The 144179-nt window shown below is 42.1% G+C and overlaps 1 protein-coding gene across 1 annotated transcript; it reads right to left on the bottom strand.

Moving 5' to 3' along the window:
- Positions 1–76926: 76926 nt before the first annotated feature.
- BARX2 (BARX homeobox 2) lies at positions 76927–143268 on the bottom strand. The gene is made up of 4 exons (XM_077457870.1): positions 142948–143268; positions 83741–84047; positions 79437–79521; positions 76927–78332 (listed from the first exon to the last, which is right to left on the bottom strand). Exons 1-4 carry the CDS (start codon positions 143132–143134, stop codon positions 78042–78044), a joined length of 870 nt encoding a protein of 289 aa, XP_077313996.1. The 5' UTR covers positions 143135–143268; the 3' UTR covers positions 76927–78041.
- Positions 143269–144179: the final 911 nt, after the last annotated feature.

Below are 144179 nucleotides of genomic sequence, written 5' to 3'. Positions count from 1 at the left end.
AGTGGGGACTTCATGGCACAGCACATGACATAGCCCACTATCACTATACATGACATAAGGGGCACGGCACATGACATAATGGGAACAAGAGAGCACTCTAGAGCATGTGGCTGGACGCAGGATGGTGTACCTCTCCCCCAAAAATGAAAAAATAGTCGCTCAGCTCCCACCTTCTGGGCCCCTCTATTGAACTGATGGGTCCCAGAAAAATATATTTATTCACCCCCTAAGCAAGAAGGAGCTTGGGAAGGAGCAGTACATGTTTACAAGGGGACAGCTAAAGTGCAGGGGCCCCCCATGCAGCTGGGGCTCCTGGGCAGTGCCCAGGGGTGCCCACTCATTAAGACGGCCCTGCCTAACAGAGAGGTGAAGACTCCATCAATCACCATTTTATATCCTACCATATAGTGTTTAGCAATACAAGGATATGGAAGAGGAAGGAGGTAGAGAATTGTCATTTAGCACTTTGTATACATCCACATGTGTGAGCTGCACAGATAAGAAAACGGAGGAAATTAACAGGTTAGAAGGGTACTGAAACTGGAGCATGCTCAGTAGATGTGGCAATGGCTGGCCTACACAGTCTCAGGCTGCAGCAAGAATAAAGAACAGAAGGGATGGACAGTAAATAACAGGATCAATCAGGTTTTTGCACTCAGAAAACAAACGTTCTTTTAGCAAATAAACACAGTTTAATATGACATCTGTTGACAGTTTATAATGATTTGGGTTTAACCCCTTAACAACCGCCCATTGCCGATTAACGGCTTCAGGGCGGTTGTTTAACTCTGAGAGGCCGTTAATTAACGGCCTCCCAGAATTCTGCTCTCGTGTGTCAGGCTAGGTGCAGATAACAAGTAACAGTTCAGGTGTGCTGATTATACAAAGAGTTCAAAGCACATACCATGAGCAGGTCTAAGCAGAGCAGGTCAGCTGGGACTTGTAGTACACCGCTGTAGACGAAGGTAGGTGATTGCTGGACCTTGTAGTTCACTGCTGTAGATGAGGATAGATGAGTGCTGGACCTTGTAGTTCACTGTTGTAGATGAGGATAGATGATTGCTGGACCTTGTGGTTCACTGCTGCAGATGTGGGTACTAGTAGAATCAGGCAAAGCGTAGTCTAGGCAAGCTGGGTCATACACAGGTAGATCAGAATCCAAACGGTACAGAATCAGAAGCAAGCAAGGAAGGTCAAACAAGCCGGGTCAAACACGAAAGTCACAGAGCAAATATCAGCTGGATCAAACACAAGTGAACTCTAACACGAGCGCTGACTGAATGCTGATACAGGTGATTTAAACGTGAGCTGGCCAATCACTGTTGTTTCCCAGACACAGGCTGTGTCAGGTGAGTTGTGCTGGGTCCTAAAGGGATTCTAGCACTGACAGTACCCCCCCTTTCTCGAGGGGTTGCTCCTGCACCCCCAGGCTTACTTGGATAACGGAGATGGAACTTCTTCTTAAGTCGATCAGCATGAAGATCACGAGCTGGTACCCAAGATCGATCCTCTGGGCCGAACCCTTTCCAATGAACAAGATATTGTAAGGAATTGCGCACTTGTCTGGAATCAAGAATAAATGCCACTTCATATTCTTGACTGTCCAACACATCCACAGGTTCTGGTTCATTTACTAGGAGGCTGGAATGAACAGGTTTCAACAATGAAACATGAAAGACATTTGGAATGCGCATGGATGGGGGCAGTTTTAATCTGTAGGACACAGGATTAACAATCTCCGAGATTTCATAAGGCCCGATGAATTTTGGGCCAAGCTTTTTAGATGGAACATGCAGGGACAGATTCCGAGATGATAACCACACTTTGTCACCAACTTTATATTCTGGTGCCTTTGAGCGCTTCTTGTCAGCATTTTTCTTAAAAGCCTGCACAGAGCGGGAAATAGCATGATTTACATCGGACCAGATTTTGGAGAAATGTTCAATCGTGGTGTTGGCATCTGGAACATCAGAGGGCGGAAGATCAAAAGGAGCACACACGAGGATGCAACCCGTAAACACAAAAGAAAGGAGAGGTCCCTGTAGATGTGCTGGCACAATTATTAAAGGCAAACTCTGCCCATGGAAGGATGTTGACCCACTCCACCTCATCTTTGGCCATCAGACAACGTACCATCTTCTCTAGAGTCTGATTAGTCCTTTCTGTTTGGCCATTAGTCTCAGGATGATATGCTGAAGAATATGATAATTTAATCCCCAGCTGAGAGCAAAGGGCCTTCCAAAACTGAGCTATAAACTGAGAGCCACGGTCAGAGACAATGTTAACTGGTGCCCCATGGAGCCTGAAAATGTGCTTAATGAATAAAGATGCCAGTTCTTTAGCAGATGGAAGCTTCGGAAGCGGAACAAAGTGGGCCATTTTACTGAACCTGTCTACCACCACCCAGATCGTGGAACATCCCTGGGACAGAGGCAAGTCTGTGATAAAGTCCATAGATAAATGGGTCCAGGGACAGGTAGGTATTGGTAGAGGACGAAGGAGACCGGGGGGCTTAGAGGTACTGCTCTTGCTTCTGGCGCAAACTTCACAGGCCTGGACGAAGGCTAACACATCCTGCCTAAGCGATGGCCACCAGAGGTTGCGAGAGACAATCTCAAAAGTTTGTCTAAACCCTGGATGTGCTGCAGGTTTTGATGCATGTACTTGTTGCAATACCTGCAAACGAAGAGCCAGGGGCACAAAGAGCATACCAGGGGGAGTGGAGGGAGGGGCTTCAGCCTGTGCTGGTAACAAGGCCTCAGAGATGTCAGTCTGGGTAAAAGCCAAAATCCTATCCTCAGAGATAATGGGTTGAGGAGGAAGTGGAGGAGGAGACTCTGATAAAAAACTGCGAGACAAGGCATCGGCCTTAATGTTTTTTGGACCTGGTAAATAAGAAATTGTAAAGTCAAATCTGGAGAAGAACAATGACCACCTGGCTTGACGCGAGTTCAGTCTTTTAGCAGAACGGATATATTCAAGGTTTTTGTGGTCAGTCAGAACTATGAATGGATAGCGAGCTCCCTCCAGCCAATGTCTCCATTCCTCTAAAGCTAGCTTTATGGCTAAAAGTTCTCTGTTGCCTATATCGTAATTGCGTTCTGCTGGGGAATATTTACGGGACAAGAAGGCACAAGGGTGGATGGCAGCACTTACAGGATCTTTTTGTGACAAAAGCGCCCCCACTCCTACTTCAGATGCATCTACCTCTACAATAAAAGGTAGCTCAGGAACAGGATGGCGTAGAATTGGTGCAGAGGTAAAGGCTTTCTTTAACTGGGTGAAGGCTGCCTGGGCTTCAGTAGTCCATTTAAATGTACTAGGAGTCTTCCTGGTGAGAGAGGTGATGGGATGTGCAATGGTGGCAAAGTTCTTAATGAATTTTCGATAGAAATTTGCAAAGCCCAGGAAGCGTTGAACTGCCTTCAGGTCTGAAGGTGGTGCCCAGTCTAGAATGGCTTGAACCTTGGCTGGGTCCATGGTGAGACCTGTGTCAGAAATTAGATAACCCAGGAAAGGTACCTGTTTAACATGGAAAAGACATTTTTCAGGCTTTACAAAAAGGGAGTGAGTCTTTAGTCGGGCTAATACCGAGCAGACATGCTTCTGATGTGTTTCAAGATTGGGAGAGTAAATCAAAATATCGTCTAAATAAACAAGCATGAAGCGACCCATCATGTCACGGAAAATGTCATTCATGAAGTTCTGAAAGACGGCTGGTGCATTCCTGAGGCCGAAAGGCATGACAAGACATTCATAATGACCATCCTTGGTGTTAAAGGCCGTCTTCCATTCATCGCCTGCACGGATTCGCACCAGATTATAGGCTCCCCTTAAATCCAGTTTGGAGAAGATTTTGGCTCCCTGGATTTGAGAGAACAACTCTGTGATGAGAGGGAGAGGATACCGATTGGGAATGGTTATTTTATTTAGGCCTCTGTAATCAACACAAAGTCGCAGTCCTCCATCCTTCTTCGGGACAAAGAAGCATCCTGCTCCTGCGGGAGAAGTGGAGGGACGGATGAAACCCTTAGCTAGGTTTTCCTGGATGTATTCTTGCAAAGCAAGATTCTCTGGTTCAGACAGTGGAAAGACTCTCCCTCGAGGAGGTGTAGTGTCAGGCAAGAGGTCAATGGGACAATCATAACTGCGATGAGGAGGTAAAGTGTCAGCAATTCCTTTAGAAAACACATCCCGAAAGTCCTTATAACAAAGTGGAATCTGTTCTATTCCCACTTGACAGGTATCAAGTCGAACAGGGTGCTGGATGCAGCTCTTTTTACACTGATTGGACCAAGCCAGAATATCTCTTGTTGGCCAGTCAATTACAGGATTGTGCTTCTGAAGCCAAGGAAGGCCTAGGATCAAAGGAGTGGATGGAGAGTCAATGACAAGACAAGAAATCTTCTCCCAATGAAAAGCCCCTAATTGTAACTGGAAAGGGTTGGTGGATTGGAGCACTAGGTCTTGTGAGAGAGGCCGATTATCCACAGAGATCAGGCGGACTGGACAATCTAGAGCATGAGTTTCCAGGGACAAAGAGGTGATCAGAGTTTTATCAATAAAATTCTCAGCTGCTCCAGAATCCACCAAGGCCAGCAGTTCATGAGCCCCTGTCCCAAAGTGAATGACAGCGGGTAAAAGTATACGATTGTCCCCCTGGGGAGATGAGAGTAGACCTAAGGTGACCTCCCCGCAATCACCTAGGTCCTGGCGTTTCCCGGACGTGTAGGGCACGAACGGAGCATATGACCCTTGAGGCCACAGTATAAGCAGAGTCCCATATTACGCCTGCGTTTGTGTTCCTGGGCAGATAACCGGGTGGAGCCTAACTGCATAGGTTCTTCCTCAGATTTGGCACTGGAGATGGAATAATCAGGTGGTAAGGAAAGTATACAGTTTGCCACAGCCATCGTTTGTTCTCGCCTCCTCTCTCGCTGGCGGCGGTCAATTCTAATAGCTAGACACATAGCCTCCTCCAGTGAGGCTGGATAGGAGAAGTTGACCAGAGCGTCTTTAATCGCATCTGAAAGGCCAATTCTAAACTGGCTGCGGAGAGCTGCATCATTCCAGCCAGATTCCGGGGCCCACCTGCGAAACTCTGAGCAATACATTTCAGCTGTGGTAGTTCCTTGTTTTAAGTTACGCAGGGTCGATTCTGCAGTAGCAGCACGATCTGGATCATCATATAGCAACCCAAGGGCTTCAAAGAAGGCATCTACTGTTAGTAAGGCTGGATGGTTAGGTTCCAGGTTAAAGGCCCAAGCCTGGGGGTCACCCTGTAGTAGAGAGATAATGATTTGAACCCTCTGAGTTTCAGGGCCAGACGAGGATGGCCTCAACTTGAAATATAATTTGCAGCTGTTTTTAAAGTTGCAAAACGCTTTACGGTCACCAGAAAACCGGTCGGGCAAAGGAATTTTTGGTTCAGATGGAGTTTTAGTAATGGTGGTAGTAGAAGGAGATTGCACCTTGGTGAGCTCTGTGGCCATTTCCTGAACTTGATGCGATAAACGGCAAAGTTCTTGTGTAAACAACTGAGCCTGTTCAGGATTCATGATAGGTTTCCCTTTATGTATTGGCTCGTGTTAATGTCAGGCTAGGTGCAGATAACAAGTAACAGTTCAGGTGTGCTGATTATACAAAGAGTTCAAAGCACATACCATGAGCAGGTCTAAGCAGAGCAGGTCAGCTGGGACTTGTAGTACACCGCTGTAGACGAAGGTAGGTGATTGCTGGACCTTGTAGTTCACTGCTGTAGATGAGGATAGATGAGTGCTGGACCTTGTAGTTCACTGTTGTAGATGAGGATAGATGATTGCTGGACCTTGTGGTTCACTGCTGCAGATGTGGGTACTAGTAGAATCAGGCAAAGCGTAGTCTAGGCAAGCTGGGTCATACACAGGTAGATCAGAATCCAAACGGTACAGAATCAGAAGCAAGCAAGGAAGGTCAAACAAGCCGGGTCAAACACGAAAGTCACAGAGCAAATATCAGCTGGATCAAACACAAGTGAACTCTAACACGAGCGCTGACTGAATGCTGATACAGGTGATTTAAACGTGAGCTGGCCAATCACTGTTGTTTCCCAGACACAGGCTGTGTCAGGTGAGTTGTGCTGGGTCCTAAAGGGATTCTAGCACTGACATCGTGCGCCCCCTGGGGCGCGCACACGAGAGCATCCGTGACCGCTGGGTCCAGTGGACCCGGCGCATCACGAATCACGGTAAACGGCCGCTCATCGCGGCCGTTTACCACGTGATCGCTCCGTCAAATGACGGAGTGATCACTTGTAAACAAGCCGGCGTCATGTTATGACGCCGGTTCCTCCCTCCCCCTCTCTGTACCGATCGGTACAGCGGAGGGGGAAGAGATCGGTGTCAGCAGCGATGTGGGCTGCATCTGCAGTGCCCACATCGCTGCTCACCGAAAATTAACCCCTCAATTCCCTGCAAATACTCTGCATTACTCTGCAATGCCCTGCAACACTGCAATGCCCTGCAACACTCTGCATTGCCCTGCAACACTCTGCAATGCCCTGCAACACTCTGCAATGCCCTGCAACTCTGCAATGCCCTGCAACACTCCGCAATGCCCTGCAACACTCCGCAATACCCTGCAACACTCCGCAATACCCTGCAACACTCCGCAATACCCTGCAACACTCCGCAACACCTTGCAACACTCCGCAATACCCTGCAACACTCTGCAACACTCCGCAATACCCTGCAACACTCCGCAATACCCTGCAACACTCCGCAACACCTTGCAACACTCCGCAATACCCTGCAACACTCTGCAACACTCTGCAATACCCTGCAACACTCTGCAACACTCTGCAACACTCCGCAATACCCTGCAACACTCTGCAACACCCGCCAATACCCTGCAACACTCTGCAATGCTCTGCAACCCCCGCCGATACCTTGCAACACTCTGCAATGCTCTGCAACACCCGCCAATACCCTGCAACACTCTGCAATGCTCTGCAACACCCGCCAATACCCTGCAATGCTCTGCAACGCAGTACTCTGCAACGCCATGCTCTGAGATACCCAGCCATAGTCGGTGATACCCTGCAATACCCAGCCATAGACATCTCCCGCCGCCCTCCGGTGCTTCTACCGAATCGCTAATACGATCAAAGCCAGAATCTTTTTTTTTTTTTCAGGCTTCCCAGCTTAGAGGTGAGATGTGGGGTCTTATTGACCCCACATCTCACTGTAAAGAGGACCTGTCATGCCATATTCCTATTACAAGGGATGTTTACATTCCTTGTAATAGGAATAAAAGTGATCAAAAAAATTATTTTTGGGGAAAAAAATGTCAAACTAAAATAAATAAATAAAGTAAAATGAACAATAAAAAAAAAAATGTTTTTTTTAAAGCGCCCCTGTCCCCATGTGCTCGCATGCAGAAGCGAACGCATACGTAAGTCCCGCCCACATATGAAAACGGTGTTCAAACCACACATGTGAGGTATCGCTGCGAACGTTAGAGCGAGAGAAATAATTCTAGCCCTAGACCTCCTCTGTAACTCAAAACATATAACCAGTAAAAAAAAATTAAATCGTCGCCTATGGGGATTTTTAAGTAGCGACGTTTGCCGCCATTCCACGAGCGTGTGTAATTTTGAAGAGTGACATATTAGGTATCTATTTACTCAGCGTAACTTCATCTTTCACATTATGCAAAAATTGGGCTAACTTTACTGTGTTTTTTTTTTTTAAGCACAAAACTATTTTTTTTTCCAAAAAAAAGCATTCGAAAAATTACTGCGCAAATACCGTGCGAGATAAAAAGTTGCAAAGACCACCATTGTATTTTCCAGGGTGTTTGCTAAAAAAACATATATAATGTTTTGGAGTTCTATGTAATTTTCTAGCAAATAAATGATGATTTTTACATGTAGGAGAGAAATGTCAGAATTGTCCTGGGTGCTCCAGAACACCTGATGGCGCTCCCTGCATGTTGGGCCTCTGTATGTGGCCACGCTGTGTAAAAGTCTCACACATGTGGTATCACCATACTCGGGAGTAATAGCAGAATGTGTTTTGGGGTGTAATTTGTGGTATGCATATGCTGTGTGTGAGAAATAACCTGATAATATGACAATTTTGTGAAAAAAAAAAAAAAAGTAAAAAGAATCTTGATTTTGCAAAGAATTGTGGGAAAAAATGACAACTTCAAAAAACTCATCATGCCTCTTACTAAATACCTTGGAATGTCTTCTTTCCAAAAAGGGGTCATTTGGGGGGTATTTGTACTTTTCTGGCATGTTAGGGTCTCAAGAATTGAAATAGGCCGTCAGTCCTTCAGGTGTGATCAATTTTCAGATATTGGCACCATAGCTTGTGGACTCTATAACTTTCACAAAGACCAAATAATATCCACCAATTTGTACTTATTTTTACCAAAGATATGTAGTAGTATAAATTTTGGCCAAAATTTATGAAGAAAAAATTACTAATCTGCTAAATTTTCTAACAGAAACAAAGAAAAATTAGTTTTTTTACTGAATTTTCGGTATTTTTTCTTTTATAGCACAAAAAATAAAAAACCCAGCGGTGATTAAATACCACCAAAAGAAAGCTCTATTTGTGTGAAAAAAAGGACAAAAATTTCATATAGGTCCAGTGTTGCATGACTGAGTAATTGTCATTCAAAATGCGAGAGCACCGAAAGCTGAAAATTGGTCTGGTTATTAAGGGTGTTTAAGTGCCCAGTGGTCAAGTGGTTAATTGCACTTTAAGTACTTTGTTATTTAACTTATCCCTCACACCCACATGTTCCTTCTTCCATTTGACGATCCCCTGAAGCTTCTTCTTTTCAGTGCTAAGGCTGGCAGTCGCAGCCATGATACATCATTTACAATTCATAACCAAAAGTCCTCGATTGTAAGGGAGCATGCCCACAATTTGGAGCAAGGTAAAGAAGAGGTGAGCACTTACTGTAGGAGGAACAGAGGATAAAGTAAGTAGAAGTCCTTTTTCCTGGTATCTTGGCAAAATAGACAATTTAACCTTTACAGTAGGGTTTAGTTTCCCAAAATTCAGTTTCAAAACATAACTTCCAACAGATTTTAAGAAATCACCAGTTACACCAATTAATTCAGTTATGTATTTAACCACTTCAATACAGGGCACTTAAACACCTTCCTGCCCAGACCAATTTTGAGCTTTCAGCGCTGTCGCACTTTGAATGACAATTGCGCGGTCATGCTACACTGTACCCAAATGAAATTTTTATCATTTTTTTCCCATAAATAGAGCTTTCTTTTGGTGGTATTTGATCACCTCTACGGTTTTTATTTTTTGCTCTACAAATAAAAAAATACCAAAAATTTTGAAAAAATAAAATTGTTTTTTTTTGTTTCAGTTTCAAAACTTTGTAAATAAGTACGTTTTCTCCTTCACTGATGGGCACTGATGGGGCTACACTCATGGGCACTGATAAGGCGGCACTGATGGGCACCAATGTGGCACCAATGAAGTGGCACTGATAGGCGGCACTGATGGGCGACACGGATGGGCGACACGGATGGGCGACACGGACGGACACTGATAGGTAGCACAAATTGGCACTGATAGCTGGCACGGATGGGCGGCACGGATGGGCGGCATGGATGGGCGGCACGGATGGGCATGGATAGGTGGCACAGGTGGGCATGGATAGGCGGCACAGGTGGGCATGGATAGGCGGCACAGGTGGGCACGGATAGGCGGCACAGGTGGGCACTCAGGCGGCACAGGTGGGCACTCATAGGCGGCATCGGTGTTATACTATAGTAATGGATGCCAATCAGTGCCAAACAATAATGCATGCCAATCAGTGATGCCCATTGTGGGCACTGATTGGCATCCATTATGGGCACTGATTGGCACCCATTGTGCTGACTGGCATCCCTGGTGGTCTAGGGAGGATTATGACCTTTATTACCTTTTCCCTGGTGGTCTGGTGGCGTCCCTGGTGGTCCAGTGTGGGCATCCTCGGGGGGGCTGTGCTGATAATCGATCAGCACAGACCCCCCCTGTCAGAGGAGCAGCCGATCGGCTCTCCTCTACTCGCGTCTGACAGACGCGAGTGAGGAAAAGCCGATTACCGGCTCTTCCCATTTACACTGTGATCAGCCGTGATTGGACACGGCTGATCACATGGTAAAGAGTCTCCGTCGGAGACTCTTTACCAAGATCGTAGTTGCCGGGTGTCAGACTGACACCCCCCAACAACGATCGCCGCGATGCGCACCCCCGGGGGCGCGCAGCGGCTCATAATCCTGATCACGTCATATGACGTCCGGTCAGGATTATGAAACCACTTTGCCGCCGTCAATTGCCTATAGGGCGGGCGGCAAGTGGTTAATTAAAAAAATGTTCATTGTATTTTAAAATGCTAGTAGTGCAAATATATATAATCCTCTACTTAGCAGGACTGAGACTGAGATAGGTAGACGATACTCCAGAGAATCCAACCAGCCTTTACTGTAGCACACATTGTTGTCAGTCTAACACTGTAAACATTCTTACAGGAGGGGAGAGCAGAGTGATGACTTATAAGGGTGCTTCTGCTCATTCATTATCCGCTCAGTGGGTTGGTGGTGTGTCCTGAGTCAAGTGGAGATCCAGGACTGTAATGATGGTTTGGTGGACCACAAGACTGGCTTAACGGAATTACACATTTTTTTTGAGTAAGGCAATTTACTTATATCTAGTTAAAGTTAGCTGCCTGCTTGGAAGTCAACATTAGTCACTGAGACATGGTGCAACATGTAAACTAGGGCCCACTTTTATCTCACACCACAAAAATAAATAAAATGTAGGGTATAATTTACTTCTCAAGAATCCTTCAAAAACATCATAAAGCAGATGAAAGATCAGAAAAAGGATGAGGATTCCTGAGGATGGCTGCATCTCCTGTAATAACACTCCTGCCTGATGTAGAAATGGATATATTCAAAATACCTTCCCAAAGACATTATGCGCTCAGCAATGTTGAGCATACAGGAATGGAATTATTGACAACTGACTATTCCTTTCGTATAGGTCTCATCGTATATAATAATTATGATGTGCAGACTATTCATTTGCATATGTATGTGTGTTCTAAAGCTTATGGTGGTGTCCCCAGTTTTTGTTTTATTTCTTTTTACAATATGTACTTACTGATAGATCTATTCAAATTAGGGTATGTACAGTCATGTGAAGAGAAAACTCCATTAACACAGCAGAACTTGAATGGGGCTATCATGGGGCCCCACCATAGCAATGACTGGCAAAGTTTGGCATTTTAATCAAGGCTATTTTGCCACTTACTATTGTTCTCAGAGGTACTCACTAGAGGAGAGATTATACAGGATGTGCTCTGTTTTCTTACATTCATCCATAGATCTAAAAGGTGGATTTTCCTAGTCGGGAAGCAGCAAAAGCTAAGCACAATGCATAGGCTCAGCCTATCTATGCAGTGCTGGTGAAAGGAGGACCACCATTGTCCCAAAAAGTAGTGGATAATCAGCAAAGATCAAACTTTACCCATCACCACCTGTTAAAATCAATTTTAAGCCGGGAAGCATCATGAAATTTCCATATAGTTAGTGACGTGCCCTTCTGATGACCTCTTCAAGTGATTCTGAACATCAGTTACCTGACATGAGACTTCAGGCTGTTTTCTATTTTAAGAGATTTGCAGGAATCAAAAATGTTCAGCTGGTAAATCCCTGAATTAAAAAGATTTAATGTGCAGCAACAAAACCTCAAACTAGATTAAGCAAGAATGTGTAATTTACTGGATTATTGGCTGTGAATATGTCTGCGGGTAAAGACCCATGTCTGACATATATCACATATATCACCATTTTACCTCAATCAATAGTATAATGTGTATGAGGAGTTTTAAAAATCATCTGCCTGTCAGTTAACATGGGTTACGTTATGCAATTCCCTCCAGATCTGCTCACTACCTTGTAATATAAAGATCCCCTACCCTAAAACATATAGGGTGCTTTAACATTCTACATAGGGATATGGGAAATCCTAGACATGTGGTTTATGTTGCAGCTTTCAGAAGATGGACATTAGCGAACAGAAAAAAAATGAAGGCCCGCCCACTATAGCCCCATTACTTTTTTGCTAGTATCCCAGGAGTTTGGATGCTTTTTCCTGTGCTGTGTAGAAGAAACCTCTGTTTATATTTTTACTATTTTTTTTTCTCTTCTGAAAAAACATTAATGAACATTCGTGGTGGGTGTTTTTTCTCTTCAATCAATGCACTGCTTGAGCTGGCCTCTACCCAGCAGCTATCCAGATCAGATATTCCTTGGTGTTGCCTTGGAGGACACGGAAACTGCTAAAATTACCTCAGGCATTAGGTTTCAGAATTGAAGCCTCCCCAATCCCAACCTTTTGTCCTGAGATAACGCTATCAGCCTTGAGACCTCAGCACTGATGTCTCTTGCAGCATAGGGCACTGCACATCCTTCTCACCTTCATTTTCACCTATCAAGAGCTGCTTCTACTCCCATTTAGTAGGACCGCATGGATTGCATTGTCTGCCTTAAGTCCACCTTGTCCCACGTTCTACTATTTGTGGGTACAATTCGTAAGTCTCCCCAGTAGGAGTCAGCATCAGTTGTCAAAATCTTGGAACCCCTATATATATATATATATATATATATATATATATATATATATATATAATATACGTTTGTTATTTTCCACCAGCTTGTCTGGCTTCACTACCTGAGACTGAAACATCCAGAACTTTGGAAACATTTCCCTCAGAGCTTATTGGCACTTTAGAAACTGCACAGCCTACTGCTGGGGGATATTTTTTAAATAGATATATAGTTGGGGAATCTGGCAATCTGTGCTCTCTCCATTTCTTAACCTTAATAGACAACCTATGACTTTGCATTCATGCTCAGATACCTTGTTTAAATCTGAGTTTGAGGTACTTAGAACAACTCTCTGTCCTCTTCCGGCAGCAACTTTAATTTGTGAAACCATTTCTGAATGGATCACATCTTCTAAAACAGATTCATCTAATTTAATTCACAATTCTTAGGTTTTACGGCTCCATATGCTTATTCAGAAAGCTATTCATAAATTAAAACAGTGTCTTATTGACTTGCGCTTTCAAGCAGTGTCTGTCAGGTGATAACATAACATTGAGATGTGCAAACCTCCTGATTCTCATTTTGTGCTCCTGTTTTTTTGTTTGTTTTTTCAATACTTTATTTTAAGTCAACTCACAGAAAATACTGAGGCCAATGACAAACATGTCAAAATATATCACCATATTAGAAAATTGCAGAACCTGGAAAACAAGTGAGGTCATGAGCAGCATTCAAGTCATTGGACTCCTGCTTTATGGTAGGACTCAGCTTGTATTTTCTCTGTGGATTACCATTACTCATGGATGACCTGGTTCATTTAGACTATGCTTCTGCCTGATCCTCCTGTGTCAGACTCTGTGTTACCTCTTGACTTCTTGGCATGAGTGTAGACTGGCCAATATCTTGGCATGGTCCGATCAATGTGTAAAAAAACCTGCATACCACGTCCTATTCAGATTGCTGCTTGCCAATTGGAACAGGTTTTCCCTTGTTATAAGAACTCCCTGAATATTTCCAAAGATTTGAGTAATACTTTGCCACCTCACTGCATTTATGACTGTTCCATTGATGTCTTGCTTGGTGCTGCACCTCCGAAAAGAAAATTATTGTCACTGTCTGACCTCTGCCTGCCACCTCAGTTTGGCCTGTCACAGTATCAGCTGTAAGTCAGACTGCTCCTGACTCAGCCCATCATCGTCACACTATTCAAGTGAAGAGGAAGTTCCATCTTCGTCAACCAAGTAAGCCTGGGGGTGCAGGAGCTACCCCTTGAAGAAGGTGGGATAATATCAGTACTAAGACTTGGGCTGGTCCTTTAATGCTGAGAAAAACCTGAGTCAGCTTTACCTTGAAACATCAGTGATTGGCTAGAGCCTTGCTGCCCATGCTTAACGCACCTGTTGCATACACCACCGGTATGCATGGTAGCAAATGCTACCTGGTGGTCTCTTTCTTGACCCAGCCTGTATTTACTCTGTGGTTTACCATGTATGTCCTGGCTTGCTCTGACCCTGCTTTTTCCACTGTGATTCTGTACTGTTTGGACTCCGATCTACTCATGTGTATCCAGCTTGTCAAGACTATGCTTCTGCCTTATCCTTCTGTGTTATCAGACTCTCTGTTACTTTTTGACCTAGTCTGATCTCATCCATCTATGCACCAGTCCTTGTTGCCCTGCTGACATCTGCAGTGGTACACAAGTACCAACCAGCTCACTCTGCCTACAGTCCTGTTCGTGGTATATGCTATTTATTTTTGAACTGTCTACATCTGTTGCACTTTTGAACTGTTTTGCCATGAATGATACTCTTGACCTGACAATCTATTACTACTGAAGTCTGTTCCCTTAAGCCGGAAGGCATTAACCGACTCATTCACTATGCCATGCAGAGCTCAAACTCTTGTTTCTGAATCCCTGCAACTAACCTTACCTCCTTTCAATGTGAGGGTTTGTTCTAATATCCCTTCCATCATTTCAAGGAAATATCCATTTTGTTACTTCCCTGGAAGATCAACAGACACAGCACTCTATTACTTAAATACAGAGTTCCCCTACCTGGTAACCTGTTTGTCCAGAGGTCCTTGTGGGACTATATACTAGAAACACACACACACGCAAACATATATTTGTTTTTAGGCTACATCTCTGCTTCAGCTATTGGTGTAAGTTTGGAAGTCTTCTCTCCCTTTAGATTGCACTTTAGAAGGAAGTTTTATTTTTGTTCTCCCTTTCCCTGCATTCATGGGTTAATGGTACTCTGCTCCAACCCCCAGCTGTTTTCTGGTTGATCCTTGATGGAGACATACCTTTTCAGTCTGATATTCCTTCCCGAAATACACAAAATATGCATCCTAGGCTTCTGCCTTTTATTACAAATATTCTTTATTTTTGTTGACCACTTTGTCCCTAACCCTTTCAGATACACTAACAGTCTCTCATTAGTGGTGCTACCTCTTCTGATCTGGAACACCAAATTTGTTCTTGGTGCCATACAAGGCAACAAAGTGATCTCATTGTTTGAAAGCCAGGAGATGGTACAACAAATTTCCAAGGACATTCTTCTCTCAATAAAACTTTTCCTGGTCCAGGAGTCCGCCAAGAGGCATACAGCACTATTAAAGAAGCTGCAGGAATTTATGGCTAGTATTGCTATGTACTACATCTGACAACAGTCTTCCATATGCTTCATATATCTGGTGTAGGGTGGCAGGACAGAAGCCTTCTCTTACTAAGCAAAAGATACAAGCCTACCTACATCAAAACCTACATCAAGTCTCCCAAAAACACGTGGGGAAAATGTGCTATAGTCTGATGAGCCCAACATTCATTTCAAAAAGCATGTTTGGTGCTAAACCAACAATGCATATCACAAAAAAAACAAAAGAAAAAAAAACCTTACCCACAGTAAAGCAAGTGGTGGCAGCATTATGCTTTGGACCAAGTTTTTGTCTGCTGGATCTAGGGAAGGAATGTACAAACAGTTCCAAATATCAGGCAACCTTCAGGCCTCTGCTAAAAACCTGAGGACGAACAGGAATTTCACCTTTAAGCGTGTCAATGACCAAAAGCATACCTTCAAATCAACAAAATCCAGAAGAAGGCCCCAGACCTGGAATTCAATTAAAAATGTGTGAAGTGACCTAAAGAGGGCTGTGGACAGGAGATGCCCTCACAATCTGATAAATTTGGAGCACTTTTCCAAAGAAGAGTGAGCAAAGATTCCCAAAGCAAGATGTTTCATACTTAATAGACTTGCACCCCAAAAGACTGAATGCTGTCATAAAATCAAAAGGTGCTTCAACAAAGTATTAGTTTAAGGGTGTACATATTTGTGCAACCACATTATTATAAGTTGTTTTATTCTAATTTTTTCTCTCTTTAAAGATTTTTGTTTGTTTTTTATTTAAACTGCACAGATTATAGGTCAAAGAGGAAAACAATTATGAAGTAATTTATCTTGGTCTGTTTTTTTATATCTCAAAAACCTGGCACTTTTACAGGGGTGTGTAGAATGTTTATAGTGACTAGTAAGGAATGTACTAAATTGTTAAAAAGAATATTTTTTTATTATTTATGGTAAATAAATATTGTTTAAGTTTTATACATATTAAGCTGCAATGGCCTTGCTCAATTTAACAAATCATGACCACGGTGGAAATCATTTTTCAGAATATATTTAAACATATTAAGAAAGTACCAATTCCTGCATAAAATAGTTTATTCAGAAAACTTCAAGATGGAATATTACTGTGGCAGCTGTCAATTTATTTCACAGCGTAAAAATCCAATGGCTTTTTCAGTGGTAGTCTGGGTAAATCGTTGAACCAATCACTCTACTGAGAAATGCTACTAGTTAGAGGTGAATAAACTTTTTCATTGTATCTTCCCTGGTATTCACTCTCTTGGATGACAATTATAAAGTCTGACCACCCCTTACAACAAAGAACTTAATTCGGTGTTCATTAAAAAAATAATTTTTCTCGTTGGAGAGTCACTAGCTTGACCTTTATATTAACCACTTTCCAACCGTAGGACATTCATGGACGGCCTCAGTTTTCAGTGGTCAGGGCCGATCCTAGGGTCACAGGTGCCTGGGTGCAGAAATATTTCTGGCGCCTCCACATGGGCGTGGTCATCTTACTAACTACTCCCCTTTACAAATGTTTCTATGGCAGCTCAATCACAGAGATGCTCCCCCAAGGAGTCTTCATTACCCTGTAATCCTCACATAATCTCTTAACAATAAACAAAATACAGGAAGAGAAGCAGAGTACTTTTGGGACCTGGAGGGGGGCTTCGCTGATGGACACACAGAGGGCTCCTGTTAGAGAGTCTGTTAGAAAGAGCCCCCAGACATACTTCAGACATGATAAAGGAGATGGTCAGAGACAGCCGACATAGTACAGGCGACGGTCAGAGACTGCAGACATAGTACAGGCAACGGTCAGAGACTGCAGACATAGTACAGGTGATGGTTCAGAGACTGCAGACATAGTACAGAAAATGGTCAGAGATTGCAGACAATGATACAAGAGATCAATGCATCAAATGCATCCTCATCAGTGCCCATCAATTGCAGCCTACCAGTGCCCACCAAATGCAGCCTACCAGTGCACACCAAATGCAGGCTTATCAGTGCCCACCAAATGCAGCCTACCAGTGCACACCAACTACAGGCTTATCAGTGCCCACCAAATGCAGCCTACCAGTGCCCACCAAATGCAGCCTTACTGTGCCCATCATGCCGCCTCACTGTGCCCATAATCGCAGCCTCACTGTGTCCATAAATGCAGCCTCACTGCAGGCATCATCCCTGTATGACCATTTTCAACCGGTGAATCCCTGTACTGCAGAAGTGATTCTAGTGGCTGAACAGCGACTTGATAACTTCTGCAGGTGGTGGAAGGGGGTCTCCTGTCTAATTGCGGAGCCCAGGAGCGATGCGAACGATGGCAACAGCTGCAAAGAGATAGAAACTGACATTGCTCCTCCCAGTTTTACCTGGCCGTTAGCCCCCAGGAAAGCAGCCAATCAGACCGATCTGTGTCTTATAAGCTGCATCTGAGCGTTTAATAGACCCCAGATCTCTCCATAAAGAGGACCTGTCACAGCCCATGCTGTCACAAGGGATTTTATTTATTTATTAAAATGCTTGATCTACGCAGTCTTACCCGAAGGCCTCGATGCGCAAAAAACAGAAGGACATTGACATTAAAAAACCTTAAGAGAACCAACAAACCAGCATAGCAAGAAACAGTGTAAAAGACAGGGGGTCTGTCCATCACACCTCAATAAAAATTAGGTGACTTCAAACACTTGTACAAAAAGTACAGTTTTCAATTTCTTTTGAAATTTCATTATATTGTGCGCAATAAAATTCATTAAAGTGTATTTTTTCTCCAAAAATTGCATTAATTGCGCAAATACAGTGTGACATAAAAAATTACAACAACCATCATTTTCTTATATATATATATAAATATATATATATATATATACAGTGCCTGGCGAAAGTATTCGGACCCCTTGAACTTTTCAACCTTTTGCCACATTTCAGGCTTCAAACATAAAGATATAAAATGTTTATTTTTTGTGAAGAATCACCAATAAGTGGGACACAATTGTGAAGTGGAACGAAATCTATTGGATAATTTAAACTTTTTTTAGCAAATAAAAAACTGAAAAGTGGTGCGTGCAAAATTATTCGGCCCCTTTACTTTCAGTGCAGCAAACTCACTCCAGAAGTTCAACGAGGATCTCTGAATGATCCAATGTTGTCCTAAATGACTGATGGTGATAAATAGAATCCACCTGTGTGTAATAAAGTCTCTGTATAAATGTGCCTGCTCTGTGATAGTCTCAGGGTTCTGTTGAAAGCGCAGAGAGCATCATGAAGACCAAGGAACACACCAGGCAGGTCCGTAATACTGTTGTGGAGAAGTTTAAAGCCGGATTTGGATACAAAAATATTTCCCAAGCTTTAAACATCCCAAGGAGCACTGTGCAAGCGATCATTTTGAAATGGAAGGAGTATCAGACCACTGCAAATCTACCAAGACCTGGCCGTCCCTCTAAACTTTCAGTTCAGACAACGAGAAGACTGATCAGAGATGCAGCCAAGAGGCCCATGATCACTCATGGATGAACTGCAGAGAACTACAGCTGAGGTGGGAGAGTCTGTCCATAGGACAACAATCAGTCGTACACTGCACAAATCTGGCCTTTATGGAAGAGTGGCAAGAAGAAAGCCATTTCTCAAAGATAACCATAAAAAGTCTCATCTAAAGTTGGCCACAAGCCACCTGGGAGACACAGCAAACATGTGGAAGAAGGTGCTCTGGTCAGATGAAACCAAAATCGAACTTTTTGCCCACAATGCAAAACGATATGTTTGGCGTAAAAGCAACACAGCTCATCACCCTCAACACACCATCCCCACTGTCAAACATGGTGGTGGCAGCATCAAGGTTTGGGCCTGCTTTTCTTCCCAATTTGAAGATTTCACCTCTATTACCTTCTGGGGGGGCAACCCAAAAATTGGGATATTCTTTTACTTTCAATGATAATGGTAAACAGGACAAATAGAGAGGGTGAATCTTCCTAACAGGGGCACACACAACAATAAAAAATGACAGGTGTTCTATCCACAACTAAAAAGAGTTTTCCTTTAGCTATACTTTCAATGCACAGTAGATCTGGGAAAGATACTTGTACATTGACTGTAGCGTATTCTTGGCCTTCCAGTGCAGTCAATGGCTGGTTTTGGCATTTTGATACCCCTTTTGGGAATGTCAGCATTTCTGTGCTCCTGCAAGGTCTCTGCATGACTCAACTTCTATTAATAACCACAGAGGACCTTATTGCTGGCCAACCTGCTGTAGTAAAAGTGAAGCCCTTTGCCAAACAAAGATTAGCAGAGGTATGTCAGAGGTAGGTGCCAAATGAGAACTTGTATACATGAGGTCCTCAACCCAGTTGTTTCATATTTGTAGATGTTCTGTGCTCTAGTGTTGCTTGTAGTTTTTATTTCGTTTTGTACTGTTGTTATTTTTATAGGTACAATTTCTACTCCTTAACTCTTGAAAACCACCAATATTGGTAAAATTCACCACCTAGAAATTATTATTCATATTATTTTATAGGACCAGTATTTCATCTGGCTGCTTTAAAAAAAAAAACATTTCTATTATTTTAGCCCTGTAATTCAGCCTCTAAGTTAGCTGTTAGACATCAAGCTGTCCAGCAAAAATGGCAGTTAGATAATTAAGACAAACCATTTACCACTGTCAGGGGTTCTTACAATTGTCAGCATTCAATCATTTATGTAAAAGCTTTAGCCCCCCCCCCCCCAAAATTTATTTGTTAGTCAAGGCCATCTAAATGTGCTTTTCAATCTAACACATTCTACCCTCGCCCCACATATAAGGATTGATGAGCAGCAACATATGACATATTTTGTTTTGGGGTTTAATTCTACTTTAATAATAATATACTCAAAGAATAGGAGAGAGGTACCTACCTATACAATCTTACTTAGGGGTCATTTAGGTGGGTTTGAGGCTTGTCCTCCGCATTGAGCTACGTTTTGCTGTGTATATATCCACCTTGAAGCTAAACACAGGCAGCCTACAGAAGTGGATACAGACACAGTGGCTGCATGTACACAATCACATGTCAAAATCTGACATGTGAAGAAGCCAAAAGTTTGGGCATGCTTAACAAACACATTGTCCATCTTTTTGAAGCAGGCAAATTTAATCTCATGCATTTTTTGGCCAGTTAACATTTGCTAGATCCTCCCATACATATATGGTCAGCATTTCAGATCTGTTATTTTTGGAAACCCTTTTTTAAACATTTTGTAACAAAACAGTATTCCTACCTCATTTTTTTGTCTTTTTTTGTCAGCTTTTGGTATCCCCCAACTGAACTATGTTCCACCTAAGGCTGGGTTTACGCTTATGTGAATTGGATGTGGATTTCTCTGCACCCAGTTTGTATGACAGGAGACTGTGACCAGCTTTTAATGGAGCTGGTTCACACACCTCCGGGGCGGCCGCGGTCCGCACTGGAAGGGTCTTGTGTGTCTTTGGTTCTATTTCAGGTCCGAATTCAGGCAAAAATTTGGACCTGATGGGCCCCTGAAACGGAGAACAGGGACACACCCGACCCCCTGCTGCAGCCATGGCTGCAGCTAGTGTGAACCTGACCTTACATTCATAAATGGGAAAGAGATATAGAGGTGACTGACATTTTATCCAGCCCAAATTGACAGAGTCGTTCTGTTTGTATTTAAGTCCTTTATTGACAACAAATTTCAAGAACAGAGAAACAAGATTTTATCTCAATGGTACAGGGTATCAGTCACTCTTTATCAAATTTTTTGCAGCATTTCCAACCTGTGTTGGAGATCTTCTTTGACAGAAGGCTCCTTCCTACACATTTTTTTGGAGCTGTCGGAAAATTTGCCCTTTTTGGGAAAACGTAAGAAAGGCGACAGCTTAGTTGTGCGTTACAGCCATGTGGAAGCAGTCTGTCACCCCTCCAATCTATCTTTGGCTGGCCGAAATTAGAAAATATAGAAAATCTCACTGCCACTCTGTACCAAAAATAACAGCAGTTCTGCAGTACATAATATCCTTGGACAGTTTTTTTCTACTCTCCGGCATATCTAGAAATGATGCATCCTATGAAAGTAGACCAAATGTAGCTAGGGGTCCCCCTATGGCTCAGCATATCTGGCCTGATTCTATCCTTCCTTTTTTTTTTTCCGCTCCTTTGATCTTTCTTCCTGCTTTCCTTCCTTCCTTCCTTTTACATCTTTGCATCCTTCCTTTCTACATTCCTTACCCTCCCTTTTCTTACTTTACTTTTACTTCTTTACTTCCTCATTCTTCTTTCTTGCCTTCTTCCCTTTTCTATCTTTCCTTCCTCCCTCTTTCCCTCCCATCCTTCATTGCTTCCCTTTCTCCTACCACCTTCCTTCCTTCCTCTTTTTTTCTTCCTTCCTTTCCCACTTTCTTCCTTTCTTCTTTCTTCCTTACTGCGCTCCCTTTCTTCCTCTCTACCTTTCATAACCCACAACACATACACGTCTTTATGTGCTGTCAATGACCCTTTAATATTTTTTTGGAGGTAGTACATTTTATTACAAGGTTCTAGCAGCAGTTTAATTTTACTTTAATTATAATAATGGTTGAGTCACAAATTTCTGAACTCTGCGGTACATGCCTTCTTAGCCCTTGTACACACGGTCGGACATTCCGACAACCAAATCCGTCGGATTTTGTCTGACGGATCTTGTCCGAAACTGTTGCATACACACGGTCGGACAAAGTTGTCGGAAAATCCGATCTTTTAGAACGTGATGACGTAATTTTCGTTATGATGGGACTGTAAGAATTTGATCTGAGCATGCGTGGCACTTTGTCCGATCGGAATTCTCTACACATGATCGGAGTATGTCCGATCGGAGCAGTTTGTCGGAAAATATTTCCGGCAAATTGGAAAATTTGGTCCGACGGATATTCCGATGGAAACAGTCCGATGCATACCACACACAGTCGCAATATCCGACAAAACGCTCCGATCGGACACATTCCGACAGAATCTCCGACCGTGTGTACAAGGGCTTATTGTGAAGCCTTTCCAATACTTTGACGCATAGTGAAGTTGTTTTCCTGAAGTTGAGTAATTCCATTTTGCTGACTAATGTTCTGCCACTACAATAACTGGAAGCTTCACATCCTCCTGTTTGCACATGTCTTGTGTTTGTTTACCTTTTGTATCTGTTCCCTTGTATCTATTACATTGACAATTAGTAATTTTAATGCGCTTGGCTGTCATCATAACAAATCTCAAAATTTCCTGACAAAACAGATATAGGATGCCAAAACTTAAGTAGATTCAGGTCACTGCAGAGGCCAAACTCACTTAGAATGCTTCGCAGGACTACACCTTAGTTCTAGAGAACATTGTTAAGAAAAATAAATTATATTAGATTTTTTTGTGTGTATTATGACTAAAATTACCTTCACATATTTACATGCTTGTTTTTCTATATTTTAGCAATTATGTTTCACATACAGCTAGCTATCCGATTTGTGGGCCCATTTACACCAGAATACGGTGTAGTAAACCCATGTTTTGTGCACATTTCCTGCACCATGTTCGACACACACTGCATATTCTAACTGTAGAGGGTGTAAATGTTAAGTTAACACCACCCCAATCACAGTTCGCAAATGCAGTGCGTTTTCCTGCACCGAATCGCATGGTAAAGAATAGAGCTGCACAATTGATCGTCAAGAATCGTTATTGCTTGTGAATCGTTTCACAATTCTTTCTATGCAAAGAATTCTCTCTGCTCAGCTCTGAAGCCACAGCCCTCAGAAGAGAAAAACTGGGCAGTCTGCCAAGAATCAAAACATTCTTTATCAGTTGAACTTAAGTATAAACATTGTAACAATGGAATAGACTTCCTGTGAAAGGCCTCTTTCACACGGGCTGTCCGTTCAGGTCCGCCTGTCAGTTTTTTAGGTGGACCTGAACGGATGCCTCATAGACCTCTATGGAGCATCGGATGTCAACGGTGACATGTCTGCTGATATCTGACCCGCTCCGATCCGAAAAAGTGTGACTCTACGGTCTGTCCTCATCCGATCCTCCATAGAGGAGAGTTGCTCTCTGACAGGTCCGTCTCTGCACAGTGTGACGGAGCGATCCCCCGTTGAGCAGAGCGGGCTCAGTACATGGACACGTCCGTGTGAAGGAGCCCTAAGTGAAAAAAGTTTAACCACTTACACACTAAACCTTTTTCTGACATTTGTTGGTTTCAAGTTAAAATCAGTTAGGCCTTTTTTTTTTTTTTTTTTGCATAATGTGAAAAAATTTTAAGTCGCGAGAATCGTGAGAGAATCGTGATCTTTTTGTTCTAAGCAAAGAAATAGTGATTCTCATTTTGGCCAGAATCGTGCAGCTCAGGTAGAGAAGTACCATGTGTGATCCAGTTGCAGTGCATTTTTTAAAGTAGTGCATGCACTATGTTTGGTGTGGCCCAGTGCAACTCAGCCCTTTCATAATGATTGGGCTCAAATCACAGCGCACTGCATTGCATGTGAATCTTACAGGAACACACAGAACGTTCCTTTGCGAATCCTGGTGTGAACCGACCCTGTGGATGAACAGCTGTTATCCTTCCTGCCAAACAGTTTCAGAGGTAAAAGATGAGCCATACAGAGTTCCATATTAGTTAGTGTAAAGCTGGCCATACACAAATATTCACAAACATTCCTTAGAAATGTTTCATTCTAAACATGTTTGTTAGATTTTCTAATTATTAGTGAGGTGAAATGGATGTTCATTGTCACCACAGTGACAAGAAAATTGGAAGGGCAGGATGGAAATAATTTTGTGAAAAAATGCCAAACTCTGTACGTGGCTACATTTGTTCCAATATCATTACAACATAAATCACATTTGTTCCAATATCATATAGTAAAAGCAAATTTAATTTTGAAGTATGTTCGAATGACATTTGTCAAATCATCGAATATACTGAGAACTTTTTGGCAAAGGTTCATATAAATGCTCTTAAGAACGTTTGTTCAAAAATCTATTTTTTTTTATATGTGTAGCACTATATCAAAGTGTCAAAAATAAAAATATACGTGTCAACATATGTATATATATATATATATATATCTGAGAACATCTAAATCAATAGATATTCAATGGTGCTACATAAACACAGAGAAATGAAATCAAACATATAAGGGAAAAAATGTATATAAAAAGTGAATATACAAAAAATTTAAATGTGATCATTCGCAACTTCTTTATCAAAAAGTGCAAGTACTAAATAAGTCCCAAAACATATCAGATCCAGTGGCAAATTGCAAGAGAAATGTATATATGTAGTAGTGCTGCGCCATATATAAATAAGGGGGATAGGGGGGAGGAGAAGGAGGATAATATAGAATGGAAATGGATAATTAATATAAGTGGGGCAATTAGTGATAGATGCTGAAAAGTGAGTCACCGTTATCAAACTGTTGGTTGTTATTCACTTCATGTGTCACTGTAAGGCATACTTGCTCAAATAGAATAATGTCAAAATAATCTTCAGAGCAAAAAAACTGAGAAACAAAGTGCACATGTGCTAAAGGGTTAACTTCCCTATATGAATCTATAACCAATAAGCGTAATAGATAAAGTGCCAAGTGTCAAAACTTAATAGTGCAAAATCCCCATAACATTAAAGTGACTGGTGCAAAATTCCACTGTAAACCTCACAAAACATATAAATATATATGGTAGCTATTAAGCATTCATAACTGTGCAATACATATATTGGAATTGTGCAAACAAGCAAAAGTATCATAAAATAAAGTGCTAGTGCCTTTGAAAAATCAAACAATTAAGCAGTCCAGATAATGGTGAATGTGCCAATGCTGCTGGTGCAACCTTCAAACACAAAGCATTCCAGGGTTGTGTGTAAGTGCTGTATAGACCATGCATGCTAATAGGTGCAAAAATCATTCTTTTCCCTCCGTTGGGTGAATAGGTGGGTGTCCCCTTACCTTACAGCTGTAAGGCTACAGCATGTATCTCATACACAACAGGGGTTTCCTCACATCTCACAATGGAATGTCTCAGGGCGAATGTACCTCACAGAGTATAAGAGATGGTACTTGATAGTGCAGTATGTTTAAACTTCAATATTTATTTAATTGCAAATGTCAGATTACTCACATTTAGAGATTAAAAAACAGGCAACAGTGTATACATAAAACGAGCGGCAGGCTCGGACGTCACTTCCGTCACTTCCGGTGTCTCTCTCTCTCTTTCCGACGCGTGTTCGTCACCGTCACGTGACTTCATCAGGGAATCTTTGCAAGAGAGACTTCCAAGGTGTATTCTTCATGCATATATCACCACCACCACCGTGAAACTGAGGGAGGCTTACCGGAAGACTTGGACTCGGCTAGGCATATGCCCCCCAAGTCATGTAGGCTTATAGCTGAAATTTATCTCAATAGGCATAGATAATCCACAAATTCAGCTCACACCACAGCATCATTTTGGCGAAAATTCATTATGATCCAATAGGAGATGGGGTCACGGTATCATATATAAAATCATAAAAATAGGAATCCAACATAGCATAATATTGTCAAAAAGAAAGTGTTTTAATAGGTAAGCATATAAAGGAACACTCACATTTTGATGGCATCAAAACAGCATATAGATAAAAAAGTCAAAGCGTTATCTGCAAATGAGTCCAGCCAACACGTTTTGACTACGGAGTCATCATCTGGGGTGTGGACCCCCCCTTCCAGGATCGCTTCTAAAGAAATGGTGACCCCTGTGTCACTCGGAACATCTAAACACTTTCGCCCGTGATTACTTGCGGTTATACACCGGAAGTGTATACCTCGTGTAAGCCGTGTATTAACAAAGTTAAATATCCCTTCTTAATACTTATTTGTAAATTTAATACATCTGTATTGATCTTTCAATTTCACGAGTATATATATATATATATATATATATATATATATATATATATATATATATAGACCGTTTTACATGTAAATATAGACATATACCTGCGTTATACTCTACTGCAGGCTTCCGGTAACCAAGCCTCGCTATCAGGTTCATAGACAACCAATGACCTGTCTGTATTCAAGCCTCACTTTGAAAATGAGACGCAGTGCGCCCACTTCCGGTTTGGCATCAAACTTCCAAGCCTCGTTATGAAAACGAGGCCGGGACGACGCACTTCCATATTCTAAATAGAAAGAACGGCAAATATACTATACACAGGACACATAGCACCTTAAATCCACAAATGGGACCGGGGATTCGAGGTTGATTCAATATAGTGTCTGGACAACCAATATTTGCCCCCCTAGAAATAATATATGGGGATAAATGAAAATAAGTGTGAAAAATATAAATAAAAATAAATAAATATGAAAAAAATATGAAAGGAAAATAAAAAATAAATATGAAAATGGAAATAAATATAAATATATATAATAAATATAAATAAAATGAATAATAATAGAAATAAAAATAAAAAAGGGGACATAAAACAAAAATAATAAATGAATAGAAATAACAAAAATTAATTGTAAATGGGGGTTCCACTGGGTATCCAGACAAGGACCCACCTTCAAACGGGTGGTATCAAAAGAAATTATCAGGAATATTTTATAGATGTATCCCAGCCTAAAAAGGGGGGGGGGGGAGTTGCACGTAAATTTTATTGACATAAATGTCTAATGTCAGGCTACAGGTTGTGTTGGCTACGAGTGACAAAGGGTTATCATGTACAAATATTTGAATTTATTACTAAAAACATGTAGAACGTCATATGACTTGTAATAAAAAATAATAATAGTATGCAATATTGTCAAAAAATGGCAACAAAGGTGCATCTCATTTTATTATACGTAAACCTCATTCATAGAATGTGTTGCCACTCATAACTTAAAAAAGCTGCTCTATCAACCCCTCTGTTTATTATAGCCCGTATGACTTGGGTTGGGGGAAAATATAGAGCTCTCATCCCATTATACATAAGGGATATAGAAACGTAAAAATAAAAACAAAAGATAAAAATAAAAAGTATAAAGAAAATATAAAAGTATAAAAAGAAAGAAAAAGTCATTCGGTCCCGATAGTTCTCTGCTAGGATCTATTAATAAAGGAATTAATATCCCATTCTACATTGATAACTTGTGGAAAATGGGTTTGCAGTTCATAGATCCAAAAGGTCTCAAGCCTGGACACACCTCTAATAGAGGCCCCTCCTCTCTATGGTGCAGTGTACTTATCTATGAGTCCCAGTAGGATCACGATCATGACACTGTCGGTAATGGCGTGGGACTGTATGTTTAGTACTGCTTTGTTTTATCAAATGAATATGTTCAGAGACCCTTGTAGTGAAAGATCTTATAGTCAACATGTAGACCACATTCGTAGTGGCACAGGTACAAAATTGTTTGATGTTATAAGTACGACCTGTAATGGTCAATTTAAAAACTTTGTTGTATTGACATACAAGGCACCTTTTACATGGAAAGTAACCTGTCCAGTTATGAAAAAAAGATGGCTTACTGGAAGGGTTGATAATAGAGGGAACTATTTTACTTTTAAGTGCAGGTAAACCTTGATAAACAACCTTAGGTCTTTCTGGAATTATAGAACCCAGAATCCTATCTTTTCTAAAGGTATCCCAGTGTTTCATGAAGATATCTTTTATTTGTTTGTGTTGTGTTGAAAATCTCGTAAGGAAAGACCATTTGAAACTGTTATCTTCCTCATTTTGAGGCCTTTCGGCTAGTAACTGCAGTGTTACTAGCTGAAATTGTTTGTAACTTCCACCAAAGCTCAGTGTTTGTAACTTCCACCAAAGCTTTATCTACAACACCCTAGTTGTACCCTTTTTCCAAGAATCTCAACCGAAGGGCATCGGCCTGTGCCTTAAAAGTCTCTACCTCTGTACAGTTATGGCGGAGCCGAAAAATTTGGCTCTTTGGGATGGAATTCAGCTATATCCTATGGTGGCAACTATCAGCGGGTATAAACCCGTTTCTGTCCGTAGGTCTAAAATAAGTACTGGATACAAACTGCTGTTCAACTTTTTCCACCACGAGGTCCAGGAAACTAATCCGCAATTAACTCGATTGAAATGATAATGAGATTCCTCGGTCATTGGTATTGGTATTAAGAGTTGAAAAAAACTCCAATGAATCCGGGGTACCTGACCATAGAAGGAGGATGTCGTCTATGTACCTAATCCACAGCTTCAACTGAGGACAGTAAAGCATAGACGATGTCCTCCTCTCATTTGGCCATAAACAAGTTAGCCAAACTAGGGGCAAATTTTGCCCCCATCGCTACTCCCTTTATTTGTAAATGGAAGCGGCTATCAAACCAAAAATAATTTTGTTGTGTGGCAAACTCCAATAGCTCCAGAATATAGTTAATTTGGGTTGAAATTAAAGTTGGCTCCCTCCTCAAGAAATATTCCACAGCTTCCATCCCTCTAGAATGAGGGATGCAAGTATACAAGGACGTGATGTCTGCTGTAACCAAGAGAAGGTCACCCTCTATCTTAAACCTGGAAATCCAGTTGATCACGTCGTTAGTATCTTTTATAAAGGATGGAGTCCTTCTTACAAGCGGTTGGAGGAAGAAGTCAATGGATTTCCAAATTCTGGAGGTTATGGAGTCAATGCCACTTTTAATAGGGCGTCCAGGGGGATGTGAAGTACTTTTATGGATCTTAGGCAGATAATATATGATTGAAATCCGGGGAGCTGTCGGGACTAAGAATGACTTTTCTTTATAGTTTAAAATCAACGAATCAAAACCTGTCAGGTTTTCTCCTGCACGGAACTGGCGGATGCGCGGGAGCGCGTACGCAATGTGCGTGTACGCTCGTGCGTTGTACGCGATCGCGACATTCGCGTGCACGCGCACTGTTTTCGCGTGCACGCGCGTGGTTTGCGCGTGCGTGTTAGCGCGGTTTGGCGCCAGTGGGCCTATTTAAAGGAGGCTGCTGCATCTACTCAGTGCTGTTTGTCTGCAGCTCTGTACCCGAACTACCTGCTATCTGCCTGCTGTTGTGATATCTGACCCGGCTACCGTCTGACCTCGCTGACCTCTCCTGCTCTGACCCCGGCCTGCCTGACCTTGCTTTGGACTATACCTCTGTTGCCGAACCTCTGCCTGCCTGCACTTCTCTTCTGCCTGCTGTACTTACCTGTCTGCTTATCCATTGTGACCCGGCCCGCCTGACTATTCTTCTGCTGTTCAAGTGTGCTGCACCCGGTCCTTTCTGCCGCTGCCTTGCCTGCTGAGCGCTGCCTGCCTGTCTACCATCTTCTCTGCAGTTACAGCATCCAGAAGTACCAGCCGCTGCTTCCAGTCAGACATTCCTACCCCGCTGCGCTCACGGGGCCACTGTCTCCATTCCAGTGGTCCCTGAACCAGAGCTGTAAGAGAAGTCTTCTTCCATCAAGTCGAGCTCATCACCAGGTACCTAACAGTACAAACAGCCATGACTGAGCCTGCGGGAGAAGCTTCTGCCATGAAGGAGATCTGCACCCACTTAGCGGCCCTTACACAGGCTGTGAAGTCGCTCCAAGAGGGATATACCAGACTGGAAGAGCAAGTTCAACACCTTTCTGATACCAGTCCTTCCACCTCAGCATCACCTCCTCTTCCTATTCATCCTGCTACCCAGCCTGCAGTGGTGATGCTCCCTCCTGAACCGAGAGTACCTGTTCCAGAAAGGTTCTCGGGAGACCGATCCAAGTTCCGGGCCTTTCGTAATGCCTGTCAGCTATACTTCACCCTCCAACCCAGGACTTTTTCACTTGAAGCTACCAAAGTGGGGTTTGTAATATCGCTACTACAGGGAGAACCCCAGACGTGGGCCCACCGTCTCCTGGAGGGTGACAGTGATATTACCTATTCCCTTTCTTCATTCTTTGAGGCTATGGCACAGCTTTATGAAGATCCTCAGCGAACTGCCACAGCGAATCCGCTCTGTCTGCGCTCCAGCAGGGCCGCCCGGGCGGCCGAGAACTATGTTACTGATTTTCGGCGCTGGAGCGCAGACACCCAATGGAATGACTCTGCTCTAAGACATCAGTTACGCATGGGCCTCTCTGAGAGGACAGAAAGATGAACTGGCCCGTGTCGGTATCCCGGACTCTTTGGAGGAGTTGATCACCTTGGCCATACATATTGACCGTCGACTTCGGGAACGGCGGGCCGAGCGCTCAACTCAGCCCCATCGCTCGAATTGGATGACTGCAAGGGTTCCTATTCCCGTCTTCTGTCCTCAGCCTGCTCCGCAAAGGGATCCTGCCAGTCCTGCTCCTGACACTCCTGAGCCAATGCAGCTGAGATTGATGCGTCCCACCTTGTCTCCAGAGGAACGTGCCCGTCGTCGCCAGCTGAACTTGTGTCTTTACTGCGGGGGGTCCGGACATTATGTTAACAACTGCCCTGTTGAGACACGTAAGTGCCTTTCCTCTGTGTCTCCTGTTCCTGTTTCCCTGCCAGCCAGCACAACCCACCTTGCTCTCCCTCTCTCATTGCAGTTCCAGGGAAGGACGTTCTCCACCAGCGCCATCATTGATTCTGGGGCTTGCAGTTGTTTTGTCGATGCCACCTTTGCCAGTCTGCAAACCTTGCCCCTTCAGAAGAAAACCCATGGACTGTCTGTGTTCTTAGCTGATGGGTCCCACATCAAATCGGGACAAGTAACCCAAGAGACGCTACCCCTGATGGCTTGTACCCCTTTCCAGCACAAGGAGCTCCTCACCCTTGATGTGATTTCTTCCCCTCTATTTCCTGTGATCCTGGGCATCCCCTGGCTTCAGGCCCATAATCCCTGCATCAACTGGGCTACAGGGGAGATCAAGTTCCAGTCCAGCTACTGCCAAGAGCACTATCTTCGTGTGAATTCTGTTGTGCCCTCTAACCTTCTTTGCCTTGATTCTGATCAGGACTTATGCCAGCTGGTGCCTGAACCATACCATGAATTTTTAGATGTTTTCAGCAAGCGAGGAGCAGACACGCTTCCACCTCACCGCCCCTATGACTGCCCCATTGAACGTCTTCCAGGAGCAGAGATCCTGTTTGGGCGTATCTTCCCCCTGTCTGAAAAGGAGCAGGAGGCCTTAAAGGTTTATTTTACAGAAAACTTGGAGAAGGGGTTCATTCGTCATTCCACCTCCCCAGCATGCGCTGGAATCTTTTTTGTGACCAAGAAAGACCAGTCGCTCCGGCCCTGCGTGGACTATCGTGAGCTTAACAAGATCACGGTCAAGAACCGTTACCCTCTTCCTCTGATGCCGGAGCTCTTTCAGAAACTGAGATCAGCCACGATTTTCTCCAAGTTGGACTTAAGGGGGGCTTACAACCTGGTTCGCATTCGGGCTGGGGACGAGTGGAAGACAGCATTCAGGACCCGTTTCGAGCATTACGAAAACCTGGTCATGCCCTTTGGCCTTTGTAATGCTCCTGCCACCTTCCAGCATCTCATTAATGACGTGTTCAAGGACTTCCTGGACATTTTTGTGATCGTCTACTTGGACGACATTTTGATTTTTTCGGGGTCCCTCGAACAGCATCGGGGTCACGTGGGCAGGGTGTTACTCCGGCTCCGTCAGCATGGACTGTATGCTAAGGCTGAGAAGTGTAGCTTTGAGCAACGGAACATCCAATTCCTCGGGCTTGAGATCTCCCCGGCTGGCATCAAGATGGATCCTTAGAAGGTTTCTGCTGTTCTGGACTGGCCTGCACCTACGGATAAAAATGGGTACAATGTTTTGTGGGCTTTGCAAATTTTTACAGAAAATTTATTAAGGGATTTTCCGCCATAATTGCCCCCATTACCCAGTTGACAAAACAGTGTGTATGCTTCCACTGGGGGTCGGAAGCCCAGGAGGCCTTTGAGAGACTCAAAAGACTGTTCACCTCTGCCCCCATCCTCAGCCACCCAGATCCTTCCCTACCATATATTCTTGAAGTGGATGCTTCCGAAGTAGCTGTGGGGGCAGTTGTGTCCCAGAGGCAAGGCGGCAACGATTTGATGCATCCCATAGGGTTCTTATCCCAAAAGCTTTCCCCTGCCGAGAAGAACTATGATGTCGGTGACCGTGAATTACTCGCTATCAAATCTGCCTTGGAGGAATGGAGGTACTTGTTGGAAGGTGCAGTTCATCCAGTGCTGATCTACACCGACCACAAGAACCTCGAATACCTGAGGACTGCCAAGCGTCTGAAGCCCCGACAGGCCCGTTGGGCCCTGTTTTTCTCACGTTTCTGTTTCCACATTAGTTACCGTCCCAGATCTAAAAATGTGAAACCAGACGCGCTCTCGCGTATGTACGATTGCCCCAAAGATCTTGCTGCTCCAGACACTATACTATCTGCGAGTACCTTTCTACTTGTGCAACCAGACTTGCTGGCGCAGATCAGGGAGGCATCCACTAATTCACCGGCACCACCAGGGGTCAAACTGTTTTCCAGAAGGGGTCTTCTATGGAAGGAGAGCCAAGTTTTTGTGCCTGAAAGCATCCGGATTAAAGTTCTAGCCCTCCTCCATGATCACCCGTTAGCAGGACACTTTGGGCCCCGTAAGACCTTGGAATTGGTACAGCGTACCTTCTGGTGGCCGGGCCTGAAGGAATTCTGCAAGAAGTATGTCAACTCCTGTCCTGTGTGCATCCGGAGCAAGGCAACAAGGAATCGGGCCTGGGGACTTCTGAAGCCTCTTCCTGCACCTGATCGGCCTTGGAGGATGATCACGATGGACTTTATTGTTGAGCTTCCCTGCTCTGAAGGTTGCACGGCCATTTTTGTGGTTGTAGATAGACTGACTAAGATGGCCCATTTCTTGCCCTTGAAAGGGACTCCATCTGCTCCAGAGATAGCCCGTGTCTTCATAAAGGAGATAGTCAGACTGCATGGAGTACCTGCTAACATCGTGTCTGACAGGGGGGTCCAATTCACCTCCCGGTTCTGGAGGGCCCTGTGTGAGTGTTTGAAGATCGAGCTGGCTCTGTCATCTGCCTACCACCCCCAGACCAATGGACAGACTGAGCGTACCAACCAGACCCTAGAGCAGTACATTAGATGTTTCACGTCCTTTGTCCAGGATGATTGGGTATCTCTGCTGCCCCTTGCGGAGTTTGCCTACAACAACGCTAGTCACTCAGCCACAGGGCAGTCCCCATTTTTTGCTAACTACGGGTTTCACTTAACCTTTCTGCCTGACTTTCTTCCAGAGTCACCAGTTCCAGCAGTCCAGGACACTGTGACCTTCCTCAGTCATAACAATCGGGTGTTACAAGAGGCGGTATCCAAAGCTCAAGCAGACAGCAAGAAGACCTTTGATCGTAAGAGAAGAGGGGAATTGAACCTGCAGGTCGGAGATCAGGTATGGCTTTCCACGAACAATCTTAAATTAGCCTGTCCTTCTAAGAAACTTGCGCCCAAATTTTTGGGACCCTTTCCTGTAAAGAGAAGGATTAATGAGGTGTCGTATGAGTTGGTCTTGACTGATTCAATGAAAATCCACCCGGTCTTTCATGTGTCCTTGCTGAAGCCCTCGGTGCCCGATCCCTTCCCGGGTAAAAGCTCCAGACCACCTCAACCCGTTTTTATCGATGGTAGCGAAGAGTATGAGGTGGAGGCTATCCTCGATTGTAGAAGGAGACAAGGTCAGAGACAGTTTTTGGTTAAGTGGAAGGGGTATGGTCCAGAAAGTAATTAGTGGGAACCCGATGGTAATTTGCATGCCAACAGACTGGTCCGTGCCTTTTTCTCTGCTCATCCGGAAAAGAGGCACCTTGTGGGCACCTGGAGGTTGCCCCTTGTGGGGGGGCAATGTCAGGGTTTCTCTCGCACGGAACGGGCGGGTGCGTGTACGCGATGTGCGTGTACGCTCGCGCGGCGTTCGTGTACATGATCGCGGCGTGCGCATGTTAGCACGGTTTGGCGCCAGTGGGCCTATTTAAAGGAGGCTGCTGCATCTACTCGGTGCTGTTTGTCTGCATCTCTGTACCCGAACTAACTGCTATCTGCCTACTGTTGTGATATCTGACCCGGCTACCGTCTGACCTCGCTGACCTCTCCTGCTCTGACCCCGGCCTGCCTGACCTTGCTTTGGACTATACCTCTGTTGCCGAACCTCTGCCTGCCTGCACTTCTCTTCTGCCTGCTGTACTTACCTGTCTGCTTATCCATTGTAACCCAGCCCGCCTGACTATTCTTCTGCTGTTCAAGTGTGCTGCACCCGGTCCTTGCTGCCGCTGCCTTGCCTGCTGATCGCTGCCTGCCTGTCTACCATCTTCTCTGAAGTTCCAGCATCCAGAAGTACCAGCCGCTGCTTCCAGTTTTTTCCGGATTTTACAGTGTTTTAAGTTTTATAGCATATAAGATTAGTTCATTATTTACCAGCGTGCTGATAATTTTTTATACAAAGTTTTTTCACTTTAAAAAAAAAAAAATTCACAATTTGTTTTATTTAATTAATATTATTTAATTTAAGGGTATAGCGCCAAATCTACTTCCCCTCCTTTCACACTCCATCGGTGTTAACTGTGCGTGATGCACGATATTCAAATACATCCATATTAAGGTCACTGCTGCAATATAGAGTCTAGTGTGTAAATAGGAAAATATTGGTTGGTGTATACTGAGCTGTGACAAAGACTTTGATCAAGCCGGCGACACATAGACAAAAAATATGACTTGGGGGGCATATGCCTAGCCGAGTCCAAGTCTTCCGGTAAGCCTCCCCCAGTTTCACGGTGGTGGTGGTGATGTATGCATGAAGAATACACCTTGGAAGTCTCTCTTGCAATTTGGCACTGGATCTGATATGTTTTGTCACTTATTTAGTACTTTTTGATAAAGAAGTTGCGAATGATCACATTAAAATTTTTTGGATATTCGCTTTTTATATAAATTTTTTCACTTATATGTTTGATTTCATTTCTCTGTGTTTATGTAGCACCATTGAATATCTATTGATTTAGATGCTCTCAGATATATATATATGTTGACACGTATATTTTAATTTTTGACACTTTGATATAGCACTACACATATAAAAAAAATCTTTTCCTCTGTCTTCACGCTTTTGTCTAGAAGCTGTGTCGGCAGCTTGATCAAAGTCTTTGTCACAGCGCAGTATACACCAACCAATATGGCCTGCTTTAATAGACTTGTACCCTTGGTTTGAGAAAGGAATGAACACAATCGCTGTTTAGGCTACTTTAACGCTGGAGCGGGGGGTCATTAGCGGTAAAGCGCCGCTAGTTTTAGAGGAGCTTTACTGCTGTTATAGTTGAGCTTTTTGCCCACTAGCAGGGAGCTTTTAACCCCTGCTAGCAGCCGAATAAAGAGTTAAAAGCGCCCACAAAGCACCGCTGCCGAATCGCTTTGCAGGTGCTTCAGTAGCGGTGCCCATTGATTTCAATGGCAGGGGCAATGGAGGGGCGGTGTATACACCGCTCCCACACTGCCCTAAAAATGCTGCTCACAGGACTTTTTTTCCTGTCCTGCAAGTCTACTGCCCCAGTGTGAAAGCACTCAGGTTTTCACACTGGGGTGGATTGAGAGGCGCTTTTCAGGTGCTTTACAGGCTCCCACTCCCATCAAACCCCTTTCACACTGATGAGCTTTGCATGCGCTACAGCACTAAAAATGCTGCACTTTGATTTTAACCCTTTCTCAGCTGTTAGCAGGGAGTAAAACTGCTAGCGGCCGTATTCTGCTGCTAAAACGCCAGTAAAGCAGCGCTATTAATAGTGCCGTTTTACCGCCGATGCCTGCCCTGCCCCAGTGTGAAAGGGGCCTAATGCCGCGTACACATGTTCAGACTATTTGGCGGACAAACCGCCGGACTTTCGGAAACCCGCCGAGAACAGCCGAGTGTGGCCGAAAATATCCGGGAACGGGCGAAAATATCCGAGAACGGCCGAGCGTGGCCGAAAATACCCGAAATCCGCTGAGAACTACCGAGCGCCGCCGAGATACACAGGACATCCGTTCTGTATCTCAGCGGCGCCATTTTTAAATAGCATACAGACTGACAAGGCTGCAAATGACTGACAAGGTTGCAATGGGCTGACAAGGCTGCAATGGACTGGCAAGGCTGCAATGCAAGGCTGCAAATGACTGACAAGGCTGCAATGCAAGGCTGCAAATGACACTGATAAGGCTGCATTGATGGGCATTTAAATGTAAGTTTTTTTTTCCTTAAACTTCCCTCCTAAAAGTTTTTTTCTTTTAAATTCCCTCCTAAACTAGGGTGCGTGTTATATGCGGGCGCGTGTTATACGCCGATAAATACGGTATGTGAGAAAAAGCCTTTAAATTAGTGCTTCCAATGAAAAAATACATCTCCACTCAGTGACCCATAGATATTCAAAAAATATAAAACCTATCAATATAAGCCCATTGTGAATGTGTAAAATTCCACCACATGAAATTCTCTTTTTGTGTTTTTTTTTGTGCCTTTTGCAATCTTTTAATCCACCATGCAAAAGACCCTCTGCCGCCATGCTCTTCCAACATACACTCACCGACCACTTTTTTTAGATACACCTTGCTAGTACTAGTAAGGACCCCCTTTTGCCTACAGAACTGCCTTATTTCTTCATGGCATAGATTCAACAAGGCATAGTAAGCATTCCTCAGAGATTTTGATCCATAATGACATGATAGCATCACTCAGTTTATGCACATCCATGATGCAAATCTCCTGTTCCACCACATCCCAAATGTGCTCTATTGGATTGAGGTCTGGCAACTGTGGAGGCCATTGGAGTACAGTGAGCTCATTGTCATGTCTTTGTGACATGGTGTATTATCCTGCTGGAAGTAGCCATCAGAAGATGGATACACTGTGGTCATAAAGGGATGGACATGGTAAGCAACAATACTCAGGTATTAATAATTGGCAAATTAATTAACAATACTCAGGTACCTATAATTGGTACCCAAAGGGGCCCAAAGTGTTCCAATAAAATATCTCCCACACCATTACACCACCATCAGCCTTAACTGTTTATACAAGGTAGGATGGATCCATGCTTTCATGTTATTTACACCAAATTCTGACTCTATCATCTGAATGTTGCAGCTGAAATTGAGACTCATTAAACCAGGCAATCCAATCTTCTATTGTCCAATTTTGGTGAACCTGTGTGAATTGTAGTCTCGGTTTCCTGTTCCTATCTGACAGGAGTGGTACCTGGTGAGATTTTCTGCTGCTGTAGCCCATCTGTTCCAAGGTTTGATGAGTTGTGCGTTCAGAGGTGGTATCCTGCATACCTTGGTTATAACGAATGGTTATTTCAGTTACTATTGCCTTTCTATCATCTCAAACCAGTCGGCCCATTCTCCTCTGACATCAGAAAGGCATTTTCACCCACGCAACTGCCGCTCACTGGATATTTGCTCTTTTTCAGATCATTCTATGTAAACCCTAGAGATGGTTGTGCATGAAAATCCCAATAGATCAGACGTTTTTGAAATACTCAGACCAGCCTGTCTGGCATCAACAACCATGCCACGTTCAAAGTCACTTAAATCCCCTTTCTTCCCCATTCTTATGCTCAGTTTGAATTTCAGCAAGTTATCTTCACCACGTCAAGATGCCTAAATGCATTGAGTTGCTGCAATTTGATTGGCTGATTAGCAATTTGTGTTACCAAGTAATTGAACAGGTGTACTTAATAAAGTGACCGGTGAATGTATATGCTCAACTGATGATAAGACCTCTAAGTCATAGGAGGTCTACAGTGCTCAACGTGCCTCCAGTAGATATGCCATACATCAGGGGTCCTCAAACTACAACCCGGGCCAGATCCGGCCCGCCAAGGTGATTTACCCGACCCACAGACTGCCCCTTCCATAAGATCGCAGCTCTCCCCCTCCCCTCTGCTACATTATTAACACAAGATGCAAAGCATGACAGGTGCAGACAAAGACTGGAACTTTTCGAGTTAAGAAGCATGTAATTGGTTACTAGGCAACAGGGCGGTCCCAGCAATCAGTCATCTGCCTTTCACTTGAAAAGTCCCGCGCTTTGTCCGGACTGTGATGGGGAATCTGTGATTTGGGGATCTGTGATGGGGGAATCTATGTTGGGGGGATCTGTGATGGGGGGCTTTGTGATTGGGGGGAGTCTGTGATTGGTGGTATCTATGATGGGGGTGCTTTGTGATGGAGGAATCTGTGATGGGAGGGATCTGTGATGGGGGATCTGTGATGGAGAGGGCTCTGTGATGGAGAGGAGTCTATGATGGGGTGCTCTGTGATGGAGAGGTGTCTGTGATGGAGAGGAGTGTTGATTAAAACAGTTTTCTTGTGCACTACAAATAAGATGTGTGCATGGGAATTTGTTCATATTTTTTTCAAACTATAGTCCAGCCCCCCAACATGAACTGGCCCCCTGTGTAAAAAGTTTGAGGACCCTTGCCATACATGAATATATATATTCCCGGACAGCGGATTTGAGAATTGGCTGCTTAACCTCCCTGGCGGTACGATTATTTCGGATTTTAGGTGCTAAAAGCGGTACCATTATTTTGCATGAAAATTTGGCGTTTTATATTGTAGTCCTGCAATTCTTAGGAATAACTCACTTAAATCTGTCCAAACCAGAGTCTAGCAGACATCCCGGGTATGATAAAGTTTGAAAAATTAAATCATAAATTATAATATAATAAATAATTATAAATAATTGTACCAAATAATAATATAACAATAATAAAAATTATTCAATAATGTAATCAAATCAAAAACACTGAAATTTGCTCAGTTGCAGAATTGTCACTGTCATTACTTTTCAGTATTTGATGACGGATCTCCCCACAAATCGCTATCCCTCAATTCTGCGAGTGATTCTAATTTATTATCGCTGTTTTCTAGCTGGTCTAAAATCATTTTTGATGTACAGTGACAGTTTTGGTTGCTATGGGCAATCTCCAGTTTCCAGGCATAAAGAACAGTTTTTATTATATAAAACTGCATGCAGGGCACTGGGCAGACCACTAGGGACAACGGGGATGTGAAATATTTACATACAGCAATGTAATCTGTAAGATTACATTATACTGTATGTTTACTGTTTGTTTCACTTTTTGAATTTGGCGCCGATCTCCGTGCCCGTGCGTCGCAACGCTCGCAGGGCACGGAGATCGGCGATGTAATGCATCGAGCGAGACACGGCTCGCTCGTACAGCGGGGAGACAACGCTGGATCCGAGGGAGAAGGTAAGTAAACCTCCTCCTGGATCCAGCGATGTAGTCCCGAGTCTGACTCGGGGATACCGCTCTTGGTATAAAAAATCCACCCCGAGTCAGACTCGGGAATACCGTCAGGGGGGTTAAAGTCTGGTTTCACTTCACAGATGACCTCAATGAAATAAATGGGAATCTAGTGCTCTCTGTGTAACTCTTTCTATTTAAAATCTTCAGCAATTGTACTCGTATAAAACAGCCTTACCCACACAGCCGCGCCAATTTTAAAATGTGACAGCAGCTGCAGGAAAGAACTCATACCTGGTGTAACAGGAATGGGGTCAGCGGGCGTGAGGGGATGGATGCTGGAACATATTATATCTTTAATATGGGTCTAATATGTAACATGTTCTAAAGCTGAACTTATTCTTTAACTGCTTGCTGACTGCCTCACGCCAATATACGTCGGCAGAAGGGCTCGTACAGGCAGAATCGCGTACCTGTACGTGGCCCTTTAATAAAAATGCCATAAAACTATCCCCTATTTTTTAAATGCTATAACTTTTGTGCAAACCAAACAATAATCGCTTATTGCAATTTTTTTTTACCAAGAATATGTCGAATATGTATCGGCCTAAACTGAGGAAAAAAGTATCACGGACAGTACTCAACTGTTTTTGGAATAAGTGCACTATAGATATACTTCCCTCATACATGTCTCATATAGATCAGTCTCCCACTGATGTCTCCCCAGTGCTTGAGAATTGCTCATTTAGATCCTATGCATTACGTGGAACCTAGTGACCAGAATGAATCACAACTGTGTGGTCGCTTTTGTGTTCAACCCTGAGAAGAGCTAGCACAGAACAACAACATTGTTTACCTGTGTGTACCTGCCAATCAACATTTTAATGCGAACGTGATAATGTATGCCGATTATTATTTCTTAGAACAGATCACAGTCATGCATTGATCATCTTCAAAGGTTTAACTAGTTACTGATAAAATTTAACCCAGGTTTTATATTGTTGAATGATGAGCAAACAAACTACAAAATAGAATAGTTTTCTTTTCAACTTACAAAATCTTTAATATAATTCAGTACTATATGAATTTTAGTAATGTTTTTACAGTTGTTTTACATGATGGTGAAAGGTTACATGTAGTTTCATAGCCTCAAATTTTAACAAATATCAACAGAAAATGAATGTAGGAAAAAGATAAAAATATAGAGACTTTTCTCTGTATTTATCAAGCTGATAAGACACTGGAACGCCTTTCACCATTAAACAGGTACATTTCTCCTACTCCCTGTACTTATGTGGAATTGACTCCCTTAAGAACTGGTCCTTTCCTAAATGTACATAATATAACTGGATACTAATATGTATAGGTATTATATATAGTTGAAGTTGCGAATATTGGATTCCTCTCGTGGGATCAGGAAGGATTTTTCCCCCTGCTAGAACAAATTGGATCATGCTTTATTGTTTTTTTTTTTGCATTCCACTGGATCAGCTGTGGGTATAGGATTGTATAGGTAGGATTGTTTGTGTGTGTATATATATATATATATATATATATATATATATATAATATACAGTATCTCTGAAAAGTGAGTACACCCCTCACATTTTTGTAAATATTTTATTATATCTTTTCATGTGACAACACTGAAGAAATGCTACAATGTAAAGTAGTGTGTACAGCTTGTATAACAGTGTCAATTTGCTGTCCCCTCAAAATAACTCAATACACAGCCATTAATGTCTTAACCACTGGCAACAAAAGTGAGTACACCCCTAAGTAAAAATGGCCGAATTGGGCACAAAGTGTGCATATTTTGTGTGACCACCATTATTTTCCAGCACTCCCTTAACCCTCTTGGGCATGGAGTTCACCAGAGCTTCACAGGTTGCCAGTGGAGTCCTCTTCCACTCCTCCATAATGACATCACAAAGCTGGTGGATGTTAGAGACCTTGCTCTCCTCCACCTTCTCTTTGAGGATGCCCCTCAGATGCTCAATATGGTTTAGGTCATAAGATTGGCCAGTCCATCACCTTTACCCTCAGCTTATTTAGCAAGGCAGCGGTCATCTTTGAGTTGTGTTTGGGCTCGTTATCATGTTGGAATACAGCTCTGCGGCCCAGTCCTTGAAGAGAGGGGATCATGCTCTGCTTCAGTATGTCACAGTACATGTTGGCATTCATGGTTCCCTTAATGAACTGTAGCTCTCCAGTGCCAGCAGCACTCATGCAGTCCCAGACCATGAAACTCCCACCACCATGGTTAACTGTAGGCAAGACACACTTGTCTTTGTACTCCTCACCTAGTTGCCGCCACACACGGTTGACACAATCTGAACCAATAAGTTTATCTTGGTCTCATCAGACCACAGGACATGGTTCCAGTAATCCATGTCCTTAGTCTGCTTGTCTTCAACAAACTGTTTTCAGGCTTTCTTGAGCATCATCTTTAGAAGAAGCTTCCTTCTGGGATAACAGCCATGCAGACCAATTTGATGCAGTGTGCGACGTATGGTCTGAGCACTTACAGGCTGACCCCCCCCCCCCCCACTCCTTCAACCTCTGCAGCAATGCTGGCAGCACTCATATGTCTATTTCCCAAAGACAGCCTCTGGATGTGACACTGAGCATGCACATTCAACTTCTTTGGTTGACCATTGAGAGGCCCATCCTGAGTGAAACCTGTCCTGTTAAACCGCCATGAGGTACCATGTTGAACTTCCAGTGACCAGTATGACAGAGTGAGATCGATAACCCCAAATTTAACAAGATACTGTGTGTATGAGATATGTTTGAGATACTGTGTGTGTATGTGTACAGTGGTGTGAAAAAGTGTTTGCCCCCTTCCTCATTTCCTGTTCCTTTGCATGTTTGTCACACTTAAGTGTTTCGGAACATCAAACCAATTTAAACAATAGTCAAGGACAACACAAGTAAACACAAAATGCAATTTGTAAATGAAGGTGTTTATTATTAAAGGTGAAAAAAAATCCAAACCATCATGGCCCTGTGAGAAAAAGTGATTGCCCCCTAAACCTAATAACTGGTTGGGCCACCCTTAGCAGCAACAACTGCAACCAAGCGTTTGCGATAACGTGCAATGAGGCTTTTACAGCGTCCTGGAGGAATTTTGGCCCACTCATCTTTGCAGAATTGTCCTAATTCAGTTACATTAGAGGGTTTTCGAGCATGAACGGCCTTTTTAAGGTCATACAACAACATCTCAATAGGATTCAGGTCAGGACTTTGGCTAGGCCACTCCAAAGTCTTCATTTTGTTTTTCTTCAGCCATTCGGTGGTGGACTTGCTGGTGTGTTTAGGATCATTGTCCTGCTGCAGAACCCAAGTTTGTTTCAGCTTGAGTACACGAACAGATGGTCGGACATTCTCCTTCAGGATCTCTTGGTAGACAGCAGAATTCATAGTTCCTTTTATCACGGCAAGTCTTCCAGGTCCTGAAGCAGCAAAACAGCCCCAGACCATCACACTACCACCACCATATTTTACTGTTGGTATAATGTTCTTTTTATGAAATGCAGTGTTCCTTCTACGCCAGATATACTTGGACACACACCTTCCAAAGAGTTCCACTTTTGTCTCATCGGTCCACAGAATGTTGTCCCAAAAGTCTTGGGGATCATCAAGATGTGTTGTGGAGAAATTGAGACGAGCTTTGATGTTCTTTTTGCTCAGCAGTGGTTTTCTCCTTGGAACTCTGCCATGCAGGCCATTTTTGCCCAGTCTTTTCCTGATGGTGGAGGCATGAACGCTGACCTTAACTGAGGCAAGTGAGGCCTGCAGTTCCTTGGACGTTGTTGTGGGGTCTTTTGTGACCTCTTGGATGAGTCGTTGCTGCGCTCTTGGGGTAATTTTGGGCGGCCTGCCACTCCTGGGAAGGTTCACCACTGTTCCATGTCTTCGCCATTTGTGGATAATGGCTCTCACTGGGTATCACTGGATTCCCAAAGCTTTGGAAATGGCTTTATAACCCTTTCCAGACTGATAGATCTCAATTACTTTCTTTCTCAATTGTTCCTGAATTTCTTTGGGTCTCGGCATGATATGTAGCTTTTAAGGATCTTCTGGTGGACCTTACTGTGTCAAGCAGCTCCTATTTAAGTGATGCCTTGATTGTGAACAGGTGTGGCAATAATCAGGCCTGGGTGTGACTAGAGAAATTGAACTCAGGTGTGGACAACCACAGTTATAGTATGTTTTAACAAGGGGGGCAATCACTTTTTCACACAGGGCCATGATGGTTTGGATTTTTTTTCACCTTTAATAATAAACACCTTCATTTACAAATTGCATTTTGTGTTTACTTGTGTTGTCCTTGACTATTGTTTAAATTGGTTTGATGTTCCGAAACACTTAAGTGTGACAAACATGCAAAGGGACAGGAAATGAGGAAGGGGGCAAACACTTTTTCACACCACTGTGTATATATTTTTATATATATATATATATATATATATATATATATATATATATATATTTATATTTCCCTTTTATTGGTTAAACTAGATGAACTTGTGACTTTTCTCAGTTTTTTTCAGCCAGACTAACTGTAACTTATCACCAAAAATTCATAGTGAAAAGAAGGCATGAGAAATCCCTTGATTTCTAGTTGCTATGTTAATTAACACTATTTATTAAACACCTTATAAGGGACTTATAACTATGATAAGCAGGGAAAAGTCTTATCACTGGCTTTTCATCATTTATTAAACACACACCTAACTGTGGAGAAAATATAGTATAATTACAGAGATAATATTAGCTGGAAGCCTGAAAACCTTTCCATCCACAATCTGTATATTTATACTCCCTAGCATGATGCCCCCATGCATCCTTCTTTGTGAGCCACAGAGCCAGGGCCGCTGATAGGCCAGTACAACTGGCCCTGCTGTACCGGGCCTGACCAGCAGGGGGGGCCCGGGCAACCTGAACTGCAAAGTAAATAAAAAAAAAAAAGATTCTCCTCCACCGATCATCGTCCGCACAACCCCACCCCCGTTCGGTAAGGTTTTTTTTTTTATTAGATGTGATTAGTCTGTGCTGTATGAGGCTGCAGGGGAGGGACTATTTGTTGTATTTCGGGCGCGGAAGAATACGCCTTCTGCGCCTGCTCCGCACACAGCACAAGTCCAGGCCAGCATACCCTATGGTGTTGCGGAGTGATATTCCTCTCTCTCTCTCTCCGCGTGAGAAGAAGTAGCAGAGTGAGAGGAGCAGAGAGTGCAGGGGCCGGGCGATCGAGCTATTGTGGACACTCAAGAAGAGGGAGGAAGTGATCTCTGCTGCCCTGCTGGAGCTAACAATTACACAGGTGAGGTGTATGCTTGAAGTTCAACATCTACTACTACTCTGCAAATACTCTGAAATACATACTCTGCAATACTCTGCAATACATACTCTGCAATACATACTCTGCAATACATACTCTGCAATACTCTGCAATATATACTCTGCAATATATACTCTGCAATATATACTCTGCAATACATACTCTGCAATACATACTCTGCAATATATACTCTGCAATATATACTCTGCAATATATACTCTGCAATACATACTCTGCAATACATACTCTGCAATATATACTCTGCAATATATACTCTGCAATACATACTCTGCAATACATACTCTGCAATACATACTCTGCAATACTCTGCAATACATACTCTGCAATACATACCCTGCCAATACATACCCTGCCAATACTCTGCAATACATACTCTGCCAATACTCTGCAATACTTTATACCTACCCTGCCAATACTCTGCAATACTTACCCTGCCAATACTCTGCCAATGCTCTGCAATACTTACTCTGCCAATACCCTGCAATACTTACCCTGCCAATACTCTCCAATACTTACCCTGCCAATACTCTGCAATACATACCCCGCCAATACTCTGCAATACTTACCCCGCCAATACTCTGCAATACTTACCCCGCCAATACTCTGCAATACATACCCCGCCAATACTCTGCAATACATACCCCACCAATACCCCCCCAATACCCTGGCAATACTCTGCAATACTTACCCTGCCAATACTCTGCAATACATACCCCGCCAATACTCTGCAATACATACCCCGCCAATACCCTGGCAATACTCTGCAATACTTACCCTGCCAATACTCTGCAATACTTACCCTGCCAATACTCTGCAATACTTACCCTGCCAATACTCTGCAATACTTACCCCGCCAATACTCTGCAATACTTACCCCGCCAATACTCTGCAATACATACCCCGCCAATACTCTGCAATACATACCCCGCCAATACCCTGGCAATACTCTGCAATACTTACCCTGCCAATACTCTGCAATACATACCCCGCCAATACTCTGCAATACATACCCCGCCAATACCCTGGCAATACTCTGCAATACTTACCCTGCCAATACTCTGCAATACTTACCCTGCCAATACTCTGCAATACTTACCCTGCCAATACTCTCCAAAATACCATTTTATTTATTCATTAATGGTTTGTATTACATATAGATATTAAAGAGGTATGTTCTCATCTGAAAACAGTATTTCTTTTGGATAATCAAACCTATAACTGACTGGAGAAAAACAAATATCACTTGTAGACAAACCTACACTTTGTTTCAAGGCGGGGTCTGGGGAGGGGCAATGGGTGGGGCCAGGGGTGGGGCTAAAGGAGGGACCAGGGGCGGGGCCAGGGTGGAGCTGAAGGGGGCCCCGTCAGATAGGCTGTACGGGGCCCCATGATTTCTATCGGCGGCCCTGCACAGAGCAACACTTTACATGCCTGGTGGCTTTTAGTCACAGTTTTTAATGACAGCTTCTGGGACTGGGCTGTCAGAATTGACTTATGCAGGTAGCAGAAGAATGACAGAGTAGACAGAAATCACACTAGGCGCTTTGTATCAAGGCAAGTACACACTATAAATAGATAATTTCAAGTGAGTGCTAGGTGCTATGAAAAACGAAAACCTTAACTTAATGTAGCCAATCAGGAAGCCATCCTGATGCCGCTGTGGGTGGCGAAAGGCGGGGACACAGAATGTCTGGCGTCACTTCTGGTTTACAAAGCTCGAGCGGTGGAATGCACGCCGCTTGCATGCATGCTATTTTGTTGGTGGGGTGGACAGTTACAGTATACTGCTGGGTTCTGCTGGTGCCGGTTTTGGCACAACTAAATGTGAGTGGACATCCCTTAGCCCTTGTACACACGGTCAGAGATTCCGACGGAATGTGTCCGATTGGACCGATTTGTCGGATATTCCGACTGTGTGTGGTCTACATCGGACTGTTTCAGTGGGAGTATCCGATGGACCAAGTTTTCCAACTTGTTGGTAACATTTTCCGACAAAATGCTCCGATCGGACATACTCCGATTATGTGTAGAGAATTCCGATCGGACAAAGTGCCACGCATGCTCAGATCAAATTCCTACACCAAAGCTATTGGCTACTATCGTGAACCTAGTCCCGTCGTAACGAAATAACGTCATCACGTCGGATTTTCCGACAACTTTGTCCGACCATGTGTATGCAACAGTTTCGTACAAAATCTGACGGATTTGGTTGTCGGAATCTCCGACCGTGTGTACAAGGGCTTATACTTTCTGTGGATACATTTTATAATAAAACTGGTTGCACTATGATTCTGCAATTTCTAGTTTACTTTCATTCATAAGGATCTGTGGCGGTAAATAAATTAATTGAGGTCCCATCATTATCTAAGCCTCGTACACACGATCCGATTATTGGCCAACCGAGCATCTGATTTTTGTCCAAAGGGCGTGTGCCAGGAACTTGTTTTGCATACTAATGGTACACAATTGTCAGCCAACAAACACAAATGTAGTGACGTACTAGAGGTATTACGAGACTACAAAGTGGAAGTTCATCTCTCAAGTGCCACCCTTTGGGCTCCCTCTCCTTATGTCATGTTAGTAGAAGTTTGGTGAGTGTTGATTCACGCTTTTCAGTTCGTGCTTTTCAGCCATTCGTCAACCAGCCATATTGCGGAATCAGAGGAGAGAACGTGCTATTATTGGGCTTGGAGTTATTGCTTTGACCCAAGTAGGGATTTAGATATGGGGGGTTTGGGGGTTGAAACCCCCCTCCCCCCGAGCATCAGTGTAGATTGCAGATGAAGTAGAAAAAGTAATGTGTGCTGCTTTGTCTTTAACTAGTGGCATCATCCACGCCACGCGCGACACTGACTTACACACGCTGTTGTGTGTTGCCTGAACCTAGCTATCAGCAAAGAGGTACTCACCGAGGCCAAGATGCAGAGAGCGGGGTCTGTTGCAACTGGAGGTGATACAGGGAGTGGGTTGCACCAAGAGGCACAAGCCTCCAGCGGGATACCTGACTTGTGTGAAGGTCTGGAAGAGGGCTCGTGCAGGATGGACCGGACCAGAAGGTAAGTAGCAGGCAAGTCTGTAAAACAGGTAAGGAAAGTCCAGAAACAGGCCGAGGGTCAAACACAAGTAATCAGTCCAGGAGCCAGCAAGGCTAAGTGCAGAGGATAATCCAGAGGCAGGCCTCGGGTCAAACACAGGTATCAGTCCAGGAGCCAGCAAGGCTAAGTGCAGAAGACAGAGGATAATCCAGAGGCAGGCCTCGGGTCAAACACAGGTATCAATCCGGGAGCCAGCAAGGCTAAGTGCACAAGACAGAGGATAATCCAGAGGCAGGCCAAGGGTCAAACACATGAATCAGTCCTGGAGCCAGCAAGGCTAAGAGCAGGAAGTCCATTAAACAAGCCAGGGTTTAGGTCAGGAGAGAATCAGAGTAGTCTTCAGGCAATCCGGGTCACAACAGGAAGTGGTAAACAGGAAGCAGAAGAACACAGGTGAGCTGAGACAAACCAGCAACTTGTCTGTCTGCTAAGGCTCCTTTTATAGGCTGGTCAGGGAATTCGCGTTATGCGTGTGCTTGTGCGCACGTGCGCGCCGCTCAGTAGGGCCGCAAATGTGCGTGCGTCGGAGCGCCGATCCATGGCGAATTTGAGTGCGCAAAGGGAGATGGTGAGCTTGATCCAAATGACTTCCCTGATACTAGCCTGATGTTACACCTCCCGACCACCGGGGCTAAGCTTGGGGAGGGAGGCTCTGTCAGCAGGGAGGGGCAGGGCATGCAGCCTGTATGTGCTTAGACACTCGGAGCAGCAGAGAAACCGAGCGGGAGCACTGAGAGCACCTCCCTCAGATCTATGAGAGCTCCGCCCCTGGACCGGTGAAAGCCTCGCCCCAAAACCGATGAGAGCCCCGCCCCAGGATGGTCAGACCTCTGAGAGCGGGAGGTGAGCCCAGCTGGTCAGGTAGGTCTTTCTGCCCACAGGAACTAGCAGTGTATTACTCGTATGTACAGCTGACAGTGTAAATGCTAATATGTTTGAATGTTAGTACATTTTATTTAAGCAGAGGCTGCAGGATATTATCTAGTATTTATGTTGTAAAATTATTCTATGCTATGCTATACCTATGCTGTCTCTGGCTGGCTCTCTCACTAACATAAATACTTAGCACTGTCCAAATGTTACATGCAATATTCCTTTCTGAGCTGATGATTGGGAATGGTTGAAAACACCTAACTATTGACCCATTTACCTTGCATGTAAACAGCTGTAAGAATTCTTCCAGAGGCTGAAGCTACCACTAGGTAGTCTCTGGAAGAATCAGTAGACCCCTTTCACATGGCAACCGCGGCTGCATTAGCGGTAAAGTGGCACTTGTTTTAGCAGCACTTTACCGCTGTTTAAGCAACACTTTTCGCCCACTAGCAGGGCGTTTTAAAGCCCCAAGAAGGGGTTAAAAAAGCCTGTGTTGCTGCGCTACTGAAGTGTTTTTTCAGGCACTCCAAAGGGCAGGGGCGGTTTGAGAGGGTGTATGCACTGCTCCCAAACCACCCCAAAGATGCTGCTTCCAGGAATTTTTTACCTTCCCACAAGTGCACTGCCCCATTGTGAAGGCACTCGGGTTTTCACACTGGGGTAGCATGAGAGGCAGTTTTCAGGTGCCATTTATAGCGCTAAAACGCCTGAAAACTGCCTTTGTGTGAAAGGGGTCTTAGGTTCACATGGGCATTAAAGGGGTTGATTGTCTGGTATTAATGTTCCAAACCATCAGATTTGAAAGGGCCACCACTTACACAGGCCTCCTCAGGAGCCATGGAATCTATACTAGCAATAGTTATATGAAGATTGAAGAGGCTTTGATTTATGACTTTGGAAAATGTGTCAGAGACACATATACACTGCATGCAGACTCAGTGTTATGCTAAACCCTCCCTTACAGTGTTGATTACCCCTCTGCATTGCTGAAAGTTAGAATTCTAAAAATGGCTACGTGATCATCTCCTGTAGTAGATCGCATCCGCATTCTCTGGTTATCTCCTGTAATCAATCCGCAGTCTCTGGTTATTCTCTGTAATCCGTCCGCAGTCTCTGGTTATCTCCTGTAGTCTGTCCGCAGTCCCTGATTATCTCCTGTAGTCCGTCCACAGTCTCTGATTATCTCCTGTATTCCGTCCGCAGTCTCTGGTTATCTCCTGTAATTCATCCACAGTCTCTGGTTATCTCCTGTAAACCATCTGCAGTCTCTGGTTATCTCCTGTAAACCATCTGCAGTCTCTGATTATTTGTGCATGTGGTTTGTGGCTGTGGTGGCTGTGACATCAATGGAAAAGTTTAACGGTGGTGCCGCTGCCTGTGAAACTTGACATCACTGTCAAGCTAAGCATCAATATTATGGCAATGTGTAGTCAACGATGCAGTTGCTATGTTCATTTAGAGATAGATGGTCAAGGGGTGGTTCTGTTTAATCACCCTCTTTGAGTTCCCGTTCACAATGACTGCGGCATTGAAATCGTGCAACTTCATCTGAAATTGCACAATTTCAAAGCCAAATCTGAGTGCGACTTCAGGTGTGACTTAGAAGACATCTGTGCATCTTCATGTACAGATGTCTATACAAGACGCATCTGAAATCACCAAAAGTAGTGCAGGAACTAATTTTTCAAATCGGTGGCACATTTGAACATGCCCATTACCGGCAGTAGGGTGAGACTTTTCATGCGTTTGGACCTGACCAATATGAACGGGGGCTTAGGCCATTCTTCTACGCAATCAGGTCATGACCATTACTCTCTGCAGCATGCTTAACCTCCCTGCCAATATGATTAGGTCAGATGTTTGCGTCTCAAAGCGGTACAATTATTTTGCATAGAAATTTGGCATTTTATATTGTAGGCCTGTAATTCTTATCAATAACAGACTTAAATATGTCCAAACAAGAGTCTAGTAGCTATCCCGGGTATGATAAAGTTTGAAACACAAAATCATAAATTATAATAAATAAATATAAATAAGTATAAAAAATAATAATAAAATAAAAAATATTTCCCCGCAATTCACTATCGCTCAAATCTGCAAGTGTTCTCATTTATTATTGCTGTTTTCTAGCTGGTCTAAAAAACGCTTTTGACGTAAAGGGCCACTTTTTGGTTTCTATGGACAATCTCCGGTTTCCAAGCAGAAAGAACAGTATATATAATATAAAACTGCATGCAGGGCATTGGACAAAGCTCTACGGACAAAAGAGATGTGAAATTATTTCATACAGTAATGTAATCTGTAAGATTACAGTGTACTGTATATATTATGATTTTTTAATCTGCCGCCAGGCTCCACCCCCATGCATTGCGACGCTTGCAGGGAACGGAGCCCAGCACAGAGAGGCATCAGGCGGAGGACAGAGCCCACGGACACAGCGGGGGGACATTGCTGGATCCTGGGAACAAGGTAAGTATACCGCACCAGGATCCTGCAATGCAACCCCGAGTGTGGCTCGGGGGTTACCACTGATGGTACTTAAATGTAACCCCGAGCCACACTCTGGAAAACCGCCAGGGAGGTTAACAGAATTTGTTTTTCAACTGTATCCCTGGAAGGCTGGTATTTTGACACACTGCTGCAATCTCTAGCAACCAATCATTGAGCAGTAATGATAAGCTGTAATCTATAGCTACCAATCGGTGAACAGTAATAATGTGCAGTAACCTCTAGCAACCAATCAGTGAGCAGTAATGATGTGCAGTAACCTCTAGTAACCAATCAGCCAGCAGAAATAAATAATGTGCTGTAACCTCTACCAACTAATCAGTGAGCCTGTCAGGGCTGGGATAAGCCCTTCCTTCTCTGAGCTGGCTGCTCAGCTGTCGGCTAATTGCCAGCTCCTAGCTCTCCACAGTTACTCAGCTATTGATGATATCCTGCTTGTCATTTCTGCCTACTTAAGCCATCCAGTCCAGAGGATCTCTGCCTTGGTCAACATCGCAGAAACTATTCCTGCGATCCTGTTCAAGACGTGCTTTTGCTGACATCCCTTCTGGCTCCAGATCCTGCTTGCTGTTCCACTACATTGATTCCTGACTTATGGCATGGCTGACTATCTGTTCCGGTTACTGAACTTTGGATATGTTTTTACTACATTTGTTCTTTTTATTTTTATTATTAAACAAGCATGTACTTCTGTCTCAGCCTGATTTCATGGTTTCTGACAGTAGGCGAAGGCCACCAGAATTGTTGGAAAATGGCCAAAAAGTGTTCATTCTTCCCAGGGTGGCCAGCAACCTTGGGAGAATGGTAAGTCTTGGGAACGGCAGTATGGAGACTCTGGGACAAAGCAGCGGTCACAAGGTTTCTCAGGAGGAGCATGGACCTGAGCAGCAAGAATTTTGTCACCCAAAGGAGAAGTGAAACTGGTGCGAACCGTAGCCAGAATATAATCAAGAGGAATCACAGGAACCGGAACCGACTACAACTTGGAAGTGGAGGAAAATTGTCGTGACAAGGTGTCAGCCCTTACAGTCTTAGTGCTGGGTAAGAATGAGACAATTTAATTGAAACTTGACAAGAAAGGCGCTTTCTTCTTCCAGCTCTTTTACTAGCGTTGGCCCGGTCTTCTCGCATTACAGACGGAGAGAGCGTTGTGTCAACATCGGAAGAGAAGAAGAAGAAGAAGGTGGCGATAGCGACGAACAAGAAGACCGGGCCAACGCCAGTAAAAGAGCTGGCAGAATAACCATAGAGCGGGAGAAGTCAGAAGAAGACCCCCGAAGTCAGAAGAAGACCCCCGGACGGAGGTGATGAAGGAGAAAGCCTGACTCTTCTGCTAGTAAAAGAGCAGAAGATAGCAGAGGAGCCCGGCAAGAAGCCCCCCAAAGTCGGAAGAAGACCCCCGGAGCTGTCTAATAAACTACTTTAAAAACCTGTGTTGTGTTTTTTTATTAACACTTTTTCCCTCAGGTGAATGGGTAGGGGTAGAATGCCGGGGCTGCGTGCTCGGATAAGGGTCTGGTATGGACTTTGGGGGGACCCCCACGCCATTTTTTAGGCGTAGGGGTTCCCTTTAAAATCCATACCAGGCGATGGAGCTAGCAAGGTGTGAATCTCGCCGATAGAGGCGGCGACATTGACTTCCTTCGCTAGTCCCGTCTACCTGGAGTCACTTTCAAAATGAACGGCCTTTACTCCATGTGTGGGCAAGTCCGTTCATTTGAAAAGTCCGGCGGACCTCCGCCAAAAGTCTGGAAGATTGTCCGCCGGATAGTCTGATCGTGTGTACGCGGCATAAGATGTGTCATTGTATACCACTTAAGAAGTTGCCCATGTCTAAGGAACTGGCTTCCATTTTTTCGAGGAAGATCTTTCGCTTACATGGGCCACTTGAGGTGATTGTCTCAGACAGGGATAGCCAGTTTGTGTCCCGGGAAATCCGCTTGCGTTCTCCTCTGCGTAAGACCCACAGTCTAATGGGGCCACAGAACGAGCCAATCAGGCCTTGGAGGAATTCCTGCGTTGCTATATTTTTGATCATCATAACAAATGGTCAGACCTATTACCATGGGCAGAGTTTGCTCACAACATTGCCTTGAATTCTGCTTCCCGATTGTCCCCGTTTATGGCGAATTATGGTTTCCAACCTTCCATGTTGCTTGGCTTGTTTTTTCCGCAGAGTATTTCTGTGTTAGAGGAACATCTCCATGCTCTTCGTTCCACTTAGGCACAAATCCAAGTAGAACGACCTCTAATTTCAACCTCTAACTTTGTTAGACTTTCCGTATTCTTGCAGGATTAACCCAGTGGCTGTTTACGCATTAGTAAAACAAAAATACTAAAGCGCAAAAATGGATAGTAAGTGAAATGTGCCTAAATGAAAACAGCTGCAAACACTTGAACGTGGTCAGTCACCAAGATGATTAAATGATAAAATAATAGTGTTGCGCTAAAATCAATATTCCACCTATAGGACTCAAAGGGCTAAGTGCAAAATGTGCAAAGCCAGCTAAATGCAACAAGAAATTAGGGGGGAGGAAGAGAAAAATCCCCCAAAAACCACCCTACCACTTCAAAATATATAAACGTGGTTCCAACAAACAAAATCAATAGATACCAATTTTTACCGTGTAAAATACGTGACACTAAAGTGCAATGTGCAATCCAAGTAAATAAAAAATCACCATAAAAAAATTACCAACACCCTAGACTCTGGTGTTAGAAAGTAGTGCATCAGTACTGTCAGTGGTGTATCATCCATGGGTGCAGGGTGTTCACTGCACACGGGCCTCAGAGGGGAGTGGGGCCCACTGTGACCCACACTGCACACATGGATGATTGCCCCTTGGTTTACAGCCGGGGATGATCAGTGCGGCAGGAGGGACAGCTGTAAGTACCTATCTCCCAGCATGACAGCTGGTTCTCCTGCTCTCCCTCCTATCAGTGCTTACAGCTGTCCCTCCTGCCGCACCGATTCTCACGGGCTGTTCTCAGTGTCCTCCTCCCGTTCTCCTCCTCTGCTCCCTGTGTTCTCTCCCAGCCCACTGTGTCCTCTTTCTCTGCTCCCCCGTTCTCCTACTCCTCCTCCCCTCTGTTCTCCTCCGGCCCGAGGTGTCCTCCTCCTACACCCCCTCATCCCCGCAGCCAGCTTCCTTCCTCTCCCGCAGGCTACAGGGGATGTGTCATGATGGAGAGCGGAGGAATGGGGCGGTAAATATGTAATTTGAACAATAGATATTCCAGTTAGAACATAATTACCACGTTGGAGCTAAATAATTAGGATCTTTATATACAGTTACATATGTATGAATGCAGATAGGGTTTTGGGCCAAGTTACAATCTGATAATCACAAGGAAGATATGATAGTGGTTTTGTAATAGTTTATATACATAATAATGGTGCACTTTGGTCTACATTACTTTTAAAATAGTTTAACTTCAGATTCTGAAGGGGATTGCTTAGTTCATTGGTGTGGTCATTGCTGTGGTCTGCCCTTCATATTGCTTAATTTAGGGAACAAACACACACTTGACATTCCTCTCCTATTTTTTTAATAATTGAGAAAGAGGTCTTACTATAGGAGCTCCTCTGTGATTTGGTACATCTACCATCAACTCTTTGATGCCCAATCAATTCAGATTAAATTATTTTTTAATTGAAAACCATCAGCCTAAGCAGCATGAACTTTTACAAGCCTCATGCAGTATATAATGCTTGCCTATCTGGGCGGTTTCATAAACCACAGATGTATCAATCATTATTGACAGTGTAATAATTAACATTTCGGAATAGGAACAGGCACCCACAGGGATGTTTATGACCCAGGTTATGTTTACCATTGTATGCAATCCACTGTTGTGTTTACTGCTATAAATTAGAACACGCATGCCCTCAGTCATTTTACCTCTGTAAATTAAAAGCTAAAAAAGAATCAGAAACAGTAAACACTTTAATGCTTGCCTATAGGAAAAATTATATAACTGTGAGGCAGTGGCTGGCAGAATTGTTGACACCTAGATTTCTCACTTTTGCATGGTGAGGGGCTTCAGGATCTGTGTCTGTTAAAGTGGTTGTAAAGCCTGAAGTATCATTCTCTGCATTAAGGTAAAAAACCTTCTGTGCCAAAGGATTCACCCTTATACGTACCTGAGCCTGATCTTAATCCAGCGGCTTTCTCCCATCTCACTGCGCAGATTGACAGCTGCGGAAGCCATTAGCTCCCACTGCTGTCAATCAGATTCTATAATGAGGGAGTGGGTCCACCCTGTCTGGGTCAACAGATGCAGACAGGGTGGCTTGGGAGCAAGCCTGCATGAGTACCCCCATAGACAGCAGATTTCTATGGGGGCACTGACCTGGAGCCAGGAGCATCGGTGGGGGACCCAAGCAAGAAGAGAAGGAATGAAGCTTCTCTGTGCAATACCATTCGAGACAACGTCCTTTGAGTGATGAAACACGTATGGAGGAGTGATGTGCTGACGTCGCCGTGTGTACGCCAGTCGCTGAAGAAAACGGGCTGCTATAGAGAGCCGGCTGGCTCGATTTTCTTATTGCTGTTTTTATTCTACTAAATTGTAATGTTTATTGGTCTTTTAAACATTAATAAATCTAAAAGGTTTTACACTATGCAAGCCTTTTGTTCTTATATGGGGACCCACTGATCGTGTCAACTCTTATGAGGATAATTACTGCAGAGGCTGAGAGTTTCTGTGCACGGCACAGAGACCCAAGGCTGGGTTATAAGCCACAGGCGCTCCTTGATCTCCTGTAATAAGGGATCGTATCAATCTGGTAAGTGGCAGTGCGTACTCAGGTGGAGGCACCTTTCTATTCTCACTTCCTCTGGGATGTTTGGATTATGTGTCACCGTGGATGATATATTGATACACCTTTTATAGACTACCACTTCTGGTCTTTACCAACTATAGACTCAATAGTCACCATCATTGCATCCAGTTACAATCACTGAGGGTCTTTTTTTTCTCCTTTTTTTTTGCTTTTTATATGGACTCACTTATGTTATTTATTTAATACATTTATTGATGATGATTTTTTCGCCAGTGACACTTAATTAGGCTATTCATTTGTATTGTGTGTTTTTCACATTTACTGGTATTTTTCCAAGCTGTTTTCCCTATTTGATGTTTTCCGTGTAATTTTCTAGATTCACTGTTTGTCTTATTGGTGTACTTGGTTCATTTTATTTTCAGTTTTTTTACACAGTATGATTAACCTTTTTTTGTGGTAATATGTTTTAGGTTACTTATTAGTCACATCATTTTATTGTTTTTTTAACCGATCATTATCTCTCTAGTTGTGAGTGCATCCATTTGATTGGATAGTGGTTCACATGTCAATTTATATAGCATAGCTTCCTTTTTTTGTGTTTTGTATTGGTGTTGTATAAAATCTTGAGTTGCAGCTTGGTTTATTTGGTTAATAGTGCAATGTTTTCTTATGTACAAGTATAACATGTTTATTATTTTAATACAAAACAATTTGAAGCTTTAATATCACTTTAAGTATAAAACTGTATTTTTGTTTTCTCAGATCTTAGGACTCATGCACATAAATTGAGGTGCAAATCTGCTCTAGTGTAAAAATCCTGGTGTCTTTCCTTTCCTGGAAAGCTGCAGGTGGTATGTACAGGTGGCCATAGAAATGAATAGCTGCACGCAGCCATGCTCAGATAAACACAATTGCTTTCATGTGTTTGCATTTATTTGCCCATGTATTTACTATATACTGTATTCCTCAAACACAAAAATATGCCATCTGGGAATACATCATGTCATCATGTACATGTAAACACTGATACATAAAAGGATTGGTCACAGCAATCACATGGTACCAGCAGTGTGCCAGTACACTGACTGATCCAAATTGACGAAGTCCTGTCCGGCCGTAATTTTGCTATAGGCCAGGCAGGAACTGGTTAAGGAACCCATTGTCATTTATGAAATATTTAGTGTAAAATTAAGATTGAATATACAGTAGATAGTAGAAAAGTAGGACAAAAAAAATAACCAAGACCAGCAACATTAGCTTAGAAAGGTGTGTGGCACCTCACCACATTTTAAACTTTCTGCATTGCTACACCACTTATCTCACAATCAGAAGTATTCATATTTTTTTCACATGGGCTAAACACACTTGCTTCTATTGTAGGATTTGCTATTGACAAATGTGAATCTATTAAAATATGTTTAAAGACACTTTAAGCAAACATGCAGACAAATATGGAGGTTGCCATCTTACCTCCTTGCGAAAACTCTAGCCACCTGGCTGTCTTTGACTTCACTACTTTCAAAATAAACTTCCAGCCAAAAAAAAAAAATGTAACCAAGTGCTTGGCTACAGTAATGTTGAGAGGAAGACATTGACTTTTATGCTTCCCTCCCTCTACTAAGATATTGATTTTGTGTTGCACCATTCTCCTCTGGCCAGCAGGGGTAGAACTAAAGCCAAGCAAGTCCATAAACTTCTATACAGAGCTCTGAGAATCCTGGGAGTTGTATTATGAAAATGGCAGCCATATAATGGGGCGAATAAACTCCTTACGCTAGAGATCCCAATAGAGATTTTTTTTTAAACTGACTGGGAAAGTTCTTCCTCTTAGCACCAAATTAGTTAAAAATAGAGCACCTGTGTCTGGATATTCACCTGCCCATGATAAACCATACCAGAGGAGAACCAAGCCTGAGACTGGAAGTGAGGGCACCCAGGTGCAGTGCAGCACTGTCCACATGCCAGCACCTGCACTGCTTCCGCAGGGAGACTGGAGCATCCACTTACTCTCTGCTTCTCACCACTGATCACAGGATGCTTTTGGGGAGAGACCAAGGGGACCCTCCCTTCTACAGTGTGAGGTCTTTGCAGCATCCTGGGGACTTGTAAAAGGGCTATTTGCCCATTGCTCATACCGCTAGCAAGGAGAGATCCACTGAGAGCAGGACACCAAGGGTACCCAGTCCATAATTAATCCGCACTGCACATTGTACCACACTTATTCCAAACCTAGACTGCACCTATTCTGCGTTATACCGAATCTTTACCACATCTAAACCATATCTAACTTGCCCCTGTGCCGAGACTATACCGTACCTACACTCTACCTATACTGCATGCAGGTTAAATGGAACTGTCATTAGGTGCAATGACACTCTTAAAGGGCCCCAATGATAGCCAGCAGAGTGTCAGGAACCATGAAACAGACTGAGACAGAAGTACAATCAAGTCACACTTGTTTATTAATAATAAAAATTAAAAGGTAAATATAAAAAAGCGTAGTCCAGCATAGCCAGAGTCCAGTAGCCAGATCGGGTAGTCAGACAGTCCAAAGTTCATAAACCAGATCGGGTAATCAGCCAGTCCAGAAGTCAGGGATCCAAGGAGAGCAACTGCAAGCAGGATAAGAAGCCAGGAGGGATGTCAGCAAGCCAGTCTTGAAACAAACAGCAGGAGATGGTTCCTTGTGATGTGACCAACATGAAGGCAATGGAGAAATTAGCTGGAAGGCTTTAAATAGGCAGGTCAGACGAGCATCATCGGGTACAGCTGGTAACTGTGGAGAGAGAAGAGAGCTGGCAATTAGCTGACAGCTGAGCGGCCAGCCCAGAGGAGGAATGGCTAAGCCAGCCCTGACACAGAGGAGCATATGTCATCTTATGCCTAGTCCCTACTGTTAATCGCTGTGTATGATAAACTGTGTTATTATCATTCTTAATCCATTTTATGCTCGCCCAATTGCCCACTATATTGGGTGAATGTATTACGTTGGGCTTTGCTACCTTATTTGGTGCATATTGTGTTTTCTTTGCTATAGCCTTGCTATTGGATACTAAGTATTACTTTCATTGAATTCCTGTGATATTGTACCTTTGCACACTCAACCTGGTGTGTCAGAGTAGTTGAGGTTCTTGAGAAGGTAAAGGCAAAGAACAGAGGACTCATTTAAGTGGCTCCTATGGGGGTAGCACCACACAAATAAATTGATAACCTATTAAAAGGTAATATAAAAGTTTTTGCCAAAATGTGTGCCTTTTTATTTGGAACTGTAGTACTTTTTTGGCAGCAATAGATATCCTTAGGCTCAGTACACATGTAAAGTTTTTTTTTTATTGTTCAACCCAGAAGGCTGAGCAAAAAAAAACGTAGAGTTTGCAGTACTAACTAAGCAATGTTAGTGCGGCAATCTTCCCAGCTGTGATTTTCTGCCCCCCGCCGGAACTGATTAGCGCTGGCAGACATTGGCTGCCAGTACCGATTGGATACTGGTTTTTAAGCATGTCTCTTCGACAAAAGCCTTTCTTTAGACCAGCTATTGTCAGAAGTACAACTGTACACACTGACCAAATGTTGTGTGGCTCCTGTTGAACGGATACCGGCCGATTTTTGTCCCTCAAGTACATAGTTTAAGTCTTTTTGTCAGCACAAAAACTGATTGGTTTGGTTTCTTGTGTTGCTTCTCTTTCTCTCTGTCTGAGCTCTGCTGTACAAGGACTGCAAGGGGCTTATACCTAGCCAAATTAAGGTTCTTATGCCGCGTACACACGGGCGGATTGTATGGCCTACTTAGTCCGCCGAAACACATTTCAGCGGACAGTCCGCTCGTGTGTGGGCTTCAGCGGACTTTTTCAGCGTGCAGTCTGGCGTACTAAGTATTTCGGAATTTCCGTAAAACTGTCCGTCATACTTTGGTTTCAGCGGACAATCCGCTCGTGAGTAGGCTAGTTCGACGGACTAAGAATGGCGCATGCTCAGAAAGGATTTACACGGCGGAAGGTTGCATTGCTGTGTATTGGACTTCCTATTTCTAGTCCCGTCGTACGTGCTGTACACGTCATCGCGCAAGCTTTCGACGGACTGTTTGTGCATCCGTGTGTGGTCAAGTCCGTTCATTCGAAAGTATGACGGACTGTCCGTCGGATTGTATGACGGACTTAGTAGGCCATACAATCCGCCCATGTGTACGCGGCTTTACACTGCTTGCAATGAAAAATACAGGGTTTGTTCACACCAGAGGCTGCACCATAAGCACAGCCACTGCTGTGCACTGGGAGGCACAGAAGCCATATGATCGGAAGCTCCCAGTGGTAAACAATGATCGGGAGCTGTCCATGACTGGTTAGTTACTATGCTGGGAAAAAAAAGTATAGAAATTCATTCCCCATGGATTAAGGCTATGTTCACATATATGCAATTCTGCGAGCTGTGTTTTGCATGGGCATGGCAGCCCATTCATTTGAGTGGGCTGTTGTGCCTCCTGAAATTCAGGGAAAAGGTTCATGAAGCAATTTAGAAATTGCAGCACGCATGGAAAACACAAGTGCAGTGCAGTTCCCAATGCGGGTGTGATTTCCAGTGCGCGTGGCGTGCCATTAGGCTTAATTAGGGGTGCAACAGATTGTCACTGATCCGTGATACGAACGGGTCACCCCGCTCGGATCAGCACATGCTGTGCTCCACTTAGCCCACGTACACACGGTCGGTGATTTTGCCAACCAAATCCGTCGGATTTTGCCCGTCGGATTTAGTCCGACGGATTGTGTCCGAAACTGTTGCATACACACGGTTGGGCCAAGTTGGCGAAAAATCCGATCTTTCAGAACGTGATGACGTAATTTCGTTACGATGGGACTACATTCAGGCTAGTAGCCAATAGCTTTGATGTAGGAATTTGATCTGAGCATGTGTGGCACTTGGTCCGATCAAAATGCTCTACACATGATTGGATTAGGTCTGTCCTGCCCAGTTGGTCGGGAAATATTTCCAACATGTTGGAAAATTGGGTCGGACGGAGATTCAGACGGAATCAGTGCGATGCGTACCACACACAGTCGGATTATCTGACGACGCGGTCCGATAAGACTCATTCCGACAGATTCTCCTACCGTGTGTACAAGGGCTTAGGAAAGGCCGCGGCTTCGGCCTAGCTCTGAAGCGACGGCCATCTTTCTACACCCAGACTGTTTACAATGTGATCGCTCTGACGGAGCGATCACTTGTAAACAAACCGGCGTCATGTCATGACGCCGGTTTCTCTCTCCCCTCTCTGTACTAATCTGTACAGTGGAGGGGAGAGATCGGATGGAAGCAGCCATCCCTCCATACCCTGCCAATACCCAGCAATACCCTGCCAATATTCTGCAATACCCTGCCAATACTCTGCAATACCCTGCCAATACTCTGCAATACCCAGCAATACCCTGCCAATACTCTGCAGTACCCTGCCAATATTCTGCAATACCCTGCAAATACTCTGCAATACCATGCAATACCCAGCAATACTCTGCAATACCCTCCAATACTCTGCCATACCCAGCCAATACTCTGCCATACCCAGCAATACCCTGCCAATACTCTGTAATACTCTGCCATTACCCTGCCAATACCCTGCCAATACTCTGCAATACCATGCAATACTCTGCAATACCCAGCCATACTCTGCAATACCCAGCCATACTCTGCAATACTCTGCGATACCCAGCCATACTCTGCAATACTCAGCCATACTCAGCCAATATTACAGTGGGGACTATATGGTGGTGGAATTTTCACAGGTTTTTGCAAATTCAATAATTATTTGCTGATCCGAAAAATGATCCAATCCGTGACTCTGATCCGAGGAACGATCCGATCCGTGAGTTTTTTGATCCGTTGCACCCCTAGGATTAATGGTACCCACATGCATCTAACACTTTTTCTGTGTGGGAACAGGTGTGAACACACAGCGGGAACCACCAGCACGGATGTGAACCTAGCCTAATGCCCACCGCATAAATCTGCATATAGCCAGCTGCAGCAGGTTAAAGAAATGTTACAGAGCTGCATTAATTTGTATATTTGAGATCTTCCTGTAGTTCAGTGTTAGGTCACGTATCTCAAAAAAAACATTCAGATTCAGAAATTCAAAGTGAAATCAGATCTTATTTTTTGCTTGCTTGTTTTAAATCAGTAACTATTGAAGCATATGAATGAATGATCAGCATGGAAGCCTCCACATTCTGTCTGTTCAATTTGCCTTTATGGCACTTAGTTTTGGGTTGTGATAGCATTTTTAAAAATGTTGCTTTTTAAAGTGTGTTTGTCTACCTTATAATGCTGTTTCCTATTTTTAACTGCTACATTTTCTGTTTCTGTTGCCATGTTCTTGGGACTTTCTGACCTTGGAACAATCTTGTATGTTTGGTCTGCCTCTGTGCAGCGCAAGGGTTAATTAAAACAATTATTTCAAAATGAGCTGTTCAAATGGGCCAAATAAATTCATGCAAAAGAATGAAGTGTTCTTCTTTTCAAGTCTACAGGAGTTTATAGGATTATAAAATTAATATGTAACATTTATCTTACTGATTCATACATTTTAAAGCAACATTAGCCAATGTTCTTGGCTTGTGGGAAATGTTGAAATAATGCAAAGTGTTTTAATGTTCCCTATTATTGTTACTGTATATCATGCTTTTATTCTTTCAGCTTGAGAGATATGTTATCCTGCAAAATAGGAACTAGCGGCCTTTTTAAAGTGTATTTAACTCCCCCCCCCCCAAAAAAAATACTGAAGATACTGCAGCTTCTTATTTCACGTACACACGACCAGAATTTCTGGCAGACTAGGTCCGAAGGGATTAGTCGGTCTGACAATCCGATCGTCTGTGGGCTAGCCCGATCGCTTTTCGAAAAAAAAAAATCAGACGGACCTAGAAATAGAACATGTTTCAAATCTATCCGACAGACTCAATTTCAACGGACTAAAATCAGGTGAACCATTAGTCTGTGTGCTGGTCCGATGGACCAATTACGATGCAAGGGAAGCTATTGGCTACTGGCTATTGAGCTTCCTTGTTTAGTCCCGTTTACGTCATCATGTTGAAAACGAACTGACTTTCGAAGGGACTTAGTCCGTTTGTGTGTGGCCAAGTCCGTTCATTTGGAAAGTCTGTCGGAACTCAGCCGAAAATCTGTGGGGAAGACCCCCAACATGTACTGTGACATACTGAAGCAGAGCACGATCCCCTCCCTTTGGAGACTGGGCCGCAGGGCAGTATTCAAACATGATAACGACCCCAAACACTCCTCCAAGACAACCACTGCCTTGCTAAAGAAGCTGAGGGTAAAGGTGATGGACTGGCCAAGCATGCCTCCAGACCTAAACCCTATTGAGCATCTGTGGAGTATCCTCAAACTGAAGGTGGAGGAGTGAGGGTCTCCAACATCCACCAACTCCGTGATGTCCTCATGGAGGAGTGGAAGAGGACTCCAGTGGCAACCTGTGAAGCTTTGGTGAACTTCATGCCCAAAAGAGTTAAGGCAGTACTGGAAAACAATGGTGGGCGCACAAAATTTTCACACTTTGGGCCCAATTTGGACATTTTCACTTAGGGGTGTACTTACTTTTGTTGCCAGCGTTTTAGACATTAATGGCTGTGTGTTGAGTTATTTTGAGGGGAAAGCAAATTTACACTGTTATACAAGCTGTACACTTACTACTTTACATTGTATCAAAATGTAATTTCTTCAGTGTTGTCACATGAAAAAATATAATAAAATATTTACAAAAATGTGAGGGATGTACTCACTTTTGTGCGATACTGTATATTAGTGGGGTGGGGGAGGGGCATTATTTAGGGTCCACAAGTGTCATTGTTCTGAGACTCCTAAGTCTCAATGTATCTTTGTTCTGAGCCCCGAGTGTCAGCGTGCCTCAATTCTTGCACCTCTCAAGTGTCAGTGTGCCACTGTTCTGGGTCCCCAAAGTATCAGTGTCCCTTTATTGGGACCCCTAAGTGTAAGTGTATAATTGTTCTGGGGGCCCCAATTGTCATTGTTGTGGTACCCGGAAGCGTTAGTGTGTCATTGTTCCTGAAACTCCAGTGTGTCATTGTTTCTGAACCCCCAAGTACTGGGAGTCCCAATTATCATTGTTCTGGGACACCAAGGTGTCAGTGTGTCATAGTCCCTGAACCCCCAAGTGACAGTGGGTCATTGTCCTGGGACCCCTAAGTGTAAGTGTATCTTGTTCTGAGACACTCGATTGTCTGTGTACTATTGATCGCAGACCCTCAAGTGTCAGTAATTGTTCTGTAATTCCCAGCTGTCACTGTTTTTGAACTCCCAAGTTTCAGAGTTTCATTGTTCTTGGTCTCCCAAGTGTCATTGTACATCGTTCTGGGACCCCAAGTATCATTGTGTCCCTGGTTCTGGCCCTCCTCAGTGTCAGTGTGTCATTGTTGTGGGACCTCCAGGGGTCAGTATGTCATTGTTCTGGGACCCCAAGTGTCAGTGTATAATTGTTCTGGGACCCCCTAGTGTCAGTTTGTCATTGTTCTTGGACCCCTAAATGTAATTGTATGGGAAACCTTAAGTGTGTTGTTGTTTGGGAGCCCCAAATACCAGTGTGTCCTTGTGCTGGGAACCCTAAGTGCCAATGTGTCTTTGTTTAGAGAGCCTTGAGTGTCAGTGTGTCAATGTTTTAGAACCTCCAAAACGTTTAGGTTGATTTACTTAAGGCAGTTGGTCCAGAGTGTAAATGAGGTACAGCTTCACTTTGCAAAGGATACCGAATCACGTGCAAGGGGGAAAAAACAGCTTTTTTGCTTGTACATGATTGGATGATGGAAGTCAGCAGAGCTTCTGCTCACTTACTAAGCTCTGGAGCAACTGCTCTTGCAGAATGCAAATGCACTTTGCAACATGCACAGTCTGTGTCACCCCCGAAGTGTCATTGTTTGGGACCCTCAAGTTTCACTTTGTCATTTTTCTACGATCCCCAAGTTTCAGCATGTCATTGTTCCGGGGACCCTTACAAGTCATTGTCTAATACTGCTGGAACCCACAAATGTCACTTTATCATTGTGCTAGGACCCCCAAGTGTCAATGTATCACTGTACTGAGACCCTTAAGTTGTTTTGGGAACCCCAAGTATCAGTGTGTCATTGTTCTGGGATTTCGAAGCGTCAGTGTGTCATTCTGGGACCCCCCCAAGTGTCAGCATGTCTTTGTTCTGAGCCCTCCAAATATTAGTGTCTTGCATTTCTGGGATGCCCTCAAAATCAGTGTGACAATTTTAAAAGTCAGCCGAGAAAGTTCAGTTGTTCTGTGAGTTCTAAATGTATGATGTTCTGAGACCCCTAAATGTTGAGATACCAATTGTTAGTGTTTCCCTATTCTTATGCCCTGTACACACGGTCAGACTTTCTGATGGAAAATGTGCAATTGGATCGTGTTGTTGGAAAAACCAATCGTGTGTGGGCTCCTTCTGACTTTTTCCATCAGAATTTCTGACACACAAAGTTTGAGAGCAGAATCTAAAATTTTCAGACCACAAAATCCGGTAGTTTAAATTCTGATCGTATGTAGACAATTCTGATGGACAAAGTGCCATGCATGCTAAGAATAAATTATGAGACAAAAGCTATTGGCTACTGCCCTCTTTATAGTCCTGTTGTACATGGTTTACGTCGCCTCGTTCTGAACGATTGGATTTTCCGACAACTTTGTGCGACCGTGTGTATGCAAAACAAGTTTGGGCCAAAATCCGTCGGAAAAAATATGACAAATTTTGTCTTTGGAATGTCCGACCGTGTGTACAGGGCTTTAGACCCCAAAGTGTCAGTTTTTTTTCCCTCTGGGACCCTAAGAATCTGTGTTTTTTTTTTTTTTTTATGTGCCCCCCAGAAGCATTAGTATCAGTATTGTAATTGCGCTGGGATTCCACATGAGAGTATGGAAAGGTACTGCCTGCTTTTCTTGATTTTTTTAATAGATCTGCAATTAATTTTTGGCATCACTCCTGAAGTACATCAATTTAATAATTGTAATTTAGTGTTGCAGGCACATTTTGATATATTTAATTGAACCACCAAAAACAACAATGATTCCTCTGATCTGGTGCACTCCCATGGCATTCTCGACCGGTCTTAGAGGAGCACAATAGTGGCAGTGTTGTTGTAGAAGCTTATACACAAGTTTTAACAGAGCTTCAAGGTGAGGCTGGATATTGAGTATAAGGCTGGTCCTTTCTTTTATCATCACGCCCTGCCCTTGAAAACTGTAAATATCAATAAGCTGTTTATTTAACTTATTTCATAGATAATAGGCATATAAATCATGAGCATTTATTAACACCCCAGCAGGATTTAAACCACAAACTCGTTATACACTAGGTGTGATTATTAAAATGAGATTCAAGTTCTTCTGACTCTTGAATAGGGTTACTATAGTTTTCTGTATACAGAATAATATAAAACAGGATAATAAATATATTTGTGTAGGGGCTCAGCATAAGGCAATAATGAGGATGGTGTTCCCCTCCACAGTGAGTGGACATATTTATGTAGAAAGTCAGATGCAAACAGCAATAGAAGGCATTACAAAATGTATGAAAAATGTTCAGTGTCATGTTTACATTTTACTGTGCATTACTTTATCTAACTTTACACAAAAAATATCACTCTTAGTAAAAAAAAAAAAAAAAAAAACTTTCAAGTTAAACTGGTAGTAAAGTTGTTTCTGGTACTCTTACCTACAGGTAAGCTTATAATAAAGATGCTTGTTAATGAGAAATTCGACAGAGCAGCAGCCGATAACATCACGGTGTGCTGTTTCTTCAGGGTTCTATGCCAGAAACCGTGACTCCTGTGCACATGTGCGAGGGTGACATCATCGCGGCTTGGCCAGTCAGATGGCTGGAGTCCACAAAGCCAGAAGGAAGATGAAGTGAAGATGGATGCCCTGTCAGCGAGGGTTTTGTTTTAAGATGATTTGTGCTCAGAATACAACCCTGTGGTACAGGCTGTAGGTCTGCAAAGATGGCTATACCACTATAGTTGAACACCCCTTTTTTATGGTCACATTATACATCAAATAAAACAAGTCCATAGTATTCACTGCTGGATTGAAGGTGTATTATTAGAGTTAAAAGAAACTGACAATAAGACATCAATGTGTTTCACTTGCTGGTTAAGAACATGATGAAAAAGTGTATGTTACCCTAAAATGTCATATTTCTAATATGACAGAAAAAGTATCTTGTTCTTTTTGCATTGCTTTTTTGTGTGAAATTGCTGGTGATTCTGTCAGTTCCTTTGCTTTCCTATTTTAAACTAACCACACCAGGGCATGGAAGCACATTAATGCAAACATGGTGAGTTTACTACTTTGCATTCTGCTTGGCAGGATGGTCAGACTTCTGCCGACACCTCCCCCAACTCCACCCCCCTCCCCCCCCCCCGCACAACTCTTTACTTGTAATATCAGTATACTGCTGTTTCTCTGCCTACTGCTGATATGCCCCTTACTCAGCTCCTCATAGTGTATCCCGGTCTCTGCATTTTACATTGGACTGTGTCTGTGCTCTGTTCAAGATGCTGCTGCCACCCCATCGTCATAAGGAATCTCCTCCCCAACCTCTCTAATGCCGGGTACACACGACCGGACTTTTCGACAACAAAGGTCTGAAGGATTTGTCCCGTTGGACAATTCGATCGTATGTGGGCTCCATCGGACCTTTGCTGAACATGTTTAAAAAATTTTGGCCGGTGATGTGTCAAATAGTGTCCCCCATCGGCTAGTGTCCGCCCTGTACTGCGCTTCCCCAGCACAGAGGACAAGGAGATTCGAAAAGTCTCCGAAGATGAACGGCGCCTGCACTGTGAGTCCAGGTTCAAGCCCCACCATCCAAGTGGACATAGAGTTAGAATAAAAAATAGCCAAGAGAAGCGAGGCCATGCCCAAAGCGAAGCGAGCCCTCGAGGGGCCCTGTTACTATGTGCTACCGTATGTCCTCTTGAATGGTGGGGCTTGCACCTGGACTCAGTCGCAGGCGTCGTTCTTCTGAGACTTTTGGAGTCTCCTCCTCCGTACTGCGCTGCGCAGTGCGGGGTGGACACTATCCGATGGCCGTTTTTGACAGAACTCCGGAACTCCACCGGACCCAGTTCCTATTGAGAAATCCATTCGTGTGTATGCTAGCCCGACGAACAAAAACCGTCTCTAGGGCAGCTATTGGCTACTGGCTATGAACTTCCTTATTCTAGTCCGGTCATATGTCATCACATTCGAATCCGTCAGACTTTGGTGTGATTGTGTGTGTCCAAGTCCGTTCATTCGGAAAGTCCGCCGGAACACCGCCGAAATTCCGTCGGGAAGACCGTTGGACCTAGTCTGTCGAAAAGTCCGGTCGTGTGTACGCGGCATAAGCCCCTTAGAGAACAGAGGCTTTGTGGTCACTTATAAAAAAATGCAGCTGGATTCTCAAAAAGCAATAGAAATCAGATATCAAAATAGAAACCATAATAAATAAATACTTATATTTTTTAAGGTTTCTCTTTTGATATTTGATTGTCATTGCTTTTGGAGAATCTAGCTACAATTACCATTGACCCATTTTGTTTGATAATATATTCAATGCAGTGGGTTTAGACACGTTTTTGGATTTACTTTTGACTGGGTGGATGGGAAAGCTAGTTTCCTTTGCTGCAGCAGGAATGTAACAAAAAATTGCATATTACAAAATGACAAATTTCCTAAGTAAAAAAAAATATATATATTTTTATTGTTATGTAAATGAATACTTTTATTTGCAGTTCCTTCTGCTCATAGTAAGTAAATTAATTAGTTGAAGAAGGAAAATGTGCCTGAAATTATTTTTTATAGTCAGCAGGCCAACAGTATACCGATGCAATGACTCTGTATAGGATCTCTGCTTGCAAGCATGATACTTTGATTTTATTTCACATTAAAAAAGTTACTACACTATACCCTTGCACTCTAATGCCGTGTACACACGACCGGACTTTCCGGCAGAAAAGGTCCGACTGAATGATTTAATCAGATATATTCCGATTGTGTGTGGGCTTCAGCTGACTTTTTTTTCAAAAATTCGGATGGACCTAGAAGTAGAACATGTTTTAATTCTTTCCGATGGAATTAATTCCTATCTGGAAAACCGTTCCTCTGTATGCTATTCCGACGGACCAAAAACGATGCAAGGGCAGCTATTGGCTACTGGCTATTGAACTTCCTTTTTCTACTCCCGTTGTACGTCATCGCGTTCTAAACTAACAGTGTTTGGTGTGATTGTGTGTAGGCAAGTCCGTTTCAGCGGAACTCTGTCGGAAAGACCGTCAGGGTTTATTCTGACAGAAAATCTGGTCGTTTGTACGGGACAGTAGGTTTTATCTTTATGTTTTGGACCAAAAAGAGTGCACCTCTCTATATATGCCTAGCTACAAGTTAAAGTTGTGGGAATTTTTCTGATTGACTACTTTATTATATTTGTTGGATCTCTGTGGGCTTTCTTATGATATTCTGTTGCTTACTACAGCTGCTCAGTGTGAACCGCTATAGCTGTTTGTATACACTACTCAAAGCTTTATATACATTCTTTGAATCTTTTTCTCTGCCTGTTGTGCAGATCAGTTCCAGATGATCATTTCTGGCTTCTTCATAAGAAGGTTACCAAAGGCAGCCTTCATATTTCTCTTAGTACAATTCTTGTAAATACTGTGCTGCAAATTGCAATAAGAAATATATAATTGTTTTCCTTCCTTTGTTCCTGCCAGCCTTGTCCATAAATTTTATTTCTTGAATTTGTCTCAGTGGTAAATCATAATTCCAGAATCACATATTTAAACTGATGTTGTGTTGCAACCTGTGAAATGGACAGCTATCAATAACTAAAGCTGCATACACATGGTCGGATTTTCCGTTGGGAAATGGATGTGAGCTTGTTGTTGGAAAGTCCGACTGTGTGCATGCTCCATCGAAAAATTTGCTGTCGGAATTTCTGCACACAAATGTTTGAGAGGAGGTTCTCAAATTTTCCAATAACAAAACTTATTGTCAGAAAGTCTGATTGTGTTTACATAAGTCCGCCACAAAAGTTCTCACGTTCAGAATTTTTGGCCAACATTTTTGTGACCCTGTGTATGCAAGATAAGTTTGAGCCAACATCCTTCTGAAAAAAAATTGATGGTTTTGTTGTCGGAAAATCCGATCGTGTGTACAGGGCATAAGAGTTGATTCAAGTAACATGCCTCCTACTTTCACCATTGGTGGCTTAGTGTGTTTTGTAAACCATACTGTATATATGAGAATAAAGCAATATCTTTTGTTGGAAATAAAATAAATGTTTACTTCACTGATTTGTTATTACAGACATTAGACAACAAACAAACACACATAAGATGTAAATATTTCTCTTCTAATTTTATTTTAAAAATAGATACTTTATTTTTTATTATAAATCTTACTCCATATGAATTTTTCGTCAGAAACACGATTCTGAAACTTTGTCCCAGTAGACCCCACAAGCATTATCATGGCAGATCAGTCAGTATCCCTGAGATGTGAGACATCATCTAATGCAGAATGTTCCTCCTGTTGGACCAGTTTTCTTACCATATCTGTTCTCTGTCATTATATATCATACTATGCAAGAGTTGTCACTCTTTTCTGTACTAAACATTAAGTCTTTGGTAACATTGTTGTTTACAGTTATAGTTTGTAAAGTTTTCAAAACACATATACAATTTCCATAGGAAACTGTGGAAGACAGAGAGCCTAGAACATAATAGAGTAGGCACAGCGATGCCGAAAATATTCCAGAATAGAGACTGGAACTACGTTATGTACAACCCCAATTTCAAGAAAGTTGGGATTCTGTGTAAAATTTACATAAAAACAGAATATAATGATTTGCAAATAGAAAATGTATCAAATGTATATAAATGTATGTAAATATATATATATATATATATATATAAAATAGGGTAAATTTGAAATTGATGGTAACAACACGTCTCCAAAAAATTGGAATAGGGCAACAGAAAGCTGACAAAATACAACTGAAAGTCCAGAAAAGTTGGGACAGGCCCATGTTTATCAAGGTGTAGCATCCCCTTTTAACAACACTGTGTAAATGTTTGAAGACCAGTTTCTGGAGTTTTGGAAGAGGAATGTTGTCCCATTCTTGTCTGAGCATACGCTGGTTTAAAACCTGGATATACTGTATCTTTCAGCATTGATGGTGCCTTTCCAGATGTGCAAACATTAGATCGGAAAATGTTCGATGGGAGCTTTTTGTCAGAATTTCCGACTGTGTGTAGGCTCCATTGGACATTTTCCATCCGAAATTTCCATCACACAAATTTTCTGACAAGATCCGTTGTCGAAAATTCCAATCGTTGGTACACAATTCCGATGCACAAAGTTCCACGCATGCTCGGAATCAAGCAGAAGAGCCGCACTGGCTATTGAATTTTATTTTTCTCGGCTTGTCATACGTGTTGTACGTCACCGTGTTCTTGACATTCACAATTTCCGACTTTGTGTGACCGTGTGTATGCAAGACAAGTTTGAGCCAACATCCGTTTGAAAAAATCCATGGATTTTGTTGTTTGAATGTCCGATCAATGTCTGATCGTGTGTACGGGGCATTAGGCTGCTTTCACACTGCTCCATTGCAAAAACGACTCACTAAAAGAACCAAAAATGCAACCGCAGGTTTTCCATTCATTTCAATGGGGAGGTATGTTTTTGGTGCATTTTTTTTTACCACACCAAAAATCCAGCATACAAAACTTTTAAAAATGCAGCTGACCCACATCAGATGATTTTAAAATTGGCTTTGGCCCAGAGAAGATGGTGGCATTTCTGGATAATGTTCAGATATGGCTTTTTCTATGCATGATAAAGCTTTACCTTGCATTTTTGGATGGCATGGCAAACTGTGTTCACAGACAGTGATTTTTTGGAGTGTTCCTGAGCTCCATGCAGTGATATTCATCACAGAATCATGTCTTTTTTTAATCACTTAAATCACCATACCCATACGTCAGTATTTTGACACTAAATACTGGAGTTTTGAGAGCAGCTAGCTACAATAACCCCAGTATTTTCAGGAACAGCGTGCGTTTCTCTTTAAGATAAAAGTGGTTATGCAGCGGATTCTCCATGAGATCACTTTTATCAGTGCCACCCCCTCCCACACCGCTCCAGTCGTCTCCGCCGATTACTGGACCTGCTGGCAGCGGCTGAGACAATTGCATCCTCTCCCTTGGATGCTTGGCTGCCAACTGAGAGGAAGATGGCCCCTGCTCGGCTCCATAGAATGGGAGGGCAGAAGCGATGTCAAATGTCTCTTCCGCCCATAGCTCTTAAAGGAAAAATGTATTTTTTAAGTGACTTTTTTTGTTTATTTTTTTATTGCATTTTAGTGTAAATATGAAATCTAAGGTCTTTTTGACCCCAGATCTCATATTTAAGAGGTCATGGCATGCTTTTTTTTTTCTATTACAAGGGATGTTTACATTCCTTATAATAGGAATAACAGTGACCCAAAAATTTTTCTTTTTAAAAGAAAGTGTCAAAAAAAAAAAGTTAAATAAATAAGAAAAAAAAAATGTTTAAAGCTCCCTGTCCCAATGAACTTGTGCGCAGAAGCGAACGCATACGTGAGTAGCGCCCGCATATGAAAACAATGTTTAAACCACACATGTGAGGTGTCTCCGAGATTGGTAGAGCGAAAGCAATCATTTTAGCCCTAGACCTCCTCTGTATCTCAAAACTGTTAACCTGTAGAAATTTTTAAACATCGCCTATGGAGATTTTTAAGCGGAAAAGTTTGTCGCCATTCCACGAGTATCAATTTACTCGGCATAACATTATCTTTCATAATATAAAAACATTGGGCTAACTTTACTGTTGTCTTATTTTTTAATTCAAAAAAGAGTATTTTTTTACAAAAAAAGTGCGCTCGCAAGACCGCTGCGCAAATACGGTGTAACAGAACGTATTGTCACGACTGCCATTTTATTCTCTAGGGTGTTAGAATATATAATGTTTGGGGGTTCTAAGTAATTTTATAGCAAAAAAATTGATTTTAACTTGTAAACAACAAGTGTCAAAAAGAGGCTCGGGGCTGAAGCGGTTCAGAGGGCCTGAAGTTCATGGGCATTCAGTATTGCGTTTTGGACTTGCTCTTGCACACAGACATTTCTCCAGATTCCCAGAATCTTTTGATGATATTATTTACTATGGATGATGATATATTTAAAGTCTTTGCAATTTTACATTGGGAATACGTTTTAGACAGCTTTTCCCAGATTGGTGAACCTTTACCTATCTTACCTGACTCTTTAAGATGCTCTTACTGCCATGAATTTCAAAATGACCTTATTTGTTTTTTTTAAATTGTACTTTTTCTCAGTTTAAGGATTTAATGTGTTTTGTATTTTCTTTTGTGAAAAAATAATGGGTTTATGAGATTTGCAAATCATTACAATCTGTTTTTATGAAGATTTTACACACTGTCGCAACTTTTTTGGAATTGGGTTTGCAAGTGCAGTTGCACCCATTTTCAACAGACCTCAGTGAATGTGGTTACTAGTTAGGCTCTGTTGTTTTTTATTATCCAATCATATACAAACAATAATACTTGTTTCTTTTGGTTTTGTTTTTTTTACATTTTCCTTGCACCTGATTGGGTATTCTTTACAAAGTAAAGCTTCACCAGATTAAATAAGCTTTGAGGAAAATTGGTGCAACTGCACTTGCAAAGTGAACAGTCTAGTTCCCTTTAGTAAATAAACCCCATTTCATCTAAAATCTTAGGTTGTCAGCTATCTGTATGTGACCCTTGTACTTACCAATTCCTAGTGGAAGCAGTCATTTATGCAGATGTTGTCACTCGCACAAAGATCAGATCCCCTGTTCTCTGGGTAAAGACTCACCAGAAAATTCTCATTTAAGGAGATTGTAAAGCTTTATTATTGTTTTGTGAGAGAAAAATGCAAAGTATAGTTTTGTATAAAATATAGTGTCTTATATAGTATCTTGTTCTCTGTGGATCACAGGACTGCATGTACTTTTGCATTATTGTGATCCTTATTCAGCCAACAGCAGGCTAGAGCTGCTGTCGGCTGACATCACAGAGCCACTCCCCAGGCTCTGGAAGGATCTCAGCCATATTGTCGGGATCCACCCAGCTGCCTGATTGACAGCTGGCTCTGGCTTTCAGAGCTCAGCTTAGAGTCAAAGCCAGCTGCGCCCACCCCCTCTCCTGCCTGAAGATCCAGTGAGTGCTGGAGGTGCAGAACAGAGAGTAGTGTCTGTCACCGCTCACTGCTCAGAGCTGACCAAGAACTGAAAGATCAGCGGTTATGTGATCGCTCAGTTCTCTGGATTAGAGCCAATGAGGGCATCGAGGTGAGTAGGGATGTTTATTTTTTTACACACACACACAAACACACACACAATACTTTTCCTTAAATGATATCCTTTAAAGAAAAGGAAGGATTTTATATATAAAACAAATAAAGAAAGTGTAATAATATAGTGTATGCATGGCTGCAACTTTTTTAGGGGAAGACAAATCATTTTAGCTAGCTGTCTGTGTACATTGAGGAAGTCTCCCTTCATGTCTTGTCCCAGAGACACAAAAGGAAGTCAGAGGAAATCTGACAAATTCAAGAATGTTGGCCTCTTAGCCCTTGTACACACGGTTGGACATTCTGACAACCAAATCCATTGGATTTTGTCCGACGGATTTTGTCCAAAACTGTTGCATACACACGGTTGGACAAAGTTGTTGGAAAATCCGATTGTACATAACGTGATGATGTTATTTTGTTACGACGGGACTACGTTCAGGCCAGTAGCCAATAGCTTTGGTCTAGGAATTTGATCTGAGCATGCGTGGCACTTTGTCCGTCGGAGTAGGCTATACATGATCGGAGTATGTCCGATCGGAGCATTTTGTCTGAAAATTTTACCGGCACGTTGGAAAAGTTGGTCCGTCGGATATTCCGATGGAAACAGTCCGATGGAGACCACATACAGTCGGAATATCCGACAAAACGGTCCGATAGGACACATTCCGTCGGAATCTCCGACCGTGTGTACAAGGGCTTAGAGAGTATTCCCAGGAACAAATGTCCTCAGAGAAAGATTTCACCTTACCACTTGTTTTTGGAACAACTCTAAGGCCTCATGCCCACTGGACATTTTTTGACATTTTTACAGCAGCTGTTTTTTGGCTGTAGATATTTTGTTCTACAGTCATTAAACTCTCCATCATGTTATCCTATGTGTCCATGCACACATAGGCTGTTATCAGCAGTTTTGGGCAGTGATGTTTTTGAGCAGTAAAAAAAAAAAAAAACTGGTGGGTTCTGAGAGACGTTTTCAGCTGTAAAAATGCTCTAACGCTGATAAACGCTCATAAACGTCGCTCACCAGCGTTTTTTCAATGTTTTGATCCATTGAAAAAAAAAAAAAAAAGCTAATAAATGCTATAAAACACTATTGCAAAAACTTTGAAAAACGTGGGAGAAGGTTGAAATTGGATTTCCTCTTTTTTTTTTTTCTTTTTTGGTGGCAATGCTCATCAGCTCAATAGGGCATGAATCTTCCCAACAGAGACACAGACAGCATTAAAAACTTGATAAAGAGTCTAACTATTCATAGCTAAAGAATAAACTTTAAAAAGGGAGTCCACCTAAAAAAAATATTAAAAGCCAGCAGCTACAAATACTGCAGCTGCTGACTTTTAATAAATGAACACTTAACTGTCCCAGGGTCCAGCGATGTCGGCAGCCGAAGCCGAGCAAACGCTCGGCTCTCGGCGGCTGCCTCTGCCACTCTCATTGAGGGAATCAGAAAGTGAAGTGTTGCAGCTTCACTTCCCGGTTCCCTAGTGCGCATGCGCAAGTCGCTCTGCGCATTGTAAGTGGTCCCTGCTATCTCCTGGCACCTGTGTGCTTCCCAGGAGACAGCAGGGGGTGCGGGAAGGGGTGTGACTCCCGCGGGAGTCTATTCCCAGAAGTGGATGCAGATACCTGTATTAGAGGAATCAAATGAGCGGAAGTTCCACTTTTCAGTGGTCTCTGCTTTGACTCAAGATTAGTTATTGTTGGTAATATATAAAATGCTCTCTAACATGAGTGTAGGTTTGTGAAATCCTGAGAACTCTTCACATGTAACATTTGCCAAGCAAAAAGAAAAAAAAAACAGCATCCATCTGGGATGTTGCAAGAGGGAAGACCAAAAGACCATGGTGATAGTAAATGAAATAAATGTACCAAGGATTATACTTTCTACAGATGGATATTTCCCAGTGAGTCTTTACCTGTACCTGCTCCTCTGCGTAGGCATGTTCAGAGCATTGTAATGTTATTGAACCCACCATATTACTTGCACTTGCACAGGTTTTTCTCTCCTGCATCGATGGGGCCCGTTTATAAAGATCAAAAGATCAAAACCCGTATCTCACTATCTTATTTTCAGAGAAATATTAGCTCTAGCATATCATCCTTTTGTAAAGGGTTTACTATATTTCAACAAGGTGGTAATGATGACGTGACATCTTTCGTGCACAGAAAACTTGTGGGTTTACATAATGCAGAAGAGACATTCAAAATGTAACAACTTTAGGGTGTAAAAAGCAAGTCTCTTGATTATCTTTATAAAAGTTTTTTTTTGCCTTTTGTTCTATTAAAGCCCAAATATCATCCACCCAGCAGAGAGACTGCTTTGCTCTGTGTGTGTGTGAGATAGATCTGTCCCACACCGTAGCAAAGTTATTGGCTATGGCAAGGAACCAGGTATCACCTTTCCTTCCCAGACCTTCACTTGGAAAACAAAACAAGGAATCAAGTTATGTTGCTGCGGGGCAACAGCTCCACTTCTACTTTAATTTTTTCTGATAAACTCATCCCAGTGATCCTGGCCTGTGTGTACGGCCAGAGAATGTAAACAGCTTTGCTAAGGATATTGAAACCATGCTGGAAAACACAGAAACACAAAAGAGATAATGCAAGTGTTGTTGCATGTAAATCATTTCGTAAGAAAAAAATTATTAACATTTGTGTGCTTATGTAACTTCAAACCGCTCAGTAGTTTTCTCTTGACAGAGGTGAATCAATGTTGTTAGGCTACAACTATGTGAAAATGTAGATTATGGCACCTCTTAAACTGGCAAAACATGTAACAGTCTGAATATACAACTTTTTCAATTTACCAACAGCTATGTAATGTCAAAGTATACCAAAACAATGCATTTATTGTCTATCCAATCAGAGAGGCCCTTCACGATTGCTGCCCAGTCTAAATAAGAAAATTGAATCAGATTGTGGTGAGTTTAGCCAACATAAGTGCATGGTTTCTTTCGTGTGACCATGTTCTCATTGCTTGGTGTTATCTTTTATAAGTCAGAACAGCACAAACACACTGGTCTTTTCTCTGTACACAGTACATTATGTCTTTTCTTCCAGTGTTCTTATGGACAGTGGCTTGTCAATAAGATATGACGAACATGCTTGAAGGATTTAAATTGCAATATCTCTGAATGAACACATCCACGTGCTTAAAAACATGTAGCATGCAAGAAAGGCACTTAGAATTAAAGCATCCACCAGTGGGTCACACTGGGAAAATCAGCCTCTTTCAGGCCGCCTGGCTTTTTTTTCACCCTTTTTCACTACAGTTGCTGGCACAAAAATAAAGAAAACTATATATACACTGTCCAATTGTTTTCAAACACAGCAAAAATTCCCAGTCTTGTCTGCGCAGCCCCCGTTAGTCACAGAGATTCTCTGTTCTACTCCCTCCTGCGTAGCAGCTTTAACCTTTTCCTTTCTAAATGGAAGGATGGAGGGAGGATCTCAGTAATGATCCGGGTCTGTGTCTATGATAAGTTCATAGAATACACTTCAGAACTTCCAAGGGCTCCCTAAGCCACATTGTACAGTTTATTGTTGTGCTGTCCTCTATTTATCTTGAGGATTCCTGTTCATTTGGTGGGGCCTCTATTGATGTACAAGGGAGAGGTGGCGATGGAGTTTCTGGATTCTGGGTCTCTTCCTGTTCATTTTCTTCCACAGTTTTGTCACCCTCTTCTGCCTCTTGGACCTGATTCCCATTATCATTCTCTGCCTTCATCTGTGTGTCCTCTGACAGTCTGTGTAGCCTCTCTTCTGCTTCAATTTCTTCAGAAGTTGGGATGGAATTCTTCTTTGGACGCCCTTTTGGCTTGGTAGGGGCCTCCTGGCCACCCTTAAGTACCTGGTGATAACAAAGATTCATATCCTTACATGCAGGCAAGAACAATCCTAAATGTTTTGCAACAAATGATTTTACTATTTCCCACTGTCAGAGAACTGCCATATTGACTTCACAAAAAATCTGTGTTGCCCACAGTAACAGGCAACATTGGCTACCATACACATCGACTCCAGATTTTGCATGCTGCAGTTTTAGTACATCAACCCCATAGATTATGGTTATGGTCATTTAAAATGATATGTTACTTACATTTTACCTTAGTACAGTATACTTAGACTTACATGATAGTAATAAATGGATTGCTTGTTATTGCCGTCATACTCTGTTGGCCTGCACAGATAATACTCTGAGCTCTATATTCCTGGATCTTTTATTATCTACTGCTCTTGTTTCCTGAATTCTGTTGAGGAGTCCACACAATTTTCGGTTCATGCTCTCCTAAAGTGGTTGTAAGGCCTAAAGGTTTTTTACCCTAATGCATTCTATGCATTAAGGTAAAAAAAAAAACTCTGTGTAACAGAATTTTCCCCTCCTTGGCCCTTCCTCTCCTTATACTTACCTGAGCCCACTCATGATCCAGCATTATGCAGTAGAGCTGAGGCTCTCCTGGATCTGTCCCTCCTCTCTGGGCTGATTGATAGCAGCGGAAACCATTGGCTCCCGCTGCTGTCAATCAAATGCTGTGACGTGGGGCCAAGCCACCCAGTCTGTGTCAATAGATGCAGACAGAGTGGCTCGGGAGTGAGCCCACATGATTGCCCCCATAGGAAGCGACTTGCTATAGGGCCACTCGCCAAAGAGGAGCCAGGAGCACCGGAGGGACTCCAGAAGAAGAGGATGGGGTTGCTCTGTGCAAAACCTTGCACAGAGCAGGTAAGTATGACATGTTTATGCTTTTTATTTTCAAAAAGGAACCTTTAATATCACTTTACGACTAAAACTGGCTTTGTAAATACCTCAACCAACATAATATTGCCCTGCATTATATTCTTCGTTACTTGCTTAATAAGATTCCTGCTGATGACTATTTAACCCATTGTTTATTGCTGTGTATGTTAATTTACTTAAAATAAACCTAGTTAAAAGACAAAGAAGTGAACTTACAATTTTTTTCCATTTCATCCTGCGATTCTGATACCACGTCTTGACCTGCAGCTGTGTCAGACCCAGAGACTGAGCCAAGTCCAGTCTGAAAAACGCATATGAAAATCCAGCATTAGATAATAAAGTTAGTCTGGATAAGTATGCACAGCTGATTAGCTGGTTGCTACAAAGTGTCTATTCTTTGGAAATGTTCACAAACCCGGTAGCAAATAGGTAGCAACTATAGATCCTAATGGAAAAGGTGCCCCAGGGATTGTATGGGGAAGGGATAAAGCCAAGTAGAAGAGTAGGAAAGAGGTATTAAGAAATATTGCAAAGTTTTATTATACAAACCTAGTTCACATAAAATCATTGTTATAAAAACAAGACAAAAAACAATGGTCATGCTATAACATTATACAGCTAGCTTCTGAATCATAAGAAGGGTCTCATGGTAGAAGGCCAAATAAATCATTTGAAATTCTGAAATCCCATGTTTCGGAGTTAATTGTTACATTCCTTCTTCAGAGGTGATTAACGATTAACTGTATTATCTGGCATAGAAATTCTATGCCAGATAATGCAGCTTATCCTTAAGCACCCCTGAAGAAGAAATGTAACAATTAACTCTGAAACATGTTGGGATTTCTGAATTTCGTATGATTTATTTGGCATTCTACCATGAGACCCTTCTTATGATTCAGAATCTAGCTGTATAATGTTATAGCATGACAGTTGTTTTTGTCTTGTTTTTATAAAAATGATTTTATGTGAACTATGTTTGTATAATAAAACTTTGTAATATTTCTTTATACCCGTTTCCTATTCTTCTACTTGGCTTTATCCCTTCCCCATCCAATGCCTGAGGTACCTTTTCTATTTTTCTCCAAAAAATTGGGATGTGGCTTGGGTTTCCAGTTCTTAGACCTATAGGTATCCAATCATTATTTTCAACTATAGAGATTAAACACTGCCAACTAAGCCAAATATAAAAATATTTTTGCAATAAACTACAAGGTTAGATTTGAGGACCAGCATAATTTCTGTACGATAGTGCTCCTATTCAGAAGAGGGAAGGGTCATTAAATTGGGAGATTAGAAGCAGACATAATCAAGGGGGACAACCCTTCTACCATCATGCTTTGGAAGATATCTCTGATGACCTTATAGACGTCACCTAAAACTATTAAATGGTCTCTCTGTAAAAATTCACACATTTCTTGGTTATCTATGAGACTAAAGTTTCTTTCGTCCGTTATGCTGTTAAAATCTGGCTGGACTACAAGCGGCGGACCTGGCTCTCCGTTACCCACAGACGTTTCACTGAGCCTCTTAATGGTTTCAGCTGACATTTTAATGTCTATGAGATGAATGTCTCAGTCCAGAGCCATTTCTTTCTGTTTGCCTAAATGCTTGTGATCTTCAGCATCTGGATAATAGGCGAAGCGATTGATCTCACCCATACTTGTGCCAACTCAGATGCCAAGACCATATAGAGGATTTGCCCATTGTGTCTGCTGACAGTGCTGTGCAGCTGGGGTAGCATTTAAGCCTGAAACAGCTGGACCCGCCAGGCAAACACAGCATTTGGGACAGAGCAGAGAAATTGCATTTTTTTAAAAGCCCTTCTCAATAAAAATGAATAGGATCATTTATTGTCTGCAGAGCCTCTTATATATCTCGATGTGCCCACTGCTGGAGCACAGAATGTTCTGTTCTAAATCCACGGGTAGTTCCTTAGATCACTTCTTGTGAATTTACATGTCTGATTGAAGCTGGAGAGCTGCTGAATGGCATAATATGTTTTGTGCTTCAGTGTTTTATTTTATGCTCAGTAAATGCATCATAGCTACATTTCCACAGCATAAAGAAAACTTTCATTTTCTGCAGCGAATGAAAAGTAAACTTAGTATCCTTTGACTCTGTTCATTGGTGTTGCACTTTTTGCAGTTTGTAGATAGGGAACTGTAACTTGCTTGTTTCAGTCTGCCTAATTTAACTTATTTTTTTCTGTTGCTATATGTAAGTAATTTATAATTAAAATAAAATTAAGCTGTAAAATTGAGTTGGTATCTCTTATTTGCTAATAAAAGTAATCTCATGGCGGAGAACTAGATAGGGAGACCAGCTTTAGGATGCCCAAAGACAGAAGTTTCTTTAGACCACTGTATAGACTTTTACACTTGGCACAGCCAAACATATAGACTTGTAGCACAGTAAATGAGGATAGAGGCACACAGCTCCGGAGCTTATCTGCATTGCAAAAGTAGCAATTGGTCAAGGTTTATAGATCGGTCTGATCAATTGTATTCCCATTCAAAACAGTTAAGTCTGTGTTCTGGTACCATAGACATAAGAACAAAAACAGTCAGACCAGCAGATGCTCTTCCCACATTTATGAACAACTAAAGGTACAAATAGCTTTACCTGTGAGCAGCTTGGCTAAATAAAACAATTGATTACTGTCCAAGATATTTTTTTTATTTGCACTAACACATCCATATTTTCATGACAAGCCTTCAGGGTGTACCCCCTTCTTCAAGGCCTACGATCACCTGAAGCAGCTTGCATGAAACACATGTCGCATGTGTCGCAACTTCACAGATAAAACTATTTTCTAAGACTTTATCTCCATACTTGATTGTGATCTGAACTAAACTTGTAGCACCGCTGTAAGCAGGAAGGAGAAGTCTTGGTCTTCAGGAATAGGGATACAGGCGTCAAAGCAAGCTCATCCAGAGAGTGGCAAACATATAGCTAAACAGAACATCGTTCTCCCGACTGACCTACACAAAATGGAAGTAGGAAGCGGCCTCACACATCACTCCTCTCTCCTCTGCAAACCACACCCTGACACGTTGCCCCCCCCCCCCCACTGGGGGCTTTGTCATCGTTTCTCTGGAGAGCAGCGTTCTGTTCACTAATATGTTCCATGCTTGATTGTGCTGCATAAGCGCTCACCATAAAATAGATTTATATATAGAAGTTATTTCAGAGCTATGAGTGTCTTTTTAAGGCTTACATGTACTTGAACTGTAAAGAAGTGGCTGTATAATGGGCACTATGTAAGAGCAGGGAAGTTGAGCTTAAGACCACAGTGCACTGGTGTTGATTTACTAAAACTGGAGAGTGCAAAGTCTGGCCCAGCTCTGCACAGAAACCAATCAGCTTCTATTTATTTTATTTTTCTCAAAGCTTAATTGAACAATCTAAATCTGATTGGCTACCATGCACAGCTGCAGTAGATTCTCCACTCTCCAGTTTTAGTAAATTAACCCCCACTGTCTAAGCATATTCACTCAAAGCAGTTGTGGAGTCAGAAAAGGACCATTGTGCAAGAACAGTTTTTAGTCCCATCAATTCAACTGACCACTTCATCTTTGTAAGGTTTTACCCCCTTCATGACCTGGCCATTTTTTGCTGTCTAGCACTTTAACTGGTACTTGCACGGTCATGCAATGGTGTACCCAAACAAAATTTCTATAATTTTTTTCACACAAGTAGAGCTTTCCTTTGGTGGTATTTGATCATTAGTGGATTTTGTTTTTTATTATATTAATGAAAAAAGATCAAAAATTGGACAAAAACATGTTTTACTTTTTGCTATAAAACATATTCATTAAAAAGAAAGTATACAAAAATATAATTTTTTCATATAGTAAATTTAGACCAAAATGTATTCCGCTACATCTTTGGTAAAAAAAAATAAAAATCCCAATAAGTTTATATTAACTGGTTTGTGTGAAAGTTAAAACATCCGCAAACTATGGTATATGTACTGGAATTTTTTTTATATATATTAGTAAATAATGGCGTTGATCAGCAACTTATTGTGGGACTGTGATGGCGGGGAAATCTGACACTGGGTGGGAACTCACTTACGGACACTGACATCACCAGTGATACTTATAACACTTGTTAGCTCTGCCCTATCAGATGCAGGGAAAGAATAAAATGTGTAATGCCCTGAAGTCTCTCATAATCCATAATATGCAACTAGTGTCATAAATAAAACATTTCCTCTACTTGCTCCTAAATGGCATCAAGAAGAAATGGGAGGAGCGTTCTGCAAGTCTCAGTGCTGGTCAGACAGGAAATGAGGGGAGGTTAGGTGACACCACCTGAAATTTTGACTCTAGGAACATGTTTAGGCAATCTTTAAAAATATTTACTATTCGTAAATGCCTGTTCCAGGTCTGAGTCACATTTAAAAAAAGCCCAGCACTCATCCAACCCTCATCTCCTGTAATTTGAACCCTAAATCCCAGAAGGCCCTTGAGCAGCTGCACAGTTAGTACATATTTTTGCAACCACCTTTGACTCACCGGTCTGGAGTTGAGAGATACTTCTGTTTCTGGAACTTCTTCTCCAAGCCCATGAGTTGCATTTCAGTGAAGATAGTTCTGCTGCGCCGTGGCTTTTTCACACGAGGGGTTGCCTGCTCAATCTCAGACTCACTACTTTGGGGGGCTTCACTGGCGGGAGTCTCAGAGCGTGCACAAGATGAAGAGAGATGTGTAGGGGAGAGCAAAGGAATGTGCGAGGATGAAGGTGAAGGGACCAAGTGGGATACAACATTGGGCTGCCGGGTGATGACGGAGAGCAGTGGGTATGACCTGAGCGGAGATGAGCCTATTAAGAAAGAATACAATTGAAAACCCAGTTATGGCTGTGTTGTACAAAGAAATGTTCCTACAATGTTAACGACATACATATTACATACTCCCATGATAAGGGTTAGCTTTGATAAGTGCCACAACTATAAAATAGCTATTGCCTTTGACCTTGCACTAAAAATGCACTTACAGTACCTTTCATCTCTGCCCACTAGGTGAGGGCGAGGTACCCATCCCTTTGAGAAGAACCAGGAGACTACTGAGTATTCTAATTATTGCATTGTGTTGGAGTGTCTTCTCGCAAGATTTAAGGTATTCAGCATTTCTTGGATCTTGTCAGAATTGATAATGTCACCCCCTGCAGTATGGAAACCAGGTAAGGTAAGTATATTTACTAATGTTTTATTAATGTTTGCTTTTCTAATGGACTTTTTTTTTAACAACTTTAGCATTTGGCCTGGGGAGGTGGCAGCATGGCTAATTAAGCTGTCCTTACTTGCAGTGCAAGGTCTACTTTATTAAAAAATGGAGAATAAGTATTGTTGATATAATAATGTTTATAAACTGTATTTTTTTCCACATAGCTATCTTCTCTACAACCCAATGTCTAGTATTTCATCTTTGTACAAAATATGACAGCATATATACTTTTGTCAATCAGGTGTCAACGCGTTCCTGAAGATGAGTAAATATTTGTTAAATTTAGGGAATCAGACTTAAAGTAGAACTAAAGGCTAAAGCTTTTTTTTTTTACATTATGGATGGAGAAAAGAAATATTATAACCTTTGTCAGTTTTTGTTAAATATTCTCAGTGCTTTAACTATCAAGAGTGCCTCAATTACAGCTATTTTCCACGGAGAGAAGGCTGAGGGAAACTTCCTTGAGCTTCATGAGGTTCATAGAACTTCCACGTGTATAATTAAAAAGCCACTAATAATGCTGTCAACTCGATGGCTTTGATAAATGAACAGCTGCCTTAATTAATCAAGACCTTGAAGTGAATTGCTCACCACAGTGGTTTTCTGTTGGCTGTGTGTGCTGTAAAGCTGCGCACCTCCAGGCTCAGACTCGAAGGATCTGGGTGGCCAGAATAGGGAACATTAACATTTTCCTGCTAGTTGTGCTGAAGGAAAATGATAACCTGCGAGGCTCACGGCAGCTTCTCTGGGACTGCACAGGTTAATATGTCACTGTGAGAACTGTACACCTCCCTCCCAGGCAAATACTACCTGTTCTGTAATAGAAGGTAAGGGGAAAATGGGAGATTAATGGATGTCATCCCTTGGCAGATTAGTGTAGACAGCAGCCAACAAATTCTGGGCTGGCGCTAGGAAAATAATCACTGAATGTGCAGTGCAGTGAGTGTTCTCTGTTTTTCTGTATTATGCTTCTATAAGTGTCATTCATATTGCAACCTGAAACAATGGAATGAGAACAGCCCCCCTCCCTTCCAGCAGCACATAACATTTACAAATGTAGGAGATGGTGGAAGGAGATTTCCCCAGCACATCACATTTTTAACATGAATATGATTTGTTGAAAGGAGCCTCCAGTAATGATGTTTCTAGAAATTGGGATTCAGATTCCTGTAGCAGTACAGATGTTTTCAGGAGATGGGATCGAGTTGCATTATGAAAGCTGACAAGCACTGCTATCCCCAGATCTGCTGTAATACATAGAATACATCTTTGTAATGATTCCTTAAAGCGTTTGTAAACACTTACAACACACTTTGACCTACAGGTAAGCCTAGATTAAGGCTTACCTTTAGGTCCAAGAAATATCTCCTAAACCTACACGGTTTAGGAGATATTTGCCAAAAGACAGGCACCGCTGTCTACGGCGCGCAGGCGCACTGAGCGTGGCACCATCAACGATAAAGGTGCCGCGCATGTCGGCTCCCGTGCACATGCGCGGGAGTGACGTCATTGTGGCTTCGCCGAATGACAGCGGCAGAGCAGCGAGACCCCACCGAGAAGATGGATGCGCCGGACTACAGGGGACAGCAGTTACATCGCTGGCTCCTGTGTCAGGTAAGTGACACATAATGGACTACTATGCGATGCATAGTAGTCCATTATGCTTTGCCTTTGCAGGGAATGAAAGAGGAAGTAAACTCATTAGGGTTTACTTCCTCTTTAAAGGGATTCTAAAGGTTAATTTAACAAAAAGAAAATAACAAACATTGTATATTTACATATTCTATGCAATGGTTTTGCACAGAGCAGCCCCATATACTCTTCTTCTCAGGTCCTCTGCCAGAGCTTCTAGCCCGCTCCCCTGTCATGTGCCCACCATAGCACCCTGCTTGCTATAGGGACACTTGCGCCAGCTCTGTATGGGCATAAGACACACAGAACATAGCTCGGGCACGCCCCGGCTCCCTCCTCACTGGCTGTGATTGACAGCAATGGGAGCCAATGGCTACCACAGCTGTCTCAAAGCCAATGAGAAGGAAAGGGGCAGAGAGAGCCTCAGCTCTCTTGGGCATTGCTGGATCGAGATCAGGCTCGGGTGAGTATAGGGGGGGGTTCTAGCTACACTAAGAAGGTTGTTTACCTGCATGCATAGAATGCATGCAGGTAAAGAACTTTCTGCCTTTACAACCACTGAAAGTAAAACCTGTACCCAGACTATCTACACTAAGGCTGCATTCACACCTGAGCGTATTGTTTTCAAGCAGAAAGTCGCACAATTTTACAGCAATTTTGCCATGATTTTGTACAGGTCAAAAGGTCACCAATGTAAAAGCAGAAAAACGCCTGTAATCTGTCTAAAAAGAAGATCATGTACTTTTTTAAGCTTCAGGCGTTTTTGTTTGAGGTGACAGAACACTCATGCCATGTACACATGACCGGACTTTCCGCCAGAATAAACTCTGACTTGCCAAAGTCCATTCGTTTAGAATGCAATGACGTACTGGTTAGAGGGTGCCCGCAGAAGTTTGACCGGGTATGGTTACCTTGGGTGGAACAGTTTTGATTTCTTGAAATGTTGCGGTTGAGCCTCCCCCCCCCCCTCGTCCCCCCCTCGTCCCCCTCTTCCCCCTCTTCCCCCCCCCCTTTTTTTTTTTTTTTTTTTTTCTCTTTTTTTCCCTCCGCACTGGTATTTTTGGTAGGGGTATGTGGGGGATTTGCATGTGAGCTTGCTGTATGAACACACTCCTTTTTCTTTTTCATGTGCAATTTTGCTGTTCTGGCTCATTTGATATGTCATGGTATTCTTGGATTACTTCTGTGCTGTACCAGTCTGCTGAGATGTATGCATATTGCTTGTTATGTTCTGTCTTCTCAATAAAACCAACCGTGTCGTTAAAAAAAAAAAAAAGAATGCAATGACGTACGACGGGACTAGAAAAGGAAGTTCAATAGCCAGCAGCCAATAGCTGCCCTTGCGTAATTTTTGGTCCGTCGGAATAGCATACAGACGAACAGTTTTCCCGATAGGAATTGATTCCATCGGAAAGACTTAAAACATGTTCTATTTCTAGGTCCGTCAGAATTTTTCAGAAAAAAAAGTCAGTCGAAACCCACACACGATCGGAATATCCAATGAAATGATTCCGTCTGACCTTTTCTGCTGGAAAGTTCGGTTGTATGTACGCGGCATCAGATGTGAACAGGTGCCACAGGGCGTTTTGGAACTTTTGAGATGAGCATTTTAAGAGCTGAAAATGCTCATGTGTGAATGGAGCCTAAAGTAATTCCATATTCTGAATATGCATAAATATAAGTTTAAATAAAAAAAGACGAAAAGAAAGGCAGCAATAGAGCCACATGCTGACAATATCTCTGTAGAGAGATCTGTGGTCACAGCATGTAACTGTAGAATCTGAGAATAGAAAGAACAGTCTGCTACGAATGGTTCTGTGACACAAATTCAAAACGTTTATATTGGCATATAGCCAGCGTAATTCTCCTGAACAATTTTTACCACTATCTTTGATATCGTCTTCAGAAATCATCATTTGTCACAGCTTTGTATGATTTTAACCACCGAAGGACAAGCTGCGGCAGGTCCTTTCCAGCATGTTGGCTCTCCTGGGCACTCCTGGACAAATCGGCGTAGTTGTATGTCGGACACTTTAAGACAACTAGGAGGCAACGCGCGGTGCGACGACGGAGCCGATTCTCTTGCCCAGCTGCCGCAAAGTCCACTTGGCACCCGCACTTGCTCCTGAGAGAAGCAGAACGGAGATCTGTCAATGTAAACAGACAGATCTCAGTTCTGTAAGGAGAGAGGAGATAGATCTGTTTTTCATACTAAGTATGAACCGCAATTGGTCTCCTCCTCCAGGCAGTCCCATCCCCCCACAGTTAGGAACACTCCCTAGGACACACATTTAACCCCTTGATCGCCCCTAGGGTTAACCCCTTCCCTGCACATGACATATATAAAGTAAGCAGTGTTTTTTTTTAGCTCTGATAGCTGTAAAAATGTCAATGGTCCCAAAAAAGTGTCAGAAGTGTCCGATCTGTCCGCCACAATGTCACAGTCTCAGTAGAAATTGCAGATCGCCGCCATAAATATATCCCCTATTTTGTAGACACTATAACTTTTGCGCAAACCAATCAATATGCGCTTATTGTGATTTTTTTTTACCAAAAATATGTAGAAGACTCCATATTGGCCTAAACTGAGGAAGAAATTAGTTTTTTTTAGATTTTTTGGGGGGGATATTTATTATAGCAAAAAGTCAAAAATATTGCTTTTTTTTCTAAGTTGTTGCTCTTTTTTTGTTTATAGCGCAAAAAATAAAAACTGGCGAGGTGATCAAATTCCACCAAATGAAAGTTCTATTTGTGGGATAAAAAGGACGTCAGTTTTGTTCGGGTACAGCGTTGCACGACCATGCAATTGTCAGTTAAAGCGACGCAGAGCGTATAGCAAAAAATGGCATGGTCATTAAAGGGGCAAATCTTTCCGGGGCTGAAGTGGTTAACAAACTTCTATAGAAGCTATAAAAGTGAGATGGCTTTTGCTATTTATACTGTACTGAATGAACATACAGGTTACAATTACTGGTCTCCTTTTAGAAATGGTAGTTGCCTGGCTATTTTATCGTCCGTATTTTTTGAATTCCTGACTTGGAACAGCATGCAGCAAGTGAAGTCAGAACTCCTGTATACTTTTTCCAGACAAATATTGAAGCCCTTGGATTGGCATGACAGCCAAGCTGCCAGCATTTTCAGTTTAGCAGTGGGAGTCTATATATTTTTTTTATAACACAGGAAATGTTCTGAGTGTAACAGTGAATTTAGACAGACAGATTTCTGAATTAGTGGAGTTATTCCAATCAACTATTGTCACTCATTTCAGTGTCATGCCTAAATGTGAAAGAGTGGAATTTTCTCTAAGGCATTTCTTTACAAAATGCAGAAAAGGTGGAATAATCATTAAGTCTTTATCTGAACGCTGGTGATGTGACAGGAGACTCTGCGGGATCCTTGCTGTAGGGTGGATGGAGCTGACACTGTAATGACATCATTGCCAAACAATCTTCAGCCAAAGAAGAAATGGAATCCCACACTAACAGGCTGGGGCCCACATCATTGTATTTCAAAACTCAGTCCTTCGGGTGGAGATAAAAACAGTCCAATTACTGTATGAAGTCTCAAACACTTCCTCAAAGCAGTAAGGGTTTTCACCAAATTTTAGATTTATTTATTTGTTATAGGTATTCATATAGCATCAACAATTTATGCTGCACTTTACATATTGTACCTTCATTTCAGTTATGTAGATAAATGTGAATGATTTTTAAAGACTCTTCAACTTTATTTTCAATGACAGAAAGATGAATCATAAACTTTTCCTCATTACTGAATAATTTTTCCCTTTTTTTAATATTTCCTCTTTTTTTTTATGATACACCAAAAAATGTAGTGTTTTTTGGTGCAATATGAAGAGACAAAGCGAAGTCTCGATAAATGGGCACCTTTGTTTATATAAAGAATTTCAGATTTTTTTAGTGCTACTTATTATTTCCACATCTTTATTGGGGTGAAGGCATTTCTGTTTAAACGTTTTTATTCTGCTTTGGTGATTAACGTGAAGTATGCAATGTTTCCTTCAATTGACAATGCATTGTCTTCCATGTCGAGTTCTTTCTACTCTTTGCATAGGTTCACGCTGAAAGGTGTACTCAGTGAATGTTCTCTTCAAAAGCTCCATGAAGGAAAAAGGGTGTAGGAGAGAGACTTCAGGGTGTGCAGATTAAAATTTACTTAAAGTGGTTGTATACCCTGTACAACCACTTTTACCTACAAGTAAGCCTATATTAAGTCTTACCTGTAGGTGCTGGAAATATCTCCTAGACCTCCACAGTTTAGGAGATATCTACAATGAAGACACGTGCCGATGTCTATGGCGCATGCGCACTTTAGAAAGGGCAGAATGTGCCGTTTCTAAAGGGGCCATGCTGTGGCTGGCAGCTCCCGCCATTCAGAGCCGGAGTTCAAAGCCCCGGAAGGAAGAGGGGTGAAGATGGACTCTCGCTGCTAGTGGGGACCATGGTGACATCGCAGGCTTGAGTTTCAGGTAAGTGGCACATAATGGGCTACTATGCGATGCATAGTAGCCCATTATGCTTTACCTTTGTAGGGAAATAAAGAGAACGTAAAACACATCAGGGTTTACTTCCTCTTTAAAGCAGTAGTAAACCTGCACATTAACCCTTTCATGACTAAGCCTATTTTTGGCATTTGGTGTTTACAAGTTAAAATCCATATTTTTTGCTAGAAAATTACTTGGAACCCCCAAACATATATATATATATATATTTTTAGCAGAGACTCTTGAGAATAAAACGACGATTGTTGCAATATTTTATGTCACGCGGTATTTGCGCAGCGGTGTTTTAAACACAACTTTTTGGGAAAAGGGACACTTTCATGAATTAAAAAAAAAAAAAAAAACAGTAAAATAAGCCCAATTTTTTTGCATAATGTGAAAGATAATGTTACGCCGAGTAAATAGATACCAAACATGTCACACTTTATAATTGCACGCACTCGTGGATTGACGACAAAGTACGGTACCTAAAAATCTCAATAGGCGATGCTTTAAAAAAAATTTACGGTTACCAGGTTTGCGTTACAGAGGAGGTCTAGTGCTAGAATTATTGCTCTCGCTCTGACGATCGCGGTGATACCTCACATGTGTGATTTGAACACCGTTTACATATGCGGGCGCGACTTCCGTATGCGTTTTTTTTGCCTCGCGAGCTCGCGGGGACGGCGGGCGCTTTAAAATGTATTTATTTATTTATTTAATTTATTTATATTAAAATGACTAAATTGTTTTTTAAAAAAAATATAAATTTTTATCACTTTTATTGCTGTCACAAGGAATGTAAACATCCCTTGTGACAGTAATAGGTGGTGACAGGTACTCTTTATGGAGGGATCGGGGGTCTAAAAGACCCCCCACCCCTCCTTTACACTTCAATGTATTCAGATCGCCGAAAACGGCGATTCTGAATACCGTATATTTTTTAAAACCGGCGTCATGACGTCGCTTCCGTGTTTACGATTAGGATACTGGAACGAAGCCGATTACGGCTTCGTTCCAGTTCCTCCCCAGCAGCCGGAGGCGCCGGATCTTGAATCGGTGCTCCCGATCGAGCGGGAGCACCGGTAACAGCGGCGGGAGGGGGGGACGTCCCCTCCCGCTCCTCCGGCATAACAGCCGAGCGGCATTTAGCCGCATCGGTTGTTATGGCTGGAAAGCCAAAAGCCCTCTGAAAAAAACGTTACCGGGATGATGCCTGCAGGTGCGGGAAGGGGTTAAAAAAAAAGGAAAAAAAAACCTTCCAAGGCAAAGGTATAATGAGCTAGTATGCAGTGCATACTAGCTCATTATCAAATACTTACCTCAGAATGAGGTGACATGAGCTGACATTTTGCCCTCGGCGTGTCTTCTGGGTTTGCGGCTCCGGCGCTGTGAGTAGCCAGAGCCGCGATGACGTCACTCCCACACACGCACGCAGGAGTTTTCTTCCTGGCAAGGTCCGGCAATGCTGCCGGACCTTTAGCTGGGGCATTCAGAGTGCATGCGCCTCTGACGTCAGCGGCTGCATGCATAGGGAAATATCTCCTAAACTGTACAGGTTTAGGAGATATACATTTTAACTACAGGTAAGCCTTATTATAGGCTTACATGTAGGTAAAAGTGTAAAATTTGAGTATACGACCGCTTTAAAGTGGCTGTAAATACAGAAGGTTTTTTTTTTTATCTTAATGCATTCTATACATTCAGGCCAAAAACTTTAAGACACAACAAACAATAGAAACGTCAGTGAGCCTCCGGTCACTGTGCCGGACGCGCGCACTTGGCAAAACACTGTTGCTGCTATTGCACGCAAATAAACCCGGCACCAAGGCCCCGCCACCAAAAGGCTGCATATTTGCATGCGCTCTGCGCCAAGAAGTTAAACAGGATGATAATTAAAAGTATAGTCTGTAGCATCATGGCTGTACATTAATAGCCACACTGAGATATAAAAGGAAAATATGTCCTGTAGATGGTGAATCCTGACCCATTGTTCTTCCGAACCTATTTGTCCCCACTACATCAATGTGCAGAATCTTTACCTTCCCCTTTATGTCTGTCTGACATGTTTAATAATGGGGAGTGTCTACAATAAATGGCAGCTATTGGGGTATACATTTAGGGTGCTTTGGTGCACACTACTTTACTGCAGAAGTCAGGGCCGCTGATAGGCCAGTACAACTGGCCCTGCTGTACCGGGCCTGACCAGCAGGGGGGGCCCGGGCAACCTGAACTGCAAAGTAAATAAAAAAAAAATAAAAAAAGATTCTCCTCCACCGATCATCGTCCGCACAACCCCACCCCCGTTCGGTAAGGTTTTTTTTAAATTAAATGTGATTAGTCTGTGCTGTATGAGGCTGCAGGGGAGGGACTATTTGTTGTATTTCGGGCGCGGAAGAATACGCCTTCTGCGCCCGCTCCTCCTGCTCCGCACACAGCACAAGTCCAGGCCAGCATACCCTATGGTGTTGCGGAGTGATATTCCTCTCTCTCTCTCTCTCTCTCCGCGTGAGAAGAAGTAGCAGAGTGAGAGGAGCAGAGAGTGCAGGGGCCGGGCGATCGAGCTATTGTGGACACTCAAGAAGAGGGAGGAAGTGATCTCTGCTGCCCTGCTGGAGCTAATAATTACACAGGTGAGGTGTATGCTTGAAGTTCAACATCTACTACTACTCTGCAAATACTCTGCAATACATACTCTGTCTGCAATACTCTGCAATACATACTCTGCAATACATACTCTGCAATACATACTCTGCAATACATACTCTGCAATATATACTCTGCAATACATACTCTGCAATATATACTCTGCAATATATACTCTGCAATACATACTCTGCAATACATACTCTGCAATACATACCCTGCCAATACATACCCTGCCAATACATACCCTGCCAATACTCTGCAATACATACTCTGCCAATACTCTGCAATACTTTATACCTACCCTGCCAATGCTCTGCAATACTTACTCTGCCAATACCCTGCAATACTTACCCTGCCAATACTCTGCAATACTTACCCTGCCAATACTCTGCAATACATACCCCGCCAATACTCTGCAATACTTACCCCACCAATACTCTGCAATACTTACCCCGCCAATACTCTGCAATACTTACCCCGCCAATACTCTGCAATACATACCCCGCCAATACCCCGCCAATACCCTGGCAATACTCTGCAATACTTACCCTGCCAATACTCTGCAATACATACCCCACCAATACTCTGCAATACATACCCCGCCAATACCCTGGCAATACTCTGCAATACTTACCCTGCCAATACTCTGCAATACTTACCCTGCCAATACTCTGCAATAAATACCCTGCCAATACTCTCCGAAATACCATTTTATTTATTCATTAATGGTTTGTATTACATATAGATATTAAAGAGGTATGTTCTCATCTGAAAACAGTATTTCTTTTGGATAATCAAACCTATAACTGACTGGAGAAAAACAAATATCACTTGTAGACAAACCTACACTTTGTTTCAAGGCGGGGTCTGGGGAGGGGAAATGGGTGGGGCCAGGGGTGGGGCTAAAGGAGGGACCAGGGGCGGGGCCAGGGTGGAGCTGAAGGGGGCCCCGTCAGATAGGCTGTACGGGGCCCCATGATTTCTATCAGCGGCCCTGGCAGAAGTATAAGGTGAGGTACCCCAAGCAAAGGACTGACTCAGAATAAAAAGGTCTTCACAAAATAAAATATACCCCTCCCAACAAAAATAAAAACTAAACAACGATTCAATTTCTTTTTTAAACTCATAGAAATAAAAAACACCAATCAAACAAACAAAGCAGATGGTCAGGGGAGGGACAGCAGCTAAACAGCAACTTCAGGTAATCAAAGTCAGAAAAGAAAGTAGTTGCACTCCAGAGGAAAACACCCCAATCTGTGTTTATTGATGGATTTGATGTTGTACATCAGACCATCTGAATGGCTCCTTCTGATATTTCACTCAAATTAGCTTATTTGAAAGCATTAGTTGTTGATACACAAAAAAGTAATCCTTAAAAAGCTGTTCAGTCTCTAAACTGTAAACACATGAGAGATATAAAATATACACTGCAATTCACAGTAATTTAGTGCATTATAGCAAAATATACCACTGTATAGCAACTATCTTCCCTCTACACCATACCACCAAACTCTTTTCTATGAAAACAAATGACACCTATTAGCAAAAGTATGTAAGCATAAGACACACATCCTGCCACGCCCCCTTAAATGTGAATTATAAAAAAAATATATTAGCTAAACCCACAAGTGCTTTTTCAGAACCACTACTATAACTTTATACTGGCTTTTAAAATATAAATAGTGCATTTTATATACAACTATATAGATCAGACCAAAATGAGGAACAAATGAGGAGGAAAGTGGGACAGAAGGACTTTGTTCCAAATCAGGGACAGTCCCTTGAAATCGGGGACAGCTGGGAGCTATGCATACCCACAGACTGTCGGCTATCCCTGAACCAGCCTTTCTAAACCGGTGTGCCATGTGTCTGTCAGGAATGCCACAGCAGCCTGGATGAGAAAGGCCGACTGGCTGAAAAGCTGATAGACTTTTCTGCTTCTAGTAGACAGTGAAGTGTTGATCTATAGAGTGGAAACTGGATTAGGGTAGCAATGAGCAGAGCCGTAGATGGAAGGAGGCTGCTTTATGTGTCCCGTCGACCTGCCCTGCCTCTGTTTACAATGCATGACTTTGTAAACAAGCATTTTACCTGGCAGTGCATGTGCAGAACTTGAATTTTGGCACATGAGTGTGTCAGCCATGTACAGTAAAAGGTGCTTTTTCAAAAGGCTGTGAGTCCCTGAATGCACTGTAGTTTCAGGGACCCTTACACACACAGATGTCAAACTGGGAGCAGTGGCTGTGTCCATGTAACCACTACGTCCCAATCATTCCCAGGACAAGGTCATCATCCAGCAGCTAGGGCAAAGATGCCAAACTGCCCCCCCCCCCCATCCTTCCCATTCATGATGTGCAAGTTTAAAGGATCCTAAGCCCAGCAGTCACTTGCTTGTCAGAATCACTCTGCAGCTCCTGATCTGTCAGCCAGGTTTTACATTGACTTGTTAGTGCACCTGTATGCTGAAGCCACCAGCTGTGCTTACAGGATACAGAAGCACTGCACTGCCGGGAGGGGGGAGCTGGAGGGAGAGAGAGCACAACACCACCTCCTCACATCTCTCTTCTGGATACTTCTCAGCTGTGCGGGCTATAGCAGCAGCTAGTGATAATCGCAAGAGAATCCGGTAGACTGGTGTTACCCAAGTTGATCGATTGATCAACTTGATACATTCAGCCTGCCCATTAACAGTTCTAATCTTAGCAGGAACCGGCCGAGATTCGAGTTGTGTATGGCCAATCTAAGACTCTACCTGTGTGCCAGTTCTGTGTGCACCCCAAATGCAGATAACACATGCAGTATGTTTGCCTGCACTGGATCACACGGTACCCAAGTACCATGCAATCTGGTTGTAGTGCCTTTTTAAAAGTAGTACATACACTACTTTTGGTGCAAGCTGAAAGAGCACTGCACTCCACTTGCACAGGCATCCTGGTGGCTTTACACCTAAACCCTACACCCCTGACCCAACCCCTACACCCCTGACCCATAGACTCTGTATGATCAAAACTTTTCTAAGGTAGTGGGACTGCTTTTTTAGACTGGGGTGCCTTGAAGCTGAAAATACTGTTGAATACCATGAATGAAAAGAGGTGATAAACATTGCCCTAAACAACTTACAAATGCACTGACAAATGACTGCTGGAAACCTACTCTTTTAGGGTGAGGGAGCTGGCACATAACACCCCCATTATTGGCACTTCTTAGTCAGTTAACGTAAGTTCAAAGTGCATTGAATTCAGTCTGGCTATATTCCACATTAACAGCTATTTTCAGACATGTTGGATCTGCAGCAAACCCTAACCTCATCCCTATTTACAAACATATTTGATATATTCCTTAACGGTTATTATATCTCATTTCATGCACAGTATATTCAGTATCATCTTGTCCTCAGAATTCCTCTGTGAACAAGTTCCTGTGTGTTTCCCAAATTAGTTACAGATAATTAACTGCTTGTGTAAACTTTGCTGCTTCTCCTCTCCTCTGTGTCCAATTACTTCACTGTCAAATAAGTTCTGCTATCACCTCCAAACGATACTGAATAATTGTAAATGATTTTTACAATTGTCACCTAGTTGATTTTCCATCAAGTCAGACTCATTGCAGAAATATAGAGCTTTATAAATGAAAATTCAAGCAAAAGGAGTGGAGAGATGGAAAAAATTTTTTTTTCATTTCTAACAGCTGTTTACTTTACATCAGAATTCAAACAAGACATTTTATTTCCTGACCCTTCTTACATTTGGTTTTCAAAATCATAGCAATTTTTTCCTGATGTATTTTCTAAAGTTACACTTGAGCTAAAAAAAATAAAAATAATAATTATTAACGTAAAAGCACCCTGTTGAGAAGGTCCCCAAACAAAGGTAAGGTCAGTAGATGCTCTCTTTGGGGATTCTCCTATGAATCCCCATTGGAGCTATCTTACTGTTTTCCTGTGGTTGGGGTTCCTACCCCTCCCTTGCCACCATCTTAGGATGCTTATATAACAACAGGCAAAGGCTCTTTGTGCCTTGTATGGGAAAAAAAGTAAAGCAGGGTCTTGATCAACACATATAATATTTGAAGGCCTAATTCCTTTTCACAAAAAGTAGAAAATGTGGCAAAACTGATGTGTGTTTACTACTTATTTGCAGTGAGGCCTACAGAGCATTGAACCCACAATGAGTGTGTAATGCCACGTACACACGAGCGGACTGTATGGCGTACTTAGTCCGTCGAAACACATTTCAGCGGACAATCCGCTCGTGTGTGGGCTTCAGCTGACTTTTTCAGCGTGCAGTCCGGCGTACTAAGTATTTCGGTTTTTTCGAAATTCTGTCCGTCGTACTTTGGTTTCAGCGGACAATCCGCTCGTCAGTATGCTAGTTCGACGGACTAAGAATGGCGCATGCCCAGAAAGGATTTACACGGCGGAAGGGTGCTTTGCTGTGTCTTGGACTTCCTATTTCTAGTCCCGTCGTACGTGCTGTACACGTCATCGCGCAAGCTTTCGACGGACTGTTTGTGCATCCGTGTGTGGTCAAGTCCGTTCAGTGGAAAGTACAACGGACTGTCCGTCGGATTGTATGACGAACTAAGTACGCCATACAGTCCGCTCGTGTGTACGCGGCATTAGGAGTACAATGCGCAGGCTCTTTCAATGTATTCTGGTCAGCCTCAGGTCTGTACATAGGTGCTGAATTACAAAGCAGGGGTGTTAAGAAGGGATCCCCAGCACATTCTGCACAGTACTTCTACCATGGTGGCACAGGGGACTTGTAGTACTTTCTATTAAATGATCCCAGACCATACCAAATTAAAATAATTACAAGATGCTGTAGGCAGAATCACTCCACAATTTGTGGGAGGAAGCTGTTTGAGTTTTGGTACTGTTGTATGAAATTATGCTTACACCCTAAATAGGAGTATAACTAGATAGTGATGGACGAACTTCCGACGGGACGTTTCGCGAACGCGAAATGCGAACGGACCCAAACGTTCGCGAAACCGACCGTTCGCCGCGGGCCCCATTGACTTCAATGGGAGGCGAACTTTGCAAACCTTCATGTCGAATTTGCGGCCACGTGGTAATTATTAGGGGGTAAAACGTAGTCCCACCATCTGGACAATGACATAATACATGTATGAGGTGAATTTGGGATCGATAACTACAAGCATTTTTATTTTATTTGGGAAATTGTTCTAACAATTCAGGACTATGGAGCTAATGAAGGCAATGGAGGAGAGGGAAGGTCAGGGACCAGGGTAGGCAAAGAAGAGGGTGCAGGAGATGATCACCAGCAGCGTGACATACCGGAATGACACATGCACCGTGATAGAGGCATCTGACAGCAGCACCGTAATACAGAGCACTGACAGCAGCACCGTGACATACAGCGCTGACAGCAGCACCGTGACATACAGCGCTGACAGCAGCACCGTGACATACAGCGCTGACAGCAGCACCGTGACATACAGCGCTGACAGCAGCACCGTGACATACAGCGCTGACAGCAGCACCGTGACATACAGCGCTGACAGCAGCACCGTGACATACAGCGCTGACAGCAGCACCGTGACATACAGCGCTGACAGCAGCACCGTGACATACAGCGCTGACAGCAGCACCGTGACATACAGCGCTGACAGCAGCACCGTGACATACAGCACTGACAGCAGCACCGTAAGCAGCCCCAGGAGGAAGTCAGCACAGCACAGGGATGGTGTGATCCCCTCATAATAAGAACCCCCAGGAGGAAGTCAGCACAGCACAGGGATAGTGTGATCCCTTCATAATAAGAACCCCCAGGAGGAAGTCAGCACAGCACAGGGATATCATAAGCAGCCCCAGTAGAAATATGACACCGCTCAACCTCTTCAAAGAGGAGGGTAGGGGCATATAGTACGGTGTGCTTTTTTGGGTCAAGGAAGTGAGCCAAATGAATTAAGAAGGTCTGTGTGCTTGATTAAAAAAATAGTTTATAGACATATACATGGTCTACTGGTCACATGTGTTGAATTCCTCCGAGATCCATGCCTCATTCATTTTTAGAAATGTGAGGTAGTTAACACTGTGGTGAGCTAGGCGAGTACGCTTATCGGTCACAATCCCCCCTGCTGCGCTGAACGTCCTTTCGGACAGGACACTGGATGAGGGGCAAGCCAACAGTTCGATTGCAAATTGGGCAAGCTCTGGCCAGAGGTCAAGCCTGCCCACCCAGTAGTCTAGGGGTTCATCACTCCTCAGAGCGTCCACATCGGCCGTTAACCCAATGTAGTCGGACACCTGACGGTCTAGGCGTTCCCTGATGCTGGATCCGGATGACACCTGTCGATGGGTCGGCTGAAAGAATGACCTCATATCCGAAGTCACCAACACATCTTCAAACCGGCCTCTTCTTGCAGGCGCTGTTGGATTGGTACCCGCAAATCCTTCTCTGGGAGTGGGAATTGCTCCTCTGCCAGCGCACGCAAAAGCAGAATGCAGCATTTCTCGAAGCAAGGCCTGGAAGTGCTGCATTCTGACAGCCCTCTGCGACGGCGGTAACATTTCCGCCATTTTGTGTTTGTACCGGGGGTCTAAGTACGTTGCCACCCAGTACTGGTCCTTGACCCTCATGCTTTTTATACGGGGGTCCCTATTAAAACACTGGAGCATGAAGGCCCCCATTTGCACTAAAGTGGAAGCGGTGTGGTGGCCTGGCTCCTGCTCATCATCCAGGATAATGTCGTCCTCTTCATTCTCCTCTCCCCATCCTCGCACAACAGGGATCCCAGAAAGGTTTAAAGCATGCTCTTCTTGCTCCTGCTCATCCGCCCCGGCACCATCCTCCTCTGACTCCTCATCAGACTCCTGTTGTTGACTTGTCTCAGATAGAGTAGCCCCCCCTGGGAATTCATCCAGCATTGCGACTTCCTCATCTTCCCGCTCCTGCTCCTCCACAGCCTGATCAATGACACGACGCAATGCACGCTCCAGAAAGAAGGCATAAGGTACCATGTCACTGATGGCGCCATGGCTGCGACTGACCAGTTTGGTGATCTCCTCAAATGGCCGCAGAAGTCTGCATGTGTCGCGCATGAGCAGCCACTGGCGCGGTGAAAAAAAACCCAGCTCCCCAGAACCGTTTCTTTCGCAGAGTTCATACAGGTAGACGTTAACTGCACGTTTCTGCTGGAGCAGCCTATCAAGCATATAGAAGGTTGAGTTCCATCGCGTCGGGCAATCGCAAATAAGACGTCTGACCGGCAGATGGTGTCGCCGCTGAATGTCAGCAAGGCGAGCCATGGCCGTGTAAGATCTTCTGAAATGGGCCGAGATTTTCCTTGCCTGCCGCAAGATGTCCTGGACCCCAGGGTATTTGACAAGGAATCGCTGCACGACCAAGTTTAAGACGTGTGCCATGCACGGCACGTGCGTGATTTTGCCCTGTTTCAATGCGCTAAGCAGATTGGCACCGTTGTCACACACCACTTTACCAACTGTCAAATTGAGCGGTGTTAGCCACTCATCTGCCTGTGAACGCAAAGCTGAAAGGAGTGCCGGGCCAGTGTGGCTCTTTGCTTCCAGGCACAACAGACGCAGCACGGCATGGCAACGTCTCACCTGGCATGTGGAATAGGTTCTGGGGAGCTTGGGCGGTGCAGTGGAAGAGACGCTAGCAGCGGAAAAGGAGGAGGCAGCTGAGGAGGAGAGGGAGGAGGATGGAGTAGGAGGAGGAGAAGAAGAGTCAGGCCTGCATGCAATCCGTGGCGGTAAAACCAAATCTACACGGGTGCCACGGGTTACATGCTTGACGGCCGTCAGAAGGTTCACCCAGTGGGCAGTAAAACTGATATACCTTCCCTGCCCGTGTTTGCTAGACCACGTGTCTGTGGTCAGATGTATCTTGGCACCGACACTGTGTGCCAGAGATACATTCACTTGCCGCTGAACATGGCCATATAGCTCTGGGATGCCCTTCTCTGAGAAATACTTCCTTCCTGGGACCTTCCATTGTGGTGTTCCAATGGCCACAAATTTGCGAAAGGCCTCCGAGTCCACCAGTTTATATGGCAGTAGTTGGCGGGCTATGAGTTCTGACAAGCCAGCCGCCAACCGTTGGGCAAGAGGGTTATCCGGCATCATCATTTTTTTACGCTCAAACATTAGGCCCACGGAAGCCTGCCTTTTTGCAGAAAAATGTGAGCTTGGCGTGATGGAAGGTGGAGTGGAGGACAATTGTGAGGAGAGAGGAGAAGGAGAAGTAGAAGACGAGGCTGGACGGTGAGAGCCTGCAGTGTGGCTTTGTGTGTTCCGTTGCTCCCACTGGGCTCGGTGATGGCTGCTCATGTGCCTTCTTAAGGCGGTCGTCCCTAGGTGAGTATTGGGCTTACCGCGACTAACGCGTTGACTGCAAAGATTGCAGATGGCAACGCTATTGTCAGCAGCGGACACGTTAAAAAAAGCCCACACTGCGGAGCCATGTGCCGGTGTCCTGGGAGCGCCAGATGTGACCGTACATGGTCGATGACTCGCTCCTGATACATTTGCAGTCTGCTTTGTCCCTGCTGTGCAATGTAAGTCATTGCTGCTTCTCCTCCCTATCTGCTGGTCCATATCTCCCTCTGAACTCCCCTCCTCTTCCTCTCTTGTGGGCACCCACGTGACATCACTAGACACGTCATCATCAACGTCACCTTCCCCACCGCTATAAGTAGAGATCTCGGAGTAGGCAGCAACACCGGGGACCAACCTCCTCCTTGGGCTGATCTGGGTACTGGCGTCAGACTGCTGAGTAGCGCTTGTTGCTACCTCCTCTTCCTGATCCAATACCAAGAGTGGCTGCGCATCAGAAATGTCCTCTTGATATGGATCGGAAAATAATTCCAGTGACTCAAGCGGAAGGTATGTGGTGGTGGTGGTGGTGGTCGTGTTGTTGGTGGTAGTGTCTTTGGGGGTGCACATAGCAGAGAGTGAAGAAGAGGGTGCAGATCGAGAGGATGAGGAGGGTGCAGAAGAGTAAGGCTGAGCGAGCCACTCAACCAAGTCTGGTGCATCCTTTAAAGTAATTGAACGCACCTTCTGCAACTTCCCACTTTGGCTCAAGCCTGTTGCTCCTGCCCTACCCCTACCACCCCTGCGGAAGGGCCTGCCTCTTCCTCTGCATGTCATTTTTTAAATGACCCTGTGACAAAACTCTTAGTCCCTATACCGCTGAAGGACTGCTGCAGTATAGGTGAGCGGTCAGCAGTGGTGCACGTCAACCCTATCTATTGTGGACCTATAGCGGTCCTTACAGAACAGCAGACTGTACCGCACTCAAGCCTATGTACCGTAGCACCCTATACCAAGTTACCAGTCCTTATAAGAACTTTTGTGGACCAAGCAGGTTGTGTATTAGTGTTTAGCAGACTGTACGTCAGTCCCTATACCGCTGAAGGACTGCTGCAGTATAGGGCAGCGGTCAGCAGTGGTGCACGTCAACCCTATCTATTGTGGACCGATAGCGGTCCTTACAGAACAGCAGACTGTATCGCACTCAAGCCTATGTACCGTAGCACCCTATACCAAGTTACCAGTCCTTATAAGAACTTTTGTGGACCAAGCAGGTTGTGTATTAGTGTTTAGCAGACTGTACGTCAGTCCCTATACCGCTGAAGGACTGCTGCAGTATAGGGCAGCGGTCAGCAGTGGTGCACGTCAACCCTATCTATTGTGGACCGATAGCGGTCCTTACAGAACAGCAGACTGTATCGCACTCAAGCCTATGTACCGTAGCACCCTATACCAAGTTACCAGTCCTTATAAGAACTTTTGTGGACCAAGCAGGTTGTGTATTAGTGTTTAGCAGACTGTACGTCAGTCCCTATACCGCTGAAGGACTGCTGCAGTATAGGGCAGCGGTCAGCAGTGGTGCACGTCAACCCTATCTATTGTGGACCGATAGCGGTCCTTACAGAACAGCAGACTGTACCGCACTCAAGCCTATGTACCGTAGCACCCTATACCAAGTTACCAGTCCTTATAAGAACTTTTGTGGAACAAGCAGGTTGTGTGTTAGTGATTAGCAGACTGTACGTCAGTCCCTATACCGCTGAAGGACTGCTGCAGTATAGGTGAGCGGTCAGCAGTGGTGCACGTCAACCCTATCTATTGTGGACCGATAGCGGTCCTTACAGAACAGCAGACTGTACCGCACTCAAGCCTATGTACCGTAGCACCCTATACCAAGTTACCAGTCCTTATAAGAACTTTTGTGGACCAAGCAGGTTGTGTATTAGTGTTTAGCAGACTGTACGTCAGTCCCTATACCGCTGAAGGACTGCTGCAGTATAGGGCAGCGGTCAGCAGTGGTGCACGTCAACCCTATCTATTGTGGACCGATAGCGGTCCTTACAGAACAGCAGACTGTACCGCACTCAAGCCTATGTACCGTAGCACCCTATACCAAGTTACCAGTCCTTATAAGAACTTTTGTGGAACAAGCAGGTTGTGTGTTAGTGATTAGCAGACTGTACGTCAGTCCCTATACCGCTGAAGGACTGCTGCAGTATAGGTGAGCGGTCAGCAGTGGTGCACGTCAACCCTATCTATTGTGGACCGATAGCGGTCCTTACAGAACAGCAGACTGTACCGCACTCAAGCCTATGTACCGTAGCACCCTATACCAAGTTACCAGTCCTTATAAGAACTTTTGTGGACCAAGCAGGTTGTGTATTAGTGTTTAGCAGACTGTACGTCAGTCCCTATACCGCTGAAGGACTGCTGCAGTATAGGGCAGCGGTCAGCAGTGGTGCACGTCAACCCTATCTATTGTGGACCGATAGCGGTCCTTACAGAACAGCAGACTGTACCGCACTCAAGCCTATGTACCGTAGCACCCTATACCAAGTTACCAGTCCTTATAAGAACTTTTGTGGACCAAGCAGGTTGTGTATTAGTGTTTAGCAGACTGTACGTCAGTCCCTATACCGCTGAAGGACTGCTGCAGTATAGGGCAGCGGTCAGCAGTGGTGCACGTCAACCCTATCTATTGTGGACCGATAGCGGTCCTTACAGAACAGCAGACTGTACCGCACTCAAGCCTATGTACCGTAGCACCCTATACCAAGTTACCAGTCCTTATAAGAACTTTTGTGGAACAAGCAGGTTGTGTGTTAGTGATTAGCAGACTGTACGTCAGTCCCTATACCGCTGAAGGACTGCTGCAGTATAGGTGAGCGGTCAGCAGTGGTGCACGTCAACCCTATCTATTGTGGACCGATAGCGGTCCTTACAGAACAGCAGACTGTACCGCACTCAAGCCTATGTACCGTAGCACCCTATACCAAGTTACCAGTCCTTATAAGAACTTTTGTGGACCAAGCAGGTTGTGTATTAGTGTTTAGCAGACTGTACGTCAGTCCCTATACCGCTGAAGGACTGCTGCAGTATAGGGCAGCGGTCAGCAGTGGTGCACGTCAACCCTATCTATTGTGGACCGATAGCGGTCCTTACAGAACAGCAGACTGTACCGCACTCAAGCCTATGTACCGTAGCACCCTATACCAAGTTACCAGTCCTTATAAGAACTTTTGTGGACCAAGCAGGTTGTGTATTAGTGTTTAGCAGACTGTACGTCAGTCCCTATACCGCTGAAGGACTGCTGCAGTATAGGGCAGCGGTCAGCAGTGGTGCACGTCAACCCTATCTATTGTGGACCGATAGCGGTCCTTACAGAACAGCAGACTGTACCGCACTCAAGCCTATGTACCGTAGCACCCTATACCAAGTTACCAGTCCTTATAAGAACTTTTGTGGAACAAGCAGGTTGTGTGTTAGTGATTAGCAGACTGTACGTCAGTCCCTATACCGCTGAAGGACTGCTGCAGTATAGGGCAGCGGTCAGCAGTGGTGCACGTCAACCCTATCTATTGTGGACCGATAGCGGTCCTTACAGAACAGCAGACTGTACCGCACTCAAGCCTATGTACCGTAGCACCCTATACCAAGTTACCAGTCCTTATAAGAACTTTTGTGGAACAAGTGAGTTGTGAATGTTTAGCAGACTGCAGCAGAAGGGCAGCAGTCAAGTATAATATCCTTTCTATATTTGGAAGAAAGAATATTATACATGTACAAGCCTATTACTGTACCACTGATACCAGTCCTGAAAAGAACCTTTGTGGAACTAATAATAACAGCAAGTCTTTAAAATTACCCTCACTGCCTGACAACACTGCTTCCTTCCTGTCCCTATACAAATTGGCAAAAAAAGAGAACGATTAGTGGTTACTGGAACAGCTCTTTTGTGGACCTTGATAGTAACAGCTAATGATGATGATGATGATGATGATGATGAAAGACTAATCTGGCTGTCCCTGTAGCATACACCGTCCTTTCCCTTTCTCTAAACTAACAAAAGACACTCAGGCTGCTGCAAGAATCAGCAGCACAGCAAACCTATCAACACCTAACACCTATACCAGTCCTGAAAAGAACTTTTGTGTACCAAATAGCTAGTGGTTTATCTCTCCCTACTCCACACAGGAACCTGTCCCTATCTTAACAGAAGAAAGAATGTAAAATGGCCACCGGATCGGGTGTATTTATAGGTTAGGGGGAATGTACAAGTGTCCATGTGCTGTCATGTCTCAATTGGCTGTCCTGTATCACATGATAAACGTGTCACCAAAGGTTAAAGTTCTTGTATACATTAAACACGTAAGTCCGCCGCGGCGAACGACGGAAAAAGGCGTTCGAACGTGCGGACCGCGAATGTCGGAAATTCGCCGCGAAACGACCGCCGGGCGAACCGTTCGGCCATCACTATAACTAGAAACATGGTCTGAAAAGTGGAGTTAGCCTTTAAAGAACCCTACTCTCCAATTGTCGGGCCTAAGGAAGCAGATGTTGCTCCATGAAATGCATAACACTAATACTGAACTTCTTCAATACTGATGTTTATAAGAAGAACAGTGATACCCTATTATATATGTTATCACATTATCCTACAAAATAATGGAGTGCTTAAAATGGGTGATATAAATAATGTGATGGTGTATTGATACTTCTTATTTTTATGCAATGAGATATCTTTTTAAGCCATGTGACAATAAAAATAATAACTTTAAGTAAAGATTGATGGTTTTAAAACCTTTTTAATGATACAGCTTCTATCAATTACAAGATTACCTTTTGGATACAAGTCAATAACTAGGTAACAATCCTTGTAGATCTGTTTTAAATAGAAACTTTGACATATTTGTGAGAATTCATGGGTATAAAAAGCACCTTTATATTTAGATCTCATTAAATTTGGTACATGACAAAATGTTTCGGCCCACGTATTTACATGCTTTGATTATATAGGAACTTTGTTGATCTCTGTTTCAAACTGCGTGCCAGGTTTTACAGCATGTCGACACCTGCATGGTAAGCAGAGCCCATTTCCAAATAAGAAAAGCAGCTTTAATGCAAATTATTATTCCACCATGGCTTGTCATCATTAAATAATAATACATGCATAGCTGAATCTTTGTAATTAAATATGGTAAAGGTATAATTAAAGTTTCTTGATTGAATATAATAAACTTGTCATTAGGATTTTCATAATTAAACAGCAGTGAAGAAAACTGTTAGTGCGGTGTCATTAGAATGGCAGAGGTGAAAGGCTAATGGAACATTATTCTTCAGTGTAAAAATCTCCATTAATCAGCCCACGTGTTGTATATTTGGGCTTCCATTACCTCTAGAGCAGTTGACACATACTTCTGGTGACTTAGGACCTGTAAATACCAGTTTTGCACTTATTAAAGGCATTTATCTGTTCTTTTGACTGGAGCATGATAATGTAGCCTGGTCTCCAAGCCCCTACTCTTGAATGCATTGATAATAAAATAATAAAATAAAGGAGCTGAATTAAAGAACAAGTTCACGCTTGTTACATGTTACACCAGTATTTAGAGTGCATCATGCTCCAGTGCTTGCAGTGCTCACCCCCACCCTGTGACAGTGGACAGGGGTTCCTTTTCCCTGCAGCCACTGTCATACCGGTGTGGCTCTTTCTGTCTTCCCTTCCACCTGGCAGATGGAAAGGACCACACCAGTTCATCTTAAACATAAGGTTATATGGCTACTCCAGTCTGCTGATAGACTCCTGTACTAATGTATGGCCAGTGATGTCTTGGATGCTTATATTTAGACATAAACTCCATTTGATAGTGACATGATCTGTTTCTGGAGGACATATACCAATGGCAGTGTATCCATAGATGGCGCAAGAGTGCCGCCCCTCTCTCCTGCAAATGTCAATCTTCAATAGATAGATTCATGCATTGGGCGGGGGTGTTTTCAGAAGTGCCTGATTAGAGCTTTCGGCTCTAATAGGCATCCTAATTAGAGCCGTGGGCTCTAATAGGCTTCCAAATTGATAAATAGCGGGCGCACTGCTGTGTGTTCGTTGCTTGCGTAGTGCTGTGTTAGGGAATCAATAAATTGCTTCCCTAACACTGACCCGCCTCTCAGCTAATCAGGTGCACCGGGTCTGGTTACCTGTCACCTGATTGGCTGAAGCGACAGGCACTGTGATTGGATGCCTATCAGGCATCCAATAATAGCAGCAGAGGACGGGAGAGGACATTGAGGACTTGGAGGGAGCGTGGAGGACTGCACTTACCCGAGTCAGGTACATGCCGGTTGGGGGGGACACTGGCAGCATTTGATGGGGAAAACAGGCAGCAATTGATGGGGAAAACAGGCAGCAATTGATGAGGCACACTGGTGGCAATTGATGGTTACAGTGGCTGCGCTTGATGGCACAGTGGTGGCAATTTATGGGTACAGTGACTGCATTTGATGGCACAGTGGCTGCATTTGATGGGCACAGTGGCTGCATTTGATGGGCATAGTGGCGGCAATTGATGGGCACAGTAGCTGCATTTGATGGGCACAGTGAGGCTGCAATTGATGTTTTTTTTTTTTTTTCAGTTTGCGCCCCCCCCCAAAAATTTTAAGCACCAGCCGCCACTGGCGAATACCATTTGTCCCGTCTAAAGCGTATATGAATCAAATATACAGGCTAGTGGCACTTGATGGACCAATCTCTTTCTCCATTTCTTGAGTTATGACTTTCGCTGTTTGGGTGGAGCATTAACACTTGGTATTTAAACCACAGTTTTGGAAGTTTCAAGCCCTTTTGCCCTGAAGAAGATCTGCACTGTTTTTTCGAAACGCGTTGGATGTTGTCTGTTGACAGTTCTGGGCTTTTTCTCTCAGCTCTGCCCCCAACATATGTGTTTGTTTTGATTTCCACCTGGATGTTGTTCATTGTTATACAACTTAATAAATGTGTTAATAAATTTGTACTTTTTTACAATTACTGTTTGTGGTCCATTTACAATCTCAATTTGAGGAACTTGCTTTTTACACCAGTGTCCATTGACACTTCCTCCAGGTTTCTAACAGAAAGCTTGTACAGAGGAAGGAAGACATGTCTGCTGGAGCCTGCCATGCAAAGCTTTGCAGGCTTTTGTAGGGAAAGCAAATGCACATTTAATTCCTAAATGCTAAAAATTTAACAGGGTATCAATATGTATAGGTAATAATACTAGGGACTGTTTGATCCAGGGAATATCCAATTGCCTTCTGGGGGATCAAGAACGATTTTTCCCCCCTCTGGAGCACATTGGATCATGCCTGTGGAAAAACTTGGGATATAGGATTGTGTATATCAAGGTTTTCTATTTGTTTTCTATTGGTTGAACTAAATGGACTTGTGTCTTTTTTCAACCTATGTAGGATTTCGAATTGCATGCTACCATGCACTGTAACCCATCTCCCCATTCCTTTCCCAGTGTTTATATTTGTGTTGCATGTTGGTGGGTGGGCAGTTAAAGTAAGACACCATACTCTCTGTGACCATTTCTGAGAATTGAATAACATAATCACTTCACTGGTCTTAGTGTCATCTCTTATAATTTGGCAGAAAATCAGCATTGCTGGTCGTTAGTAACTTTTATAGGCTTAGTAGATGTAATGGATTGGCTCAAAGGAGGATCACTTTGAGACCGCAAAAGCGTTTGTGATGTGCCATTCATTTTATCTTCATGCTATAGGATGGGCTGTTTATAATATTTGAAAAACAACACATGAGCTGTGACTTCCCTTTAACAGTGAAATAAATAAAGGTGCAATAACCTATAACAGATACTAACAGATACTAAGGACTATTTTTTAAAATACATTTCATCTAAGTTGACCTAAGACCTACCTGACATGCTGCCTTTGTTATTCAGAAGTTCTTCTTTCTTGCTGCCCCCAATATTCAGGGTCTCCTTTTTATATTATATATCCTTTTTATAGAGTTGTATGGAGACACCCTTGCATGCTCGCTCTTTTGGAACATATTAGTGCAGAAAATCTGGCAACCCAAAACCCTTAAAATATAAAGACTTGCTAATGGGTCAGCCTCTAAGCCCTTGTACACATGGTCGGAAATTCTGACGGAAAATGTCCGATTGGACCGCGTTGTCGGATAATCCCACTGTGTGTGGGCTCCATCGGATTTTTTCCATCGGAATGTCTGACCAACAAAGTTTGAGAGCTGGATATAACATTTTCCGGCAACATGATCCGATCAGACTTTGTCCGATCGTTTGTAGAGCATTACAATCAGACAAGGTGCCACACATGCTCAGATCAAATTACGAGACTAAAATTGGCTACTAGCCTGAACGTAGTCCCGTCGTAACGAAAGAACGTCATCACATTCTGAACGATTGGATTTTCCGACAACTTTGTCCAACCGTGTGTATGCAGCACCAGTTTCGGACAAAATCTGTCTGAAAAAATCAGACAGATTTTGTGGTTTTTATTGTTGGGACCTGAGACCCTCTACTGGAAGTGGTTTGCACCTTTGTAAAGGAGAACTATGTTAGGTTCTAAAGGCACCTGTTTTGTCACAAAGTTTGGGATCAGTAATTTTGGTACAGTGAGGGAAAAAAGTATTTGATCCCCTGCTGATTTTGTACATTTGCCCACTGACACAAAAATGATCAGTCTATAATGTTAATAGTAGGTTTATTTTAACAGTGAGAGACAAAATAACAACAAACAAAAAAATCCAGAAAAATACATTTAAAACAAGTTATAAATTAATTTGCAATTTAATGAGTGAAATGAGTATTTGACCCCTTCACAAAAAACATGATATAGTACTTGGTGGTAAAACCCTTGTTGGCAAACACAGAGGTCGGACATTTCTTGTAGTTGGCCACCAGGTTTGCACACCTCTCAGTAGGGATTTTGTCCCACTCCTTTGCAGATCCTCTCCAAGTCATTCAAGGCTGATGTTTGGTAACTTGAACCTTCAGCTTCCTCTACATATTTTCTGTGGGATTAAGGTCTGGAGACTGTCTAGGCCACTCCAGATCATTAATGTGCTGCTTCTTGTGCCACTCCTTTGTTGCCTTGGCTGTGTGTTATGGGTCATTGTCATGCTGGAATACCCCTCCACGACCCATTTTCAATGGCCTAGCTGAGGGAAGGAGGTTCTCATCTAAGATTTGATGGTACTTGGCTATATCCATTGTCTTTTTGATGTGGTAAAGTTGTCCTGTCCCCGTAGCAGAACCCCCCCCCCTCCCCCGGTATAATGCTTCCACCTCCATGTTTGACGGTGCGGATGGTGTTCTTGGGGTCACAGGCAGCATTCCTCCTCCTCCAAACACGGCGAGTTGATGCCAAAGAGCTTGATTTTGGTCTCATCTGACCACAGCCCTTTCACCCAGTTCTCCTCTGAATCATTCAGATGTTCATCAGCAAACTTCTGACAGGCCTGTACATGTGCTTTCTTGAGCAGGGGGGCCTTGCGGGCGCTGCAGGATTTCATTCCTTCACAGCATAGTGTGTGACTAATTGTTTTCTTGGTGACTATGGTCCCAGCTGCCTTGAGATTATTGACAAGATTCTCCTGTGAAATTCCACAAGGTGAAAACTTGCATGGAGCCTCAGACCGAGGGAGAATGACAGTTATTTTGCATTTCTTCCATTTGCGAATAATGCACCAACTGTTGTCACCCTCTCTCACCAAGCTGCTTGGTGATGGTCTTGTAGCCCATTCCAGCTTTGTGTAGGTCTACAATCTTGTCCCTGACATCCTTGGATCACTCTTCCGTCTTGGCCATGGTGTAAAGTTTGGAAGCTGATTGTTTCTGTGGACAGCTGTCTTTTACAGTATACAGGTAACAAGCTGAAATTAGGAGCATTCCCTTTAGGAAAGTGCTCCTAATCTCAGCTCGTTACCTGTGTAGAAGCCAGAAATCTTGCTGATTGGTAAGGGATCAAATACTTATTTCACTAAATGCAAATCAATGTATAACATGTGTTTTCTGGATATTTTTGTTGTTATTCTGTCTCTTACCTTTAAAATAAACCTACCACTAAAATTATAGACTGATCATTTCTCTGTCAATGGGCAAATGTACAAAATCAGCAGGGGATCAAATACTTTTTTCACTCACTGTGACATATTAATACATATTAATAATAAAACATATTTTTTCACTCACTGGCACATATTAATATATATGGACTACAATGATAATTGGATACATTACATCTTTAGACTTGGTGTATGCAGTAACGCTGCTCCTGACAAGCTCCATATTGAGTAATGAAGAATGTCCGTCCAATCCCATCAATGACATGTGAAGTCATGGCTGGACAGTCCAGATGAAGGTCCCTGACACTGAGAAGTGAATATGTCCCTCACATACAGCTCTACATGCTAATAACTGACATGCTATGGCACGGAAAGAAACAGTTCCCGTTCTGCTACCTATTCCTCATTAATCTGTCCTAGTAGTGAAACCTGCCAAGAAACTCCCAGAAATCCATTAACATTTCTTATTGCCTCTAAGGCTATCATTACATCTAGTATTTGCTGTGGAGATGGCTAAACTCTCATGTTGCTATCCCTTCTGTTGCGTGGGAGTATCTGCCTTTACTTCCAGCATTGACATTGTGCCACAAAGAGTCAATGTCATGGCGTATCAAATCCAGCAGCAGCAGAGGAGCTCAGTGAAAGATTTTCACATCAGATCTGCATCTTCTGACCCTGTGCCTTTGCCCTGACCACACTCAGCAGCCATTGTCTACATTGTTATATAGTCCCTGTGTGTGACAGCTCTGTGTGCAGGTGGTGTTGACCTTTGAGCCCTATCCAACTGTGAACACCAGCTTGTCTGTGATCTGCCAGAGAGGGTCATGTGTGAAATGTCTTTTTTACATTCTTTGTAAGCTTCCCAGTGGTTTACTGGTTAGCACTTCTGTCTTGCAGCAGTTGGGTCATTGGTTTGAATCCCAGGACATCGTATGTTCTACCTATACGTTTATGGATTTCATCAGTATCCTCTCTTTGCTTCCCACACTCCAAAGACATGCTGGTAGATTGAACTGGCTCCTGTTTCAACTGGCCCTAGTATGTGTATGTGAGTTAGGGACCTTAGATTGTAAGCTCCTTGAGGACAGGGACTGAAGTGAATGTGTAAAGGGCTATGTAAATCCTTGGCACTATATAAATGCTTGTAATAAATTTGTTTGCAGAGTCTGTTAATTAATGTTTTTACCCAAAATTCACACACCTTTCATCCAAGTTACACAATAATTGACAACCTGCCCATAGTAAAAATATGTCATTATTTCTACGTTAACTATCAGTGTTATGGCAGCAGCTAGCTCCCATACCACCTGTATAATTTTTTACTATGGCCAGTTCTCTGTAAGATAAAAGTGGCCCTGCAGGCCATCTTGGCCTCACTTGTCTTCCTGTCCCCCTCCCGCCGATTCCCAGTCATTCCCGGGCTTACCTGAAACATCGTAAAGCCCGGGAGCAATCCAATGCGGCTGTTTGCTGGGCAGGAAGACAAGTGAGGCCGAGATGGCAGCCAACTGTCTCCATGCCCTTGGAGAATCGGGGCAACGTCTGATGTCACTTCCGGTTCAAGGGGCAGTAGTAAACAATCTATATATATATATATATATATATATATATATATATATATATATATATATATATACATATACATATACACACATTTATTTTATGAGAGATCTGGGGTCTTTATGACTCCAGATCTCTCAATAAAGAGGATCTGTCATCCTTTTTCCTATTACAAGAGATGTTTACATTCCTTGTAATAGGAATAAAAATGATAAAAAAATATATATATAATGTAAAGGGACAGTTTAAAAATAAAAAGTAATATAAAAAAAAAACGTGTCTCATCCCTCGCATACGCAAATCACGCAAGCATATGTAAACAGTGTGCAAAACACACATGTGAGGTATCGCTGCAATCATTAAAGTGAGCGCAATAATTCTAACACTAGACCTCTTCTGTAACTCTAAACAGGCAGCCTGTAAACATTGTTAAAGTGTCCCCTGTGTAGATTTTAAAGTACCGTAGTTTGTCGCCATTCCAAAAGCGTGTGCAATTTTAAAGCGTGTTAGGTATCTAGTTACTTTGCGTAACATCATGTTTCACAGTATACAAAAAAATTAGGGTAACAATTGTGCTTTTTATATGTTTGTATTTTTTTTAAAACAAATTGAGCTTGAAAGACAGCTGCACAAATATTGTGGGACATAAAATATTGCAATGATCACCATTTTGTTCTCTAGGGTCTCTGCTATAAAAAAAATATATATAAATATAAATAAATATATATAAATATATATATATATATATATATATATATATATATATATATATATATATATATATATATATATATATATATATAAAATCTTTTGGGGTTCCAAATATTTTGGAGAAAAAAATACTAATTTAAAATTTTAAATAAAAAGTTCCAGAAAAGGCCTGGTTAAAATGAGTGAATCTTGAAATCAAGAAAAAATAGACCATTAAATCCCAACCTCTTCTAAAATAAAAATAAAAATACATAGAGTTGGCTCAGTTTGCTGCTTGTAGTGGGATATTTGCAGATTATTTTTCACAATGTTCAAATTTGAGATTAAATTAGAATTACAGTTTCACTTAAAAAAAAAATGAATTACAGTTTCGCACTAAGGTGTATCAAAACCATGTCATGTAAGCTAAATCCAAAATAGTTAAGACTATATTCACAATAGAAAACAAAGTTTAAACTGAGAAAAAAAAATGAAGGTAATCTCGCAATTGATATCAGCAACAGATCTCAAAAAAGTTGGGACAGGGCAACAAAAAGCTGTCAATGTAAGTGGTACAGACAAGGAAGAGCTGGAAGAACTTTTTGTAAATAGTTGGGTTAATTGGCAACAAGTCAGTAACATGATTAGGTATAAAAAGAGCATCTTAGAGAGTCAGAGTGTCTCAGAAGCAAAGATGGCCAGAGGTTCATCACTCCTAAAGGTAAAAAATTGCAAAGACTTTAAATATTAAATTACTATATCAGGCAAGAATGGGACAATATTCCTCTCCCAAAACTCCAGCAGACAGTTTACTTGGTTCCCAGATGTTTACAGAGTGTTGTTAATTTTCTCAGTTTAAACATTTGATATGTTTTTTTTTTAAATTTTCTATTGTGAATAAAATATGGGTTTATGAGATTTTCAAATCATTGTACAGTATTCTGTTTTCATGTAGATTTTTCACAGCATCCCAACTTTTTTAGACTTAAGGGTTGTATATTGCAGCTTACTACTTCTTAGATATGGTGGCTACATTTGTTTTCTTTTCTTCTCTTTCTTCAGTTGGTGATCCTGTCAGCAACGCACTTCCTGCCTTGTACACACGGTCGGAGAATCCGTCGGAATGTGTCCTATCGGACCGTTTTGTCGGATAATCCGACTGTGTGTGGTATGCATCAGACTGATTCCGTCGGAATATCCATCGGACCAAATTTTCCAACTTGCTGGAAATATTTTCCGACAAACTGATCCGATCGGACATACTCCGATCATGTGTAGCCTACTCCGACGGACAAGGTGCCACGCATGCTCAGATCAAATTCCTAGACCAAAGCTATTGGCTACTAGCCTGAACGTAGTCCCGTCGTAATGAAATAACGTCATCATGTTATGTAAAATTGGATTTTCCAACAACTTTGTCCGACCGTGTGTATGCAACAGTTTTGGACACAATCCGTCAGACAAAATCCGTCGGACAAAATCCGACGGATTTGGTTGTTTAAATGTCCGACCGTGTGTACAAGGGCTTAGACAGACAATGCTCACTGCACTTTATCCGTGAAGAAGCAACGTATCACCCTAAGACAGGAAGTGTGTTAGGACTACACCCCCCCCCCCATGACATAGTGAGAGGTGTTCTGTAGTCCAGCAGGAGTGAAATGGACAGGGCTGTTAGATTACTTGGGATAGTCATGCAGAATGCACAGGTAGTTAAGAGTTCACTGGGTTTCTAGTATAAATATCAGTCTGCACTGCTGCAACATTGTAATCAAATACCTCCTTAGTAGAAAACCTCAATAATAACATTTTGGGGCCACTGAAGCATATCAGCTTAGATATAAATGGGGGTATCGCATGATTAGATTAAATTAAATGTCAATAGCTTGTAATAGATGACCAATACAAAGCAGATATCTAAGCTAATGTGTTTGAATGGCCGTAAAATATTCTTATGAGCCCTGGTTCACACTGGTGCGATGCAGGAATCACGCAAATTCAGTGTGATTCCCGGACAACTTTGCAATCACATGGCATCCAAGCGATCTGCAGGTGTCAATGTTAGATTAATAATACCCAAAACAGATCGCAAAACTTAGTGATTGCCAGTGAACACCCATGCAATACGATTCAGGTGTAGAAATAAAAAGGGTCCTGCACAATTTTGGTGCAGATGCCATGCAGTTTGAGCCATACAATATGTATTGCTCAAATCGCACTGCACAGACATTGCATGTGATGTGCATAGGAATGTGGTGTGATTCCTGTGTGATTCACATGAGTTGTTCCGCACGCTCTAGTATGATCCCAGGCTAAAGGTTTCCTATCGAAGATGGGTTTTCTTACAAAGTTGCAGAGATGCTGATCAATACTTGTTACCTGTTGAACAATGTACTGAATCATGCATAGATCGTGCACTCCTAATAACTTGCAGGTGAAGCTGTACATATGTTGTTTTCTTTTTTTTTTTAACAAGAAAGTACATATGTTGTTTTCTAAGTGTTCCTTTACATGCATGTGGTTATTAAGTGTGCTCACTCAATGTGAAAAAAATTGCATTATGAAAACAGGCTTGAGAAATTCCACTGCCAGATAGATTTTGCTGGTGATGCCCATTTCTTGGCAGTGTCACTTCAAAAAACGTACACATATTGCCAGCACAAATATGGCTTTTACTGAAGCAATGCCTTGTGGGACTTACATTTTCAAAGGTACATGGCACACCATATTACTGGCAGAAGGGGTTTGACAAGAATGGAAATAAACATACTGTAAGAGGAAAACTTGGGAAAGTTTCTGTGAGATATTTCTGAACTACCGGTATTCCTGTAACTGTATAAAAATCCTTCCGTCACAGATAACCCGATCATTATTTTTATATTATCTACCCTGATCAGTGCACAGGACTAATCCCATAATACAGTGTGCTTGTTAAACCAGGGCACAGTGTTCCTGGTTGGCACTGCCTTCATATGCTGCAGGGGGAATTCTGCAGTTGTTGTAGCTGCGTAGCGGCCTCTGGGAACCGTCCTTCTACAGAGATGAAAGGAGCCGCTGTGACCATCTCCGCACACAGAATATGATGATCTGTCTCCATTCCTTTCCCAGCTCTAATGTCGGGCACAGAGCACATAGTGAGCGCACCGCAATGTGCCAGCTGTAATATGAATTACATTACTCTATCACAATATCTGACACTTGGGCACATTCATCAAAATGGTAGTCATCCATTTCAGCCAGTGATAACTGCAATAATATAGACTGGATCTGTCGGAGTATCCAAATGAAGCTACTATGTACCCTTTTGGTTTTTGTGCCCCTATAGTTTTCACTGGAAGACACTATATTTATCAACATGGTACTGCTGCGTTATAGAGCCCCCTTTTCCGCTAGCCAAAGTAAAAAAAAATCATAATTGCCTCTTACTGTCTCACTAGTTTTAATAAAATATGTAGAAATGTATATGCATAATACATATGCAAGACATTATATATATATATATATATATATATATATATATATATAGATATATATAGATATATATAGATATATATAGATATATATAGATATATATATACACATATACCGTGTTTATCGGTGTATAACACGCAGGGGAAAATCGTGGGTGCGTGTTATATGCCGATCCCCCGCAGTTGTGAGCCTTTCAGCCATTTTCGGCAGCTTTCGGCTGCCTTTGGCCATTCTCGGCAGCTTTTAGCCACCTTCGGCCATTCTCGGCAGCTTTCTGCTGTTCAGTGCACCCAAGAGCGGGCGAATGCTGCCAAGAACGGCCAAAGGTGGCTGAAAGATATACAGGACATCAGGCAAAGCTGCAAATAAAACTGACACGGCTGCAAATGATGGAGAAGGCTGCAAATGACACTGTCCAGGGTGCAATGATGGACAAGGCTGCATGACAAAGCTGCATATGACACTGACAAGGGTGCAATGATGGACAAGGCTGTAGATGGACACTGATGAAGCTGCATTGATGGGCATTTAAATGTAAGTTTTTTTTCCTTAAACTTCCCTCCTAAAAGTTTTTTCCTTAAAATTCCCTCCTAAAATTGGGATGCGTGTTATACGCCGATAAATACAGTATATATATATATATATATATATATATATATATATATATATATATATATACACACACAGTAAAGCCTTGGATTGCGAGCATAAATCGTTCAAGAAATATACTTGTAATTCAAAGCACATGTATATCAAAGCAAATTTCCCCATTAGAAATAATGGAAACTCAGATGATTCGTTTCTCAACCATTTATTCATAGGTCCTTCAATTTATAGTCCATACAAAAAGATGATAGCAATGTGATAGGTTGTTTAACAATAAAATGTCCATCCACAAATTGAAGCCTCCACAAGGGGATTAGAAGCAAAATCCAGCAGGAGCTCCAGAGTATAAAAGAGAAGAGAGGCACGTCTAAGTGTAGCAATATGGTTATATTTAAAGAAGATACAAAGTTTAGCAACTCAAATGGTTGATAATTAAAGGAGGCACAGCTCAAGTATGCAGGCATCAAGGGTAAAGCTGTCCACTAGGGACACCACAGTGAGGTGAGTGGCTGGTGAGGCACTGGCTAATATCAGAGCCAGATACACACAGGTTACATACGCCGAGATTGTTAGAGCGAGAGTAATAATTCTAGCGCAAGACCTCCTCTGCAACTCTAAACATGTAACCTGTAAACAAAATTGAATGCATCGCCTATGGAGATTTTTAAGTACTGAAGTTTGACGCCATTCCACAAGTGTGCGCAATTTTAAAGTGTGACATGTTAGGTATCTATTTACTTGGCATAACATCATCTTTCATTTTAATTTTAAAAAATTGGGCTAACTTTAGTAATTTTATTTTATTCGTAAAACCCCCAAAAAACATGTTTGAAATACAGTGTAAAATAAAAAGTTGCAGCGACCACCATTTTATTCCCTAGGTTGTCTGCTAATATATATATATATATATATATATATATATATAATATTTGGGGGTTCTGAGTAATTTTCTAGCAAAAAAAAAAATGCTTTTTACATGTAGGAGAGAAGTGTCAGAATTGGCCTGAGTGGCAAGGGGTTAATTATAAGTAATATATAAATAATTATTATGGGTAAATCTTATACACGCCCCCTTCTATTACACAGCAGTGAAAAGCCAGCCTCCACTGCAACATTTTTATTGGACAGCTTGGGCCAATGGTGCTTTACCATTGGTCAAAGGCTCCAAGCTATCCATTGAGCTCAGTGCCTCTGACAAGAAGTGAAGAGAGGCACTTTTAGTTCATCCTCTCAGACTGCAGCAAACAGAGTGTGGCAGTTTGCATTTAAACTGGCCATTCTGTATGTAGCTTCTGACAGGCTGTGCTAGGAGCCACGTATCTCCTAAACTATAGGTTGTAGGGGCCCCGAATTTGGACCAGTGGTGAAGTAGGACTTCAGCTACCTACCCCCAGTGACCTCAGTTGTGACCCCAGTTCACAGAGCTATGACCCTTAAAGCCCTTAAAGCCAATCTTATTTTTTTTTATGTTCATGGCTCTGCCTCCCCTGACTGCATGTCCCTGCTGTCCACATGGACCATCCTCTGCACCGCCGACTCTCACTGCTGTCAGCCTACAATCGTGACTGGGAAGACTACCCTGCAGTAGAGAAATCTGAAAGCGAGGCTTGAAGCGCTCGTGGAGCGCAGCGTGGAAGGGCTGACGTTAATGGTGGTGCAGAGAATGGTCTATGTGGACAGCTTTACATTCTTGCCTACATACTTGGATGTACCTGTTTTAATTATCAACCATGGTGAGTTGCTGAATGTTGTACCTTTAATAAATGTAACCATATTGCTACACTTAGAGGCGCCTCTCTTCTCTTTTATGGTCAGTTGTGAGATGACACTACTTGTATATCAAGACATTGTTCATTTACCTAGTCAGAATTTATAAAGAAAATGTTGCTTGTCTTGCAAAACACTCTCTAACCAAGTTACTCTCAATCCTAGGTTTTATATATATATACTGTACATTTTTTTTATAAAATGTAAAAAAATAAAAGTATAGGTAAGGTGGTTAAAGTATGTTTGTATGCATTGAACTCTACATGAAAATTACTGCTAAAATTAAATATAACTATAAAATGATTTTATTTATTATGGAGTTGATTTACTGACAGAATAGACACTGTTCACTTAGCAAAAAAGATTATTTACTTTGCTAAGCAAATAAGGTTGAGCTATGCTTTACTCCAGTAATTCAATTGTACTGTTATTTTTTTTATTTCTCTTGCACGTTTCAAAATGAACACAACTTCACCTTATTTACTTAGTTAAATGAATATTCACGTTCTCAAGAGAACAGTTTTCGCTCCTTTATTAATGCAACCACAATGCATGTCCTGAGAGAGCATCTTCAGATCCTGGTGAAAAAAAAAAATCTAGTATGATCGGTGTGATTCCTGATCCACTGATCAAAGAAAAAGTCCCTGTTATAGTAACAAACTTTCCCTCTTCCTGGAACTGTGGAGTTGATTTAGTAAAGGCAAATAGACTGTGCACTTTGCATGTGCAGTTGCACTCTGCAAAGGAATTTGCTCCACAGCTTAGTAAATGGGGGATGCTCTTCTGACTTCCATCATCCAATTGTGTGCAAGCAAAAATGCATTTATTTCCTTTGCCTGTGATTGAGTATTCTTTGCAAAGTGAAGCTTCACTTCATTTACTAAGCTCCGAAAAAAATTCCCTCCAAATACCTCCTCCTGTCTGTTGAGATCTGGGCTTCTGGTAAGCAGCCGTGTGTTGGTGGTTGGAGCACTGGAGTTGGTGGCTGCAGTTTTTTTACAGTGGAGTTTTTTTAATTATATTACATAAGACTTTATGTTATTGATTTATCGCACATTATTTATATATGTTTATGTATTGTTAACTATTTGATGGATTTAAGGAAACAGCACAACACATTTTTTGTATATATCTAAATAAAAAATGGCCTAGACAGAAAGGCAGATGGCTTAAAGTAAAGAAAGGGCACCATAACATCTACGACTCCTCAAATGATTTAGATCAGGGATAGGCAATCCCTGGCACACAAAGCCTCTTTTGCCAGCACTCGACTCTCTCCCCATCAGCAGAGCAGTGCAGGGAAGTGTCAATGAGACACTAATGCATTCCAATTTCAGAATTCCCCACACCTGCACTGAGGGGGAGACCCCCACACATTGTAAAAGATGGGAAACATTGTTTGGTTCTCTAAATTTGCTGTAGCTGCGATTGTCAGCTTTTGTGATGGGGGAGAGATTGGGTGCAGTTCTTCTGGGGGGGGGGGGCGGTTCCTGTTTCCAGGAGGAGGAGGACTGTCATTGGCCACTGCTAGAGCCAATCACAGTACTGCTATCCCCACCATCTGGCGGAAGATGTCTCACTTGGTTGCCACTACCAATCTCAGAAAGAAGGTATTTCACTGTGATTGAGAAAACTCCAATCAGGTGTCAGTTTGTGGAATTACCGTTGAGCTTCTGGGAACTTTGTTGAAATTATTCCTGAACCTTTGCGTCACTTCCTACTGAACAGGGGGGTGTTGGGCCAGCTGAGAATGGGGATACAGTGGTGGGCAATATGAGCATGGGGGGGCAGTGTTGGGGCAGAGGAGAAAGAAGGTACATTGGTGGGACAGATGAGCAGGGGGTTACAGCGGTGGAGCAGAGGAGCAGGAGGGAACAGAGGTGAGGCAGATGTTCAGAGAAGAAAGGAGGTATATCGGTGAAACACATGAGCAGGGGGTTACAGTGGATGGGTAGAAGAAGCCGGGAGTACAATGGTGGGACAGATGTGCAGGAGGTACAGTGGTGGGGCAGATGAGAAAGGGGGTTACAGTGGTGGGGCAGATGGGCAGATAAGTTCAGTGCTAGGACAGATGAGAAGATGGTTCAGCAGTGAGACAGAAGAGCATGGGGGTATGGCTGTGGAGCAGATGTGCAGGAAGGTACAGTGGTGGGGCAAATGAGCAGGGGGTTACATTGGTGGGGCAGATGAGCAGGGGGTTACAGTGGTGGGACAGAAGAGCAGGGTGGTACAGTGTTGGGACAGATGAGCAGGGTGGTACAGTGGTGGGGCAGATGTGCAGGGGGTTACAGTGGTAGGGCAGATGTGCAGGGGGTTACAGTGGTGGGGCAGATGTGCAGGGGTTTACAGTGGTGGGGCAGATGTGCAGAGAGTTACAGTGGTGGGGCCGATGAGAAAGGGGGTACATTGGTGGGGCAGATGAAAAAGGGGTTACATTGATGGGGCAGATGAGCAGGGTGGTACAGTGGTGGGGCAGACATACAGAGGGTTACAGTGGTGGGGCAGATGAGCAGGGGGGTACACTGGTGGGGCAGTTGTGCAGGAGGTTACAGTGGTGGGGCAGATGAGCACGGCGGTACAGTGATGAAACAGATTTGCAGGGGGGACAGTGATCTGAGGTGTGAAGGTGCAGGAATTGGGCCTGATCTGAGGCGTGGAGGTGCAGGATGTTAATCTCTCACTACTATAATAGTTTACAGCATTTACTTTATAAAAATCCTTTTCGCAATTGTGAATGTGAAGTTGACATTTTTTTGTTATAAAATCGGCACGCTCAGTTTCTTTGAAAGCATTTTTTGGCACACTGTTCTCAAAAGGTTGCCTACCCCTGATTTAGACAGTGTTGGGAGCAACCTCCTTTTTCCTCCCAATATAGCAGACAAATAAATGCAGTGGATACAGATTCACAGACTTTCTGTCATGAATAGATCTTCCAGCGTGTTAAAATAACTTTTTGTAAAAGTAAAACTGCTATCAATAGTGGAAAGCACCCATTACTACACCAGGGTACCAAATAACCACAAGGAAAACTCAAATCAGCAACGTTGTTTTTGTTTTTCAAATTGTGTACAGCCAAACATAGGCAGGGTATAGATAGCGAGAGGAGTCAGTGAGATAACCCCTTCTCCTCAAACCAGCTCATAGCACGGACAAAGGTTGCTAGCAGCATCTACAGGAAGATCGTTTTCTTTCCTTTACCCTATCAATACTCATCAAAACAGAAGTTTCCCACCAAGTTGGAAAATCCCTCTGTGTATTATTAAAAAGCACTTGTATTTTGTAGAAGGCTTTGTTATTATGTTCTCTATGGCACCAATGCATTGAATGTAGCATCTCATGTTGTAAAATGTAATGAGGTTTTAGGCCTCATGCACACGAGACGCAGTTAAACGCGCGTTCAGATGCAGTTGGACAGTTTTTTCAACTGCACCTGAACTCATTCAATGTTATCCTATGTGTCCATGCACACAGTCTCGTTTTTTTCCGTTTATATGCAGTTGCGTTTAATCTCGTTTTTCCAGAAGCAAAAAAATGCGTTCAGAAACAAAAATTTCTGCGTTTCAGACGCAAAACGCGGCTAAACGCGGCATCCGCGTTTAGCCGCGTTTGCGTTTATATGCGTTTTTAAAGGTGACCTTTTTTTTTACATTAAAAATCTCAAAAATGATTGCAAATGATGAAAAACCATTAGAAAAATATTTTAAACAATTGCAATTGCAAGTGGACAATCCACAACTTGTGGCAAGTGACGTGGCAAGTGGACAATCCACAACTTGTGGCAAGTGACATGGCAGGTGGCAAGTGATGTGGCAAGTGGACAATCCACAACTTGTGGCAGGTGACGTGGCAAGTGAACAATCCACAACTTGTGGCAGGTGATGTGGCAAGTCACGTGGCAGGTGATGTGGCAAGTCACGTGGCAAGTGGACAATCCACAACTTGTGGCAGGTGATGTGGCTGGTGACGTGGCAAGTGGACAATCCACAGCTTGTGGCAGGTGGCATGGCAGATGACGTGGAAAGTGGACAATCCACATCTCGTGGCAAGTGACGTGGCAGGTGATGTGGCAAGTGACGTGGCAAGTGGACAATCCACAATTTGTGGCAGGTGACGTGGCAGGTGATGTGGCAAGTGGACAATCCCCAACTTGTGGCAAGTGACGTGGCAAGTGGACAATCCACAACTTGTGGCAGGTGCCGTGGCAAGTGACACGGCAAATGCAAGTGTACAACTGCTCTCTATGCTGCTGCTGCTCACTCTGATCAAAATAGCAGAAATAGTTAAAAAAAATGCTTTGAGAGCTTGGGGAGGGTCTACATGATGTTATCTTTATAAACGCGTTTAAACGCAAACGCGTCTAAACGCGTCTAAACGCGGCATGCAAACGCGGCAAAACGCGCGTTTCTAAACGCGCGTTTCAGCTTTTTTTTAACAGAGGTTTCATCTGCGTCTCGTGTGCATGAGGCCTCAGATTTATGAATTACAATAGGTAGGTTAATTAACATTGTAGTTAATTAGGCTCTAATTAAATAATACAGGGAAATATGTTTAGGCTACTTAGTTTGATAACTAATGTACATTAATTTATTTTAGAGAAAACATTTTAAAAAGTTCACATTACAATATATATGTGATTTTGTTGATATGGCACTTCCGGGCCATTACACGGTATAATGTCAGGACATAAACCAAGGAAACAATAAAACTTTAAAGTCTAAATAAATACTGGCTCTAGGTGCCTTTCTTCATCGACCTATTGTGCATGTGGAAGAATTACCTCTGAATTTATACATTTATGAAATAAAAATGACATTCTACCTCTCATTGAATACCCTGGGGTGTACTTTTCTAGATACAATAAATTTAATAGCAATGTTTAATCCTCAACAGATTAGAGACATTGAACTGGAAGCTTAGTATAAGAAAAAGTCTAACCCTTTAACAAACTTCTTGTTATTCAGCCATATACCAGTATCATATATATAGATATATCTATATCTAGATATATATCTATATATCTATAGATATGTCTATATATAGATATGTGTATATATATATATATATATATATATATATATATATATATATATATATATAGTATTAAAGCCTACAGCCTACTCCACAGTAATGTAAATCTGCATTATTAAAAAAAAAATTATGCATTAACCACTTCAGCTCCGGACCAATAAACACCTTAAGGACCAGAGGTCTTTTTGCAATTTCGCACTGCGCTGCTTTAACTGGTAATTGCGCGGTCATGCAATATTGCACCCAAACGAAATTTGCGTCCTTTTCTTCCCACAAATAGAGCTTTCTTTTGATGGTATTTGATTGCCTCTGCGATTTTTTTTTTTTGCGATATAAATGGAAAAAGAGCGAAAATTTTGAAAAAAAAAGATATTTTCTTCTTTTTGTTATAAGAAAAATCGAATAAACTAAATTTTAGTCATACATTGAGGGCAAAATTTATTCAGCCACATGTCTTTAGTAAAAAAAATGTCAATAAGCGTATATTTTTTGGTTTGCGCAAAAGTTATAGCGTCTACAAACTAGAGTACATTTTCTGGAATTTACACAGCTTTTAATTTATGACTGCCGATCTCATTTCTTGAGGTGCTAAAATGGCAGGGCAGTACAAATCCCCCCCCAAATGACCCCATTTTGGAAAGTAGACACCCCAAGGAAATTGCTGATGGGTATGTTGAGCCCATTGAATATTTATTTTTTTTGTCCTAAGGGATTGAATAATGACAAAAAAAAAAAAAAAAATTTTTTTTACAAAAAGTTGTCACTAAATGATATATTGCTCACACATGCCATGGTTATATGTGAAATGACACCCCAAAATACATTCTGCTGCTTCTCCCGAGTACGGGGATACCACATGTGTGGGACTTTTTGGGAGTCTAGTCGCGCACGGCACCCCGAAAACCAATCACCACCTTCAGGATTTCTAAGGGTGCAAATTTTTGATTTAACTCCTCACTACCTATCACAGTTTCGAAGGCCATAAAATGCCAAAATAGCACAAAACCCCCCAAAATGACCCCATTTTGGAAAGTAGACACCCCAAGCTATTTACTGAGAGGCATGTTGAGTCCATGGAATATTTTATATTTTGCCAAAAGTTGCGGGAATATTACAAACTTTTTTTTTTTTGCACAAAGTTGTCACTAAATGATATATTGTTCACACATGCTATGGGCAGAAGTCAAATTACACCCCAAAATAAATTCTGCTGCTTCTCCCGAGTACGGGGATACCACATGTGGGGGACTTTTTGGGAGCCTAGTTAACTAGCTACCTAGCGACACTAGCGACACTGATGCAGCGTTCAGAAAAATTATCGCTTAGTGACACTGGCAAAAGGGGGTGAAAGGGTTAACTAGCGGAAATCAGGGGGTTAAAACCATTATTGGGTAGTATATCGGGGTACCTAGCGCTATAAAAACCTGGCGGTGAACCTAAAAAAATAACTAGCTACCTAGCGACTGTAGCGACACTAATGCAGCGATCAGAAAAACGATCGCTTAGTGACACTGGCAAAAGGGGGTGAAAGGGTTAACTAGCGGCAATCAGGGGGTTAAAAACATTATTGGGTAGTATATCGGGGTACCTAGCGATATAAAAACCTGGCGGTGAACCTAAAAAAATAACTAGCTACCTAGCGACACATGCAGCGATCAGAAAAATGATCGCTTAGTGACACTGGCAAAAGGGGGTGAAAGGGTTAACTCTAGGGGCAATCAGGGGGTTAAATCTTTATTGGGGGGTGATAGGGGGCTACCCTGGACCTAACACTAACTGTCCTGACAGTTTTTACTGTCACAACTGACACTGAATGCATTGATCAGTAAAGAAATGATCAATGCAATCAGTGACACTGTGACTGGGGGGGGAGGGGGGGCGGGGGGGGGATCGGGGGGAGATCGGGGGGGGATCGGGGGGGGTTTGTGTGCCTGTGTGTACCTACATGTCAGTGTAGTGTTCGTGCAGACTTACTTTTACTCTTCTCCTCGTAGTCCGGTCAAAAAGACCGCCCCGAGGAGAATGACATCACTTCCTCCTTCCTGTGTAAACAATACACAGGGGAGGAAGCTTCTCATTGGCCAGGAGCGATCCAGAGGGGGTGGCCGAAAACGAACGGCCATCCCCTCTTCACGGAGCGCTCCTGGACCGAATCGGACTGCCGTATCCAGCGGGAGGGGGTCCGATGGGACCCCCCACCCGCTGGAAGGCAATCACGTAGATGTACGTGATTATGCCTGCCTGTGCCATTGTGCTGACGTACAATGGCAATACGGCGGTCCTCAAGTGGTTAAGCATGCTAACAGTGCCAATTTTTTTCATTTTGTTTGCTTATAATAAAAAATACATGTAGGGTATTTATTCAAATTGTCTACTTCATAAAAACCTTTAAATGTTAAAAAAAAAAATGAAAATCATTTTGGTAAGCAGGGCAGTTATAGGGTTCTTGCTCTGTACAGCAACAAATACCAAAACTACAAAAGCAGGTCTAGTCACCAGGGCTTCAGATGAGCCAATAGACAGGATGCAACAGACATGATCACTATGAGGGTTATTTACGAAAGGCAAATCCACTTTGCACTACAAGTGCAAACTACAAGTGCAAATTGCACTTGAAATTGTAAGAGAGCTGTAAATCTAAGCGAGCCATGCAAGGAAAATAAAAAACAGCAGAGCTTCCTCTCATTTCAGATCTACCCCTCAGATTTACAGCAACTGCACTTCCAAGTGCACTTTGCACTTGTAGTTTGCACTTGTAGTGCAAAGTGGATTTGCCTTTCGTAAATAACCCCATTGTTTTTTACTCTTTTATAAGTTTTAACATAAGGTAATCAGAGGCCATATCATCCCTATGGCATCCTTCTCTGGTGAGGGTCTGTTTCCTGACCTCCCTATCAGCTCTATCTCAATATTCAGCTGTTAAACATATACTGAATGAATCTATGTTATTTTTACCATACCGCCTGCTAATGAGCTTCTTCACACTTGTGTTGTGGGCTGCCTGTCAGGTGTGCTAGGATGCAACTATGTCTGTCTGTTGAACTGACAGTCTGGCTTTACATTTGTATGCTGACCATTAATAGTGTCAGGCTTTGTTGCTGATTGGTTATATCTATATCTATATGTCTATCTATATTGGTTATTGGTTATATCTTAGTTTAATACTGTGTCTAATATTATATCAGGACCTGGGTCCTATTGAGACATACTCTATCATTATTTCCAAGAACAATTAATAATCTCCTGAAGAAGCATTCAATTGCGAAACATGTAGAGCATTTATTTCTTGCACACTACATCATGTTTGCAGGATTACAATGATGTATAATGTCATGCATTTTTGTTTTAGAGAGATGACAGTTTTGCATTTTTTATTGCAAAAAAGTTTTTAAATGTGATTGTTTGTACCATGATGTGTTTAATAAACTATTATGTAGCAGGCGGGACTTTATATGAGGCACACGGGAGCAGAAGCATAAAATTTGGTAAAAAACAAGCTCTTCATATGTTTACTATTAAGTCCTTGTTGGAATGTGTATATATTGATGAAATAGAAAATACTAATTTATGACTGTGCAATAACATGTAAATATATGATTACTTGTATTTATTAAAAACTTGTTTTTTACCAAATTTTATGCTTCTGCTCCCGTGTGTCTCATATAAAGTCCCGCCTGTTGCTCTTTTCTTTTTAAATATTAAATCGGGATGGAGGAGGGGATGTGAACGGCCCCTATTACCTCATTTAAAGTCCCAAATAATTTATTTTCTCCCTTTTGTTAAACTATTATGTAATTAAATTTTTTTATAATTGGTGCCTACAAAGTACATTTTTTTGCACTTTATCTTGATTTAAAAGAGGCCATATCATAACTGCTGTGTGTTATAGCTCTTATGGAAATGCTTCTTATCTGGAGGGATGCTAATCCTCCCTATAACTCCTATAACTTCGTAATGACTTTTGTTTTATTAAAGAAAACACAAATTAAATATAAAATCGACCCTTGAGTCAGTTGGCATTCATAAAAAAAATTTAAAAAATGTTTTTAAAATACTTCTAGCATATTTACTGGAAATCCGTCTTTATTTTATCTTCTCAGATGTCAGACCAATAGTGGAAAGTTACACAGTTGTAAGGAATAGGAATTTATTGTACTGTCATCATTCTAAGATGTTTCAGGCATTGGGGGATGAATGAGCTGAATTTTAGTTTGATTACTGGAGGGGGAACAGAGGTGGAGGACCTCACTAATGTGATGATGCTCATTTATAGAACAATGAGCTGTGTGGAGGGGACACAAGAAGGTACAGCACTCTATGCTGTAAATCAGGGGAAGGCAACCTCGGCACTCCAGCTGTTTTGAAACTACAAATCCGATCATGCCTCTGCCTCTAGGAGTCATGCCTGTGATTGTCAGGGTCTTGCAGTGTATCATGGGACTTGTAGTTTCAACACAGCTGGAGGGCCGAGGTTGCCTACCCCTGCTGTAAATGGTGAAGTTACCCTCCTATATAGTGTGGTAGGAGAATATGAAACACAAGAAAGGCTGAACAGAATTGCAAATATTGTGGTAGGTAAACCAGTCTGGATATTTGTATATCAACAGTGTACATAGGTGATAGGTTGGTGTTCAACTTTAATGTATGACTTATTAGAAGATGATTTGTGACTTCCCTGGTGCATAGTGAAATGAATGTATTTTATTCATGTAGATTTCCACATTATGTAAAATGAAGATGATGAAATCCTATCTGCTCATATACTGACCATCTTCCCCCATAAGATATGGATGTATTTCATAATTCCATTTCATTATACATATATAGATGTGCTGACACACACACACCTGCTTCTCTATCTCTAGCACTGCCACAGTCACACTTAAATCCTCAATTAGCATTTCTTTGTGTGTCCGACCGGACATCATTATATGTGCCTGTCAACCAGACTGACAACTCACAGTATATTATGGGGGGGTGTTCATTTGTTAGCACCTTATTCTGGATATACAATTAGAATTGTGCCTGTGACTTGATTTGCTGACATTTGGATGAGATCCGGTTTCACTACACCAGAATGTACGGAGCCAAAGGCACTAAATATACAATATGTTGGTGCATTATAGAAATGTGACCTTCATTGTGGCCATTTTCCTGAAATGTCAGGTTATCAGAAGGTCTGTGTTCAACAAAATGATTGTTTAGTTGTGTATGGCTTTGGAATAGGCTACCTCATATGTCTGTTCATTAACCTGGATGTAAGATTACTATTGGCAGTTTAAAAAAATGTATTGTTTTATAGCATATAAACCTTATATGTAAGATCTGCCCACTGGGGATTACTAGTGAGAACAGCCAGTGACTGATGTGGCAACAACACTGTGTTTGTATAAATGGTTCCCAGTTATAGTGTGGGTTGGTTTACAGACAGCTTCTCCGTGACACTAGAAAGAAAAGATTATAGGACATTTCTTTTAAATATAAAAAACGTTAAGGAATGATTAAGAAATGTTGAATATATGAGATTTATATACTAGAGCAGTAGAGAATGTTCATATAGCTTAGTAAATATGGGAAGCTTTGTTTACTTTGTGCAAAGGAACTAAAACAAAAAAAAAAACAGATTATTTTGCTAGGAAAATTGGATCATTGAAGTGAATGCAGGTCAACCCTAAAGCAGGTTTAAACCCAAAACAAAAACTATTATATATATATATATATATAGCAGCTTTTCCATTATTCAGTGTGGTGGTTGCTTCCCCCCCCCTTTTATTTTCAGCTAGTGATCCAACCAGTAATACAGCTCTTGTATTAGAGTGCCCCCACTCTGAAGGAGGACAGTGTATGGCAGCATTGTCAGTCTAGGGGGGGACGGGGACGTTACATGTACTAGCAGATTTACATACACTAACAAATTGGAGCTGAACTCCATCTCACACTTTTTAAACAGTTACAACAAACAGTTTTTGGGATAAAGGTCTTACATAAATGAATAAACGCTTTAAAAAAATAAAAACAACAGACTTACTGGCCAGATTACCACGTGAAAACAAAGGAAAGAAAGCCCTAAAAAAAATAATGCAGCCATAACATCTAAGAATTGGCAATCCATAATATAAGAAATGTTTGCTGTTGTGTTTATTACTTCTTTAAGCTAAATATTCACTTTCATAAAGTGCAGATTCTTCATTCCTTCAGTACATGCATACCCCACCAATGAGCTTCTAACTCCAGCTTGTTCAATTAAGCTTTGGTAATAAAACCTAGAAACTGATTGGTTTCTATGCAGAAGTGAGCCTGATTTTGCACTTTCCAGCTTTAGTAAATAAACCCCATTGCGTACTTAAAAGTGGAGTATGCCTGTAAATCAGCCCGTATGATTAGTTCAAATATACTTGCTAAATAATGGCATAAAAAAGGAAATGTGTTTTCTATTGTACGGAGAAAGTGTGGTGTATAAGTGATACCCTTTATTGGCTAAATATAAGTGATACCCTTTATTGGCTAACAAGCTAATTAAATATGCAAGATTTTGTGATTTCTTGGATCCCTTATTCAGGCTTTATACAGTTTATCATGTATAAATTGTATACAAAGTATAAATACATTTAAAGCCTCCATCAAGACAAATGTTAATGATAAATAATTTTTTCATCACAAGATTTTGCTGAAGACTAAGAAATGCATGCTGACAGGTTGACAGAACTCTTTATTTCCAAAAATAGGAGGATTTCTCATTTGCCCAGGAACTTCTGGGTACTTCAACCACCCAATCATGTGAAACTGCATTTCAAATTTATGAACTTCCTTACACATCATTGGATGTTTGAAGTAAACACTGATCACCTAGGACTCATGTAGGACCACATGACTCTTTAAGTTAAAAAAAAAATCATTTTTGTGTTTCCTGCCTCTGGGTCATGTAATTCTCCCTTGTTCATGATTTAGCAAAATAAATTGTACTGGTAGAACTGGTGGGCAATGAAGCATATGGGCGCAGAGGGCCATACAGTGTAAATACCAGCTGTATTTCTGTGCCCGGGAGTCACAGCTGTTGTCTATGTAAATCAATGACAGGATGAAGCTGTATGGTGGTAAATACAGATCCAAGCATATGCATGCGTACAGGTACGGATGTACACCTCTGAACACAGGGGGAAAATCTAGAAGCGTAAACATGAATCTTATAACATCAGGTTTTGTCTATCATTCCAGAACTTGATGTTTTAGCCAATTGTGGACTTTATTATAATAAATAAAACAGAAGAGGTCTGAAATCTGTCATGTGGCTGAACATATGTACATACATACATATATAGGAACAGTTTTTTAAACCTGATTGTTTGTAAGATGGCACATTACTGGTTGCAAAAACTGGTATGCTGGTAATCTGCTTAATTGTGACAAAAAATAAATGTGCATTACCATTACCAATTTTCTTTCCTAAGCCCTTCATAGAACGTCCCGGACAATTTTAAAACAAGAAATTAAAAACAGTTTATTATGGTGAATGTAGCAAGTTGGTGTCCTTGAACACAGTATCATTATAAAGACAGGTCAGTTCTGTAGCAGAGCCTGGCGCTCCTTTAGTAACTAGCAGTATATTTTCTGTCTGTGTTTTTATGTTCAACTTGTATATTTGAGCTATTAGCTCTGTATAGTTGAGAAATTCTTCAGTTTTTCCTCTGCAATGTATCTTTATTTTTTTACTGAATTGTACCAAATTTATGGTGTTTGTTTTAGAAGTTACTGTTGCCATTTATCTATTCTATCATCGGATTGTAGTTGCATGTATGTTTTAGATTTGGTGACGTCAAAGATTCTCATTTTGTTGCAGCTTGTTTAACATAGTGAATTGTACCTCACTGTATTTTAAGCTTACATGATTTCCTCGACCCTACTGGCTAATAGAAGTGTAAAACCCGGTACAAACAATCAGAATAACATACAAACAAACACCACTTTTGAAGCGATCATACAATAATCTAATAGTTAGTACACAGCTTTCGTCCAAAGTTTACCAAAGTGACAAACACAAAAAAAATTCTCCCACAGATCCAGATTGGACCATTTTTGCTTAATCAGTACAGATTTCATCCGAAAATACAATACAAACACACTACAACACATTACATCACTTCCGAAAGTTTATTCTGTCGTACGAGAATTTTCCTACTTTAGTAACCTATTCGTTTTCGATATGGAGAAGATCATTTCGTCCGATAATATCACTGTGTGAACTAGGCTTAAGTAATCACACTAGTTGTTTGACCTGGTGAGATATGACTGATAAGGGCTGCGGGGGAGCCATTCAAATTTTTTCCTGTTACATTCTACCTTGGCTGAACAAGCACACGCTGATTCCACTACTAATCTGAGATACTATTGGGGAGATTAATACTGGACTTTATAGGCATTTTTATTACAAATTGAATTTAAAAGAAACAAATCAGACAAACTTTCTCTTTTAAATTACATTTGCAATAAAAATGTTAAAATTGTAACTTTGTGTATCTCAGTGTCTATAAAGTCCAGTACTATTCTCTCCAGTAGTATCTCTAATCAATAGGACATGGCACATACATACTATTTTGGTATCCACAGTACAGTACCAGTAATGCTACCTTAAATCTTTCATTTTCAATCCTCTACTGATCTGACCAATCTGAGCATCTTTAACAATAATTGAACTAAGGCTAGCCATACATTATAAAATTTTCTTGTAAAATGTTCCTTTAAATTTAATTTAAACCATATAATAGGAGGTCAAACCTAAACACTTTCAATTTGTACGCAGTCAGGCAAGCCCTTGCTCTACGTAGTTGAAGGAAATTGAATAAGAAAATTGTATAATGTATGGCCAGCTTTAGATTGGGCATATAGGAGTTGATTTACTGAAAAGCAAGCAGGCTGTTCACTTTGCAAGTGAAGTTGCACTCTGTAAGGGGATTTGCTCCAAAGATTATTAAATAAATGAAGCTATGCTGACTTCCATTATCCAATCATGTGCAAGTAAAAATGCTTTTTTTTTTCTTGTGTTTTCCTTGCATGTGATTGGGTATTGTTTGCAAAGTGAAGCTTCAACACATTCACTAAGCTGTGGGGATAATTCCCTTGCAGAGTGCAACTACACTTTCAAAGTGAACAGTCTATTTCCCCTTAGCATATCAACCCCTTAGGCTCGGTTCACACTGGGGCGACCTGTCAGACAACTAAGCCGCCTGACAAGTCGCGCTTAATTCAGTGCAATGGAACCGTTCTAATTGGAGTGATTCAAGTTGCTCCAACTTAGAAAAAGGTTCCTGTCCAGTTGGGGGGCGACTTTGGAGCAGCTTGCATTGACTTCTATTTAAAAAAGTCATTTGCAAGCCACACTGAAGTCGCGCTGTGTGGGGCAGCTTCAGAGTCAGGCCACTTTCAAGCTGCCTCAGTGTGAACCGAGAATTACAGTACAGACTAATGTTTCTAACAGAGAGATGACTATGAACAGCAGTTACAACCAAAACAACAGCAGTGACCAAGTATAACTGGAAATATCTATCAAATGATCTTCAATGCACTGGATACACGGCTGACTACTTTGTACAAATTAACCAATCCAAACAATAGTTCACCACCATTGGCAGTCAGATGGTCTATGTCTATCGTACTGTATATGTGACAGTGTAGGAAGAAACACTCGTTTTACAAAAATTGTATGCATTTTCCTAAAATAGTTATGATGTACCTAGCTTTGTTGATTGTTGACCCAAAGGATGTCTGTACAGATACTGAAAAAAAACTGTCTGATGTGTCTGTGCCCTGAGCTTGGAGTAATAAGGAATTCTGCAGTATTGACAGGAAGGATTTTCCAACATGACTGAAAATGTTTTTGTGTAAATACTGATCACCCTTCTATATGTAGTTAAAGAGGGATTCCACCAAAAAAAAATAATATTAAAAGCCAGCAGCTATAAATACTACAGCTGCTGACTTTTAATAAATGGACACTCACCTGTCCCGGGTTCCAGCGATGCCGGCAGCCGAGGCCGATCGATCGCTCGGCTCTCGGCTGCTGCCGCCACCATTCTAGGTGAGAGAATCAGGAAGTAAAGCGAATTGGCTTCACTTCACGGTTCCCTACTGCGCATGCGCGAGTCACGCCGTGCAATAGGAAATCTCCGCGCTGTCACTGGGACCCGTGTGTCTCCCAGCAGACAGCGCGGCAGGGCAGGAAATGGTGTAGACTCCCACGGGAGTCTATGCCCGGAAGTGGGTGTAAATACCTGTCTTTAGGGTGGAATCCCGCTTTAAGTGTGTTACCGCACCAACGTCCCCATAAGGATATAAAGAAAATAAAGAGTAGGGGGATGGGACTTTATAGGTGCAATTAGTATAAGGACATACCAAATTGAATAAAATCACATTTTTTTAAAGTTACAAGGGTACATAAAAATATTATTATACAATAGGTGAACAGCTTTATGGACAGACTCCTATTTGTGTGTGCATGGCAATAACTGAATTTTACATTCTATCACTGAGGTATGACTCCATTTAGCGAACTCTTGCCAATGGATAAGATGCATTCATATATTCAATTTATTGTAACGTTATGTATGGTGTTGGTATTTAATGATATAACATTACATGTATTGTTTGTAAATCACTTTCTGTTCATTCATAGTAGCCACAAAACCACGTTGGTTCCTGAGGAAGCCATAAGGTGGAACATGTAGAATTAAGATGTGGGAACAACTATAGGAGCTACAATAACATGTCTTGAATGACCATAAAGCTGTTCATGTATTGTATAATATGGTTTTTATGTACCCTTGTAACTTCAATAAATTGTGATTTTATTCAATTTGGTATGTCCTTGTACTAATTGCACCAATAAAGTCCCATCCCCCCCTACTCTGTATTTACTGATCACCCTTCATCAAGAATGGTAACAGGCAACTGTTTTTTTAAAGTGTGTTGGGATAAATGTGGTGTTTGGTAGCTTGAGGACAATAACTAAAGCAGTTGGCAGATCTTTCATTGTGATTCATGATAAGTTTGCTTGTGTATGGATGGCCTCATAATGGGGTTATATTTTCCTCTTGTCAAAGACAACTTATGTGGATTTTGGACACCCAATTATGTGCAAATACATTTTAAGTTAAAACAGCCACTTTTGGTTTGTCATTTTTTCTGCACTTGTATTTTCTGTCGGGGGGGGGGGGGATTTGCATTACCAGCAAAGTGCACTTTTGTGGCACAGACTAATCTGCAGCCTATTGATGTAGTTCTAGAAATAGAAGCCTGTGTTGTTTTCAGCCCCATAAAATGTAAAAACAGACTTTATACCACGTCTTCTCTGTCCTCCCAAAGGGTAGTGCTCTAAATCTCCTAATAAAGCACTAAAACCAGAGTTCAATGCTCACAAGATACTGGAAATAAATAATGTGATATAAGTATAGCCTCCAAGAATTGCTGCCCTCCATACCCTACCCAGTGGGTGACATAAATCAAACATTTTTTAGGGCATGTTGTGTGGGACACATCTCTGTACAGTCTGCAGTTCATTACAAGAACAAAACAGTGCCAGCCAGCAGCTGCCACTGACAGAGGGATCTCATATTTGTTAGCACGTTATGGACCTCATCCATGCTATTATATGGAGCATGCTACTTTTAGTAAAGGTCACGTTAAATATTGCTGTGAGAAGATTTTATCATTGACGGTATTTTATATTTTGTAGCAAGGAATTCTACAATAAAATAAAAATCTTATTAATGTGCAACAAAATCCATTAGGAGCCTCGCTGGCTTGAGTTTTAAAGGTTAGAATTAGGTTTAATAGCGAATGGTACGATGGTCATTCCTGAAATATGGATCTGCTCAATTCATATTTTATGAATATTACAATTATGATCTTTGTTCTTTAATATAAATACATATATTAGGCTTTATTTACAGTATTATTTACTTACAGTACACAATTTACAGTATTTTAACGTTTATTACTATTCTAATATTATTTACTAACAAATTGATCAATTTAGAATTTATTCTGTTGCTGTCATATGGCAGTCAGTTTTATTCCAGACTGAATACAGTTTTTGTAATCTATATGATAACTGTCTGTATAATATGAAGGATTTAAGGGCAAATGAGTAAATAATTAAAAGAGCTGACATTAAATAGAAGTAGACAAGTCTTCTAATTCCGCTGAGTTCACAAGGGACTATTATGTTTGTGTAATGTTTGTATGCTTGTAGTAATGAATTACTGCTTCTTCACAATATTCATTAATGTTTCCTAACATTTCCAATCAATGTTCTCAGTGTCCTTTTATTTATTTGTTTTAAATGTAGATTGCCAACAAATACATTAGAAGAAGCCATTTTTAATATGAATATATGATATTCATGCGTGGCTGTAGAAAAAATAGTTTTCTAAATTTGGGTTTTTGCATACTTTCTTTTCTAAAAAAATATAAACACACAGTTGAATTTAAGACTTGAGAAGTGTAAAATGTCACGTCCAAAATAATTTAGGGTGATACCGGATTGCATTTATTAAAGTTATGGTTATCAGCAATGAAGAGTATTGCACTGAGGGATCGCGTATTCTTACAAGAGGATTCTAGGTGGAGTCGGATGTTTTGGGATCTTTGCAGATTTTGTTGATAAGAGACATATCAGTTATGTCAATAAATCTTGTTTTCTACTGTGATGGATTAGTTGTAATTATTTAACTAAGCTCTTTGTATGAAATGGGAAAGAAATGGCATGAAGAATATAGTAATAAAGTGCAGAATATTACCCTTAACATACTGCCTATGCTAGTTCTGCTGTGTCCAGTAAGAATCACATTATTTCTGTTTATATGAATATAATTAAATAATTTATAAAAATGCATGATATCAATTAATATAAAACTTATTTTATCTTATAAATTAGAAAAATACTATATAAACATCAGTTAGGGATATTTTACTTTGATATCAGTTCTGTGGTTTTACAAAAAAAATATTTTATATATAGAAGAGTCTGCATGATTTGTTTCTACTTCTTTTTTGGCAAACAAATGCATATTAATGTTTATATAACTCATTATATTCCAATACAATTATACTTCCTTTTGTATACACTGCAGCTAAATATTTTGCTTCCTTATTTAAAGCAAATATTGTGATGCCATTGTTGTGCCTTATGTTGCAGAAAGCAGAATAGTCTTTAAAATAGCGGCAACTGGAGTTAAATTCTTAACTGTAGAAGAAATCTGGATTCAAAAAGTCAGCAAAAATGTTATTTGTCTAGTTAGTGAAATTCTGGATCTGCAATATTTTTATTATGTAAATATTTACTTTAAGTTATCTTTCAATAACTAATCAAAATTGTTAACACTGCCTTTGATATCAGGAAGGGGCAATGCTCCAGTGATGACATTTGTATATGTTATGTCAAGTTAAGAGATCCCATTGAAGATAACATATGAACACATTCAAATCCAGTTTCGATGTTTAATTCTCAGATTAGAATGAATTCTATAAATGTGGTTATTTTTGCATATTAGTGATGATTTTATAACAAAGTCATGTTTGAAAAAATGCGGGTAGATCTACACTTCAATTATCATAAATATAAATATTTTAATTGTCTTATCCGAGAGCCCACCTAATACTAAACCTTTTCATATTGGCGAGACAAGATGTTTATACAGTTTTCATGCTTTTCAGTTTTAGTTTTGCGGGTTTTGATGGTTTTATCTTATACAGCGATTTGTTTTTCCTAATATCTCTTCACTAATGTTTTATGTCAAATTTTAAAAGGAAACAATCAAAATTCTGAGTGATTCCTTAAAACAATTCTTATCTGTCAGCCATGAAAGTATTTCTTTCTGCTGCCATAATGTTGGTGTAACCCTGTAGCAGATCTCTGTCAGCTGGGCATATAATGACAATAAAACTGTCCAGTATTGTGAACTTCTAGTCCATGCCAACCATTCATTGCTTTGACAGGCTGCATTGTGAAAATACACAAATGTTCCCTCACACAAAAGCCCAATTGTGCACTGATGGTTTTTACTGTCCAAAAGTCTCTTTTCATTCAACAAGTCTCATAAAATGCTCAGCCCATAAATATGTTTCAGCAGCCCTCCACCAGTCTACATCCTCCGCCTGACCTCCCCCAGTATTCTGTGCAAGCAAATAGAGTGTTAGCTCGAAGGAAGAAATTATCAGATTCTGCAAACAAATATCTATAAAAATAAGGGTCTTTGGCTGCCAAATTAGAATGTATATGGTCATCATGTGAATGGATCCTATATATCATACATAAAGTTCTGTGGGAAGGAGGGGGGATAGCTTGTCTGTAAAACTGTCATATTGGGGGAGATTTACTAAAACTGGTACTATCAGAATGCGATGCAGCTGTGCATGGTAGCCAATCAGCTTCTAACTTCAGCTTGTTCAATTAATCTTTGATAATAAAACCTGGAAGCTGATTGGTTTCTGTGCAGATTTTGCACTCTCTAGTTTTAGTAAATAGCTCTCATTGTCTCATACACAACTTTGTGTGAACTTTCTTGCTCTCCTGACTATATAAACCTTTCATTCAGATCTCTGTCGTTCAAATGTACTTTGTGTAAAGTTTGGTAACATAGCTGCATTTGTTTAATCGTACCTCGCTCTGATTTTGCCCTGTTTTTTATCCAAAAAAAAAAAGTTTCAGTTTAAAAATTCTAGATGAAATGTTGCAATGTCATAAAAGTATTAGACTTGCTGAAAAAAAAAATCTATAAACTTTGAAAAATAAAAAATCCCTAGCCTACATCCATCAATAAATTTTGTATGTGAGGTGTAATTGTTTTTTAAATAATTGACAAAGTTTAACTCACAAAATGGATCTCCCTGGCCTGTTTTCTTATTGGAAAAATTATGGTGCAAATGAGCTGAAAATTGTAAAGTTGTTTTGTGAATTCCAAAAATAAGGAGAATAAAAGTGAATTTTGCTCTGTATATAATTAGACCTTTATGAATACACGAAGATAAGGAAAATCCCTCTCAGCTTTGTTCTATATTATTGGTCTTGTTTTCAGTGTTGTGCTATACGTCTATGCCTTTTTTCTCCCTCGCTCATTCATATACTTTATGGATTTTTAATAGATCGGAGACTTTTGCAAAGAGACAGCGGAAAAATGACAAAACAGTCCGTTGACTCTGGCCATTTTTTTTTCTTTTTTACTAAATTACCAGATCTGCACCTTAGACAGAACCCACCAGTGGAATTATATTTGAAATTTGGGGTTTGGGTCTAGACTGAAACCAACAGTGATATTACAATGAAATTGTAGGGTTGGACTTTGAAAATGCATTGAAAACTGATTTTCACAGTCAAGGAAGATTTTATTCATTGACATTTTTACAGGTAGAATGTATATAGTCAGAATGCATCCGTTTATGTCACATTTATACATCTTATGATCCATTTCAAAAGAATTACATCTTACAAACACAAGTGACATACAGGCTTTGCAGTCACCGGTAAGAAATAACTATATATTCAACTATAATCTATAATATATATGTACAAAAACATGACAATTGTTTGTCCAGAAGACTTTATAAAAAAAAAAATATATATATATACATACATATATATATATATATATATATATATATATATATATACATATATATATATATATATATATATCTCAGAGAGGTACTTCGTACAAGTTCAAGGGGTACTTCTGCTCCTTAAAATTGATTGCAATTAAACTGTATCAGAAAACAATAAAGCATAATTAAAATTTAAATTAATTAATGTCAGTTAATTTTAGTTAATAAAAAGCATAAGGGTTTGTTGCTGGGGTAGACACACTTGTCAGAGATAAACTAAACCACAATAAGAGAAGTTGGCAAATACTGGATGTAATAATGGGCTGTTAAAGTTTTAGCAAAAAAATCAAAGAACACCTTCCAAGGCCAGAAAATAATCTGATCTTATATACCTCCATATGATGTGCACTGTATATAATATACACAGGTAGGAAGCCAGATAGAGCAGGGACATCAGGGGCTGACACTTGAAAGTGTTATAGTGCTACCATTAAATGTGTCCAAGGCAGGAACCCCTCCAGGCAAGTAAAACTAGACCAAGGACTCAGACTAATGCCATCCAAGCAGATAATAATAAATATGTGTGCTGTTCCAAATTTCAGCTATTACCCTAAATTACAACCTACAAAGTACAAAGACCAGAACCTAAAGCGGTTGATTTACTAAAGTCAAATTTACTGCGATCTTTTGAAAGTGCATTTGCTCCAGAGGTTAAAGAGAGTAAATAAGGGAGAGCTCTTTTGGCTTCCATCATCCAATCATGTGCAATATTGTTTTTTTTATTTTCCTCGCAAGTAATTGGTTGTTCTTTGCAAAGTGAAGCTTTACCTCATTTACTAAGCTTTGGATCAACTGCAAAAGTGCACAATCTATTTGCCTTTGGTAAATTAACCCCAAAGTGTGTGTGATTTCTCGAGTCATTGGGGGTTATTTACGAAAGGCAAATCCACTTTGCACTACAAGTGCAAAGTGCACTTGAAAATGCACTTGTAAGTGCAGTCGCTGTAAATTAGAGGGGTAGATCTGAAATGAGGAGAAGCTAACATACTGTTTTTTTTTGTTTTTTTTGTTGTATGTCCCCCTCGGATCTACAGGGACTGCACTTCCAAGTGCACTTTGCACTTGTAGTTTGCACTTGTAGTGCAAAGTGGTTTTGCCTTTCGTAAATAACCCCCATTGATTTTTACAATGGTTTCCTCTCTGCTGAGGGGTGTGTAACTTAGAAATTACTTAGAAAGTGAAGTGACTTAGAAACTCTCATTGATGTATTATGACTCTATCCCCGTCCACACCAGGAGTCGGCAACCCTTTCCACATTAGGTGTCAGTTTACAAGCATGGGACCGACATGCCAGTGAACAATAGTGTAGCCGTAGTTTTTATTTTTAAATATTTGCACTCACAGTTGTACTGTTAATAGCAAGCCAAATTCATGAATTATACTCCCACAACAGGCCACAATGGATGCTGCTGGTTACATTTAAATGTCCTAAGTGAAGAAGTTTTGAGCCAGCTCAGTCTGGTGTATTTTAAACTCCTCAATCTCCATCCACTCAGAGGTAAGCACAGATTTGCTCCTCCAACTTTTTGGACTGATAAAAAAAAAAAAAAAAAAAACAATGAGTCGCTTCACACAAAGTCTGTAATGTGTAAGAGCTGTTAGGCACGCAGCTGCTCAGCAAGGAGCATGCGCATGCAGAATATTACTGTTAATTTTTTTTATATAACTATTTTCTTTTTATAATTACTAGAATAAACTGTAATGCCTTTGCAGCCTAGATGATACTTTACTACAGTTATGTTTTAATAAGAAATATCAAATAATTTTCTTCTGTGCTACTGAAATGGGCTTTGTGTGCCCACTGTGGTAACTCCCATGACTTAGGTTGCTGACCCCTGTATTACACAATATAGTGTATGTAGATTACATCAAGTATACATCAGCCAAAATTATGACATTATTTATGGCAGGATGTGTACCATGGTGCAGCAACATATCAAATAAATCATATCAGTACAATATTATATACTACTTATATAGCGCTTTACATATACATTGACATCAGCCTCTACCCTCAAGGAGCTCACAATCTAAGGTCCCTAACTCCCATTCATATACTAAGGCCATTTTAGACAGAAGCCAATTAACCTGCCAGCATGTCTTTGGAGTGTGGGAGGAAACCGGAGTACCTGGAGGAAACCCACGCAGGCATAGGGAGAAAATGCAAACTCCAGGCAGGTAGTGTCATGGTTGTGATTCAAACCAGCAACCCTTGCTACTGCTAGGCAAGAGTGCTAACCACTACACCACTGTGCCACCCAATATTGTCTCTAGAAGGTGTGTGTTCATAGCGCAGTCTGCTTGTCTCTGTATACAGTTGTCATACACTGCTGTTTGTTGTCACCTTTTATTCCCCTTCCAAAAAAATACACCTCTTTGTGTAAAGTACCAATATAAGAAGTGAGCAGAGAGGTGGAAACATCCAGACAGGGAGAAGAAGATTTCAGTGTCTGCAGTTGATAGGTGACCCCAGGCACTGTTACTCTAACACTATAGGCAGAGTAAGATGAACTAGGCAGAGTGTGGTATGTGTATGTAGTTCAGCAGGCACTCACCGGGGCACGAATGCAGGGGTTTGGGTCGGACCAGCAGGGAAGGACACACAGAATACAGTGAAAGCTTCTCAAAGTAATCGCACGTCTCCTTGGATAGAATCTCATCGATCATAAAAGATTTGTATCGCCGCCTGGCAGCCTTGATTTGTCCTGGGGAGGAGAGCCGGAGCTCGGCCTGGCAGTGCATGCTGGGGGATCCGGGTGACTCTGTGCTGTCCTCTCCACTCCCCTCTATATAAACTTCATAGCAATTCCCTTTTTAGGAGTCTCCAGCTGTCAATCAGTGTGCTGTGTGATTTCTCCCGGATCACATTGTGTGAATGCAGGGAGGGGGCTGTCTCATTACCTCTGTGCCTGCCTCCTACACACCTCTGTCTGCACTCTCTTCCCTCTTGCTGGATCTCTGATAGTCTGTCTCTCTCCTCACTCTCTGCATCTCTCATAATCTCTTCTCACTCTGCACCTATCACAGTCTGTCTCTCTACTCACACCTGACTCTCTGCAACTTTGACAGGCTGTCTCTTTCTGACTCTCTGCAGTTCTGACAGACTGTGTCTTTCCTTACTCTCTGCAGCTTTGACAGGCTGTCTCTTTCCTGACTCTGCATCTCTGACAGGCTGTCTCTTTTCTGACTCTGCATCTCTGACAGGCTGTCCCTTTCCTGACTCTGCATCTCTGACAGGCTGTCTCTTTCCTGACTCTGCATCTCTGGCAGGCTGTATCTTTCTGACTCTCTGCAGCTTTGACAGGCTGTCTCTTTCCTGACTCTCTGCAGCTCTGACAGGCTGTCTCTTTCTGACTCTCTGCAGCTTTGACAGGCTGTCTCTTTCCTGACTCTCTGCAGCTCTGACAGGCTGTCTCTTTCTGACTCTCTGCAACTCTGACAGGCTGTCTCTTTCTGACTCTCTGCAGCTCTGACAGGCTGTCTCTTTCTGACCCTCTGCAACTATCACAGTCACTCTGTCCTCTTTGTATCTCTCACAGTCTGTCTCTATTCTGCTTATGTGTATCCCTCAAATGTCTTTATCTTCTGACTCTGTGATTTTCTCTTTCAGTTGTTCTCTCTGCCTCCAGTCCTCTTTCTGCATTCCCTTCTCCCAGTGAGGATTATCACTCCCACCTCCCAGAGAGGCTGTCTCAAGTCCCCCCCCCCCCCATACCTTTCCCAGACCTACAGATGTACCACCCTGAAACTGTTTTACCCTGTTACTCTAAGAATTGTCCAAGTGCCC

The sequence above is a fragment of the Lithobates pipiens genome, unplaced genomic scaffold (genome assembly GCF_037356315.1).
Source record: "Lithobates pipiens isolate NorthernLeopardFrog02 unplaced genomic scaffold, aLitPip1_a1.2 Scaffold_27, whole genome shotgun sequence".
Lineage (NCBI taxonomy): Eukaryota > Metazoa > Chordata > Amphibia > Anura > Ranidae > Lithobates > Lithobates pipiens.
The sequence above is the reverse complement of the archived record's forward strand: the minus strand, read 5'-3'. Positions and strand labels throughout refer to the sequence as shown.

Coding starts and splice junctions, on each gene's coding strand:
- BARX2 (XM_077457870.1), bottom strand. CDS start 143,134: ATGCACTGCCAGGCCGAGCTCCGGCTCTCCTCCCCAGGACAAATCAAG. Junction 79,522..83,740: donor TATCTCTCAACTCCAGACCG/GTGAGTCAAAGG, acceptor TGCGTTTTTCAG/ACTGGACTTGGCTCAGTCTC. Junction 78,333..79,436: donor GGATGAAATGGAAAAAAATT/GTAAGTTCACTT, acceptor TGTTATCACCAG/GTACTTAAGGGTGGCCAGGA.